Here is a 135,496-nt window from a genome sequence, read left to right on the forward strand (position 1 = left end):
GCACACCCTGGGACTGTGTCAGCTTTGCCTGGAAGGCGGCTTGTGGGAGCGGCTGCCGGTGGGATCCCCAGCCTAGCGTGGCTGCTTTCGTTGGTGTCTCCTTGAGCCGACCCTGAGCATCGGTGACAGCCGAGCTTGGGAAAGTCATTCTGCTCTTTCCTTATCACCAATTGAAAAGATAAACAAGGGGTTTTGCTTCCAGCGGCAGGCCTGCAGTGGATTGACAGTTAACGAGGAAGAAACCAGGAGGGTTTCTTTTATGCCGACATCTTTTATGAAATGAAATTGGAGAAAGATCTCAGATGCACTGAAATTTGGTGAGTTAACAAGGGAAGGAGTGAGTGCCAAGGCAGTGGAGGACATGGCAGCACCAAAAACAGCCTATTGCTTTTTTATTCATTTTTTACCTTGCCTTGCCTTCAGCTTCAAGCAGCAAGCAGAGTGATTCTAAGCAGTTAAGTTCCACAGAATTTAATGGGCGCCACTCCCTAGCTCAGGCTGCTTGGATTACAGACACTGGCTCAGGGCCCATTTATGCACTGCACAGAATCAAGAGGGGAAGCTTTTCCTATACTGCCCCACCTCAGACAACAGGTGGCAAATCATATCTGAATCCTACACATCTAATCGATTGTAGGAAACAATAATGTCAAGAAGGGTTTATTGAGTCTTTCTGCCCCCCCCCAATGCATTTTTTTCCTCCGTAAAAAGAGGTGGTTCCCCACAAAAACATCTTTCTTTACAGAGGAAAGAATTGCATTGGACATGCAACCTCCTCACTTTTCCAGAGAGAGCCAGAAGTGCCCAGTTCAAGTAAAGCTTTCTCACTGAATGTATGAAATGGGTTCAAACAAAACTTTGAGGAGCCCACGGGACTCGGGGAGCAACAAGGCTCCTTATGGTACTGGGTGAAGGTGAAGGGTAACACTACCACTGTTTGGGCCATGGCAAGCTCTAAATAAAGCCCCCCCCCCCAATTCTTCCAACCAGGTAGGGTTGGAACTCAAGACGCCTGAAGCCCAGATAAAGGAAAATCTATCCTGTATCATGTTTTTTTCTGAAAAGGAAACCCCTTCTACCCCTTCCTTTCTCTTCTGCACACGCAGAATGCACATATGCCTTTGCAGGACACCTCTAGGCCACTAAAATCCTTCTGTCTTTAGCAGGAGTCGACACCAGCATTTTCACAGTAGATAAAACAATGTCCCATTAAGACAGCATGTCATCCTTTCTTTAGTTCTCCCTGGCCTCTGTAAGCAATTTAGAGACAGGGATTTCTTTGTTTTATGTGTAATTGCTGTTACCTGTAACCTGCCCTTGAGCTCTTGCAACAGCGCAAGCTCTGCATCAAAATAAAATAAAGTCCCAAGAATGCACAGTATTTTGTAGGAACATGGAACAATTAGGTAATAACAGAACATCAAGGTGTGGGCTGCTCGCTTTTGCTGTGCCACAGGCCATGTTAGATACCCCTTGGGCCTAATTTTTAGATTCGAAGCTCTTTCAGGCAGGGACTGAATGAATTATATTACGGTACAGTACCCAGCACAACAGAGCTCAGGCTAAATGTGGCCTTCAATTAAAATTAAAACTGCAGCCGAGAGGGGATTGATCATAGGACAAGCAGGGGAGCCACACCATTGATACCACAGCCTCACAGACCTGCTATGTGTGCGTGTAACTCAGGGTAGTGCTTGGTAGCCTATGGACCCCATTTGATACCTGCCTTGATTTTTCCTTTCCTATGCCAGATTGGAAATCTACCCCAAAGCACTTTGGCCAGGGATAATCCAGCCTGCCAGATTTAAGAAGTTGGCCATTTCTGATTTAATTTAATTTAACCTAATATATTAGGGCGAAAACCCAATTTTTGTCCTTTTTCCTCTCCTCTTTTGTATTTATTGATCTGTGTGCAAGTCATGGTACCTGCCTGTGTACAATGTAAGCCGAAGACTGGCTAATCTTGTCCATCACACTCATATTCCGCCAGCGGTGTGAAGTTAGTGCAAAACACGGCAGGCTATAGCCAAAGCTATATACACCTCTTAAGAATCATTGTTTTTAATGGCAGAAGGACACCTTTATGTCTCTCTCACTCATATAACAGGTCTTGAAAATGCTCAGCTTTGGCTGGACCGCTCACCAAGTTTTTGACGTATGCAATGAGATGCCTCATACTGACCAGTGGGCTTTTTTATGGATACATAGGTAATAAAATAAAACAATAATAAAAAGGATTCTCAAACAGCAGCAGATTGCAGATTATAAAAACATAATAAATATATTTCATTTTCTTTTATAATTGAAAAGCAAGGTTGAAGAGACATCTATAAAGTACACAACCAATTCAATACATGACAAATCCTGTATGGTTCATCCAATATGTACAGAAGAGGGATGTCTGAAGCTGGTAGAGAAGTTGCGCTCTTCCTGCCAGACAAAGTCGGTGGAATGGAAGGGCTTGCTTCCTATTCCATTTCCAGGCCCTTTTTCCATTGTGCAATGATCAGTATTTCTTCCTGCTCCTGAGGCTGGCTTTGGCTTGTTTCTGACTGCCAGAGCCAATGGCAAGCTGTTTTTTGAAGTCCACTAGGCAGTCTTTGGCTTCAGAAATGGAGGTGAAAGATTTAATTGGAGAGTCACTACAACCTGCTTGAGGAAAGCTGCTCTGGACATTGTGACTGCACTTTGCTTTCTTGTCCGCCTCTGCCAAGCTGCGCCTGATAGGAGGGAAATACAAAAGAAAACAAAATGTAAAACCAGACAGCTAGTCTTACAACATGAGTCTGTAAGCCATAGTCTTACAAAATGCAACTCATCCAGCTTCTTCCTCTTTATTTATTTAATGCATTTTACCCTGCCTTTTGGTCCCCTTCAAGGTGGCTCACAACCTAAGTTAAAACGTCCTACGAAACACATGCAGTAATAAAGATAAAAAGAGAAGAGAAAGAATATTGCACAAAATAGAGCAAACATATAAAACAATGGGGAGGAAGAGGAATTGTACTAAAGGCACGGTTGAACAAAAAGGTCTAATCACCAATAATGAAAGCCAGTGGGACACCCTGGAGGAGGAAGCCTCAGACTCTGGGCACCAATGCAGAGAAGGCCCTGTCTCCGTCAACTTGACATGCAATGACAACAGGGTGCAAAGCAAGCCTTCCAATTATTAATGCAGCAAGTAGGGCCAGGTCATGTAAGAGATTCTTCAAATATTCTAGTACCGTTTAGGGCTTTTTAGGCAATCAGTAGCACCACAACCTGTGCTCCTATACATACTGGCAACCAATGAAGAAGATATAAAATGAAAATTCTACTGTCTAATGTAGTCAACACCTCCTAGTGTTGCACTCAGAGTTATTTCCTTCCTATTCAGAAGTGGCTGAGTTCCACCTACAGGTGGTACCTAACACCAAGAAAACTAGTGCTAATACGCCCAGGAACCTCACCAAAATGCTGGAGAGGGTGCACCTCCACAGGCACATACCTCCACATGTGGAGGGAGTGCCCCAAAATCCAACTATTCTGGACAACAGCCATACGATAAATATGTAAAATAACTAAGCAAGTATTAGAAATCACCCCAGAATTGGCCCTACTAAACTTCTTCCAAGACAATAATGCCCATTTACACCACAAAGAACTCATAACCCACCTACTTTCAACAGCCAGAAACACTGGGCCATGCTAATCTTCTCTGTATCATTCCAATTTTAGTATATGTACTGCTGAAGCGAGCATGACACTGGAGTGATCTGTCAGGAGTAAGCATGGACCAGTGGTACCAAATAGTATGGGAAACAGCCTTACTAGAAAAATTAACCAATAAACTGAAACTGACACGGGAACAAATAGAAAAAGATGCTTCACCCCGGTATGGCTCCCCTTTATCACATACACAGCCTGACAATACAATGACAACAAAGATCACCACAGCCAATTACAAACAAACAACCCCACCCTAGGCCAACCCCAACCTCTCTCACCACCAAAGGAACACAAGTGAATAGCAGAGAACCTGCACAAGCGACACTGACACAAAACCCCACATATATTAAGTAAAATAGAAACAATGCCACCTGATTCCACCCCCACTCACCTCTCCCCCCTCCACCTCTCTCCCCCTTTTCTTCCTAATGTCTCAACAAATGAAACCGATCTGTAAAAAATGTTACTTGAAAAAAAGAGAGAGATTGCACATACTTTTGTAAACCAAGAAAATCTTTAATAAAAATACATTTAAAAAAGAAAGAAAGAAGTGGCTGAGTCCCTTGTCCATCAACCGCAGAAACTATTGTTACATACAGTCAACTTTCTACCTTACTAAAGCCTTTCCTTTGGCTTTGCTGATAGCACAGTGCTCAAAACCTGCACTAGGGTGATCATACTTTTGCTATGGCAGGTGAAAGACCCTGTGGCACTAGCTCACCTTGAGTCATCTTCTCCAGATAGTGCGGCAACCTCCTCTGCATCTGAAATGAGAGTGCATCACAGGATCTTAATCCCACCAGCAGTGGTCCAAAATCCCAAGTCATAGGAAGTGCAAGTTCTATTTTATTTTGGACTAGTGACTGCTTAGAAGCCATTATGGCAAGTATGCAGTTTATATATAGAAATACATAAAACCTCATCTGGAGTATTAGTTGTCCAGTCTGAGCATTACACTTTAAGAAAGATTTTGTAGACAAATTAGAACAGGTTCAGAGGAGATCAATCAAGATGGTCAGTGGTATGGAAACAAGGCCTGTGAGGAAATGCTGAAGAAATGAATGCTGTCCTGACCCCTGTACTCCTGTTTTGAAACCCACTGTGAAAGAAATAGTCATTTTACTGTGAACATGTTGCTTGGTGGGGGAGGGAGGGGAGAAGAACTTCAGTTTTGTGTGTGGGGGTGTGTGTTGTCTTTCACCATAAAGTAGTCTTCCTCAATTTGGTATCTTCCACATGTTTTGGACTATTCCCATCGTCCTTGACCCTTGGCCCCAGCCGGCACAGACAATGGTCAGGGATGATGGGAATGGTAGTGGGCACAAGATTGAGGAAGGGTGCCTTAAGGGTTCATAATGTTACAAGGTGACTGGTGTGGGGATGGGGGTGTCTATGAGTGTGTGGATGTTCTTGCTTAAACAATCCTTTTGTGCTCCCTGAAGGCCTTTCTACCCCTCCTCAAAGACAACTGGTCAAATAAAAAAGGGGCAAAAAGGAACCAGGTATATTTAGCCTGGAGAAGGTTGAGGAGAGACACAATCAGGGGCGTCGCAGGGGGGGCGGGGGGGGGGGCGGGGGGCCCCAGGGCAGCGCCCCTGTTGGGGTGACACATCGGGGGCGGCCCCGCCCACTGGGCTTTTTTTTTTTAAAAAAAATCTTTTTAGGTTATTTTCGGCACTGCCGGGGTGGAGCCGCAGGGGCGGCCAGCGAGGAGGGGTGTCACCCCCCCACGCTGGCCGCCCCTGCGGCTCCGCCCCAGCAGCGCCGAAAATAGCCCCCCCTTCCAGCGGCGCAGCTCGGCATGGAGGCAAGGGGCGGGCCAGCGAGGTGGCCCGTCCCTCTCCCTGCCCCGACTTGCGCTCCGCCAAGGGAGCCCGGGCGGCGGATTTGGGAGTTTGCAGCCCGCAAAGACTCCTGAATCCGCCGCCCGGCACCCCTTCTTGCAGCGACTGCTCACGCAGGCACGAGCAGCCGCGGCAAGAAGGGGTGCTGCCGCCGGGCGGAGGCTTCTTCAGGAATCTTTGCAGCCCGCAAAGACTCCTGAATCCGCCGCCCGGCACCCCTTCTTGCAGCGACTGCTCACGCAGGCACGAGCAGCCGCGGCAAGAAGGGGTGCTGCCGCCGGGCGGAGGCTTCTTCAGGAGTCTTTGCAGCCCACAAAGACTCCTGAATCCGCCGCCCGGCACCCGCGGGGCGGGGCGTCGCGTGCGTCATGATGTCATGACGCACGCACGCCCCGCGATGCCCCGCCCCCAGGGGTGCCTCTTGGCTTCCCCGCCCCCGGCAGCCAAGGGGCTAAGAACGCCCCTGGACACAATAGCACCCTTCAAATACCCAAAGGGTTGTCACACAGAAGAGGGCAAAGCCTTGTTCGCTGTTACCCCATTGGGCAAGACAAGATCTAATGGGTTTAAGATTGAGGGTAGAACTCAGTTGAATGTTTGGGGAAGCCTCCTGACAGCAAGAGCAGCTTGAGAGTGGGATAAATTACACAGAAGAGTGGTGGGCTCTTCCCCTTGCAAGAGGTCTTCAAGCAGAGGTCTTCAATGTCCATCTATTGATGATGCTTCAGTTCTGCATCATGTGCACTGAGCAGGGGGGTGTACTGGAAGGTGTAGAAAACCCCTCAAAACCTACAGCTCTGTGATCATGGCTGGCCACTCTTTCAAGACAACGTTCATTCCAATGAGAAACTGCATCCCTTGGAAAACACTGCTCAGCCAAACTGGATTTGGCAGAAGACGGGGAACTCTACCTTTTCTGGTGTTGTAATCTTGGAAGGAGCCCCATGGCAACAGATGGAGCTTTAAAAATGATTTTGTTTTAGACTTCTATCAACTGAACCTACATCTTTTACAGAGACAAACTAAAACCAAATGTTAGCAGAAAAACTGGTAATGAAAAGATTTTTAAAAATATAGCTGAATAATTCCCATGCAGGGAAACGGAAGCGGATGGGTTTCTGCTGCCTTGTTTCAAAAGAGACCTCTCACAAAGCTTCTGGGGATGTTCCTTCAAGAATCAAGACACCCAGTAATGACTTTTGCCCTCATTATGGCCAGAGCAACAGAACTGCGGTGCGCAAAGCCCTGGGTCTTTCTTCAGAAGAAAACATGCATGTGGGGGAGAATAGCAGCAACCAAAGTTGATCTATGCTCTATAGATAGAAGGCAATCATGTTCTTATACTAGGTTAGGGAACAGCAGTAGAATCAATATATAAGCAATAAGGCAAAGGTCTGGTGAATCTCAGGCCCGGGGGCCAAATGCAGACCTCCAGACATATCTATCTGGCCCATATCTCTCGCCAGCCCTGCTCCATGCCCTCCTTAAGTGCTTTTGCCTGGCTGGAATGTGCCCAGGAATGAACTGCAATGGCTGCTCTTCTTTGCTTGCATGGGAGAGAAGTGCATGGGTGGCAGGTTAGAAACCTCTGGTTTGGCTGGAATGTGGCCTACTGTGCAAATAATCTAATGCTCTACCCATTTTTGCGTCTAGTCCTACCCACCACTAGCATGTGGCCCATGAAGGCATGTAGCCCTCCAGCTGAACGAGGTCTCCCACCCATGCAATGAAGTGTGCTGGCTCTCCTACCTGAAGCCTTGTGTTCGGATTGCTCCAGCATGCTCAGGAGGTGGCCTTCCGTTCTTCCCTTCTCCTGTGGCAAAGTAAGAAAAAACATCATTAGGTCCTGCACGAACAGAGCTTCTAAGGCAGAACATTTCCTACTATGCCTTCAGGACAGGGGCAAAAAGGCATTGGGAGAATGTCACAGAGAAGACTCCCTGAGTAGAAGGCACTTGGCAATGTAACACTGGTTTCAAATTTATGTCAATCTGAAACACAAAGCATTCTGGGAACTGTACCTTATTTCAAAACTTGCACATCTCCTGTGGCTCGGGGTCCATGGCCAAAATCTTTGTCAGAGCATGGGAAGAAAGGGGTGGGTTTCATAGAAAGCTGGTGTGTAAAAGTAGGGGGAGAGAGGAGCAATGGACAATTTGCAAGTGTACTGAGCAAAGAAGGCCATCCCTTTGATCACTACCTTTCCCATTTTATCTTGTTTTCTTTAGTAGATACTGGCACAGTGTTTTCAGGCACTTCTTTGCAACCCTAATGTTCAGGAATACGTGTTGTTGTTTTTAAGACAACTTTGATTATTGGAGATTGGCACAACTGGCTTTGAAAGCCATAATCCACTTCCCCCCATGGGTCATCTGAGTAAACAAGATTCCTAGACATCCTGTTTGTAGGAGCACTAAGCAGAGAATAGTCTACTGGAGGTGTGCCATAAGGATCGACAGGCAAGGGCTCCAAGTCTAGACTTTGCAAATAATCTTGTCCCTTGTTTTGTCAACTTTCGTATTTTGTTCTGTAGACTGAGGATAAGCTCAGCTTCTTGTCTGAAGGAAGCACCATTTTGACATATTCTCATTGAAGATGTCTAAAATATGCACAAATCAAGCCAGGTAAAGAAGTTTCATGAGCTGAGATGAAAGGAAAAACAGAGAAATGATTACAGTATTTGCCCAGATCTTCCAAGTTTTAACAGCTTGTGGGGAGAGAGATGACATCTTCTGGGCCTTAACACTCTAGCTGCAAACTACTTATTAAGTTTAGCAGGGCTAGGTAGAGGCAGAACTCCACAATCAAGGTGAGACCTCTATGCAAAATCCCTGCACCAACCTTAGACACTACTAATTCTAAAGGGATGGAAGAGAACATGATCAGGTTGCTGAAAGGAGATGCAATCTGTTTTGGACCCACTGGCCTCCTGTGACACCCTTTGCTATGCAGATGAAACTTCCCTAAATGTCTCTGTCACTTCAAAATGTTAATTGCCATGGAAGTCATCCCAGTTTATCTGTCCGTTTTCCTCTCTACCCAAGAAATCCCCTGCCTGCCCATCCCGGCAGCAGCATACAAATCAAAAGCCAAAGATGGATGGGAGCATCTAGCAGTGGCCAAAAATATGTGTTTGGCTGTAACAAAAGAAGGGCTTAGCAGAACAGATTTGGTGAGAGGTTCACAAAAAAGTCACTAAAGATTAGAAAGAATTTGGGGATTTATCATCTGGATTACATGCTATGGCAAACATAATTAAGATGAAACAGACATACACACACATCCCATGATGGTATGCCAGGAAGTAACAAACAAGAACTGTGTTGTTATGTTAGAACTGAGATGAGATGTTATGAGAGGTCCCTGGCTGTCACAAAAATGAAAATCCCCGGACCCAGCAAAGGGAATGATGGTAAAGAAATGCTAAGTATAGTGATACTGAATCCTACATTTTAGGTTATTAGCTGTGCTGGGGGAGTAAGCAGGCAGAGGGGTTGCAGGATTGCTGCTTTTGGTGGTAGCTGTAGGACATCTAGTTTCAGTCTGGGAATCAAATGGAGACAGAAACTGCATTCTGATTCTGTTATGCTGTGCATCTGTTGGCTAAATAAATACAATCCACCATTAATCAAACTCTTTTAGTTTACTTTAATTGCTCATCGAGTTCTATGTGGTAATCAGGTAGAAAGTAAATTTGTCAACTTTGAAGGTTCCAGATTCTTTAGAGATTATGATTTTTCCTTTTAAAAAGAAACTCAGAAAAATCTTATGTACATCAAAAAAATTCTGGGCAGGCATTTCTCCAGCTCCCCAAGGAATACAGACAGGGGAGAGAGGGAGAGAGAGAGAGAGAGAGAGAGAGAGAGAGAGAGAGAGAGAGAGAGCCTCAGGAGAAGCACACTTTCAGTTCAGAACATGCAATGCCCAGGTCACGTAAGAGCATGTGGAAGCTCCTTTGTGCAGGTACTGAGGAACAAGGGAGATGACCTGGACCTGGAACGCCAAAGGGGTATGTAATGCCTCCTGTTTTAGTATAAGACAGGCTCTGTCCACATCGGAAGAAATAGATTTGAAGTCAGTGGCATTAACAGAGGCCTCCCACAGTGCTGGAAACTGCATAACGCTTGGCTGTGTCCCAGCCAAACTCATCAACAGGCAATCTCGTCATTTGCATGCGAATCCCTGAGGGCCTGGGGTATGTGATGGATTTAAGGGATTAGACAAAACTGAGACATCATGTTGCATCTTCCTGCTGAGAAATCACATTGCCTTAGCACTCTTGCTGCTGCCATGGATTACAACCTCCCTGTCAGAAATAAATCAGCAAGGAGGCTGCACGCAGACCACTACCGCAAACGAGATGGGCAGTGCGCATAAGGGAGCAGGCAAGTGCATCAGAGGGTGCCAGGGCACCAGGATGCTGATCCCCATTTCATATGTCGGAGGTTAAATGTCCACAAGGCATTAGCTGGAGGAACATCAGTGACCAATGCGAAGGGAGAGGGCCAGCTAAATTATCATACAGTATACAGACCACGATTAATAGTGTTTTGACAAAATAATTATATACCCAGTTTGTCGTTACTGAAAGATGATAGTATAATTGAAAACTAAGGGCTGCAGCAAACTGGGGTCCAGTGAATGATTCAGGAAAAGTGGCCAGTTAAAAATATCTGAAAGTCTGCATTCCAGTTAATACTGGGAACACCCATAAATTTTAGTTAACTATGGTTTACACCTATGTAGTGTAGTCTTCGTGGCAAAGGGGTTCTCTGTAACACATACTCTGCACTCAGGAGGTGGCACAGTTACCTTTTGAAAGAACAGGACACTCCTGAGAAACTAGCTCTAAGAGGTACAGGTGTGTAGTATAGACCAGTGTCTCTTTTTGCCAAAGGAGAAGTATGGTTTGAATCTCTCTCTCTCTCTCTCTCTCTCTCTCTCTCTCTCTCTCTCTCTCTCTCTCTCTCTCTCAGAATATGGCACTCTAATGCACACTCTTCTAAAGAGTGTCAACTCAGACTCTTTCATGATGCCTGCAGACTTGCCACGTTACAAGCAGCAGGCAAAATGTGAATTAGAGCTTGTCAATGTCAATACCTTTATTCTATGTTTTTGCCTGTGGATTTAGTTTTAAATGTGTCATGTCTGAATACTGCAATGCAGTACTTTTAAATGTACATATGTTCCTGGAAGCAAATTTGTAAGTCATTTTGGTTTGCCTTGGACAAGATAAAGTGAGACAAGTAAGTGTAACAAATTTAATACATGATGGTGGTAATGATGATGATAAACTATTTCTGCAACTGCCCCCTTTGTGGCCTTTGGTGTGCATGGCATGGCATGGCATGACATGGAAGCATTATGCGTTCCTGGATCATATGTGAAAGATGTTCCCCCAATTCTCATTGATAGGTTCTGCAATCTGGGGAAAAGCAGTAGGGTAGAGCCTGTCCTTTCTCCTCAAGGTCCCAACTTTGGGCTAAATCAAAACATATTTGCATTTGCTGTCTGTGGCACTGCAGGAAAGAATGTATTCTTCTATTGTGCTGTCTACAAAAGGACAGGCCATAAATGTTCATAAACAGACAAATAATATTATGAGATGAGCGCAGAGATGATAACAGCATGCATTTTCACAATGTAGCTATGGTGCAGCTGAAACAACAAAATATACAAATTGCAGGTGAACATGCAGCTAGAGGAACATATAACAAGAACTCAAAAAGAAAGAGCTGTCTATGTGGGGACTGAAGGACAGCAAGGCATGCCTCTTATGGATATTCAGAGATTTGGTATCAATTTTGACTTAGCAAAACACATCCCTGTGAATGTAACACTTCTTTTGGGATGAGACAAATATGCTGCTCCAGCATTCAACTTGCTGGTGTGGCACACAACTTCAGAAGCGGAAGCAAGTACACAGGTTGTGGGAGATGCAAAGGCGGAGATGGAAACTTATTCCTGAAACAGACATTGTTTTGTTCTGGCTTAGCAGTGTAATCCCCAGCACGCACCACTGAGAAATGTACAAATTTTGGTGCTAGGAAAGGAGATAAAGACTTCCTGCTCCTGAGAGAGAAGCAGATGTCCTTGATGCCCTCCCTTATCAACTCCTGCAAAACTACTAGAGAAGGGTTGTGGGCTGGGGACCAATATTGGGCTCAGGCCTTCAGCTCGCCCCTTGGTCATGCAGTGACCTTTCGGTTGGCAGGACAGCAGCAGCAGCAGCAGCTCTGCACATGTGCGGTGCATAGGAACTGGTCAGAGAATGAGGCTGGAACATGGAGAACTGGAAGGGAAGAATGGAAAGAGGAGAAATGGACCACATGGCTGGCTGAGCATGAGGAAAGGAAGAGAAAGAATGGAAAGGAGGGAGAGGACAGGGAGAGATGGGCTGAGGGAGTGGGAAAGGGGGCGCCTCTTGGGTGGCCCTTCCTCCACTTCACAGACACGCTCCAATCTCCCTTCCCAACTAGTCACCAGCTGAGCCAGGAAGCCTCTTCTCCCTCCTCAGAAGGGAAAAGGCAAGAGCAGGAAGGAAACTAGAAAGAGATAAAATGTTTTTCAAATAATAATATGTGACTAAAGAGAGGGAAGCTGTTACAGGTGGTGGTGAAGGAAGATTGCTGAAAGCTGGCAGTATGGGGGTGGGAACAGGGTACAAGCTAACTGTGGAAGGAGATGGGTAGAAGACATGACAGAGATTAATAAAAAATATTTGGAAAGACTTGGGGAGGTGGAGGTGGGGGGGAAAGAGAACTATGAAATAAAACTACACTTATGGAACTGTAGGAAGAAATTCTTCCTAAAACTGGATGACAGGGCTGAGTCCAGACACCTCCAGAGCCAACCCTGTATTTAACTTGAGGAAACCTGACCTATGGAACTCCTTGCACAAGGAAATTGCTGTGATAATGAATCCAATGATTTACAGAAGAGGGGATGTCAATAGAGAATTGTGCCAGTTTACCATTGGCTGATTATGCCAATCGCCACTGTCATTTCATCACTGGCTTTGCCCACACACTGCCACTTTGAGACTGGCAGATGTCAGTAAATGTTAACCTTCTCAAGTGGGCTCAGGGGGAAGAAAGTTTGAGAGCCCCTGTACTACAGTACAACACAGAACAATGTATATATTTGTATGCAAATCATCATCATAATCTCAGGGGAAAGTAGCAATCTGAGAGTCACAGATTTTACCTATTTTCCACATCCACAAGGACTAGAAAGATACTTAGCATGCAGTGCCAAGTCAAAAACAGGAGGGGGCCAGGAGAATCGAGACTTCTCATCCCATTCCAAGAATTCAGGGTGAATTAAAACAGTCTAATCTCAGGTGCACAATCCTGCAAGAAAGATTAGGCTGAAGAGATAACTTGCTAAAGGGTATTCAGAGGCTCGTGGCTGAGCAGGGATTTGAACCTCTCTACATGGGATCATGTTGTGGAAGAGCAGCTCTCAAGCAGCAGGTAGTAAGTCTTAATAGCATCACAGCCAAGCTTACTTTTGTTGTTAGAGATATCACATTCAGCTGTCCCACAGAAAGTTACTTCCTCTCCCTGCTGACCATTTAATCCTCACCCACTGCTGCCCACTGTTACACTATGACGCTGAGCACAGTGCTTCATTTTTTTGGTGCGTAAGTCATGCTAGGTATAGTAGATATGTGCTGCATCTGATTGAGGCAACCAATTGTTTGGGTCAAACCCCTAGAATATCCACCCTCCTGGGATGCCAGGTTCCATGCAAAAGGCCCATGAGAGCACAGCATCTGCACAGTTACATCAATTGTGTTTTAAGGTTGGGACTTTAGGGCGAAGGGCAGGTAATTAATAAATGATAAAACCCAATTCAAAGTGCTGGATTTGACCTATAAAGCCTTAAATGGCTCAGAACAGCAATATCCCAAGGACCAACTCTCCCCATATAAACTGTCCCAGACACTGCAATTATCATCTGAGGCCCTTTTTGATGTTCCTCCTCCATGTGAAGTCCAGAGGGTGTCAATACAAGAATGGGCCTTTTCTATATTGGCTCCACATTAGCGCAATGCTCTCCCCAGGGAGGCTCACCTAGCACTTTCACTATACATCTACGTGTGCCAGGTGAAAATGTTCCTCTTCAACCAGGTCTTTGGTTGATTAATATTCTACGGACTCGAAAATGTGTTTGTGAGAGTGGGGCAGTTACTGTTTTTGTTTAACTATTTATTTTGTGGTATTTATTTTGTGCTTCTGTCCTGTATTTTTCTCTTGTGAAAGATTTATACGATCTGAAGAGAAACCAGAGTATGCAGAAGAGCCCAGATTCAATTTCTGGTATCTTCAGATAGGGCTAGGAGAGCCTCTCTGGAATCCAAGAGACACTGCCAGTCGCTGTGGTCAATGCTGAGCTAGATAGACCAACAGTCTGACTTGGTATAAGACAGTCTCTTATGTTCCTAAGAGCAGCTTTTAAGCAGCCGGGGTAAGTCTTACTTTAATGCACAGCCTCCCTTTAGAAAATCATATGCACTAATGCATGAATAGAGATATAGTCTATTCTCACCTTTGTGCGCCTTGGCCTACTGTCACCCTGGGTTCCATTAGCAGTCCGACTCCAAAGACAGTCGTCCACATGCCTGTGATACTCTTTCCATGGCACCAGAGTCTTACAGAGGTAACACTTCTCATACCTACCAGGCCAGAAGAGAAAGAATCACATTAGGATTCACTCTGCCTTGAGTGCTTTTTGCTTCTCCAAGCCATTCTGTGGTGAAGGCTTGTCAATGGAGCTGGATGTGCACAGCAGGATGACCAATAAAACTGGCCTGATGCCAATCAAAAGGATGGAGTGATTAGTGGTTTCCCCCCAACTGCTTTTCTGTGTCCTGCTGCTGCAGCAGTGGGATGGTAATGAAATCAGCTCCTCTAACTATCTCAAACAATGCCCGTTTCCCTTCAGACATAAAACACCCTGTCAACACAGCTGAAATGAAGTGTTATGCTTTTGGAAAAGGGAGTTACATTTCGCCTATGAAGCATACTATGTGCATTAAATCAGAGATATGTTTTCCTGGGTTTGAATGAACTCATCTAAACTAGCACATCAAGTCTTCCAGGGCACCGGCTCCATTTTAGAACTCACAAGATTTGGAAGGGAGAACTGAGCATCGGCCAATTTCCAGAAAATTTGGCAGAAATGCCATCCTCTCCCAACTCCTTTCACTCCAACCTCCTAAACTGTGTGCACATGTTTCCGTGCTACGAAACTGACTGTGCCCACCAAGCAGGAAAGACAGCTAGATTGCAAGAACAACATGAATGCAAGTGCAGAACTGGAACAGGGTGCAGCTGCTGAACTGTGGGGTCCTGAACTGGAACAGCTCAAAAAGCCTCTGAAGAGCCCCCTCCATGCTAAATTCTGCAGTACTTTTCCATATTTTCTTTCCAGTCGTTGCTGATTACCAAGATAATGTGTCTAAACAGAAGCTGTCCTCTCTATAATTAGCCTAATTCCATTAGTGATGTTGCCATCCAGTGTTTGTAACAGCAAAATTACTTCCATGGCAGGGATTTTTACTGTCAGATCCTTTCTTATGATGCTGTGTGGGTGGGAGGGGGAGGAGGGGTGGCAGCAAGAAAGATTAAACAAAACCATCTCCATCTGAACAAAGTCTAATTTCATTAAGGATATCACTGCAGGTACCATCCTTGCCAGCCTTCTTCATCAAGCATCTCTCTGACATGCAGATCTGCCACTCAAAACTAACCCACTCTTTCAACAGCTACCTGCTCTTAGAGCTTGTCAACAGCCCAAGGTTCTGCTGCTTGCAGGGATTTGATATATGTTCACTTTAGCAACTGTAGCCACTGAATTATAACTAAATTGCATGTTTTGTCCCAGGGCAAACAAACAAACAAACAAAAAATGCTGCTCAAGCTTTGTGGGTGCAATTTTCTACCACTATAGGATTTTGCTTGTCAGCTACTGTTATAGATTACTTTGAAAACAACAACACACAAAAGCAAACCTCAGAGCAATTGGAACCTGCTCATTTCCACCAAAATGAAACACCATCATTACTGATTTGTGCAGTTGTACAAGCAACCCCCTCCAACACCTTGGTAGAAAATGGGCATACTTGTTGTATGATCTTTCTTTGAGACATGGAATGGAGGGAGAGGGAAAGCAGGGCACAAGGAAATGCAAGCTCAGATGAAACATGGCAGCCACAACAGGCAAGCACAGTGTTAGCACTTGAGTAGCAGCTCTATGTGGCTTTTTGCATAATGAAAATGGTTAGAAAATTTGACTCATTCATAATGGTTTGACTTGAACCATGTAAATGCAATCCCCAGTGGCACTGTCTGATTTCCAGATGATTTCACTGTATAGTGTACTGCAGATCACTAGATGGTTGAATCGTAATGAACTCAGCCATGATCTGTCGAACATTTATACAACTTAGATGCCAATCCTAGCATTTCATGATCCCTTTAGTGCTGAAATGGGCAACCTTTTTCTGTCTAGGGCTGCACTATCTCAGGAGTAATGTGTGTGTGTGGTGGGTGGGTGTTTGTGTGCAGAGCTGAAGACACCAAATCAGATTGTCAGTTACCCCTTTTCCTCTCTTCTCCTTCTCTTCCTCCCTGCCCAAGAGATTGAATGTGACAAGGACAAAGAACCAAGGGCAGGGATTTGAAAGTTCAGAACCAACCTTCGTATCACCCTCTGAGTTTTATGGGGGAAATTATTGTTCCATGTGTGGCAATGGCTTTGGAGATGAATGGAAGGGTGGGAGAGATGGGGAGAGCAAAGCACTAAAACAGAGAGTAGCATATCAAAAGCGCCTCAGCAAAACTTGACAGAATACAAACAGAACACAGAGCCAGTCAAAAATAAGTGAAAGGGAAGCCAAAGGCAAAAAGAGGTAAGAATCAGCTGGGCTTTTCTTTCACAGGAGTCTCTCAGATGGTGGAGGCAGGCAGCAATGCAATCATCTTCAAGCAGAGAGAGACAGTGCCAAAGCTCCATGGAGTGGTGCAGCAAAGGGACCCATAAATGGCCCAAAAGAGAGTCTTCAAAGGAAAGAGGGGAAAGTGCTGTAACATGGCAGCATACCTACTTACTTGTCAGTGTCAGCAGGTTCTGACGACTCTTTGCAACTGGTGACTTTAGTCTTGGCTGCTCTCTGTCGTCGGGTTAACACTTCAAAACAAGAACAGAACAGTTGTTCCACCTCACTTCTTAAGAACCTTAGGAGGCTTGTCAAGAGTCCCAACAAAATACACAGTGTGCATTTGGAAAGCATTTTCAAAGCTCTCCTACCTAGGCAGCACCAGTTCGTTTGGGGACATCACAGTGGGAAAAGTAAAAAATAGGACTCTTTTTTTAATGGCCTAGTCTTTCCTACTGTGAAAGCTGCAGCTGTAAAGCTTCCGCCCAGAAAGAATATTTGCTAACTTCTTTGTCCTCCTGACATAATATAACATAAAAAGATAATGACAGCAGCATTTAGATGTTACTTGCCTCAGCTGACATAAACACTTTTTTGAGCAAATAATGTATAGCTCAGTTTCAACATTCACATGGTCTCCATTGGCAGCCTTAAAAATTAAGCTAAAGAGCTGTTTCAATGCCTGAAATGAAGATTATGTTTGCTTACTTGGCTGCACTACATAGGCCAGAACTTATATGGAAAACCACAAAACACAGGATTCCTGTATGTAGGTTTCAGGCTCTCCATCTTTTCCAGAACTGTGATTCAATCCGAGGAAGTGCAAGACCCTTGGTCTCAGTCAAGGCTTGGCTGGATAACCTCAATGAGTAAAGGTGAACACTATTACAGAGGCTTTCTATACAGTGCATAGCTAAGCATTGAAATTATGGGAGTGAAGGGGGAAGGCTTGAACTGTGGGCAGGATTTGTTTATTCAGTGTGTAATCCAAAAATATCCTATTTCTATATTCAGAATAAACCAGGTACATTTGCTTGCTCTGACTTAAGGTGCATCGTCTATTTTGATTGAGATCCTGGTTGTTGTTGTTGGCAGACTTTGGAATCCTTTGGCAAAGATTCAGTATCGGAAGGAGAAGATTGAGAATAAGGATGAAGATCCATGGGGGCAGAGGGGAAGACAGGCAGGTATTAAGAAATGGCATAAATCCTTTGCCTATCACTGGTCAGTAGACATTCTGCTCAATTTGCTGTCTTCCATTTAGATTCCACACTTCCAGCTGAACTAACCAGGTACTTCGAACCTGTAGAATTCAGAATGGATAAAATAAAGTACTCCATCTCGCAATACATAGTTAAAGTATGGAGATTGCTCCCCCAGGATGGCCACCAATTTGGATGGCTTTAAAAGAGGACTTAGACGAATTCACGGAGGAGAGGGCTATTGATGGCTAGCAGTCATGATGGCTATGCTCTACCTCTACAGCTGGAGACAGCAGTGCTTCTGAACACCAGTTGCTGAAACCATGGTTTCCAGTTTCTGCTCCCTGGTTTCCCACAAGCAACTGATTGGCCACTATGAGAACAGGATGCTGGACCAGATGGGCCATTGGTCTGATCCAGCTGGCTATTCTTATGTTCTTAGCACCCACGAGGACCAGGAGCACACTTTTAACAACAACAAAAAAGGCAGATGCTAATCAAGCCAAATTTTACACTGCACTTAAGTACACATACATACACCCTCTCAAACAATGGCTGACTTCTTTTTTTCAATCAGAACTGGTGATGAGGGTGACCCAAAAAATAAAATAAAATAATAAATCAGTGCTATGTGTTTGCCAGCAAGACCAGCCAAATGCTCCAGCTTTTCTTACCAAATATATGCAAGGAGAAACTTAAAAGTGCTGTTCCATACAGTTGAATTCCTTTCAACATATTCCTGTTGACAGGCCACCAGCTATGCTACTTGGGGAACATATCAGATATCCTCAGCCATTTCCACCAGGGTGCTGGAGTTTCTAATGCAGAAACAGATGTTGCTTTAAGCACTCTTGGGCAATTTAGTGGAGGGGACAGTGTATTAGAACACTTTTACAGCCTTGTATCAGATCTTCCTGTGCTCAATATTCTCATTAGGAGAAAGGTCTGAATCAGTGTTATAGGCACTATAAAACTGTTACTGTTTGCTCAACATCTGCTGTAAAGTGGGTGCCCACAGAGTTCAGACTAGAAAGATGCCTTATTGGTGCCAGAGCAGTCTGGGGCCTTGAAACATACATTTTTGCTCCACAGTTCTTTTGTCCCTATTCCCTTGCTGGTTGCTATAATGGACTGGTTCATCTGCTACTTTTCATGGGTGGATTTGCCCCAATGTATCTACTACAATGACCAGTGTGTAGTCTGTGCGCTCTCTTGGTTGAAGCTTGTGCTTGCAGAGGCAGAGGATTCTGGGGTGCCCACTGTGTGTAAGTCAGAGTGGAGCTTCTCTCTCTCTCTCTCTCTCTCTCTCTCTCAATTGCTGACCAGTCAGTTATCAAAAGAGGGCACCCTTGTTTCCGCCAGCCTGGCCTGGATGTGAATAAGTGACCTGGGTGCATGAGGCTTCCATGCCCTGCTGTTAATCCCCGAGTCACCTGATGCTCCCAAAGGCTTTTTAACAAGCTCGTTTGCAGCAAAAGCAGAGAAGATCTCTAAGCCAGTGCACAGTTGTTAATATTCCTGTAACAGTCTCTCTCAGAGTGCCTTGTGCACAGCTCAGGTGTTAATCAGTGCTATTTTTTTCCAAGAGAAAGGAACACATCTGGCACAGCAATCCTGCTAGAAACCTTTGGGACTGGCGCTACAGAAACACCAGAAAAGACCTGGTGTGACAGCTGTGCTGCCACGAGCAGCAAGAGAAAGTGCAGGGGTGGCATCACCGGTTGGCTCAGCCCGTCGCAGGTGACCTGGCCTGCTCCCGTTCCAAACGCTCAACCCAAGAGTGCTATTGCCGGATTGCGCCAGCAGAGCTCAACTCCAGCAGAGATAGCAAGCCTAGAACAAGGTTCCCAAGGAGGAAGCCTAGTGGGGGGAAATCTTAACAGAAACTACAACAAGATAAATCTCCCCTTAGAGCAAGAAAAGGAGTGGGCAAGCATGCCTCTCAACCATCTATACAAAATGTGCACAGCATCTCCCCTCAAAACATGCTGAGCGAAGTCAGACATGTTCACAATGCTCATTGTAGTCAAATTAAAACTTTATCAGCTTCAGATTTCTTCTTGTCAGTACAAAAGAACCTTGGCATCCTCCTGGCTTCTCTAGATATAATCTAAACCATTTTTTTGTGCATTCCACATTGCCTAGGCTTTTCTGTCCATACTGAGATGGTCCAGGAGCTCAAGGCAGCACATCACAGTAAGAATACACCTTGAGGGGTCGATACGCAGCTCCCCTGCAGCGATTTGCATAACTTGATGGGTTTCTGAGGATTCCAGCATTCTTTTCTTTAAAAAATTGTGTACATTTTGAGCTCTTTTGGTTGCTATGAAACTTGACAGCTCAAACTGCTTCCTGAGTTATAGAAAAAGATAGATCTTCCAATATGGCCTTGGGCAAATCACATAACTGCAATGATTTCCCATGACCTTACCTCCTTGAAAGTACATCGTCTTATTACTTAAGAGTTACAGGTGATCTCTTGGAAATCACCTTCAGATTTGAAGAAACATGAAACCACAAGCAGAGAACTAAATATTGTCTCAGGGTGTGTCTGCATGGGCCATTCTGAGGGAAGCAGCAGTCAGGGGCACAGCAAACAGACAACAGGACTCCTGTAATCCACACTGTAGCTGCATGCAGTCTGTGCTGGTCACCTGCCTATCCGCAGTCCAGGGAGATATGGTTAGGGGGCTAACTTAAGTGATGCAACCCACACCACCCAAGAAATGCAGAGCAACTTTCCATTCCTACTTTCTGAACAACTTGGGACCAGTTTACACATGAGATCGCCTTATCCTACATGTGTCCACCCAACCACTTTGACCAGCGGAATGGGCACTACAGGTGCCACATAAAACATTGGTAAGAACTCAATTGTTTAGTGTGCCATCACCTGCTGTCAGGGGATCCTCCGGAGGCAGTGGAGAGCTGGCTGAGGTGGAGGGAGGGACCCCTGATGTTGAAAGTACCCAGCACCGCCAGAGAAGCCTGTGGGAGTGATAGGCAGGGAGAGAGTTCCATGGCGGAAGGGCAGTCAGATGTTGCAGGGTCTCGACACCAACTCAGCAGTTCAGGGGCGGAGGAGGAATTGGTAGTTCCGTCGCCCCAGCTACGTAGGGGGCTTGCGACGAACCTCCACTTCACACTCTCCCCTTGTTACTAAGTGAATTTCTAATCAGGTGTTCTGGGTCAAATTTCAACCCACCCCACCTGTCCCTCTGAGGTCCGTCTGTTATGTCAATCCCCTTTTATTAATAATCTGGGGATGTCTTAGTAACGGGAGTTTTCCTGTCCAGCGGCCGTGGCCGGTTATATCCTCTGCTCTGGGCTTCAGGGGTTAACCTCTTCTTTGCCTACAGTTCGGGGTCTCTCTTTCATTAGATCCCTCACTATATCAGTTAGCTAAGCCTTCTTAGCAACTCTGTGGCAATACCAGGGTTTCCGCCCGCTAGCCCCTCCTGAGGGAACTCCAAGACACAAACTATCACCCTGCAGGTCAGTTTTGTCCTTTCCCTGAGTTCACCTCCTCATGAGCATACATAACTCGCTGGACCAAATGAACGATGATATTTTCTTAGCTCAACAATAAGAAGTCTTTATTTCTTTCAGAACATAACAGTTTCAGTAATGGTTTATAAGCTTAGTTTCATAACAGTGTAAACTCTTTCTTTCAGCATCATATACACATCTTCAACGATCCTAACCTAACCTAACCTACCCACCACTATCCTGGCCCCACGCCCTCCTTCTTCCAGTCACCACTCCCCTCACTAAGGGCTGCTCCCTCCTTTTAAAGAGCGGAATGTCCCACCTCCCCTGGGATATCTGCCACTCAAACTGGGGTGCCCATTAACTCCTAAAACACCGTGGGTTTCTGAACATCCCTTAACTTAGATCCGATTCGTTACAGGGCTCAAACGAAAGAAGGAAAGGAGGAGACTTGGGGTCCCCAGGTTGTTTTGTTGGAGGCGCTCTCACAAAGCGCCAATTCCGGAATCTGAGAGTGACTAAGATGGTCATGGAATTTGAGCTCTGACTTGTACATATCTGTATAATAAATTGATGTAAATATACAGATCCTGAGTCATCGCCTTTTACTCGTGAGGAGCACCACTGGACCCTTATACCTGCACTGTGAAACTCCCTGCCTATTGAGATCAAGCAGGTGCCTTCACTGTACTCGTTTTTTGGCAGTTGCTTAAAATATTCCTCTTTAGACAAGTCCACCAGATGCTTAGAAAGTTGAGGTAATTTTAATCTGCTTTATTTAGTATTGTGACTTCTGTATGTTTTAAAGGAGGGCTGTAAATTTTTCTTACAGTTTTATCTTTTGATATATATTTTTTTTACAATCCACTGGTGTATAAATGTTATATAATAATTTATAAATAATACTTTCTCTGAGATGCCTCTCTGCACGACTATTTCTATGATAAAGCACTACAGCCAAGAGTGCAAGAAATCCCTCAGAAGATACCCTTTGGACGAGAAGTAGATCCTTTTGGTTCAGCATATTTTCCTAGCATCAAAACCGGGTATAGCTCACATCCTTTACAACTATTGGGGAACCATAAACGAAACAGATTATATCAAGTGTCTAGGTATACTGCTTACATTTTGCAGCAGACTTCCTATTGCCTTTATCCAGGGCTTCTTCCCCACCCCGCTAAATATCTATTCTCATTTACCAGCCATGCTATTTTTTGTGTGAAGGATCCTATTAATGGAAATAATTTATTGTACGTTGGCCCTTCCAAGAAGTGATGAAGCTTTTCGCTGCGCCAGTTCTGTTACTTTTTATGCTGCATCAGTGCCACTTCTCTTGGTGTTGAAGCTTTTTTAAAATAAATAAATAAATAAAACAGCATCAGCACCAGCATGGCTGCAGCTCAGAATACTGAAGACTGTGTCACTCTGTGCACCTGAGATGTGGCTGCAGGAAGGAAAAGAATGGTACCCTGCCTTGACCTATTATGGAGCTGGACAGCTTTAGCTTTGTGGTCACTGCAGCGGAGGAATAAAGCTGGAGGGCATGTTGAGAACAAAAAGGCTTGGGGAAGGTAACAGCCAGTCTGTTGCAATGTTCTTGTCTGAACAGTCCTTGGAAATATCTGCAGATTGGAAGGGAAATGAAAGGCTTCTTTCTGTTTTATACCAAGGCTGGGGCAAGGGATCAGGGCGTCTGAAGGGGAAAACTGCAGCCGTGAGACCTAAGTGTCTTGCTCTCTGCCCCAAGTGGTAGCTTGCCCAAGGGGGAGCTACTGGCTTGCACTTGGCTGCACTTCAGCATCACTACAAATGCTGAGAGAAAAGAGCAAGACTAACTCATTTGCTGCCCCAAATGGAGACCAAATGGTGCCCGTCCACACCTTACCAGGCAAACGCTTTAAGAGGACTTACTGCACCATTCAGATATTTACAGCGGTACCTTGGTTCCCAAACGTAATCCATTTTGGAAGTCTGTTCGGCTTCCGAAACGTTAAAAAATCAAGGTGTAGCTTTCGATTGGCACGGGCACCCCGGAATCAATAGCCGACAGCCGGATCGATGTTCGGATTCCGAAAAGCGTTCGAAAACCGCAACACTTACTTCCAGGTTTTCAGCGTTCAGGAGCCGATTTGTTCGTCAACTAAGCCATTTGAGAACCAAGGTTCCACTGTATTTTATTTCATAAAATGTATACATAGGATTGTTTTTAAAAAAAAAAAAAAAAAAACACCTTCAAAGCCGTTTACAGAAAGCTAAAGCGAGAAAATCAAGGAAAAAATTACAATCCTACTTTAAAATATGCAAAAGTTATAATACTAAAATAGATTTAAAAATTACCTCAATTTTTCTAAGTACCTGGGTAAAAGGTAAAGGGACCCCTGACCATTAGGTCCAGTCGCAGACGACTCTGGGGTTGCGCCGCTCAACTCACATTACTGGCCAAGGGAGCCGGCGTACAGCTTCCGAATCATGTGGCCAGCATGACTAAGCCGCTTCTGGTGAACCAGAGCAGCGCACGGAAATGCTGTTTACCTTACCACCAGAGTGGTACCTATTTATCTACTTGCACTTTGACGTGCTTTTGAACTGCTAGGTGGGCAGGAGCTGGGACCGAGCAACGGGAGCTCACCCCATCGCGGTGAGTACCTGGGTAGGCTTGTCTAAACAAGAATGTTTTTAGTAGGTGTCAAAGAAAACACAGTGAAGAAACTTGTCTGATGTCAATAAGCAGGGAGTTCCAAAGTGCATACGCTGCCACACTAAATGACTGAGTTCTTATGAATGTAGAACAGATATTAAGTGGCACCTGTGTGTTCCACCAATTGAAGCAGTCAGGTGGGCACATACAAGGTAAGGCAATCGTGTAAGTAAACTGGTCCCAAGTTGTTCAGGGTTTTATATACTAACAGTAACACCATGAACTTGGTTCAGTAGCAAATGGGCAACCAGTGCCAATCTCTGAGCAAAGGTGTTGTATGCTGACAAGGCCTCACTCCGGTCAGCAATTGTGCTGCAGCATTCTGCACTAACTTCAGCTTCTGAATCAAGCATGAGGGAAGCCCCGCATAGAATGCACTGCAGTAATCCAGTCTAGAAGTAACCAATGCATGAATTAGAGGGGCAAGGCTTTCCTAGTCCAGGAACAGCCATAGATGTCAAGTTAAGTTGGGAAATAATGCTTCTAGCCACTGAGGCTTCCTGAGTGGCAGAGTTGGATCCAGAACATCAGTTCCTGCCTGCCCTCATCTATTTCCACATGGAAGGTGGAAGCTAAATGGAAGGAGCATTCATGTCCAAGGGTGGAACTGCAGCTATCTGATCAGCAGAGGCCAAGTGGCACAAGGGGCTAACTGAGCCCCACCTGGTCCTGTAAGGCTGCTGACTCCAGCCTGGCTGCTCAGTCTGAGCAATTCTTTTTCCCAAGCACAGACTATGCTCTCAGGTGGCCTATTCTGGTACACCTGCTTTGCTGTCTGCTTCCCAGCTTGCCTGCAGGCTTGATGAATTGCAATAGTGCCTATGAAGGTGCTCTGCATGTTTCCTAAATATAGATTCCAGATAGACTTGCCATAGAATAAATGGGTCAGCTTAGGGCAACATCTCCAAACAACTTAAATGGGCAACCGTGCCTGTGCTCTGAGCCACAGCAACAGTGTGCAGACAAAAGACATGTCAGGGCGACAACAAGTTGGTGTGCTGCAGCGCAGCAGTCAGGACGAGATAAGCCAAGGTCAACAGTCCAGGTCGGAAGCCAGCCGAAGTCAGGTAACAGTATTGGGGTCAAGAGAAGCCGAAGTCAGAAACAGTCCAAGTCAGAACAAGCCAAGTCAGTCAGATACGAACCAGGAACACAGGAACAAGACGAGTACAGCAACCACGCGCCCAACACAATTGTTGCAGACGCAATGGAGTAGGGGAGTAGCTTTCTTAAGTAGTCGGCTCACTCCCACGCTTCCTATGAGCTACAGCTGTCTCTAATTGCTGCCTTCGCTTCTCAGCTCGTCGTTCTACAGCTGAGAAGGGAGGAGGAGAGGGGATCGGCTGATTCCGCTCTGGACTGGGACCTGCTCCTGCCCCCACTTCTTCCTCTAGCCCTGGTCTTTCCTCCTCCTCCCTATCAGATTCCTCCTCTTCTGAGGAATGCCGCCACCAGTCTTCCCCAGGTACGAATTCCTCAGATTCCTCTGTGGGTGCTGCCTTGTCAAGGGGGGCTTGCCACCACTCCTCCTCATCTGACTCGACCCTGACATCACCCCCCTCTCCAGAGCAGCTCTCCTCCTCCCAATCTGGTGGTCTAGGCCGAGTTGGGTGCTGCGCGTGGAAGGTTTTCTGTAGTGCTGGGGCATGGACAAGCTCTGCATCTTCCCAGGAGTTTGCCTCCGGCCCATACCCCTTCCAGGCAATGAGATATTGCAGCTTCCGCCGTCGCCACCGGGAGTCCAGGATCTGTTCCACTTCGTACTCCACTTCCCCATCCACCGTGACGGGCGGTGGTATCTCTTTGACAGGTTGATAGCGGTGTGCTGGTATCGCTGGCGATAACAGTGAACGGTGGAACACCGGGTGAATCCGCATTGTAGCCGGTAGGCGGAGCCGGAAGGCCACAGGGTTGATCTGCTGTACTACCTCGAATGGCCCCACTCTCTGTGGAGCTAACTTCTTGCAGCGACCTTTCTGCGGCAGGTCTCGTGTAGACAGCCATACCTTGTCCCCCACCTTGATATCTGCGCCAGGTTGGCGGTGAGCATCCGTCGTTCTCTTATAGTTCTCCTTGGCCCGTTCTAGCTGATCTCGTAGAAGCCCTTGTATAGCTGATAATTCTTCTACGAATTCATCAGCGGCTGGTAGCGGCAGTAATGATTCCGGAGACGGGAAGGCACGCGGGTGGAACCCATAGTTGGCAAAGAACGGGGACTGTTGTGAGGAGGCATGCAAGGCATTGTTATATGCAAATTCCGCCAAGGGAAGTAGACTCACCCAGTCGTCCTGCCGATAGTTAACATAGCAGCGCAGGTATTGTTGTAGTGTGGCATTGGTCCTTTCCGCCTCGCCATTGCTCTCAGGGTGCCGCGCGGAGGTCAAGCATACCTCCACCTTTAGCAATTGCATGACTTTCCTCCAGAACTGGGAAGTGAACTGGGCCCCTCTATCTGACACAATTTGACGGGGTAGCCCGTGCAGTCGGAAAATGTGATCAATGAACAACCGGGCTGTTTCTTGGGCGGTCGGCAGCGCCTTACAGGGTATGAAGTGGGCCATTTTGGTGAAAAGGTCTACAACCACCCAGATTACTGTCTGTTGTTGTGAGGCCGGGAGGTCAGTAATGAAATCCATAGCTATCGTCTCCCACGGCCCCTCTGGAGTAGGTAGTGGTTGTAGCAGCCCCGCCGGCACTTCTCGGGGTCGCTTGGCGCGCTGGCAAACATCACAGGCTCTGACGTACTCCCAGACATCCTTCCGCACTTGCGGCCACCAAAACTGATGCGTCACATGGTACAGTGTCTTGTACCTCCCAAAGTGACCAGCTGTCGGACAGTCATGACACTGGCGTAGCACCCTGGCTCGCAGTTCTCCGTCTGGCACATACAGAGCGTCTCTGTAATAGAGTAGACCATTTTCCTCCGAAAACAGTTCCATCCCGGGATTGCCTTCCCTTAGTGCTGCTAGTTTGTCCCTGGCGAACGGGTCTGCTGCTGTGTGGCATTGGAATTCAGAGATGGCCACGGCTGATCCCGTGGCTAACTGCAACTGGTGGGGTTGCAGAATGTGCCTCAATACCTGGTCTTGACTGGCATCCCCGTATTCTGGCTTCCGGGACAATGCGTCAGCTCCTTTATTCTGTTCGCTTGGCACATATACTACCCTAAAATGGAACCTGGAAAAGAACTGAGACCACCGGATCTGTCTCTGATTGAGGTGGCGGGCTGTCTGCCAGTATTCTAGGTTACGGTGGTCGGTACGGACCTCTATCAGGTGCTGGGCGCCCTCCAGGAAGTGCCTCCAGGCTGCGAAGGCATCTTTGATGGCTAATAGTTCTTTATCCCAGATTGTATAGTTCTTTTCTGAATCGTTCAACTTCCGGGAATGGAAGGCGCAAGGCCGCAAGAACCCTTCTTTGTCAGCTTGCAGCAACACTGCTCCAATGGCTCTATCAGAGGCATCGGTCTCTACTATGAAAGGCCGTCGGGGATCTGCATGGGCCAGGTACGCCTCGGCTGAGAACAAGGCCTTGAGGCGTACAAAGGCTTGTTGCGCCTCTTCAGTCCACTGAAACGGTTTCTTACCCCTCAAGCAATCAGTGAGGGGTGCCGTGAGCCAGGAGTACTTGGGCAGGAACTTCCTATAATAATTCGCAAACCCCAAGAACCGTTGAAGGTCCTTCTTTGTCCGCGGGGCCTGCCAAGAACGCACACTTTGTACCTTGGCAGGGTCCATTTTTATGCCCTCTGGGGTCAGACGATAACCCAAGAAGTCTACCGAGGAGACGTGAAATTGACACTTTTCTAACTTCGCATACAAGCGATGTTCCCTCAGCCTTTGCAGCACAGTCCGTACATGTTGCACATGCTGTGTCAGATTTTCTGAATAGATCAGAATGTCATCCAAATAAACCACCACAAACCGGTCTACCAGGTCTGCCAACACGTGGTTTATGAAGGCCTGGAACGTCGCAGTTCCCGATTGTATTCCGAAGGGCATCACCAAGTGCTCGAAGCTACCGTACCGAGTATTGAAAGTGGTTTTCCATTCATCCCCTTCTCGTATACGGATTAAATTGTAGGCACCTCGTAAGTCCAACTTTGTATAAAATTGTGCATCACGCAACCTCTCTAACAACTCACCAATGAGCGGCAAGGGGTAACGGACTGGAACAATGATGCGGTTCAACTTCCTGTAGTCCATGCAAGGCCTCAACTCAGAGGAGCCTTTTTTCTTCACAAATAGGACAGGCGCACCGCCCGGTGCCTTTGAGGGCCTGATGAACCCTCTGGCCAGATTTTTGTCCAAGAATTCCCGCAATGCCACCAGTTCTGTTTCGGACATTGGATAAAGCCGACTCGTGGGCAGTTGTGAGCCTGGAAGGAGGTCAATTTTGCAGTCGTACGGCCGATGGGGTGGTAACTGGTCTGCCTCCTTTTTGCAAAACACGTCTTGGAAGGCGTGGTACTCCACTGGTAGCTGACTCTCCATTCCTGTGAGAGTTCCCTCTTGTGCCCCCTGTGCTGCTGTTTCCCTTGCGACATTCCGCTTTCCCAGGCAATGATGCCGACAATACGCTGAAGCAAACACAAGGGAGCGCTGCCCCCACGCAATGGACGGGTCATGTTGCGTCAGCCATGGCATTCCCAGCACCAGCGGAGCCGCAGACATCTTGGCTAGATACAGGACTATTTGTTCTCGGTGTCCCGGTAACTCCAGCATCAAGGGTGCGGTGGCATGGGTAACAGCACCGGAGAGCAGGGGACGGCCGTCGATGGTGTGCACAGTCAATGGTACCTCCAACTTTCGAGTCTCCAGCCCTAGCTGCTGGGCTACGCCCTCATCTAGAAAGTTGTTTGAGGCACCTGAGTCGACCAAGCCCAACACTCGCACCTGGTGCCCATCTGGAAATCGTAGCAGTGCATTCAAAACCAGGCTTGGAATAGTTAACGGAGGAGGCGAAGGGGTAGGCCATTGTGGTTCAGAGATCCAAGCCCTTCCCAGCCCTGTGGCCTCTACCAGAGCTGGGAGTTGGTGTTTCCCTGTGGCTGGGGATTAGTACCAGACCCTTCCCCCACACCGGCTACAGGGCGAGAGCTGGCAACGCTCTTTGCTGGACAGTTGCGAACAAAATGACCCCCCTTGCCACAGTACAAGCAAAGTCGCTCTCTGCGTCGCCGCTCCTTCTCAGCCCCTGTCAACGTCCCCCGCACTGCCCCAAGCTGCATGGGTTCTTCAGCTGGCGGGTCAGAAGGACTTGCTCTCACCGGGCGGGGAGGTGCGAAGGGAAGAGGTTCCCCCTTCCCTGGTGGCCTGTGCGCCATCCTTCTTTCTCTCCTTCTCCCCTGCAGGCGTTCATCGATTTGGGCACTGAGTTGAATGGCGGCATCCAGGGAACTAGGGGGCCCGACCCTGGCCATCTCATCCAGTATGTCATCCTGGAGGCCCGCCTTGAAGTGCGCTAACAGGGCCTCTTCATTCCACCCCAGTTCCTGAGAGAGGAGGCAAAACTCCGTAACATAGTCCATTAAAGGCCCATCACCCTGCTGGAGCTGCAAGAGCTTCCGGGTGTTGGCTGCTTTCCTCTGTCTGTCCTCAAACATATTCGTCATGTCCTCCAGGAAACGGTCATAGTCCCTCAAGTGAGGGTGATTGCCCACCAGCATAGGTGTCACCCAACGCCTGGCAGTTCCTTCCAACAAACTGATCAAGAATGCCACTTTGGCCTCAGGAGAACCAAACTCTGCTTCCCTTACTCGAATGTACAGCATGGCCTGTGCCTTAAAAGCTGGAAACTCTTGCCTGTCCCCCTTGAATTTTGCAGGTGGTAACACAGGGGGAGGCCGAGGAGGTAGGACTCCTGCTGAGCCATGCTGTGCTTGCTGGGTGTTCACAGCAATAGTCAACTGTTCCACATGTCCTTGAAGCACCAGATTAGCTCGTAACAATTGCTGTACAGTCTCCTGCAGCTGGTCTATCTGTGCTTGTGGAGAAGGAGGAGGGGTTGTGGGAGACCCCCCAGCAGCCCCCTGTTCTGTCATACTCACAGAGCAAGAGGGTTTGTAGGCGTCTGCAATCTGTCAGGGCGACAACAAGTTGGTGTGCTGCAGCGCAGCAGTCAGGACGAGATAAGCCAAGGTCAACAGTCCAGGTCGGAAGCCAGCCGAAGTCAGGTAACAGTATTGGGGTCAAGAGAAGCCGAAGTCAGAAACAGTCCAAGTCAGAACAAGCCAAGTCAGTCAGATACGAACCAGGAACACAGGAACAAGACGAGTACAGCAACCACGCGCCCAACACAATTGTTGCAGACGCAATGGAGTAGGGGAGTAGCTTTCTTAAGTAGTCGGCTCACTCCCACGCTTCCTATGAGCTACAGCTGTCTCTAATTGCTGCCTTCGCTTCTCAGCTCGTCGTTCTACAGCTGAGAAGGGAGGAGGAGAGGGGATCGGCTGATTCCGCTCTGGACTGGGACCTGCTCCTGCCCCCACTTCTTCCTCTAGCTCTGGTCTTTCCTCCTCCTCCCTATCAGATTCCTCCTCTTCTGAGGAATGCCGCCACCAGTCTTCCCCAGGTACGAATTCCTCAGATTCCTCTGTGGGTGCTGCCTTGTCAAGGGGGGCTTGCCACCACTCCTCCTCATCTGACTCGACCCTGACAAGACATACAGCTGCAACTAGTGAACAAATGGCTCTAAGTATCATCCAAGCTGAAACAGCTTCTTTAGGTTACAAGCTTTAAACAATAGCCAGCAAATTTACCCTAAGAAGTAACAGAAATGTAGGCGGATAGCCACAGAGGTTCCTTTATAATAGAAAACACTGAAAGATGATAAGAGTTTATATAGTACCAGAGATCTCTGGAGTAAATCCAATTAAGAAGTCCTGAAAGTGGATCACTGACCCTTAAGCCAACAGAACGGAAGAACTGCAGCAGCCCTCTTGAAGCAAATCAAGAGGGAGGATGGTGCACAGAGCTTTGATTTTCTCCCACACTGTGCTACTGGCCTGATCACAGGGCAGCCAAATATGAGCATGTAATTCTGAAGGAACTAATCAAGTGGTGGGGATGCAAAACACAGAATACCAGTCAAGCTCAGCTCAGCATGCTTCAGGCAAGGCTGTGCCAGCTTTTCAGGGAACATAGGAAACTGCCTTGTACAGAGTCAGATCATTGGTACATCTTGATCAATATTGTCTACCCTGACAGGCAGCTGCTCTCCAGGGGTTCAGGCAGGGAGCCTCTCCCATCTCTACTTGGAGATGCAGGGGATTGAACTCAGGACCTTTTGCTTGCAAGGCAGATGCTCTACCACTGAGCTATGACTCTATGAAGACGCCCCAAGTAACTTCACAGATGTAAGCTTACTAGGATGGAGGAATCCCAGCCCCCCTCATCCTCAACTATTCCATGAAGATTCCGATTTACCAGGTTACAGATACAGGTGACTCCCCACTTACGTGTGGGTTATGTTCCAGTGCCCCACATGCATAAGTGGAAATGGCATAAGTGAGGAAGCACCCCCTAAGCACCCTTTAGATGCCTTCTCTGCCACTCTCTGTTAATCCAGATCAAAAATACTGTACCAAAAATATCCACAACAGGAACTGAAGCTCTGGGGCTGGCTGGAGGATGCACAGGAAAGCAGCTGCTGCTGGTGTGCTACCACGCACACCAGCAGTTAGGCGGGGAGGCTGAGCAGCCTAAACAAAGCCCCACTGCGCCTCTGGTCTCTTAGGGGCTTCCTCCATCCTCACTGATGTCCTCTCTGGGCTCCAGGGAGGTTCTCCTCACGAGCCACGAGAACTGCCCAGCTCTCTCCCTCCATTTCCTGGTATGAATTGAATTATTTAATTATTTCCAGGCACTGTGCATAGACATGGTTGCGCACAAGTATGTGTGAACATGCCTGTATTGTGTGGAGGACCAGGGGGATATCTTTGCTTTCAGCCTTAAGGGAATAAGTAGTCAGGAACTAGGGAGGTCATGGGAAGGGTTAAGAGGCATAGTAGCTTTAGCCTCTTCAAAGGGAAAGGGATGGTATTAGGTGGAGAGAAGGGAAAGGCTCTGGAAAGGGAAAGGAAATAGGGGGTATGAAAAGGAGTGAGAAGTAGATTGGATTCTATTTTGGTTTGGGAGATAATTTCTTAATATTGCATTTGCCGAATTTCTCCGATTTCCAAGATCCCAAACCCATGCATTAAATTTCATTCTCTGCATGTGATTTGTTCTCATTACTATTACAGCACATTGTTTTAGGAGCCATCAATATACTGATGACACCCAGCTCTCCTTCTCTTGAGTCTATCAGTATCAGGAGAGGCAGTGAAGGTGCTGAGCTGGTGCCTGGAGGTGACAGTGGGTGGGATGTGGACAAGCACATTGAAACTGAACCCAGAGAAGATGAAGGTCATATGGGTGGGTAGTTCCCAAGTCTGAGGTTTTGTGTGATGAGGTTGCACTGTCCTCCAAGGATCAAGCTCACTGTGGGTGGGTGCTACTAGAATGATCATTCCTAGGTGACCTCAGTGGCTACGACTGAAAGAATGCCCTGCCCTGGATCAAGCTGCTTCTGCTTTAAGATCAGTGAGTGAGGCTTTCCTTGTGGTCCTTGCCTTAAATTAGGTCTGTTGGGGGGTCCATGGGAGAGCCTTTTTGGTGGCAGCTCCGCATCTGTGGAATGATCTCCCCAATGAAGAGCCTCTCGTACCAACTTTATACACCAGGTAAAACTCACCTTTTTTACAGCCTTTTAGAGGCTGATGCATTAGGTTATTTTGTAATTATGATGCTGCTAATTATGTTTCTTATATATATAAGAATTATATTTAATGTTCTTGCATATTATGTAGCATATTGTCTTATTTTGTTGCAAACCGCCCTGTGACCATTTCTGGTGAAGAGTGGTACAGAAATCTCTGAATAAATAAATAAATATTGTATTAATGGTTCCAATGAAGACCTGCTTAGATGCTGCACAGCTTCCCCAGGCATAGTGAAAGTGAAGACTTTCTTTGTGTTGCACTTGGGATCTCTCCCTGCATCTCAATCTGTGTTTAAGGTCTTAGAAATGATAATGCTACATAACTAAGAATTGTTCTCCCTGTATTATTATATATTGTCCTTTATCCAAAGATCCCAGGGTGGCATGAATATCAGTGAGCATGTGTTGTATGCAGGGTATAAAGGTATACAAAAAGTACACAAGATGCCTCAACAGTAGGAAGGCAACAGGGAGGCAATGCGACCCAAAGGCACCTCCTTAGAGACCACAAACACTTGTTAGGATTCCTTTTTAAAATATATATATAATATTGCTTTTATTAGAAAATTCCTACTCCTTGTTGCCACAGAGAGATATCTGAATAATTAACGGCAAAAGAGTTTAATGGCAGAAAGCAAAGTATAAAAAGCAGCCTCAATTCACTGCATTTAACATTTGCAATGTCTAATTCTGCACACCAAGGTGTCTAAAGGTGAAGTCAAGTTTTTCACATTTGAGGTCAACAATTTCGGAATAGGAATCATGCCTACTAATAATTTATTTCAGCTTGGCTCGACAAATTTAACAAAAAAAAAAAAGAAGCTTTGCCAATTATGTTAATCACTTGCTATTAAAGATGCAAACTGGCAACAGGCCTTTGGCTTATGATGTATTTCTAGTGTGGTCCTCAGGTTTTCCCTACCTTAACGAAAGGAAAGCCAGGCACTGCATTAGCAGATTTCATATAGTGACTAATAGCTCGACATAAAATCGCCATGTCTGTGGGAAAACGGGATTGATATCCTCGTTAATTAAAACACAAAAAGTGTTACCCCATTTGAGGTAGATAATTAATAGTGAACAGTCTTTCTGTGTACGTATTCGCATTCAATCTGCTCAAAGCTATATTTGCTGGGGTACCCGAAAGCCTTTCCCGGCATTCTACAAGCTGAAAGATTACAAGCACTATAAAGGATGTTGTCTGTTTCCAAAGGGCACAAAGGAAGTGAAGGAGTCTAAAGTTGCAATCATAAGTACACTTGCAAAGGAGTAAGAGGTTCTGAATAGACGTGCCCAGAACGGCACTGGAAGTATTGAGGCTGCTCTTTGTAACAGGAAGAACCTGCCTGCCGTACTACTAGCAGCTGTCTAGAGAAACCTTTCACAGGGAGTAGCTCTTTTACCCCACCAGCAGAAACAGGGGATTTCTGCCAGAACTATGGGCAACATTTCTCATGACAGGAGGAAGTGATTGGCAAGAGGTTCAGTGGGCCTGGAGCCAGGCGTGAGCTGTGAATGAGAAACAACAGCCAGCCAAGAATGAAACACCAGGGCTCACTAACAGGCACAACAGAAATGATAGGAGAGGATGTGACAGAGCTATGTTGAACAAATCACAGGTCCTGAAGGGTTGATTGAGATGCTGGGCCTCAGAGGCCCAGAGCAGGATGCACGTGCATGCAAACTGTTAGGTGCCACAGGGCACTGGCTCCCTACACCACCAGGGTTCCTGGTCAAATGAGGGAACCGCAGGCTGAGAGGTTCACTGCACAGGACGCCATGCAGCACTGGGCAGCCAATCTGCTGCCACTGGCGTTTATGAAAGATTCTCATTTCCCTCTGTGTGCGCAGCTTGTATCTGAAGGAGGCTGCTCAGTCCTTCCTCTGCACGCCCAGACTATGGCCCTTGTCTCCATCCTGCCTGCCTCTGGGGTACTTGCATGCACTTCAGAACTGAACACATAACCCACACATACTCATGACTTGTCAGGATTTCTTTTTAAAGTATAGAATATGCTGTGCTAGGATAAGCCATCAGACTAGGTGACACACTAGGTCCCTTTTGACTCTGATTTTAAGAATTTGCCTAAGACTAGTCCCAAATGGACTACTCTAGCTAACACCACAACTGACAAACAAATACAGACGTATGGGGCAAGATCTCCAAATGACCAGCATGAACAAGTGGCACATAAGAACAGGTGCTTAGCAAACCTGGAGCATCTTCAGTTGGGTCCTCTCTGGTGCCATTACAATACATGGCGTGCACCTCAATTTCCGAAACTGGGAATGTGCGATCACACAGTGGACATGGAATAGGTTCATCACCAAGAAAGCTGCCGGCAGATGCTGTTTCCCCAGCGTCTTCAGCTGCATCAGCCTGAGAAAGAGAGGAAGAGAAGGAGCAAGTTGATCTAGTTGCAGTTTTAACAATCATCCTAGTTCCCTTGATCTCCTGCAGTTTCTGAATCTCTCCAGATTCTGGGCTTCCATCACCAGTTTTCATTCCTACTGAACAGGTCAGATCTAAGAACCCTGCAGTGATGAGCACACTCAACAGTCCTAATATCTAATGCTTACTTCAAAAGGCACCATGCCCTCCCAAATCACCATGAGGCTCCCTCTGGAGAGCCGTATGTTCTGTTTAAAGCATGGATCACCTGCATCGCCACTGTGGCTCTCTTGGGAAAGTGTAAAACATTCTTAAATTGAGAAAGTCAGAGTGCCAGTGAGGAAAAAACAAACACAACTGACAGAAAACTAAAGCACCCAATTCAGAGTCAGTCAGTCCCTTCTTGGCAATACTGCCTTCAGAGTGTGGACCTGTCCAGGATGAAAAGAAACTGCCAACTTCACACTCATGGCTAGCTTGAGTCACTGAGAAATGTTCACTGAGTTAGATCATGGTCTGCATAGCAGCAAGTTGCATGTGTGTTCGTGAGGTGGAAGCATGTTGCTGTCTATATACACAAGCTTGGGCATTTTATTTATTTTTACCAAAGTACAGCCATCTTATATGATGTCGTGTTTTCTAAATCCAAAGGTTAAACTACAAAGACTGAGATTGTTGCAATGGAACATATACTTGAAATTACTGGCTAGTCCTTTGATCACAATTCCATTCAACGATGTTTCCTGGAGGAAAAGCGACTCTGGGTATCTTGTGGCTCCCACCTGTAAATTTTCCCTTTATTGACTCCCAGTTAGGTTAATGTACAACAAAAATGTACAATTTTTGAAATGTTGCTAAAATGCTTTCTCAAAGCAGCTTGACCCAGAAAACCAAGCTGTATCTGAATATGGGAGATTCCCCAACCAGCCTGCAAAAGGAGAGTGTGGCTTTGTCCCTGGGAAAACAACACCTGGACTTGACATGCATCTTACCGAATGTGGTGAACAAGCGGCTCATTTGGCCCTCTGATGGAGATCAGTACCAAGGGACTGATAATTTAAAGAACTCTGGTACCTAAGAATTGCATGTGCTATTTTTACACTTATTTTGTTATATTTTACATTCGAGGATTTTCTCTCAATAAACCCTGTTTAAAGATTAGCTTTTTGTTGCTTTTCAATAAAACATAGCTGCCACTAGAGAGAGAGAGCTAGGTATCATCTTGGGACTGTGCTACTTGGATATTCTCAAGGCAGGGAACTATGAGGGCTCGGAGCACAACAATGTAAAAATTGTTGTACAGGATCAGGCCAGGTGCTGCTGCTGCTGCCTCCTGCCCTGTTGGTGGGTTTCCTAGAAACATCTGGAAAGTCACAGCTGAAAGTAGAAGGCTGGATTAGATGGGCACTTGGCCTGATCAGCAGAGCTTCTCTCACATTCTTAGTAACTGTCCAACTAGCTCTGCAGCCTGAGCTTCCCACGGGCATCCGGGTGGTCTCTGTTAAAGCCAAACCAGACAAGACTGAGATAGCCACTGCTGCTTGCTCTTAACAGCTGTTAGTCATAATGAACTGGCTCTGAATATCATCTTCAACTGTGTCTAACTGGAGTTGCAAATGTTTGAAACAATCCTGAGGTCAGTAAGAAAGGGAAGAATAGTTTTCATGACTGTTCCAGGTACGCCTGTTAGCCTATATGGGTGTATACTTTTCACCTTTGCATCCCAACCTGTATCCCAAGCAATTCAGGGCTGATTACACGGAGCAGAGGTTCAACTTGCCCAAGGCCATGCTCTGAGCTCTGCGGCAGATTTGACTCAACTCTCCCTAGTCCAGGTCCAGCACTCTATCTACCCCGCCGACTTTCTAGTGACAAATATGTGGAAGAGTTACAGCAGTTACTTTGAATTAACTCCCAAATCCTTGCTGGGCCTTGGGTTTGTGAGTGAGAAGCATGCTGGTCCAACCAGATCAGCCCCTAGTTTTGTGGCAGGGATACAGGATGAAAGAAAACACATGGGAGTTCTTTCTTGGCTTTTTTGTAGGATAAAGTTAAGTACTATTATCTGCATGTCATTAAATACACCCATTTTTTTAAATATCCCCAACAGAGTCTCAGAGCCACAGTGCATTTCTCCCTCTGAAACACACAGCCTCTGCATTGAACTATTCATGTCTGAAAGAGGCAGAAGGCTGACTACTGCCATCTTATTTCTTAATACTGGAAGACTTCTACATAATGTCACCCTATCTCAAAGGTTCCTAAACATTCAAAAGCAAAGAAGATTTGCCAGAACCATTAAAATGTCTGTTTAAATATTAAACCAGCTAGATGGAACCTGTGGGAAATATTCTAGGATTGGTGATTTTTATTGGGGTGAGACAAGCAGACACACTCTCTCTCTTACACATACACAGAAACTGTCATCTGTGTCCTTATAACTGCACAGTTCCAAGGAAACCATCATTAGACGTGAGCCTGACTGACTGCTTAGGCATGCTTCATGTTTTGTTTTATGAGTGGTCCCCATTATGTAGGCCTGTTGCTTAGCAGCTTCATTGCAGAATCTACATTGTCAAGCAAGAGCCTAATTCTATGTGAGGAATTTCATTGACTTATTGAAGACTGCTTTGTATATGTGGGGGTGTGTATGATTGGCTGGTGTTTTCTTAAGGCCCAATCTCAAATGTGCCAAATTCCCTGCTGACAGGTGATCAGTACCAAACTGCAGGGACCGTCAACAATTGTTTCAGGCAAAAGTCATTTAAAAAAAATCCTTTTCTAAAGAGACCTGACTCCAAAGTGGAAAAAAATGCTCTGTGCATTCTGCAGTTATTAAGCTACACTACAGCTACTACTGCTACACCATACATTCCTAGTATTTTGCATCTCGGCATTGCTACATCTTGCTAAGTGCTCTGAGGCTGTGGTGTGTCGTGAAGACATGCCAAACACAAAACAAGACATGCCAACAATAAGGAGTTCTGATCAAATCGGTGTTAATCTAATAAGATGACACATATACAGATGTGAAGAGCTCTCCGCTCCTTCCCATTTCCACTTTACACAGCCTTGCAGATCACATCCTTTCCAAATACCAGGTGTCCAAATAAACTGCTTACACTCCCACAGTAAATAACTCATTGTAAATGTAAATGTGGCATTGTGTAGCAACACATCAGCCCCCTCTCCCCGAGAATGACTTTTGACAAGCCCTAGGAGGACGGCTGAGAGAAGCCTTAACCGCATGACTGGCTGCCCACCCAGCAAAGGGGAAAGCAGAACCATCCCACGCCGGCACTTACAAGAAGAGATGCCCTGAGCGACTGAGGCCGCCTCCGTTCAAACAGGGCTCGTGCCTATGGGCCAGCAGCAGAGGCAGGAGATCAGGCTGGCTGGTGCATGGCTCAGCTCCCATTATCCACTGAGCCATATAATACAAGGTTCAAATCCTACCACAGCATTCAAGTCCTTCTGATCACCCAAGTTAACACCGGGAGGCCTAAAATGGGCTACTGACCTATCCTTGAGGCCTTTCTGAGCACTTGCTATCTTTCTGCCTGGATAGGTTTTTTAAGGCACAAATCCCACCCAAGAACTAGTCCATTAACACAAGAGACAACTCACTAGTTATGGTTTCCCTAGAGGTCCCTAAGTTTCATAACCACTATGCAAACATAGCATAGGCTGTGAGAGTTCAGATGCTGCCTAACTGATGAATGGCACACAACGTAAAAAACCTGAGCTATTATGAAGTTCATTAAGGTACCTGTTACAATGTGATGCTGCTTCTACATGTTAACAGTCATCATCATGGAGACAGACAAGCCTGTACAGGCTGAAGACTCCAAGAATTAGCCTTTTACATATGAATCATCTTGTCAAGTGCTCTCCAGTTCACCTAGATTTATGTATCCTGCCAGAATAGTACTTGAAAATCCCTTTTATATTCCCACCACCAGCAACCTAAATAGGCATTATTTTTATATTACCAGAAACAGCCATTGAAGTCAGATGTCACTGTTGTGACAGCAGCAGGGTGACTGCAGCACAGGTATGGTGATTCAGGAAAGCAGAGCAAAGACACCAGCATTCATTTGGCAATGAGACAAGCAAGAAAGGCCTTTCTCTGGATTAATCTAGAGGCGCATACAAGATAAATCATGACTGCAAAGACTTTGTTTAAGGTAATAGTCAGAAGGCCCACACGAGCACAGTGAGCACCCCAAAATTAAGCAGCAGCAGCATTCAGACCAGTGCCAAATCTTAAAGGCCTCTGCCCACTCCCCTCTTGTGTACACATGCTCTACTGTCAAAGCCTCAAAGCTGTAAAGAGCCAACAGCAACAGCTTAATCACACTGCAGAGTCACAGTTTTGCCAACATGCTTGCAACCTCTTTGTTCAGTCAGACACGTGCAGCTCGGGGACAAGCAACTAGCTCCCTTTCCTTCGTTGGGCCCAGTGGTGTCCTTTGGCACATCGCAACCCATGTAGCACATTGAATAGGTGTTGCCCGCAAGATGACAAACGTGAGAAAGTCAACAGCAATCCCTTCCGCTAACAAAGGTCCTAGGCTTGTAGTAGTCCATGACTGCATAGATGGAGGAAAAGAAACGAATGGGAGGAGTTGCTGACAAAGGGAGGGAGAACAACAGGAGGCCCAACACCGACACACACACACACACACACACACACACACACTCCTACACAAACATTTCCTAGCAGGTTGCATAGTTTGCAAAGCAGCTCATTTTGGGAGACAGGCAGGAAATGAGACTCTGCATTCCAGACGCTTCACTGGCTGTTATCCCTTAGGGATTTGCTTACCTGCAGAGAGACATCTTTGCTGGATGAATGGATTTCTCCGCTCTCAGGCTCGATAGCTTGCAATGGACTCGGCTGGGTCTCTGTAACAGAAGCCTCCCATGTTAGCAGCAGCTCAGCCCCTCCCTATTTTCCACAAGCCCCCCTCCAACCCCCCAGCACATTCCACACTAGCTGATAAAACTTATCCCATTTGCTTTACAGTGTCTTCACAGTTTCTAAACATTTTTTAGACTTGTCACGAATGTTAGCAGACAACGTGCAACAACATAACTGGAGTAGAAGTTTAAAGCTATAGTGCAGCAGTGTGTGGATAAGGCTACTGCCACGCTACAGCTTAACAGGGAGCAGGAATCAATAGGGCATGTAGGTTGTGCACCAGGGTAGGTTTTGCTGGCAAGCAGCACAATGCAGGAGCAAACACTTCAACTCGGGAGAAAGGCAACACACCTATTGCTTTGCTGTACAGCTTGCCTTTCCTTTGTACCCGCTCTGCCTCTTTGTTAGAACACCACCCCTCAGTTATTACCAACAATGAAAACCTCATCCAGTCTCCTGCAGGGAACCTCACAATTAAACCTGTTCCTGTATGAGATGTGACACTGAAAAAAGGTTTGCTTTAGAAAAATAATTTCAAAATCAGATTGGGTCTTGAAGAGAACAATTTAACCTTGAACAATTTTCTTGCTTACTGAATATAAGAAAATTCCTTTCCCCTAGCGTGATTTTGCAAATGTATGCTCAGGGCAGATGGATTTGTAAGCATTGCTGTATGACTGATTTGCTCTGAACTGGGGGGGGGGGGCGGGGAAAATACATCATTCAGGATGTCACTGACAAACCCAGCAGGTGGGGACCGCTGGCTCTTCTAACAGGAGGTAACCCTCCTGTTAAAGCCATAGTAGTTGACACCCCTGGCTTTGAGTGTCCAAACAATGATTAGCAATTGCAGCCTCATTAAACACAGGACTGCAAAAGGCAGAGGAGGAAGTTCATTTGCTCATCCTGAGAGGAAGACATATTTCATTCAGTTTCTAAAAGATAAGCTCAGGAGTCCTTCTCCCAGTATGTTTAACCAAGGAATATAAACTAACATAAACACTCACATAAGTGCTTCTAGGACAAAACTAAGAGGCTCAGCAGGTGGTGCTCACTGTCACCCTTGTTCTGAGGCCAAGCAAGTAAATGATGGCAGTGCCAGCATACTAGCAGCATCCTTCATGGTGCTCCAAGGGAGGCATTCCAGTGAAGCAAGAAGTCCACAGGAAACAGCATGAAGCCCCTCTCCAGGGTACCATTGATGCAACCGCCCAAATGAAAGAGCAGAAATGGAGTTGAGTCAGCCACCTTCCTCCTGCCTGCATCTAGACACACTAGGGCTGGAATGGCAAGGGACCAGCAGGATTTTGCGTTTTCGAAACCACGTCAAAGTGCAAGTAGATAAATAGGTACCGCTTCGGCGGGAAGGTAAACGGCATTTCCGTACGCTGCTCTGGTTTGCCAGAAGTGGCTTAGTCATGCTGGCCACATGACCCAGAAGCTGTACGCCAGCTCCCTCAGCCAGTAAAGCGAGATGAGCACCGCAACCCCAGAGTCATCCGCGACTGGACCTAATGGTCAGGGGTCCCTTTACCTTGACCTTTAAGGAACTGATCAGGCCTTTTTCAAGGGATCTACCTACCAAACCTACCAGTTTGACCTCATGATTTACAACCTGCCAAGCAGCACAGCTTTGTCTGCAACTAAAGAATGTTGATTTTCTTGGCTCAAAGCCACAAATGAATTGTTAGAGGGCTCATACCAGGGCAAAGAGTGATTTCTTCCTCAGCTTGATTCTCTGTGGCCATGTCTGGGCTTCTCCTACTGTCCAACGGGGTCAAGGCAGAAATGCTATTGAAATGCAAACACAGAATAAACCAGTGTCACAACATGCAGGCCTGTGAAAGTCAGCTGCAGCCTTGGGAGCTCTGATTATCCAAGAAAGGCAGCAGGAGAGAATGCAGAAAGTTACTGGCTTGAATGAAGCATCCCAAACAAGATGACCGTGGAGAAGCCCTTCTTCTCTAGAGACACTTTCTAAAGCAAAAGAAAGGGTCATTGTGTCATGCAAGAGAAGTAAGAATATCTACTCAGAACTGCAAAGGCTTCTTTGATGCTTTCTGCTTTTGGTCACAGGAGTACTGCAGGTAGAAGAGCAGCCTAATCCTTAGCGAGGAGTGGGAAGAGGTGGAGATCTGTTTGACACTGAACTCTTCTCTCTCCCATCCTTTACTGCTATCCCCCCCCCCCATTTCATCACTGCACACAGCTCTCTAAAGCAGCAGGAATCTGACACAGCTCAAAGCTTCCCTACAGCAAAGTTCTGCCAACACGAACCAAGCAGCTCTTTTATGCAGCATTTAACTGTGCCTGGCTCCTCTCATTTTGACCTTCCAGTGCCGCCATTTTCTCTGCAAAGCACAGTCGCTCCACGTCACGGGAAGACACAGGCTGAGCCACTGTGACATTGCCACCCTGTCAACCTTAGAGTTCTATGTAGCTTTCCTATTGGATTGATCAAGTATGCAAGTGCACACTTGAAAACACGAATCCCCACACTGACAAAAGGGAAGATTTATTAAACTCGGCTATGAGCCTCAGAGAGTAGGGAACAGCCACCACAGATTTATGATAAATAAGAAAATCCTGATGGGAAACCACAAGTGACTTCTCTCGCTCTCTCGCTAAATAAACCATCTCAAAGCATTTGTTATGAGCCCAAGCTGAGGACAGCTTATGCTGTGTAAACCATCAAGACACACTTCAAAAGGCCTCACACTAAACAATTTGCTATGACATTTATAAAATGGGCTAATCAATTTGAAGTCAACCCACATTGCTTGCTACACCAACTATCTCCCAGTAATGAAGCATATAATCATTTATTAAAATCTCAATCTAGCGTACTTTGCACAACACAGGAAACAACAAAGCTGAGTGGCCCACGGAAAATGGGGGAGGAAGATGCCGTTGGCTAAAGCTGCTTTCAATATTACTCCAGCAGCATCAGAACCGAAATCTGAAGCCCACTGACCAGGTTGCCTGTGCTCTGCCCAGCGCAGGGCTCTGCTGGCAAACTGCCATGTGCCAGATGGCCACACTTAATGTGCACAAAACTGAGAATACTGCAGCCCCTGTCATCTTAATGCAGATGTGCCGTCTGATCAAATTAGATGTCGCAGCACGTAATGGTCAATCTTGATCCTAGCAGCCTGATGAGGGCAGCCGCCGGCTGCATTGCAAAGTTCCCAGGGTCACAGTGTGGCAAGTGGGATGTACTTTGAGGTCCCTGCTTGTGGCTTGAAAAATGTGCAAGGCACCCAATGTAAACAGAGGAGACTAATCCTATTACCTACAGTCTGAGGGGGGAAAGGGAACAAGCCTTAAGGGTAGAAGCGTCACACCAGTGCCACTTGTTGTTTATATGAATGCTGTCTCTGGATGGAGCTAGGGGGATTTTTCTCCAATCAAGCTCTGGCTAATGAGTACTTGAAATATTATGCCCTAGTGAGGAAACAGGGGCATTATCTCTCTCTCTCTCTCTCTTTCCCCACGCAGTCCCAGAACCTCCTGACAGCTGTGATGGCAAAGAAAGGCATCTGCACTTGAATCTCTCCTCCCAAGTATGATCACCATAAGGGTAAAACTGCCATCCTCCTTATTAGACTATGTACATAGGAGAGCTTACCCCACTGCAGGGTGGGAAGAGCTATCTCTGCTCCCCTCATTGAGCATTCAGCCAAAATGCTGTTGGATCAATGAGAAGAGAGGATATCAGGCAGAGAAAAACTAGTGGGCTCATGCCAAGAGCATTTTAATTATAAAACCTGGGAAAACTAACCCAAGAATCAAGAAACTTCTCACAGCTAGACTTGTGGCTGAGCAGCAAATACTGAAATCTTCCTGGCAAATTATTTCATGAATCTTCCTCTATCTGCGCCATCTCCTACCGTTTCCTTCATTTCCTGATCTCTACTGCAAGCCATCCCAGCCAGTATGCTTTACTCCTGGGCTCCGGGAACCTTTAAGGCGGCAGTCCACCCAGGAGGTATTCCAGAAATGGCCGCCATGCTGTGCCCTGCCAGAAAAAGCAGCAGCAGCAGCAGGGGCCCAAATGCGAGACACAGGCAGCAGCCTCCCCAACTCGTTATTTAATCATCTGAAGCAAACAGGGTTTGGACCCTCCCCTATAACACATGCTACTTGCTCATACTTGAATTGGTTCTCCCGGAACATGGCTTGCTGTCTCAAGGAGATAAATGCACTGCCACTTTTAGGATATGCTTTCTTGGTCTTGTCTTCTGTTCTTGCCTCTTCAAAGAACTGCATATATATATTACATATTATATATATTTAAATACTGCTCCGCCATGCTGTTTGCATACCCACTGAGACTCTTGCTGAAACTCATCTTTCAAACAGCCATAATTTATAGCTTTGTGGTGTCAAATCAAATTAAATTAGCTCCTTAGGCCAAGGATTGAACTTTATTATCTTTACTGCAATGGCTACTTTTTGCTTTACATTTTTAAGACACAGGTACATACTTCTCTGTTTGATAATAGACACAAATATATTGCAAGAATGATAACGCATGCTGAGATTTTGGGCAGAATATCCGTTCAAGGCCCTGAGTTGCATATATTTGACACTATACAAACAGAAATTAGGTTCCTATGCCCGCTTATCACATTCCAGCACAGTATAGTTACAAACTGAACTATACAACAGCTGCAGGCATTAAAAAACTAAATTTCTGTGCAACAGCTTCTGAAGAAGATCCCAGGAAGACCAGGTCATTCCAGCAGGCTAATTATCTCCCATAATGAACTACTTTGATATACACCTACTTACCTTTGGGTAATCTGCATGGGCTCCCTTTCTTCAAGCACATCTTCTGCAAACAGCACTTGGGTGGCCTAAGGAGAAAGAAAATAATCAAACCACCCAATCTTTCAATGGCAGCTTGATACTTCTAAGCTGGCACGTCCAATGTAAGAAAAAAGTAGGGCAGCAACAACATAAAGTCCTTCAGAGACCGGAAATATATCTGTGCAATAAGAATCAGCTAACCGTGTAAACGTGCATCTAAAAGGGTCTGAAGGTCATTTGGTCATAGAATCATAAAAGTTGGAAGAAACCAGATAGCTACCATGACCAACCTGCCACTGTAAGGTAGGATCCACATACCATACCATAGAATCATAGAGTTGGAAGAGACCACAAGGGCCATCCAGTCCAACCCCCTGCCAAGCAGGAAACACCATCAAAGCATTCCTGACAGATGGCTGTCAAGCCTCTGCTTAAAGACCTCCAAAGAAGGAGACTCCACCACATTCCAAATCCAGACAGACTGTGCCACAAGCAAAGAGTTGCATCAAAAAAGGCACATTATGCTGCTTGAAGCAGGAGACAAAGGCAAAGATGTTAGGCCCTCTGAAAGCATTAAGCTCGAAGGGTTAACTTCAGAAGCAAAACACTTGCAAAATTCACAGCTGAGACAGAAGCTGTCAGGAACACACTGAAAAGCAAAGATGTTGGTTGCAACATTGTCCTTAGCTGGAACATAAACAGAAAGAACTATCTCACAAGATGTTCTGAGAACTTGTAGCTCAGAACTAACTGTAAACTAGTCCTATGCCAGAATTAGCCAAGTAATTACATTACTAGGAAATGCATTACCATTACATGTCAATGGAAGCCACTGAAACAATTAATTAAGTAGCACTCTAACTGTACGAACCGTGTGCAAATATATTTTACTCTAAAAAGCTGTGCATTAAATGGCTCTTTGAATTTCAGAATCCTACCCATCTTCCTGCAAAGAGATCCAGGTGTTGTATCTTCCTTAGGTAAATAAAAAATTGAATCACACCTGTCCATGCTCTCTCACATGCCACTTTCTTGATATAAAAGGGAAAGAGGGGGGGGGGGAATCTGTAGGTGGAATCTGTAAGGTTCTTTGGCATAGTAATGTTCAACCTTTTAAGACCATCTTTAACCTCATCCAGCAATACAAAACCAACTTTTAATTTTTGACTGTAGTTTTGCCTCTTTTCTTTCTACTTTTCTCTTTCGCTCTTCCTCTCACTTTCTCTACATCCCATCTTTTTCTTATTCTCTTGCCTACTCTTGGATCAGGCACAAACCACAACTGAAGTTTAATGCTTTTGCCACCACTTGGTGCTCTTTTCTAATATGCACCAAGGTTTTTAAATAGCCAGCAGCATTGTAGGAGTGCAGGAAGTTGCCTTATACTGAGTAAGTTGCCTTATACCTTATACTTATACCATTGCTAGTTAGCTCAGTATGGTCTACATCGGGCATAGGCAAACTCGGCCCTCCAGATGTTCAGGACTACAAATCCCATCATCCCTAGCTAACAGGACCGATGGTCAGGGATGATGGGAGTTGTAGTCCCAAAACATCTGGAGGGCCAAGTTTGCCTATGCCTGGTCTACATTGACAGGCAGCAGCTCTCTTCAGACAGAATCCCTGCCAGCCCTTTCTGGAGATGCTGGAGAGAGCTTCTGCCTTAAAAACAGAAGCTCTACAACTGGGCTACAGTCCTTCCCCAAATAAGAACTCAGATAAGTTGCCACAGGAAAAGGGGTCAAGAAATGAAAGAAAGGGGATGCTGGTAGACTCCTCTAATTTTTTCATTCTATTTCCTGTGTTGGACTCCAAATGCAGTTGTCATGGGGTTTTGCATTCTACTCCCACTCATTCCATATTAAACTAACTTCATCTTTCATACTTCATGCACAAATAGATAATTTCAGACACATCAAGAGCATCTAGCCTCTCTGGTCTTCAACAGGTGGGTCAGGACCCACTAGTTGCTCATGGCTTGATCGAAGGTGGGTCGCAACAGCAGTACTACCACCATGCAAATAGAATCACAGAACCGTACATTGGAAGGGAACACAAGGGTCATCTAGTCCAACCCCCTGCAATGTAGTAAACTCTTGCCCAACGTGGGGCTCAAACTCACAACAGTGACATTAGGAGTCTCATGCTCTAGTGTCTGTCTAAGCTATCAAGCCACCTTGTGGGCTTATATAGTACAAGATTAAGAAATGGCTTCCCAAATGCATGCTTGGGTTAAAAGTGGGCCTGTGTGTGAAAAGGTTGAAAATACCTGATCTTCTACAGCTTTCTTCTACAGATGCTTCTATCTTATTGATGGCTCTCCCACTTTTGGCTCTGGACCCTAATAGATTTTTCCCATGAGTCAATAGTCATTGATAGAAAAAAGGCTCCCCTGAGCAAAGGCACTGTATATATATAAGAATTATATATAAGAATTTCTGCAATCTTATAACTCCTACTCTTCAACTGTTAAAAAGTAGGTGCATATTGTTCTTCAATATTCACCTGTAGGAAATATTGACCTGTAGATCAAATATTAATTAAGACAAGAATGCAATGTTCTATGCATTGCTTTAAATAATTGGTCTAAACATCCCAACCACCATCCACACAAGCATATATTGACTGCATTTACAGCAATCTCACAAGAGACCTGTAAAGGTCTATGCTTATGTTTACCGGTATTTTGTCCTGAGAACATCTGGTCTTATGTGTTGGAAGACCCTCCCATCCAGTGCATGGTATATGGGGTATACAATTTGGGGTGGTTTATTGCGTGGTGCACATTCCAAGATTTTTATTCCTTTCTACTTACACCAGATATTATTGGAGCACTGTGCTAAACCCAAATGAAGCACTGGAAGCTGGAAGTGATGCTGTGGCAACCATAAAGACATTGCATGGGAGGTGTGGGTAATCACACAAAGAACTCTGGCTTAAGCAAATAGCCTCGCCTTGCTGCATGGCAGGGCTTGCTCTAGATAAGATGTATATAAATTGTGATCATACACAAAGCTATGTGATTGCTATACATCTCCCATTTGTTTCCAACTTTTGGGGTGTTGACTTTACCCAAAATTGTATTGAGCATTGCTTGTTATTTATGGGAAGAACAAGAAGCGGTCAATGAAGTGGTGGTGGTGGTGGGAACTTGCAAGGTAATGATGTTACATCAGGCGTGCAGTATCCCTAGAATTTACGAACAACAAGAAAGGAAGAGACAAAGACATGGGGTTGTTGTTTTCAGTAGAGGCCCACATCTGCCATAACATCTAGTTTCAATCTATTCTAGGCAATGAATCATGAAAGCCGCTCATCTAAAGAGACAACAGAGGTAAATATTGTTTCCCAAAGAACAGCGGGAAGCAGAGTCTGAAGGGGTAGCTCAAGCACACTGTCCATTTTAGCAGCATTTCACTGTAGCCGGATGGAGCGAGGAACCACTAGGGAGGACTTGAAGGAAATGGTAGTTACTGTCTTGATTAACAGCTTTGCAATTCAGCAGATGCAAGGGGCATAGTCAAACAGCCTTGCCAGCAGCTCAAACCACCAGGAAAAGCAGGATGCAGATTTAACATCCCAGGCTAGAACGGATTCAGCTGTACTGGAATAGCAACAAGTCAGAAGTGGGGGGAGGGGAGAGGCAGCAGCCACCCGGACTCAACAGCTAAGGAGACACTTTGGCACCTTAAATACATTAGGACTTACACTACTGTCAACACAAAGGGTGCTGAAACAGTGACAAAGAACGCCGGTGGGTAATTATGGCAGAGAAAAATGTAGTGCTCAAATGAGGCTTAAAACATGGGAAAGTGGTCTTTGAATTACCTGCTATCAGCTCCATGTTCCATTACATGGCGGAAGAAAGAAAAGGGGTGTTAAGAATCACCTGCCGCAAAGCATATTGTCATACTCGGCTGAAGCCCTGCCTTGGCTTCTCTGCTATACCTTAAGGTGCTTTAGTGTATATTTATGAGTTGGAACTTGAGCTTTTTACATTTTAATTGTGTTTTCAGGTTGCCCCAACAACCCCATTTGTTTCTCATGGCCCTAGAGCCATTTTAAATGTCAAATCTATTACTCTCCATTTTTGCTGGAAGACTGCTTAAGACTTGTGCACTAGAAGCCTGCATTCCTTGAGGATGTAGTCGAAAGAGACACTGAATCTTGCGTTACAATGCACCTTCTTCCAGGAACTTGTTTAGGGCTCAAAAATAGAAGGGCTGTGGCTCCGTGGTCCATGTAGCTCAGCATCGTCCACACTGACTGGCAACAGCTTTCCAGGATTTCAGACAGCTTTACTTGGACCTGGGATTTTTTTTAATGCAGAGCAGATGCTCTACCACTGGGTGGTGACTCTTCCCCAGCTGCTTTGTGTACAGAAGGCACTGGGTTCAGTTCTTGGCATCTCCAGACAACGCTCAGAAAGACCCTTATCAGAAACTCTGGGGAGCTGCTACCTCACAGTGTAGAGCTGCAATGAGGAACCTTGGTCCTCCAGATGTAGCTGAACTACAACTCCCACCAGCTGTAGCAAGCACAAAGTCGATGGTCAGGGGTGATAGGAGTTGTAGTTCAGCAACCTCTGGAGGATCAAAGGTTCCCCACATGTAGACAATGCTGAGCTAGACAAACCAATGGTCTGACTCTGTATAAAGAGTCTCCCTGTGTTTCTAAGAATGGCTTTGAAGAAGCTGGGGTACATCTAACTTCTGTGCTTAGATGTATCAGCTCATCACAGTCTCCCATTTGACAGTTTCCTATATTATTAATCCCCTTTCTTGGCTAGCAGTGCTACCAGGCCTTTGGGGTTTTCCTACATTTTCATCAGAACTTCACTTGCCCCCCCTACACACAAAAATCCAGGCTAAATAAGGTCTAGATTTCCAACAATAGGGGCAGGGAGATAAAAACAGCTTTGACACAAAAACACTCGGTCATCTCGGTCATCTCCATCTATCATAAATGAGCAAAAATAGGGCACAAGTCCAACATTTTCTCCTTTGCAGGTCACCTTTAAGGTGTGTTTAAATATAGCCTCTCTGGATCCAAAACTGTGAAACCAGAAGCAAGGCTGCACTGCACTTTTGCTTCTGAAAGAAAATGCAGACATGACAGTTTTTGCTCAGAGCGTTCAATATTACAAGACAGAATATAAATATCACAAAACAAGTTAAGTATCTTTCCATCACTAGGGTAAACAATCAAATACACTTGAAAATAGTAACAACAAGGTTGAGCTTCAGTCAGAGCGAAGATAAAGTTATACAATGATCTAGCAGCGAAGTCATTATGAAAAATGAGGGTTGGAAAAGGCTGACACAAACCTAAAATACAGCAGCAATAAATACTTCATCTGACTAGCAATCTGTTTAAACAGCAGCAATGACCGAAAGCTGCTTCTAGCTCCTGAAATGAAACAAACACTGACACCTAGTGGCTGTCCGAAACCTTGAAAAAAAATGGCACACAGAGACAACAATTAAAGCAAGAGGAACAGGTTAATGTTTGGCTTGGCTGCGCATGCTACACCAATGAGGAAGGATTATAACATTCTCCCTGTCACATCTCATCCTCTGTCCAGCGACATGATAAACACATAGGAAAGCTTGCCCATTAAAATCAATCACTGCTGCTTAGGCGCCCTTAAAACCTAAGTTGTGCAACTGGCTAAGAAACACAGAGAAATCCTAAGAGACTGTGTAGTCTTATGAATGGCACATCTCCCAAAGAGCAAAATAATGTAAAAAATTCAGTGCAAAATAGCAAATGTTTTCCTGCTGAAAATATATTTTAGAACTAGGTCACGTGGCACTTTAGTATCTCTGGTAGCATATGGATTTACCTAGTAAGGCAGAGAACAGGCCACGCAAAACAAACCATTTTTTTAAAAAATACAGCAATCCTCATGCCAGCAATAGGAGATGACTTGCTATACTAGAACTCTTTGTGTATAAACCACAATTTTCAGTCATACGGTTGCCTTCATAGCTAATATATTAGCATAACCATCAAGAGCTGAAAATTTTGGCGGTTAGATACATTGGTATATGCTTTCTAAGATTTATCTTGCAAAGGAAAGTCACATTTGTTACAATTTAGAAAACAGAGAGCACAAACTGGGGTTCAAGTCTATTATTTAATCTCTTGGCAGAAACAAGCTATCTCAGTGATGGGGAACCTGAAGCCCACTGGCTCAGATGCAGCCCATGAGTCCTCCTCATCTGACTGCAACATGCCCCACGCCCCCAATATTCCCCAAGTGACAATTAGGCTTGAAAAAATGACTTCCATTGGCTCCAATGCTTTTTTTCAAGTCTGATTGCCACTCTGGGAAGAGAGGGCAAGTTCCTGGAGACTGAAGCTAGGGAGAGAGTCTAGAAGTGTTTGTGTTCATGTAAAGGGGGGGTGTATACCCACGTTTTGCTTTGGCCCTGCACACAGCTGGCATGTGCCCCCCCAGAAGGTTAAGCCACAAGGTTAGCTTGGGGCTGAAAAGTTTCTCTACCCTTGCTTGAGCAGCCACCTACTAGAGACTCAGTTCACTATAATGCTAGATCCTACAAATTTCTGAGTAGTCCACTATTCTTTTAAAAAGCTGCAAAGTTCACCGAATCTCTTTGACCTTAGAAGTGTGGTAAGTCGTAGTGAAACAATGTAACCCTAAATACGCACCAACATTCTTGGGGTCTAGTCTGTTGTATAGATCACAACATCAAGCAAGATAACTAGCCACTACCCCTCCTTCATTCAGAATTCACCAGACCGACAAAGACAGCGCAGCAAATTTACCTGAAATGAGCTGCTTGCTGGCTCATCATCACTCTCAGGGTTTCTTCCCCCTGCCATGTTCTGCTCTCCATTTATTGGGGACAGAAGCCAGGCTATGCTCTCAGGCTCCTTTTTCTCATTCATTTCTTCTCCCTCCTGCTCATCTGTACCTTCATCTCTCTTAGATGCTTCCTTTGCTGCTTTGCCACGGTTACTTCGCCTCAAGGGACACAATTTGGGGACAACGGGCTCCCCAAATGGTTTCTTGTGTAGAAGCTGTCGCTGAGCCTGTTTCAGGCTTTTCTGGTAAACCTCAAGCTGACACAGGATGACTTGGGTATATTTGTTGGGATCCACTCCTTTAGGGCAGAAGGGAACACCCCAGTAATAGTGCACCATGTCTCTCTCTTCGCCTTCTTGGCACTCCTCGTTACCCCTACGAAGTGTGCAGAGTGGAGGAGCGTTTCTGGGCAATTCAGTCCTTTCCACCAGCCCAGGAGAAAGACATGCCTTCTTGATGGGCTCCAACTGATGTCCAAGCTCAGACCCTGGTCTGCTGGAGTAGTCCAACATGCTGTGCTCCAGGGCTGCTTTCTCCGGAGCTTCTGAGCAACCAGGAAGGGAATCTCCTCCCATGTAATTTTGGGGATGCTTTTCAGTTTCCTTGCCTGTTGGCTTTGGAGGGCTAAACCTTTCTGCAAAAAGTCTCTGAGGTGCCAGTGACAAAGTGCCCCGAGGCCTTTGGGGAAAGGTGGGACTTAAGGCAACTGATGTCCCTTCTTCTAGACTGGGTGGTGTATCGCTGGAACTGCTCCTTGCTGGTGGGGAAAGGTTTTCATTTGACCTTGCAGAAGGTTGGCTCTTCCCTGGAGATACAATTATGCTAGAGACTAGTGAGCTCTCAACTGTTGCCTGGCTTAACCTCGTCAGTACTACTAGGGGCCTCTTGGCGACATCTGTCTGTCCATTCTTATCAGTTTTGTCACTGTGTGAGAGGGAGCTGTACTCGGAGCAAGGAGACTCAGGGCAAGGCAGTAGAGCTGCAAGGAGCTCAGGATCCTCTTGCCCAGCTGGGTAGCTTTGTGCTGAAGACACTGGTGCCTTGGAAGGAAGGGGCACAGCAGCTGCAGCAGAAGACTCAGAAGGCTGGCAGCTCTAGAAAGGAGGGTGGAAAATGCACACAAAGACAAGTGATTTGCCTTCGAAAATGTACGTTCCTAATTATTAAATCAAACTGACTGCTGCTCCGCAGAGTAAAATATATAAATGGACACTTCCATGTTAATCTACAAAATGATAGCTAAAGGTGAAATCATTCATTAGCTGTGTTTGGGGCTGTTAACATGGTGAAGATTAACAAATGTATTGTGAGCTCACCTTGTCAGATGCATTTATGCCTTACAGAAGACTGGCTAGAATTCCAGATGGAAGCCTGTCCCATAAAAAACACCTCATTTGAACTGCAGAGGGGGAGTGCGGGGCAGGGAAGGATGTGAACGGGCAATTCTGTAGCCCAAGTATTTCTGCTTCACTTACACCAAGGCTCTCAGCAATGGCCTTTCTCAGAAGCTCTTCCTCTTCCTCCTCTTGCGAGTTCAACTGCCTGGCTTCTTGCTCGCTCATTTTCAGAGCCAGGGCAAACTGTTCATCTTCTGTCATCTCTGAAAAAAAGTGAAAAAGAAAAGCGTAACACGATACAATGCAGCAGGCTCTCGTTCCTTATGCCCCGAAGAAGGTGCCTGGGGACTTTCACCTTCACAGGGAAAAAAGGCCAACTAAATTGGATCAAAGCTGTTACATCTCAGCTTACCTTGCCGTGTGCCTTCAAAACTGGAACAGACAGTGCTAAATGCAGAGTAATGCATTTTGTGCAGTATCAAATCACTGAACCAAGTCAGGGCATTTAGTTAAGGTTCCCATAGTGATCTCAGCTTTGACTCTTTGGTGAATTCATCACAATGAAATATTTTATCACATAATCATCTGGCAGCGACCCTGTTTTGTACTTCCACATGCAATACTATCATCAAAGGGCACAAAGGAAAAGTGGTAGACTTTGAACACTGAACTGTGCATGAACAGACTTTTTCTAAAAGGCACAGTCTGCTGGTAGAGCACAATGAAGTTAGTTCCTTTCCACTCAACATTATTATTAGCTTTAAAAGTCATAGTACTCTGTGGTGTATACTGCCAAGCCTCCTGAAATGTAGAAGGGCAAAGGTCACGAGCCACATTCGCCTGGACTGGTGCAAATTAAAAAAAAAAAATAGAAGAACAACCTGGAAAAAGCAGAGAATGATCTTCAGATCAGAAACTGTCACAGCCCAATACTCCTTTGCATGCTTTCCTACCCGGGATGAGACCACTCTCTCCCTACCTATACAAAGTTGTTCCCTAAATGATTTTCTGGAACAAACTAAAAATCACAAGTGTTGCAAAAACAAAAAAACAAAGCTGTTCTGGAAAACACCAGGGTTTTTTTTTTTTATTTCTGACCCACCACTTTCACTTAGCTAAAAATATCCAAGCCTGAAAACCCAGAATGAAAAAGAAACTCCAGCAACTCCCCTGCTTTCTGAGATTTTGAAGAGTGCATTGAAACGCTCTTCAGTCAATCCATTGTAGGTTGATTCTGAGCAGCACTTCCTGAGAAATCCTCTCTCACACAACAACTCTTAACCCAACAAGTGCACCTGAGCACAAAACACCATATTCAGACGTTTAGAAAAAACTAAAGAGAAGGGCTCTGAAGGAACAGATCACCTTCCAGACACGGTGAATACCTCAGATTCCTTTACTGAAAAGTGTTTGGACACGAAAGCAATTAGGATGCCATCACAGCCTCCTCAGGAGCATCTTCTCAACACATGAGAAATGCCTCCAGGGGAAAGCTCATTTGTGGATTACTGAACCTCATCAGTTGCAGGTGGGTAGCCGTGCTGGTCTGCCATAGTCGAAACAAAATAGAAAATTCTTTCCAGTAGCACCTTAGAGACCAACTGAGTTTGTTCTTGGTATGAGCTTTCGTGTGCATGCACACTTCTTCAGTGTGCACACGAAAGCTCATACCAAGAACAAACTCAGTTGGTCTCTAAGGTGCTACTGGAAAGAATTTTCTATTTTGTTTGAACCTCATCACTCCCTCTTCCCAACTTCAAGAGAAAAGCAGCAGGTCTAAACTGAAACATAGACTTTGCAACACCTCTTGGATATGGTCACAACTATGAGTAAGCAACTATGTGACACAATGCAGTTTCATTTTGCCCTGCTTAATGGGCATTACCTTTCCTGGAGCTGAGTTTAAGACAGAGGGGTGGGGGCAATGCCCCACTCATGGGTACAGTATCAGGAAACAATAGCCTAAGTTTATTTTTTATTATTTTCTTAAGAAAATCTCTAGCCCTCCTAGAAAGAAACCTATGAAGCAAAATATGTAGGTATCCTTCTAAGCAATTTCTGTGAAGTGAGCCAGCCTGACTGCTCCCAGCTGTCTGTGATTTTAGCCAATGAGTGATGTCAGAGCTGTGACTGGTATGCGAGTTGTTTGGACACCAGGCAGCAGGAATACTTGGGGTTCTTTAGTGCACTTTCATGCTTCTGTCCTATTCTATAGTAGTCCTTGATATTTCCAGAGTTTGCCCTTCCTTTTTTCCTGGTAACCAGGATGCACCTGTGGTGGGTTCATATGAGATCAGGTATTCCTTAGAGGTGATGATCTGCAAATACTACTACACAGTAAGTGCAACTGGTTGTGAAAGAATCCCTTTCCTGAATAGCAAATACAAAACGTGTAAATTTTTCAAATATGCTTAGGTGTGTCTCCTGCTGTGCAGGGCCTAAAGCCAGGCACTCATTATGTTAACTTTCAGTACAATGCTACTGAAAAGTAAGTCTCTTTGGGATTAATGGGGCTTATTTCTAGGTATGCGTCTACAGGATGACAGCCTAGGCTTTGGTTTAAGTTCTTGTGCCTTTAACAGCTGTATGCAGAAATAAGCTGCTGAGTTATGCCCCCCCCCCTTTCTTAAAAGCAACAGTGCTTTGAGCGGCCATATTATAACTTTACCACTGGAATGTGTATTCTTGACATCCTCAAGTACCAGCAAAATATTTTATAATAACTAGAATTCATATAATTAAGATACTGGCGGCAAGACTGCATTATCTGATTTCAAGGGATCTAAGCAGAAATTAATGGACATAGGATCACAATCATCGGTTACCTGTTCTCAATCTCTCACTAAAAAAAAATAAAACATGACTGCATAACCAGACTGTCGACAACTATAAAACACAATGCAAATGAAATTCCATCTATGAAGCAATATGGTGTATCACGCTGCCAGAGAGTGAAAAAAGGGCATAGTAAAATGGAACACGGAAAAACTCTAGACAAGAATCCTTCTGGCATATCAGAGAGAAAAATAAACAACATTTATTCCACTTTCCAAATTCACGGGTGCATTGAAAAGGATAAATCTTTCCACCCCACCCATCATGAAATACATACAACTTGCACGACAGTGAAAGGAGCAAGCCATCTCCCTGAGAAAAACAGGGCATCTGTTCTGTCAAAGCCATGCGGCGTATCTCTGGCTATCATGTATTATTCTGCTTAACATCTGATCATTTCTAAACGCTGTCTGCAAACGCTCACAATTTGTGTGCGCTTGATGTTGATTACATTGGTCATAATTTATGATGATTAGAAATTCTAAGTATTGCGTTAGCCTCCTACTGGTGTGGGCAAACAGACTATTTAAGAGCTCCAAAACACAAAAATAGAAGCTGAGCTCTCAGAAGCAAGCATAGTCTGAATGGTTTGGCAGGTAGTCTATACAACCAACGTCTAGCAGACAGAAAACCATTTGCATGCCCTTTCGGACACAAATTATGTGCTTGCACATATGTGCCCACGAATTCCGAATAGCTCCATTATAAAACTTGAGGGGCTTTTTTTGTTTGTGTGCTAAAGTCAGCATAGTTTCATTGTTCCAAAGCTAGGCTCCCACTACACTCCTAGTTCTACTGAGAGGTAGAAATGTCAGTGTCATATGATCAATCCCACCAAGAAAACATGAGGAGGGGGTGTGCACTGTTTTTAAAGACATTACAGTCTTAAACAAATTAAACTAGTTCTGAGTCTTTTTACATGCTAATATGCCAATTTACTACGCAATTCATGTTTCAGTTCATGAATTAGATGCAAAGCGCCACCAGTTCCGAGTTCTCTTGCTAACAGATTCCCCCCACCCCCCAAAAATGTTGGCTGTATTACACTCACAATCATAGTGAAATTACTGTACAGTGAAAAGAGATTTACTGTTCTAGAAAACACACATCAGAAACATTCCAAAGAAAAGGATTTATGTAGGTTTGTATGTTTTAATCTTAGCTTGTTGAGAATATAACGTCACGGGTACATTTGAATTATAGCTCAACGTTAAAAATGATTAAATATTACAAAGTCTGAAAGGAACAATGTGCCTTAAACACTAACAATATGAGAAATGTTCCAGCTTTGGAAATTGGCAGCACATGCGGGTCTTATTTCTCCACACATGATGAAACCAGACGTGACATAATTCACGGATTAGTAGTTGGGCGAATGTTTGTTTTAACTAAATAGTGGCCATGGGGAAATGGGCCAACTGCAGGGAAGGGGACTTTAACCCTTTGCCCATACCCCAGTTCCAGCCCCTGCCCCCCCCCCCCCCGATGAACGCTGTTTGCATTGGGAGGAAAACAGCCTTTTCTTGAATAAAAACATCACTACCACTACACACAGTTATTAATTGCTTGAATAAGTCTCAATTGGCCTAGACAGGAGGGGCCAAACAATCCCACCCTCCCTAGGCAGCCTCATCTCCAAGAGGCCAATTTGTCATAAAACCCAAGCAACCCTTTAAAACACTGACAGTGGTTTTCATTTCAAAGAAATGAACCTTAATTTGCCTAAAAATAAACACTAAAAGGCTAATTATAGTTCTAATAAATAAAAGAGCAGACATGTAAGTGGATGTGCCTAATTAATTATTGCTAATTGGCTGCTCTAATGTAGTAGGTATGAGACCTGCATCCAAAGGAGCAAACTGACGAGGAGACTCACTACCTTTGCTCATGCCAATTATCAAAGGCAGCTCTAACACCACATTCTGCGGTATGCTGGACTAAGGATCTAGTCTTGTGCTGCCAGCGGCAAATGGATTCTACACTTTACAGTTTCAACACTAAACATGGATGGCTTCATGTTAATCTCTCTCCTAGGTATTCTGTACACACAGAGGATTTCACGCCTTCTTGCTCACATATGTGGGCCTTTTGCTTGTTTGGAGTACTGAATATGCACTTCTTTCTTCCTACAAAGGGATTTGCAAAGAGGGCTATTTGCAACCTACCTGCCATCTCCTCCATTTGGAGTTTATCAGGTTACAACCACTGCTTGGGGTCTATTCAGAAAGGTATTCCATTATATTTCCAAATCAGATGCTCCTTGTAAAACCAGCACCGCTCACAATAAATCTTGTGAGTTGGAGCATACTTATAAACCGCTACTGCAAACTTACAGCAATGGGCTTAGCTAAGGACATCTAACCAAGACTACTTCTGTGAAACAACATGTTTCTAGAAGAACAAGATGCTGGAATCACAGCAAAGAATTTCATTTCACCAATGAAGTAAGTTACAGAGTCACTCAGACGGCTAATTACTGAATAACCCGCATGTACCGTACTCTTGCCCCAATAACCAATCAAGCTACAAGCAAGAATATTCTGTCCGTGAGACACTCACTGTAACTCTACACACCAACTACAGTTGTCTCTGGATAAAGCTTAGATTCAAGGTCTTCTTATCCTTTTTCTCATCTCTCAGCTGCCATATAACATAGCCATTGTTCCATTGTCTTCATAGAGGAAACGGATAGTAATGTTGTACAGCCATACCTCGGGTTGCAAACATGATCCGTGTGGGAGGCACTGTCTGCGCATACACGTGATGCAATCCGGTGCTTCTGCGCACGCGCGTGATGCCATTTTGTACTTCTGCGCATGCGTAAGTGCCGAAACCCAGAAGTAACCCATTGTGGTACTTCCGGGTTTGGCACAGTCCACAACTCGAAAACGCGCAACCCACAGCGTTCGTAACCCGAGGTATGACTGTACTTTGCATAAACAGTGACAACCTTGGCACCCGTACAAGGCTCTTCTGCTATATGCCAATAGATATGCACAATGACACTTAGCTGTATCATATCTATATGTATCTGTGGTGACATTGTTTATCCGCATACAATATCAGACCTCATACAAAGCGGCTACTTTTAAGTTGGTAGGCCCCGGCATATGTGTCGTGCAAAGGCATATGTAAGAAACTCCGTACAAAAAAACCAGTGTACTGCTCATTTTCCAGCTCCCACATTCCCCAGCGCAGATAAGACCTACGTGCTATTTTCCTTTTTGCGGCAAACTTCAGTCTATCCAGCTGCTGCTTTGTTCTTTTCTTCTGCAGACCATGTTCCTCCTTGGACTCCTGCTGCAGGAGAAGAAATATGGTAAATACATAAACTACAGAAGATGCTACCATTTGCCACCCTTCCCCCATCCCTCCTGCCTCAACCTTCATCCAAATCTCCAAGCCCAGGGAAGGGAGGGGAAGAGAGAAAAGGAAAAGCTGGCACAAAGGCAGACTCCTCGACTGGTAAGAAATGTGACTTTCAGACACAAATAAAAGAGTACTTTGTAGCTATTAAAGGAGCTGTGTGGTAAGTATAATGAGCAATGAGGGATGCAGGCAAACGTGTAAACAGATTAGCAGCAAAGGACAATAGACCTCATGTCAGTCACTGCCATGCAGAGTACCAGCTGCATAGGATTTTAACAAGAAGTTGTTTGCTTTTACATTCAGGAAGTCATAAAGAGTGGAAATGCAAAAGAAAATCCTGATTACATCTTCCAGCAGGAACATCTAACAGGGCAGGGTGCTTTCTTAGTACAGCTGGAAAGGTATCATCCAGCAAAGTTGATTCCCCAAAGGTAAAGGGCACTTGGTTAATAAGAAAGAAAAAAAAGAACTCCACAATCTAATGCTGTTCACTATGAGACGTCACCCTCCTATGTATCATACTTCAGACTGGTAACTTCTTTTATTTCCCCCTGAAGGGAGGGGGGCACATCTATCAAAATGGCTATCATGCTATGGCCTCCCTGAACTGACAACTAGGTACATTTTTAAAAGTCAACAGTATGAGCATTTGTCAGGGACAGTTAAGATTTAAAGGATGCAACAATGGAAGCACAATTGCAAGCCATATCCAAGCAGAGAAAGAACAGGAGAAATTGAACATGACACATAACAGCGACGCAGGAATCTTTTTAATGACTGGAGAGTCTAAAATGGAAACTGACCAAAAGGAGGAGGAGAGACAGACTGCTAAGGTCAAGAATACTGATCCAGCACAGGAGTGTAAGGCTGGAAAAAAAGTCAGAAAAGGAAAGGTACACAATGAGTTGCAACCAGCCAGAGACAGATATTTTTATGTTGCAAACAAAGAAAGGCATCTCAAGTGTGTTGTTTACCTCAGAAAAAGATACCAACAGAGTATACAATAGAGTGCAACATCTATTTTAAAAAGGTGAAGTACTGAAACAACTAATGATATTAATAGAAACAAAAATTGAAGAGAAACATTAAGTCAGTAGCAGAAAAGAGCATGTAAAATAATATTTGGGCAATCTGAATGGGACATTCTATACAAATTTGAATTCACAGAATTGATATGATTCACAAAGCCTACTACAGTGGAACTTCGGTTGTTGAACACTTTGGAAGTCGAACATTTCGGCTATCGAATGCCGACAACCCAGAAGTGAATGCTTCCGTTTTTGAACGCACCTCAGAAGTCGAACAGCTTCCGAGGCGTGTTTCTCCATTTTCCTCTATGGAATTTGCCGACTGGCAAATGTGCCTCGGTTGTTGAATGTTTTGGAAGTCGAATGGTCATCCAGAATGGATTAAGTTCGACAACCGAGGTTCCACTGTACAGGGTAGGTTTTTTTAAAGGGCTAAGGAAGATAGAGCTAGGGATTCAAAATGAGGAAAATATTGGTAGAATCGTTTAGAGAGAAACAAAGCCAACTCCTCATAGCTATTGTAGTGATGTTGCAGAATAAATTATGGCAAACTGATGGGCAAAGCTGGGGCGGGCGGGCGATGAAGTGGTGTATGATCCACCATTTCCAAAGCCCTGCAGGATTGCACTGGTCAGGACAGGACGTGTGTGTGTGTGCGCGGATTCATGTTTGTACAATGTATGTCCTGTTTTGTTTTAAAACCAACAACTTCTCATTGAAATTAATGGCAAGGGAAATGGCTCAGCTGGCTGGCCTAAGTAATGGGACTGATCCTGTGCTTCTTAGGGGAGCACTGGGGCTTTAGATCCAGTGGGTCCCGGGCTGACTGTGTCCCACTTTCATCTGTCCCCATGAAACCAAATATTGGGGGCTAATAATGGCTTCCACTAGCCAAAACACAACTGGCAGATCTACAACCATGAGCATGGTAGGGCCTCTGCACTGAGCATGGTCCTCCCCTGGCTGAGAGCTACCTCTGTCTCATCCTAAACCATGCCTTATGAGGAACGGCTTAGGGAGTTGGGTATGTTTAGCCTGGAGAAGAGAAGGTTAAGGGGTGATATGATAGCCATGTTCAAATATATAAAAGGATGTCATATAGAGGAGGGAGAAAAGTTGTTTTCTGCTGCTCCAGAGGAGCGGACACGGAGCAATGGATTCAAACTACAAGAAAGAAGATTCCACCTAAACATTAGGAAGAACTTCCTGACAGTAAGAGTTGTTTGACAGTGGAATTTGCTGCCAAGGAGTGTGGTGGAGTCTCCTTCTTTGGAGGTCTTTAAGCAGAGGCTTGACAGCCATCTGTCAGGAATGCTTTGATGGTGTTTCCTGCTTGGCAGTGGGTTGGACTGGATGGCCCTTGTGGTCCTTTCCAACTCTATGATTCTATTATTCTATCTCTAGCCAGCAGACCTGGGGATTAGAAATGCTCTGTTAGTTCTCTTCTCTTGTCAGTTAAGTATACAGGTGGAAAGTATCTAGGCTGCGATCTACAGCCCCAAAACTGCGGTAGAAGACCCACCAGCAGTACAAGGAGTTTCCTCGCACTCTTCAGCCAGGAATTGGAAAGTCCTGTTAGTGTTCACCGAGCAGCCTCACAGCCCCAGATATCAACAAGGATATTGATCCAGCCCCAAATCGCATCCTCTTCAGTGAGGATGAATTATGTGAACTAAATGAAACAACCATAAAGTGGGTATGCAAGTGTCTAAAAATAACTGCACTCAGTGGATAATAATGAATTGACATAAAAGAGAAAAGAGGTGGCAGGTGGAGTTCTGCAGTGAGTTCTGGGGCCTGGGCTGTTTAGCTTCATAAATAATGTCAGGGAAGAGTTTCCAGAGGAGCAGTCGTATTCATCTGTTGTAGTGAAAAACAACAAAGAGTCTTTTGGCACCTTAAAGACCAACACATTTATTATGGCTTAAGCTTTCATAGACTACAGTCCACTTGGTCTATGAAAGATTATGCCATAATATCTTTGTTAGTCTTTGAAAGCACTACTAGACTCTTTGGTTGTTTTTGATGCAAAAGACTAACATGGCTATCCGTCTGAAAAGGTTGAGGCAGTGGCATTGCTGCGAAGGCAGTCTTAAGGCAAGTAAGAATACAAACAAGAAAAACTGGGGAGGTGGGGGGATAAAAATTGCCCGGAACTCCTCAGGCAGTCATGTTCCCCTCTCAGCATCTGGCAAAACTCATCTCTGTGGCTTCCCTGCCCACCCCCTCTTCAAGTGCTGATCCTCACAGGCCTCACCATCTTGGCGCAGCAGATGCTTCAAACACAGGCTGTTTCCAACATGGCAACAGCATCACCTGCAACAAGACAGGGCTGCTGTACTTTTAATACAAGCACTACAGGAAGAAATCCAGCAGGTGAAGCTCTTGTGACCAGGACTTGTAAACAGGGGCATTTGCAAGGATGTTTAGTTTGAGGGGGAAGCCCGGAGTTGTCTCACAGTGTGTGTGGGACCAAGAGACCTGGAGAGCAATGGAGCTGCTGCAATTACCAGCAACATCTGTGCCATGTTTGTCTTCCTGCCTAAGAATGGGCAAAACTACACATGTAGCAAGTGCAAGCTGATTACCTTGCTGGAAGAGAAGGTACAGCAACTTGAGGCCTGCCTATCCACACTCTGAACTATCAGGCAAGATGAGGAAATTCTCACTAGACCAGAGGGGACTATCTTGGAGCAGAGATGCAGGCGGGGAACCCTAGGGAGGAGCAAGATGACCCAATACAGGAGGCAACCCCCTGAAGGAACATAACACAAAGAAAGCAGGACTGTCAGGAGCCATGTTTTGTCTCTGGAGTGGCAAAATCAATTCCATGCCCTCACCTTGGACACCGATTCTCAGCCAGAGGAGCAAGAACAGCAGTTGCAAACCCAAAACACAATGAGGTGACAGAGAAAGGTACAGCGAACAGAACAATTTCTGCTGCTCTCCACAGAAGAAAGAGATGTGTGGTGGCAGCAGATGACTTCCTACTGAGGATGTCAGAAGCAGCAGTGTGCAGAGGAAAGACTCATTGTTTCACTTGTCTCTACACTAATGCACAGAGTATGGGAAACAAGCAAGAAGAATTTTCACTCTTAATACAGGTTGGCAAATATGACCTTTTAGGCGTTAGTGAAACCTGGTGGGATGAAACCAATGACTGGAATGTAGAAACTGAGAGGTATACCCTATTAGGAATAGCCCATACAAGAAGGGAGAGGTAGCAAAATTATATGTAAAGAATGTGTACACTTATGAAGAGATCAGATCCATGACTTGAATGATAGGAGGCAGACAGAGTATATAATAATAATAATAATTTATTATTTATACCCCGCCCATCTGGCCGGGTCTCCCCAGCCACTCTGGGCGGCCTCCAACAAATACCAAAATACAATACAGAGTATATATGAGTGAAAATTGAAGGAGAGGGAAACAACAGTGACTTGACTGTGGGTATAAATATATTTTAAAAAAATTAAAAATTGTCCAGTAGCACCTTAGAGACCAACTAAGTTTGTTCTTGATATGAGCTTTTGTGTGCATGTACACTTCTTCAGATACACAGTGGGTGTCTGCTATAGCCTGCAAAGCCAGACTAAAGGCTTGGATGATACCTTCCTAGATCAGATTACCAAACATTCAGTACTGAGAAAGTGATCCTGTTCTCTTGGGTTTCATTACACATAGACAAGGGAAATCTGAGTGTAGTCAGATATGCACTCTGGACTTTAAGGAGGCTTATTTCAAAAAGCTTGAACTACTGGGTGAGATCCTATGGTCAGAAATATTCAAAGAGAAGGGAATTGTGCTTAATGTATTGCTGGTGCATAATGCATTGCTCACATCTATAAGCTATATTTTTTCAGATCATGCTTGATTTTGTGATGTTCTGTTCATGTTTTCTAAGTACTCCTGGCCCCTTTGGAATGTGATCCTGCTATGGTGTGTGCTTGCAGCTCCTCACTATTTAATCTCATCTATGGATTTCATTAGTGCGTAGATTTTGATAATTAATTTAGACGTTAAACACAAGCAAACCCAACACCAGTCCCTTCCTCTCTGTGTTGTTACAGTGGTACCTCGGGTTAAGAACTTAATTCGTTCCGGCGGTCTGTTAACCTGAAACTGTTCTTAACCTGAGGTACCACTTTAGCTAATGGGGCCTCTTGCTGCCGCCGCGCCACTGGAGCACGATTTCTGTTCTCATCCTGAAGCAAAGTTCTTAACCCGGGGTACTATTTCTGGGTTAGCGGAGGTACCACTGTACTCAGAACTGAATTCACTGCTGTTCTGTGCTACCCTTCATCTTGAGCTTTTAAAAATTTCATCCCAGGAGCATGCCTCACAAACTAAGTGCAAGGCATAGTATTATATGATTCTCCAAGTCCCATAATGCATTTTCTTTCACTGCTTTTAAAATAATCAAACAAGCAAGCCATTTAGTACAGAAGTAGTTATTCACCATTTCCTTTCCACTCACTTAAGAGATAGCACTTCCATTTATTTCTCACAGTACTTCCCAGCTTTAATACTAATGCTTTTTAAAAAGGCCTTATTCCCTGTCATATACAAATTCAAAATATGGTTCATTCACTCTCTGAAAAACAGGTTCTTCTCCCAACACAGTTTACACTCCATGCCCCGCTTAGTCCAAGAGCCTTCAACCCGGCATCCCTTGTCCTCTGAGCTGAGCTGCTTAATCTCCCCTACCAGACCTGGTGACACCACCCTGCTTTCACCTGCTTGTAGGCTGCACACTCACAAGCTCTAGTCCCCCATTGGCTCTCCTCTTCCTACAGTTTCTAGAAATATTTCCCCAGCCATTCATTTCCTTTGACCTGAATAAAACTGCAGAAAGCTTGCCTTCGGGACTACTTTCTTCTGCTGCTTTATTTTATTTGTTTGATTGTTTATATTCTACTCTTTAAAATATTTCTTCCAAAGCAGCTTAGAAAAGTCGTAACAGTTAAAAATAAGGGGGGGGGCAATGGGAGAGGTAAAAACACATCAGCATAAAAATCCAGTAGAAGGGGCTTTTCATAGCTCTTTAGGGAAGGAACTCCTCAGATGCTCTGTTACCACCAAAAATGCTCCATCCCTGGTATCTGCCACTCAGATTTTGCGAATGAAGAGCAAGAGAGAATAGCCTCTGATACTGAGCTCAGGCAAACTAATATTGATACAAGCAGTTCTTCCACCAGATAACCCTTCAACACTTAAATGACCTAAACAGTGGTTCCCAATTAGCTAAGTACTGCGGAACCCAGTTTTTCAAAAGCCAAGCCATGGAACCCCTACTTTTGAAAGTGTTATATCTGTGGTAGTTTTTGTTATGTGAATGGTGACACTATACCCTCCAACTTGTCCCAGTGCAAAACTGGGAAGCCTGTCTTCTGGGCTGCACCCCACATGAGTCACATGACATGCATGTTTTGGCGTTCCATACTCTCACACGAGAGCATGGCTTCCCAAAACAGTTGGGATGTCCCAGACAGTTGATGGATATGTGCCACGGACCCCCTGAGGAGGTTATGCGGACCACCAATTGGGAACCACTGACCTAGAACAACATTAACACCAGCTCTTAAAACTGAGCCCAGAATAACTGGCAACACATGTAGCTGGTAAAGAATCAGTAAAATAAGTCCCAACTGCCTTGCTGCTACCGTACCACATCCTGCCAGCTGTGTTCTGAAACAGTTCTGGCTTCCCAGGCCATTTCTAAAGCCAGCCCCATACAGAGAGCACTGCAGTGATCCAGGCAGTTACATAGGGCCTTATCTAAACATATGCCCCCCTCCCCGCCTTCCACCTGCAGTACTAATGTGCAACTGTCAAGGAAGGACTGTATTACTTGCTATTTCTGCATATTTGAGTTGACCCATTTGGAGGTAGGTAAAGGGTTCTCTGAAAAACCAAGCAGACTGAACAGGTAGTGACTGCTGATCCTGCAACTTGGAATTTGGTAAGTATGTAATGCAATGACTAGATGTTCACCTAGTGCACATCTGATCCCTTTAAAAAATCTGCTTGCAGACCACTCAGAGTCTACCTGCTAAAAGGATTAAGAGAGCGCCTGGAGGTACGTTTGCTTTCCATGTTTAGCTTAATGCGTTAAAGAGGACAGGCAGCCCAAGGGCCTTGGTTCTATCTAAGGGAAAATATATTTTTATGACATAAAACTAGAAAGAAAACTAAAGATAGGCTTTCCTAGAATCAGATAAATTTGGAGCAGAAAATGAATATGTAACCTATTTGGGGGGTAGAATAACAACAACATATAATCTGTAAGTTGCATACTTCTTTGCTGTGACCCACCACCTAAGCAGCAATTTATATACAGGCAGTGACCATTTCGCACAGGGATTCTGCTCCCAACCCCTGCCCCACCTTCCATTCTATTCTGCTCTGCCCCAAGAGGCCTACAAGTTGGCAATTGTATGTCAATTGGACACACCTAAAATGTACCTACCTACCTGGGATATATACAGGGAAATTATCTGTCATTTCATTGCTATTGATTGATCCTTGACTCTAGTGGACCAATAAATGAGCATTGCTCAGTAGACAGCAGATGAGTTGGTTTTAGTTACCAATTTCTGATTTAGACCCATGCCTACCTTAAGTATGATCATTTCTACTTTAACTGCACCTAACTGATCTTTGTCTCTACTGAAAAACATCCAACGGTCGAGGTATTCCCAAACCTCTTATTGAGTTCTTAACTTTTCTCAGTTTTGAACGTGATGTTAAAAATCTTCCCTCCTTCAGCAAAAGTCCATTACTTCCTGTCAGTTGCATTTCTGCTTGAACAGCTATAGAAAAAATGTACATCTATTAGAAAGTGGTTGTCATCTCCAGACTCCACCATCAGCCTTTTCTACTAAATCTTATTTTCAAAAGCTTTATCCTTTTTCTGCTCTTGGTTTTTCCTCCCAAGTCCGTACTAAGGTCTGACTAGTATGGAAGAGAATGAAACAATGATTTTCTGTCATATGGAAGCAATGTTTAAAATTCTGCTAGTTCAAGTTGCCTTTTGGGCATATCACCATCGCAACATACTTATTGAGGCTATACAGTAGTTCCCTAGAACCATGCAGATTTTTCTAAGTGGAGCAATTATCTAACCAATTTTGTTAATACAACATTGATTTTTCTCTTGTTCATATAATTATGCTTGTCTTAGGTGAATTTTTACTTCTGCTCTTCCATTTCCCAATGTGTTAAGAACATTTAGGGCCATGATATTGTTCTGGGCTTGTGGTTGGCTGAGCTAGTATAGTAACAAGGACACTAAGCCAGCTATAGTCTAACTTCTGTGAGGGAAAGTAAAGCTGTCAGTTTTGCTGGAATCAAAACATTACTTGGCTAGGCTGAGGACCCAGGACAAAGACAAAAAGAAGCCCAGAGGCAAGGAAACTGAAAGAAGGATACAGAGTATAGGGAACAGACTGAGAAAGTTGAAAATGTGGTGTTTTGAGAAAAAGGGCAGCGACGACACAGAACTAATGCAAGAAGAAGTGAGTCAAAGAGAAGATCAACAGGAGCAGTATGCTATGCAGAATGACAGAAGGAGTGCTAGGGAGGACTGTCAAGAAATAAGGCATGTCGAAGTAGTGGTAGAATCTTAACTTTGATGGGGGAATTCTGTCAATGGTGACTTCTACTAGAAAGCAGGGTGATGAATAGTCATGTGGAATTTATTCTGGCTTTGCATTATCTGAAAATACTTCAAGAGTGACTATCTATGAGCTAAATTTTGGGCTTCCAGATATTGTTGAAGTCCAGCTCCCATCAGTCCAAGCCAGCACAATGGGAGGGCCACAGGGTAGCCACCTCCTTCATCTAACCGCCTGCCCCTTTAGAATTCTGCAGTTCTGCATTTCCTCCAAGCCATGATCAGGTGTACAACATGTGAGCCACGTAAGACTAATGTGCGAACATGAGAATCTGCATGATTTATTTCCAGGTGAGGGGCAACGTAAATATTCCAACTAAATGAATAGCACCAGAGAAATGGTCTACTATTTCTGGTAGATCTGGTGAAATAGCAGTGGAGAGCCCTTGGGAATCCAGGGGATATGGCTCTGGAGGAGGGAACTACCTCCCTAGCAGACACTTACAATCCATTATTTTCCTAATTGCTTATGAGAAGATATGGTGGGAAATATACCAAATATCCTAACACTGGCTAGAAAACCGCTTTATTTATTTATTTATTATTTTTTTAAAAAAAACAGCATTAGCTCGCCATGATATGTGTGTGTTTTCTCTCCAGACAAATCCATCTAGCCTTCTTTTTGATGATCCTTTTTTATCAAGGCGCTCACAAACGGACTGTTTTGTTATTGGCTGTAGTAACATGATAGGTGTTAACCATTCCAGAGACTCCCAGATGGTTCTTTACAGCATGACTAAAGCAGAGCAAAGCTGCTGCTGCTTGATGCTGTGTGGGTGGGTTTGAATAGCTACACAGCCATCCTGTTTTATCCCCCTTGCTGTGCTCTCCCCTCTCATTCCCCCTGTTTACACTTTAATATTCTTTTTACAAGCTTCATCGTTTTGCAGTTGCATGAAAAGGAAGAGCTAGCCCCTGTCAGTGCCCTATATTTGTCACTGGAAAGCAGGTCCTCTTTAACAAACTACAGTCTGATAGGCAATTACCCAGCATGGACTCTAAGCTTGCACCTATTCTTCTCGTGACAAAGTTCAGACAAACCCCTTGTCACTTTTACTCCTGGCAGCCAGACTTCTGATTTTGCCTTGATACTTTAGCTCAACTCTCTGTCAAGGTGACATTAACAAAAGGCTTCTTCAGACTCCCTGTGAAACAAGTTAGTTTCAGCTCACTGATGAGTCCTTGCTGGTGGCTTCTTTTCTAGGGTTCCCATATTTCAAACAGGGAAAATCCGGACAGAAAAGTTGTTGAGCTTTTTTTAGTTCTGCCCAAAACCACAAAAAAAGCCGTTTTTGAGCAGTTTTTATAGAGAATTGGCAAAAACGGAACTGCCGATATGGGCTGCCATACGTACAGATTTTCTCATACATTTTAGTGATTTCCGCCCAGACAGGGACGTATGCCAATCCTATTCTTTTCTGCTGCACTGGAATACAGGCCTGTCTTAAGAAAAATACAGTGGTACCTTGGGTTAAGAACTTAATTCGTTCCAGAGGTCCATTCTTAACCTGAAAAACCCTGAAAAAGTTAAAATGAAATAAGGTCACCAGGGCAAGACAGTTTGAGCATATTACACCAATCCTGGCCCGACTGCACTAGCTGCCCATTAGTTTTTGGGCCCAATTCAAAGTGTCAGTTTTGACCTATAAAGGCTTAAATGACTCAGGACCGCAGTACCTCAAGGACTGCCTCTTCCCATATGAACTGCTTCATAAGGTAAGGAGGGTGACAACATGAGTAGGGGCCTTTTCTGTGGTGGCTCCCAACTTGTGGAATGCTCTCCCCGGGAAGGCTCACCTGGCACCTTCATTACATATCTTTAAGCAACAGGAAAAAACATCTAACATTATCTGTGTTTGTGGGTTAGTGGTTTTTGTTTCTTTGTGTATTTTGTGTTCTCATTTTGTATTTTTATGTTGTGGACCACCCTGTCATCTTCAGATGAAGGGCAGTATACAAATTTAATAAATAATAATGATAAGGCATGGTGTTACTACAAAAGTTGTTTTGTCACTGCTCTCTGCTTATCCGTATCTCGGATGCGCCTGAGCTACTGAAATAAATTTGCCTTAATCTCCCCCACTATGCTTGGCTTGTCTAGAGACTTCTTATTTCTTCTTTAATCCTTCATCTGCAGGTTTCATTTTCCCTGATATGACCAAAGATTTTCCTGATTATTTTGTTTTCAGATATCATCAATGTGTGTTTCTCATTTTTTCATTGTTACCCAAGATTCTGTCCTATACAGCAATACTGGATGTATTAATATTGTGCACATCTAGATTTTAGATAACTGAGTTATGTAGGCTATTTAAGATGATCTCAATGGTCCTTATTTTCTAGTCACTGCACATAAGGTTGTTTTGTAAGAATTCATTAACAGTTTTCAAATCATCTAGCTTGAAACAGTGGTAAATTAATCAGTTCCTTTTGAATGAAAATACTGGAGTTTTTAGGAACAAATCTCTTTCTGCAGTCTTTGGACAAAACTGATGCTGCAGTTGCTTGTAAGCATAAATTAAACTGCACATCCCTATTTGAAAAAAGCAACACAGATGATGATATTCTCAAAGCTTTTTAACCCAAAGAAAGGGAGACTCTATCCAGAATTCTTCCTGTGAACAGAGGAATACAGCACAGAGATCAAATCAAGCATAACTATTAGTTTTCCTTGTAAGTTTTGCATTAGGAATGACCTTGTAGCAGTGTTGGAGATACTTAATTGATTAAGATTATTTTTGGACTAGCAGTCTTATTAAAAAGGCAGTTGGTTGAATGGTCCCTTGAGTAGTTGATATTCTCGTAGGCGGATGAGCATTATTAAAAGGCTGGGTCAGATTAGAGCAGCCCCACTGCCTTTGTTGATTTCTTTCCTTCTCTGCATTCAATGAAGGTATCTCAAGGCCATTCTCGCCAGCACAGATATAGAGTATTTCTGGATTAAGGGGTTTGCTCCCACTAGAAACAAAATCTTCCCATGAGCAGATCTAAGACCTAATTAAATAGTGTTTTTCATTTTCTGGTTTTATTAAATAAGTATGCTTTTAAAAATCTTGAGTCACTGAAAACCGCGCGTGTGTGCTTAGGCCATGAGGATTAATTGGATTCACTGCAGAAGCTCCCTGGACTGCAGCTATCCAATAGAGCAAATCATACATAGGGTCTATTGAGGCTATCACTATTTTGCTCACTTGTTTTGCACATTTCAGGGGATTTAAATGTCTTTCCAGTATTGTATCTTCCAAACACCCAAAGAACTATATATTCTCATTGAGAAAATGATTTCCCCCCTCAAAACTCTCCTATTCTAATCACTGGAATCTTCATGTAGCCTTTTTCAGAAGTGGCAAATACCAGCAAGACAAGCCCTCTCCCTGCAGCAATGAATTGCACACTTCCTTCTAATGCATAGGAGTCCTGCCAGCACAGACCATCTAGCCCAGCAACCTGTCCTCACACTGACCAGCAACCCGCCCTCCAAGCATTGCCAGGTACCAACTTTAGTTATTATTATTTTTGCACCAGCTGAAGACTCTCCCCTGCTGTCAGGCCTTCTGAATGAGCCATTATATAACCCAAAGATACTTGACTGTTTATTGTTGTGGGCCCAAGATCACATATGATGGGTGCAGGATATAAATTATATAAATAAAAAATAAAATAAATAAAACTAAATGCCTATGAGAAGCCCACAAGCAGTAAACATGCTGGATCAATGCTAGTGGGGGGAAAGTGTTTTATTCCATGAAATAATATTCTGGAATGACCAGTAGTCTTGACCTGTTCAGGACTCATCCAATATATTTCTTTCAAGCACTTTGACTTTTGAAGCTCATAGCTTCTGTACTGAAGAAGAGTAAAATAAGTGCATGTAGTTAACGGAGGTAGCTGAGAGATTTTAATAGTCTCTCCTCTGTCACAAAAACCTGCACTCTGCTTGGGCTTGCAAATAATATGTAAGATAAGAAGAGCCCTGCTGGTTCTGGCCAAAGGCCTACCTAGTCCAGTATCCTGTTCCTACAGTGGCCAATCAGATGCCTATGAGAAGCCCACCAGCAGGACCTAAGTGCAACTATAATCTCCCTGTTTGCGATTCCCGGCAACTGGTATTCAAAAGTCTACTGTTTCCAACAGTGGAGATAGAACATGGCCAATATAATGAAATCGTATCCTGGCAAGATGAAGGCACTGCCGGTAGGTGGTTTGGGCATCCAGGAAACTGCCCATTTGCTTGTTCTGGACACTCACTTAAAAGGAGCATGTTCGTAATCTGGGGGTACTCACTGATTCATGTGTCACTAGAGGCTCAAGTTGCTTCAGTAGTGAGGGCTGCCTTCTACCAGCTTAGCCTGGTATGCCAGCTATTGACAGTCCTGGACAGGGATAATCTCACGACAGTGGCACATACACTGCTCACTTGATTACTGCAATGCATTTTATTGGGACTGTCCCTGAGGCTGGTTCAGAAGTTGCAGTTAGTGCAAAATGCTGCTGTGAGCTTGCTGTCTGGAGTTAACTGCCATCAATATATGACACCTTTGTTAAAGCAGCTACACTGGCTGACCATATGCTTCAATCTAGGCCATGTTCAATGTATTTATTTTATTTTATTTTATTTTATTTATTTATTTATTTATTACAGTTGTATACCACCCTTCATCTGAAGATCACAGGCCAGTTCAAAATACAAGAGCACAAAATACATAATAAAACGAACACAAGCCAGTAATGCCTCTCCCATCAACACATTTAAAAGACTATAGAATGTTAATCAGCCAAAGGCCTGATTACAGAGAAACAGTTTTCACCTGGCACCTAAAGATGAAGGCCCCAGGCAAGACTCCTTGGGGAGAGCATTCCACAAATGGGGAGCCACCAAAGAAAAGGCCTGTTATTTTGGCTGTTTTTATTGGAAAATTAATAAAATGTTTTTTAAAAAAGAAAAAGAAAATGCCTGTTATTGTGCTGCCTCCCTTTTGTGGCACCAACAATCTGCTGTTTCTGATGCAGACCTTTTTATTTACCCGGTTTCTGAATGCGATTTTTAATTATTGTCCACGGATCATCTCTTGGAGTTATCAGTATCAGTATTTTAATTGTATTATTTCTGATGTGTATTTTATACTTATTTCTGGCTTTCTCTGCGCTGCTTTGATATTCTATAATGTAAGTGGTGTATATAAAATGAATAGGAAGTCGCCATGTGGAATGGTTGAGGTACAATTCCTAGCAACAGAGGATGACAGCAACAGAGTAGGGAGTCACTGCAAGTTGAAGGAGATTGTCCTGAGCTACATGGACCAAAAGGCTGACCCAATGCCAGCTTTCACACCTTCTTTCTTATACTTAGAAAGCTGTACAGATTCAGCTCAACAAGTTGTCCTAATGAAATATGTAAAACTACAGAAGAAAGTCAGTACAAAGGGTTGTATCCGACAAAATCATCCCATTAACACACAGACCTCTGCCCGTGCAACAGGACTTCCTTTCCCTCTCAGTCTAATTTACTTTACTGGGTAGCACTCATGAGTTCTCTGAAGAAGGGTGTGATAAATGTATAGCAAATATGTTAGAGTGAATTCAGCTTAACATCGCTTCATAATCTACACACACTCTACTGAGAAAAGAAACCATTTTTTGTCGATATCAGTAAAAGGCTGATAAAGGGTCTAATCACATATGCACAGATAGCACAAGTTGAAGACAAAAGCAACTCGAGCCTATGAGGCAATCAGTATTGATTAGACAGGCCACTGGGCAGAAAAGTTGCTTCAGATTAGCCTTCACAGATGCTGTGGCAAAGCCCACTATAAGAAGAAGTTTGCAAAATAGCACAGAGGAGTTTGACAACAAAGCATGACTGAGAAACACCAGGGAGACTCAGCCTGCCAGAGATAATCAAAAGCGAGTTGCTGGAGACTTTCCAGCTGCAACTGCTACAAAGCATCCTGGCTCAAGAGGAGGACGGGAGGCTTGTTCTAAAGATACCTGTCAGGAGGTTGCCAAAGAAAGAGCCCAATGAACTTCTGGTTTCCAAGTCTGCCTTATAAATCTGTGTATCATAGGGAACCACATGTGAGCAGCTGCCAGAAGAATTGAGAATCTACTCCTCTCTAAAACTGTCATTTATCCAGACTATTACATGCCTTTTACGTTAATGCAACAACGGAATTCAGAACTTGAATTTTGTATTGCATGCCTGGCAAATCTGAGGAAATGTTTCAGGAGTCAGACACATTTTTCACAATTCCCAGGAAAGGTATTTTTTTGCAGGAGAGAAAATGAGAAGGCAGGGTTATAGCCTCAGATCTGAAAACAGAGCAAACAGAATAAATCCATTTACTCAACTGGCTGTGAACTGTTTTCACTTAAACAGAACCTAATTGGCTCTTTAATGGCCTCCCTGAGCACGTCCTGTACTGTAATATGAGAGATTACGCCACCAGAATTTATTGTTTATAGGTCTGAACGTATAGTCAAGTGAAAGTGCCTAATATTTTTACAGATTCATTTTAAGAGTTATTTTGTTTCTCTATTTTCAAATATATGCACACTGAGATAAAAGATTGTGGCCAACAATAGGTCCTGATCTTGCATGCATTGTAGACTCTCTTGTCGTTATTGGTTTTGTCTTTCCTTGCAGATTTCAATATGAAGATCGCAACACAGCACAAATCTGAAGTTAGCTTAGCATATTTGCCGAGATCGGGGTTTAACAAAAAGGAATAATCACTGCTGTATGATGTATTTCTTTAAAGAATTTTCCCAGCAGGGAAGCTCTCTAATAAGTATGCAGATGTAACTTTCAATATCATCTGATGTAAAGGTCCCCCCCAACCTCTGTTTAGCTTATGTGAGATTTTTTGTGTTTGTGTTTTGTTTTTGTGTTTTCAGCTTTGTTTTTAGTCTTTGCACATAATAACTATCTGTTTATCAATACTGGCCACTAAAGGAACTAGGCACAAGATCTATAATCAGTAGGGAAGTCCTAACATTTTAAAAGTACTGGGTGAGGATATAAAAACTGCAAATATACAATGGCAAATGAGTTCCTCTGGTGGTCATTTTGCTGGACTTGGCTTTAGCTTACAAGGATTTGGACCTTGCCTAGAATCAGTAAGCTGTGTAAATAATGCTGTGTAAATAATAGTAAAAGGTTGTCATTAGGGAATTCTGTGGAATGCCCCCAAGCTTGACATTTGGTTTCTATTAAACATAATTATGTCACACTGGAGAGAATGAGATTCATCTCTGAACAGGGTCATTTGTTAATCTTCTTAAAGTTCAGCTGAACAACACTTTGCCATCACTGCAACATATTTTAAACAAATAGATACCACAACTGGAATAACTTTGGAGTGTCATCCCCAACACCTTAGACACCTACCATCCTTCTTCAGCAGCTTACAGGGCAAGTTCTCATAACATGGGAACATTTTCAGGGGTCATGTGCACTTCTGTTTTTCTAAACCACCCTGGAAGTTTCCTTAAAGGGTGGTATCTAAAATATTCTAGATAAATAAATATGAAATGTTGCACTTGGAGAACAGGGTATATGGGGAAGCTTTTATCCACCTCTGGCCACAACCTTATTTTACCTGTTTATATCTACTGGCCTTTGTTCATCCCTTCCTAAGCTTCCACAGGCATCTGGTTAGACTGTGAGAACACAATGCTGGACTAGATGGGCCATCGGCCTTCTCCAGCAAGCTATTCTTAGATTCAAAGCAGGCTCCTGTAATTAACGGTATACAGAGCACTGAGGACTGCTAGGTGACTGCAGCTGATGCAGAACACATTCACCCTCCTGACAGAGGTGTTTCAAGTCAGCTTTCAGCTACTTTCTGCACAGAAATCAAGGTGGCAATTTTGAGCTATACGAACTAGGACTTGTCCTGTCAAATTACATGAGACACAGATTTCTTCCCCCTATGAGAATACAGCTATTTTAGTTTAAAGTGTTTTCTTTAGTGTCTAAAATATACTACAAAGAGCCGTGTGTGTGTGTGTGTGTGTGTGTGTGTGTGTAAATAATTTTTTTAAAAAAAATACAAACCAAAAAAAGGATATACCGTATTGGCCCAAATATAAGCCGCACATTTTTCCCCCAAATTCCAATTGTTAAAAGTTAAAGTGTGGCTTATATTCGTGACCTTACGCCACCGTCAAAGCGGTGTGGCTCCCCCCCCCCCCGGAGAGCAGCCCAGGGGCAGAGGGCAGCAGCGCCCATCCCTTCCGTGGCTTCCAAGCCTCCCCCAAGCCGCCTAATTTTAAAGATGCAGCTTATTTGCGGATGCGGCTTATATTCAGGGCAATACAGTAGTTAGAGGAAACTGGGGATGTGGAGAGTTTATTTCCAATGCCAAATGCCTATTCTTTCCATGTATGATTACTTTCCAAATATGATTACTTAGAGAAAAATAAATCAAAGCTCTCCTAAAAATACATTAAGCAGAATAAAGACTATTGTGCCAAAGTCAAGCTACCTAACTCCAGATAGAGAGGTAGAATAAACTCTCCCATAAAAATAAATTAGCAGATTGATTAAATTTGGGGGACCATGATTACGTATGAAGTTGCCCAATAAGGAAGCAGCTGTATTGGGGGGGGGGGGAGTGTTCTGACACCATGGTTTTTGTTTATAATATTCTGTGGTGTTCTTTCATTCTGTTGCTTGTATTTCCAACTTGATTTCAAAATAGAATTTTATGGGGGAGGGGAAAGAAAATGCACTGGTATACAAATAGAATTCAAGTCAGAATTTGCATTGTTTGTTCTTGACTACTCACCTCTCCATCACTGTCAGATATGACAATACACGCATCCACAACCATGGCATTTGATAATTCCCTTGACTCTTCTCCCTGATCCTGGCTCTGGGAATCTGGCCCATCTGAAGTTTTCCGCTTTTTCTTTGGCATCCTTTCCACTGGAACAAACAGAAATATTTATTTGTCTGACTGATCCTGCTTCAGTTTCCCCTCCTAATTGATTACTTGGAGGTAGAGCACCCTAGGCAATCCATTCTTGTCTCATAGGTGTGGAGACCTGAGACTTATTGAGGCACATTCATAAATCCCCGCTCACCCAATTAAGACTACCTTATATAGCTGATTAAATCAGGAAGAAGCTAGATAACACAGACTTAACAGCAGGTTCCAAAGCAATGAATAGAAACAACAAAAACACATTTCCAACTTGCCCAAAGTTATTCATGCAACATCAGAAAACATCAGCCTGCCATCCCAAAACCCTATTAGCCTAAACCTGGCTCCACTGCTGATGCAGGAAAAACTGAGAAAGGGACAGCGGATCGTGCTAGACTCAGCACTACAGAAGGGGGAAACCAAAGAATCAGAAGCAGTTGCCAGCTTTCATATTCAATTAGGCACAGGAAAGGAACTGCATTTTTCAAGCAATATGCTCACAGAGCAACAGCTTGGAAGTGTACTGTAGAAATAAGACAAAGGTCAGAAGAACGGCAAAAAGACTAAATGAAAACGAGAGAGAAAAGTCAAGGACACTTGGCTCTCCTTTTATAGCCTAAGTTGCCCACTGAACAGCATGCTCATAGTGCCCTCTACTGGGACAAACCATGGCTACCTGTTCCAGAAAGGGCATTCTGCAGCTAGAGGGGGGAAACTGCTGAAAAGCCAGAAATGCTAAGAGTTATGAGAAACAGAGGGGAGGGCAGGTGCAAGTGCAATTAGAGCTGGCGCTTCCGGCAAAGTCCTTCATTGCCACACTATACATAGCAAGAGAGCTACATAACAAGCTTTAACAGTGAAAGCACAGCCAGAAAAAGCTGATTAGGGCTCTTGGCCAACAGAGAGAAGCAGCAACACCGCAAATCCTCCCCATACCCACCCCCGCACTATGTTCTCCAAAGCTTTTCTGGCTATCAGCTCAGCGTCCTAAGTGATAACAACACGAACAGGAAACCAAAAGAATGCATAGAGAAAATACAAGGTCCCACTGCGTAAAAGCTATCATGGTAGGAATGACTTTCTGGGTTATCTTACAGCCAGCAGAGATATTTGCATGATGATGGTCAAGGGCCATACTGGTTAGGTTTGGCTCGCAAAGGGCTGCCCTGGTAGGCCGTGTTGAATTTTTCAACTTTCAAATTCCAAAAGTGAGGGGTGCTAAAAAGTTGTAGCATCACTTGGGAATTCAAATGATATTTTGGTTAAATTAATGTAATTTAGTTTAGTTTGGTATATAGCTACATAAAAAATAATGACCTTTTAACATTTTTGTGGAATTTCCAATAATTTTAAAATTGTCATATTAAAAAACAAATGGGAAAAATGTTTGTAAAATTGCATTAAAATCATTAAAAATTATTGGATCACATCAGCCTGGCTTGCCAGATCTGCCTGGGTATAAGAGACAAGACAAAAAGCAAGTGGCAAGAAGATGAGAGGATAAGTCTTGCTGAATATAAGCAGAGAAGTAAGCAGGATGCTTCGATACCATCAAATGAAATAATTTTCTCTGCTGATGAAAATGAAGAACAAATAGCTGATGCCCAAGATGGAAATGATGGAAGTTATTAATTGACATTAGGAAAACCAAGTATACCTTCCACTTCTAATACTTAAAAAATAACATTTTAATTAGAAAAATGAATACAACACACTCGAAATATATAATGTTGTTATTCATAGCATTAGATATGGTGCTGGCCTACATGCCACAGCTGCCATCACCACTGCTGCCTTTGTGGATGCTGGCTTGATCGCTGAAGAACACAAGAGACTTATAACGGATCAAAATAAAGTCAATAGGGGTCAAGAAAAAGTAACAAAATCCCTGGATCAGGAATTTTGATTACCGGGTATCTTTGTCAGAAGGATGAAATTGACTACATCTTTTTGGATGGCTGCGAAGATATAACTAAAGAAATGCTGAAAGCAGACAGTTCAGATCAGCAGTTCCCCAGCATCATCACGGAACAGCATTATTCTGTGTGCAGTGAGCCAGGTGGAAGATATCTCTACCACTTCACTCCAGAGAAAGGCTTAAAGAGGGGAAAACCAGCTGACATTATAGCTACTAATATTGTAGATTTCATGAAGAAGAGCCTGCAGGCCATTGGAGGTGATTCTACAAATGCTAACACTGGGTGGGTGGGTGGTACCATGCACTGGGTAGAGGTCAAGCCAGGTCGTAAGCTGCTCTAGTTGGTTTGTGTTCACACCAATGAGTAACCCCTGTGACACTTGATCACAGCATTTGATGGGAAGACCTTGTCTAACAGCAAGTGGACAGGTAGCAGTGGCAAGATGCTAGACACTGCTGCAGAACTTGAAATTGATCCTTCATTCACCCAACTCTCAATTGGACAGCCTCTGAGTGTCAATGTTGTTAAGGATCCGTCCACTGATTAAGTGTACAAGTATCGGATCACACATAAGGACAGAAAAACATCCCACAGATCTGGCTCTTGTAGACATTGGTCCAGTGAACCATTCAAGGTGGTAACAGCAGCAAACAGGCTTTGTTGCATATGGGTTTCAAAAAAGAAGGCAAAACCCTCAACAATTTAAGACTGATAGTGGAATGCATTGTTTGTGTATACTACCCCTGCTGGTTCAACATCACAGTAAAACACTATTGGGTGGAGGGCGCACGCTGCATTTTGTTTCAGCTACAAAAGAAGGCTGTAGTGGATGCTGTTTTGCCAACCATTTAGTGCTCAGCATGGTATGCATTCAGTGAAATGATAATCCAGACACTCTTGTGCTCAGATGACAGTGAAGAGAGGAGAGCTGGTGTCTAAAAGATTGTCAACTTAAGGGGCGGAGATGATGGCATACTGGGAGGCATTTCTGTACGTCCAAGGAAGATGTATTGCATCAACCCCTGTGCTTTGTCCCTGTTGGAGCTGATAGGACTGGTCTGACTGGGTATATGAACCTCCTTTGACATGTAAACTTACTATAGCCAAAGTAAAGAAGTCCACTGACAAGCCCATGCAAGTTCCATAGTGGCCCTGCCATGTTCAGTCTATACAGAGGTATGTGAAACAAGTCACAGAGCCAGTAGGCAGGGTGTATACACATGAAAAGTGTGAGAGCTACATCAGTGGCATAGAAGCAAATTGGCGATGGATGTCCAAGAACAAATCAAAGCAAGACTTGATTAAACATCTTGTTTGCATTTCTTATTAACTGATGTCATTACTTTCTAACATTGTTTTATGATTACAAGGTAATGTTGTATGCTTAAAAGGATATGTTTTATGCAGAGAAACAAAAAAAAATTATAGCGCTTCCTGACATTTTCAGAAGGCAAAATAAGTTCTTTGGCTTTCCGAGAGAATAATTTACCAAGCAAAATGTAACTCAATCAAAAAAACAGAAGAAAATAATAATATTTATTTATTTATTTATTTATTTATTTATTTATTTATACCCCGCCCATCTTGCTGGGTTTCCCCAGCCACTCTGGGTGGCTTCCAACAGAATATTAAAATGCAATAGTTTATTAAACATTAAAAGCTTCCCTAAATAGGGCTGCCTTCATATTTTAAATACCCCTCACTGAAGAAATTTGCAAGTTAACTTTCACCCCCTAAAATGACATGCCCTACTGCACTAGCCATGGAGGGCTTTGTGCACCTCACCATATATCTAATGCCGATGTTACCATGACAGTCTCCTCCCATAAAAACAGCTTCCCCAGTACAGGTAAGTGTTGGTCTTTTCTCAACCATCTTCCTGGATGTATCATAGAATGCAATGAAAACCACTAATAATTAACACTATTCCAATCTGCATGGCTCTGCTTTTCATTTCCTGATCATGCTAGAATGCAATGAAATGTTGGAAATTGCTTTTATATGAGAGAATGTAGCAATAATGCAAATGATGCTTTACCGCATAAGTAGAAAGAAAGGAGCCTACAATCTAAAGCCGGGGTGGCTAACCCATAGTCCTCTAGATGTTGTTCAGCTCCCACCTCTCATCAGTCTTAACCAGCATGGTCAATGGTCAAGGATTATGGGAGCTTTAGTCCATAGAGGTCTGTAGCTGCCACGTCTAAACTAAAGCTCAACAATGGAAGAGGATGAATAGGAGGGGCAAGGGCAATAAGAGCTGGACTTGAGCATGGGCAGTAACACACATTTAAGGATGACTGGACAGATACCGTAATCAAGAACTATATGGAGGAAGGATTTGGAAGAAGAGAGAGGTAGAACCAGAAGATTGTTCTGGGTGGGGCGGGGAATCCAGGAACAAGGGACAGCAAGGAGAAACACACAGAGTTTTTTAAGAGAACAAGATACCTTCAGGCAGCAATGACAGACAGGAATACCTGTACAGTACTAGTTCTGTCTGAGCTATTGCTTTAGCAATCAGGTTATTAACAGAAAGAAATAGGATAGAGATTTGACATTAGGAAAAGAAGATTAATGGAGCAGACTCATGTACTCTACTGGGTTCAGAACCAGTGCTGTCTGCACTGGGTGCTGCAGTTCTCTATCCTTTTCTCTGAAATTGTGAGAGGAATTTAGCAAAGCCTTTCAGTTTACCAGATGAAACAAGTCCTTCTCTCCTTCTCCCACAGGCTACAGACTAGGGCTATGCAGCTGAATAGCAGTATTGAAATAACATTGTTATAAGTTACAGGTAGGGAGCCGTGTTGGTCTGCCATAGTCAAAACAAAATAAAAAAAAAATTCCTTCCAGTAGCACCTTAGAGACCAACTACGGTAAGTTTGTTCTTGGTATGAGCTTTCGTGCGCATGCACACTTCTTCAGATACCAAAGCTCATACCAAGAACAAACTTACCGTAGTTGGTCTCTAAGGTGCTACTGGAAGGAATTTTTTATTTTATTTTATTGTGATAAGTGTTTCAACAAGGCAATATACTGGTGAACAAAAGGCTGAGACTTGACAGCTTCCCAGGGGGTAGCTCAGCTGAACCAATACTTTACAGATACTTAGCATATCGTGTGCTGGCTTTGTTTGCTCTCTCCCTCCTCCCTCTTAACTGATAAGAAATGAGGATAAGCCCTCACATAAACCAGCAAACTCTTTCAGCTTCACCTGTATGTTTCTTGCTACTTTCCCCAGCAAGAAGACAGTCACCTGTCTCTCTGCTTTATTGTCCTCCCCTCGCTGATAGAAGTTCTCGGCTGCAGCCAACTTTAACCCCAACTCTTTCAGCAGAACTTCCTGCTTTCACCCCAAAAACTTTCAGAGCTCAGCTAATTATGCAAAATGGGCTAACAATCCAGGAGCAACCCCCCACAATCAAAGATCTAGGCAAAGTAAACTAGAAAGTGCTGCAGATATATTATATAGTGATATAGACTGCCCCACAGCCAGTACCAGGCTCTGCATAGAAAGGAAAGGAGGAGAAAGCTCTGATGCACTAGCACATGGGTAGGCAAACTAAAGCCCGGGGGCCGGATCCGGCCCAATCACCTTCTAAATCCGGCCCGCAGATGGTCCTGGAATCAGTGTGTTTTTACATGAGTAGAATATGCCTTTTATTTAAAATGCATCTCTGGGTTATTTGTGGGGCCTGCCTGGTGTTTTTACTTAAGTAGAATGTGTGCTTTTATTTAAAATGCATCTCTGGGTTATTTGTGGGGCATAGGAATTTGTTCTTTTTTAATATACCCCCCCCACACACACAAGGTCTGAGGGACAGTGCACTGGCCCCCTGCTGAAAAAGTTTGCTGACCCCTGCCTAGCAGAAGTCTCTGTGCAGGCTTCTGTTAGCATGACTCATTAGTTGAATCCTGCCCTGTATGTTTGTTTGTAAATACAACAACCCTCTAAAGTCTCAAATGCTCTCACTTTGAAGGGAAAACAACCACTGCTTACAGAAAGGGAAGCAAAAACACTCAAATATTTACAAGTTACACACTTTGGAGCAATAGGCAAACACAACACAAAAGACAATTCAGAGAGATTTGTTTGTGTTATTACTTCATATTCAATAAATCAGATCACGTATCTTAGTATGCCTGTGAAATACATGGAAGCAGATTGGGGAAGAGCATTTGCAAGCTTGCCCCCCCCCCAAAAAAAACATTCACACCAGCACTCAACTTGCTCAGATTGTGCAGTCTATCATCTGCCTGACAGATCACATTCAATATGGGATTGCTATGAAGCACAAAACACAGGTAGGATGACTCACTTATCCCCAACATTTTAACAGAAGCAACACTATACATGTCTACTCAGAAAAAGTCCCATTGACTTAAATGTGGTTTACTTCCAAGTAAGAGGGTTTAGGATTGCATACTCAACCACACAACTGTCACTGGTGCTCTGAAGTCAACAGGACTGATGTCCCAGCAAACATAAATTAGAGAAACCAATTCAAGTCAGGAAGCATTTCTTTCTTTAAGCTGAAGAGGGTAAAGATGACCCATTAATAAGCAAGCCCACGTGTGTTTCATTTCAGAACTTGCACTTTTCAGGGGCATCCTTGAAAATTCCCCATTTATGCTTTTTTGCCATTTTCTTTCATCATCATCTATCACTTTGATGAATCAGAAAACAATTACCAGCAGGATAATTCACAATCTTGACATTGCAGCCACTAGACCTGCCAAGCTGTGACAGCTTAAAATGTTCAAAAATAAGGCCAAAAATGAATGACTCTCATCCCCAAATGAGTTAGAGGTTCAGGCTACAGACGGCTGTTTGTAAGCTGCTATCCAAAATTTAGGTATGAGAATCAACACCATGGACTCAAAATTTGTGGTTAAACACAATACGTAGTGCTCTCCTTTAAAAATTCTGTTCCCAACAGTTTACCATGTTTTCTGAAAACTAACGAATTTACAACAGCCCCAAAAGATTGGGTTTATTGTACCCACTGTTCAGAAAACTCCTAAAGGGGACCTGCACTGCAGGAGCCTGGACTAAATTACCCTTGGAGTCCCTTCCAACTCAACAATTCTGTGAGTTTATGACCTGGGTAGCAAGATGAAAGGAATACATAATGTTACAAATTTTTCAGAAAGGATATACACTATTGCACTCTGAATCTCTGCTGACTGCTCAAGATTAATAAGACTCTTACAAGAGCCAATTGCAGGTCCTTCTGTGTGTGTGACTGTTGTCTGCATTAAAGGAAAAAGGAAGAACCAGAGGGTGTACCATAAGGTTGACCCAAATCTGGTAAAATCGAATGGATCAATTTTTAGATGCACTCGGCAGTTACAAGGAAAGATGAATTCAGCTGAGTCTCCCAAATGTAGAACAGATCCGTAGAGTTCATGTTGCAAGCACAGGCTCAAAGAACAAATAGTAGCAAAGTGGGAATAAGGATTCAGAAGAGTAGAGCTGCAGATTCATACCTTATGCATCAGACAAGTCTTTTTTATGCAACGACTGAGAGTCTAAGCATACCTTGAAAGTACCACTGAAATCAAAGGGACTTGCTTCTGAGAAAATGTGTTTAGGTTTAAGATGGGTTGCTTGTACAAAAAAAAAAAAATCTCTGGCTTGAGGCTGTTACCTTTGAAAACACATGCACCAATAATCAAGTCCGCCTCTAGGGGGGCTGCAACTATTCTGTGCTGATTCAGATCTACTAATGCCACAAGTGGAGACTACTATAATATATCTGTACTCCGCACAGCAGAAAGTAAAGTTTGTATTAGGCTCAGCACGTCAGTCATTCCAATTGCATGGAATGTCACCTTATCAGTGTTACAGAGCATCTAATACTGGCATGATGTTCTATGAGATTCTGCCAATTTGGTATGTGCAATATGAACTTTGAATGCCACATGGAAACATTTCCTCCACAATGAGCAAGTAAATAATGTTCAAATCAGACCTGACCCTATTACAGTTCTGATACAGACAAAGACTAGATACAGCAGCAATAAAATATTTCCTGCTAGCCAGGAATTAAGGTTCAACTTGAAAGTCATCAATTATTGCATTGTATTCCTGTACAAATCAACCTATGGCCAAGTTAAATGATTGCCATAAAAGAGTCCATAAAGGAATCCCATCCCAAGGCACACTTATGCTACCCTATTCAATTATACACAACTTTACAGAACAGAATTTTGACAATTTCCAGTTTTCCAGAAATCCACAGCTTTCTAGAACACACTTTTCATATGGAACACCCAATCCCTTATATTTCTTCCTGACCAAAATAAGAATCTTCCATATTTAAAGGGGGGAAACTTACGCTAAATTCCTTCAAAACCAATCATTCCTTTGTCTGAATACAGGCTGCAAACCTAAAAGCTGCCCAACTCCACTATTTTTTTCTCTGCACTATTTCCAGTTCCCATGGTAAAAGTACCATATATACTTGAGTATAAGCCTAGTTTTTCAGCACATTTTTTGTGCTGAAAAAGCTGCCCTCGGCTTATACTTGAGTGAGGCGAGCGGTGGGGGCGGCGAGAAAGAAGCCCTTTCTCTCCGCTCATGCTGCCACCCGCTCTCCCCAGTCAACCATTCCTTAAGAAGCGTACAAGAACAGCGGTTCTTTACTCTCCCCAGGAAGCTTGTTCCATTCCTGAACTGCTCGCATAAATGCAAACTTGGCAAAGGAGGAAGAGGAAGGAGCAGCTCAAAGGGCTGCTTTCGGGCTGCTTGTTCCTCCTCCTCCTCCACAGCGGCAAAGGTGAATCGGCTTATACTTGAGTCAATAAGCTTTCCCAGGTTTTTGTAGGAAAATTAGGTGCCTCGATTTATATTTGGGTCGGCTTATACTCGGGTATATACGGTACCTGTATAGGTGTGGGGTGCTTTGCTACAGAATACTGCTTGTTGTTAGAAGACAGCCATGCTGCTCTGTGTCTCCCCCTTCTGCACATACATGCTTTACTAACCTCGTATGTGATACCATAAGCAGATGAGCAAACTAGACAAGACTTTCGTTTAAAAAAATTAAATAAGAGAGCTTTATAACCCAGAACTGGAAAGGCTAATAACACACAAAGCATGGAAACAAATCTAAACTAAGAAGGAAATGTGAATATAATTATGGCCAAAGAATTGCAGGGGCAGGGCAGGGCAGGAAACACAGAAAGCTTTATTGGTATTTTGTCACTGGGAAATTGTTTCTTTAAAGGAATTATTATTAATAATATTAATTTATTATTTATATGCTGCCCATCTGACTGGGTTGCCCCAGGCACTCTGGGGGGCTCCCAACAAAAAATAGTAAAAGCACAATACAGCATCACACGCAAAAAATTTCCCTGAACAGGGCTTCCTTTAGATGTCTTTTAAAAATCACATAGCTGTTTGACATCTGCTGGGAGGGCATTCCACAGAGCGGGCACAACTACCAAAAAGGCCCTCTGCCCGGTTCCCTGTAACCTCACCTCTCACAATGACGGAACCACCAGAAGGCCCTCAGAGCTGGATCTCAGTGTCCAGGCTGGAAGATGGCAGTGGAGATGCTCTTTCAAGCATACAGGGCCAAAGCCATATAGGGATTTTAAGGTCAGCACCAGCACTTTGAATTGTGCTCAGAAACATACTGGGAGCCAACACACTACTTTTAGGGCTGGGGTTATATGGTCCTGGCAGCCTCTCCCAGTCACCAGTCTACCTGCCCCATTCTGGATTAGTTGTAGTTTCCAAGTCACATAGAGCGCATTGCAGTAGTCCAAGTGGGAGTTAACCGAGCATGTACAAGCCAGACCACACAACGCATAGACAGGTCTCAGCTGTCATACCAGCAGTATTGTCTCAACTTTACTGCATTTGAAAGAGCACTCAACCTCTAAGGACAGAGACAATGCCACAAATAAATTCTGGGAGAATTATGGAACTGTGATCATGTGTCCACACAACACTCAAAACTGTACGAGACACTAAAGTATGGATCGGGATACCGAGAGCTGAAGATGCTATTTCTATTAAATATATATGGTAGCTTGAATAAAGGTAACTATCAACAGTGACTTCCAAAATATTGAAAAATAAATAAATAATAAATCCTGGTAAGCACTCCTACCGGTATGCCTGTTTGTGGGCTCTTTTTATACAGTCTGTTCTGAGGAATGCTCAGTTATCAAGTACAAACAGGACTAATCTGCAAGGCTGCGGACATAAGTAATTTTTTTAAAAAGTTCTGCATCCTCCAAGATCAAGAACCTGAGGTAGAAGGTACTTCTAGAGGAGTGCGTAAACTAAACTGAGAAGAGAACTGAAAACAGACACATAAAAAAACCTGCAAAAGAAAATCAGAGCAGGCAGGCCTCCTGTGAAGAGGCAGGGCCTTTGTAGAGAGAAGGAAGTTTTTGTCAGATTTCACTCTAAGGTTGCAAACTTTTGAAAGGGCTCCTGAAGCTCTGCCAGCTTGGTAGGTATCTCCTGGCCATGAAAAACGTCCCATGACGATTTCTGCATATTAAGCGGCTGTTAAAAAAGTGGAAGAACAGGCCAGCCCGGGTCCTACTGAATCCTCCCCTACTTTAGACGTTTCAACGAAGCGCCACCCAACCACCAAGACTCCCCGCAAAGAGGCTGCTAGATCCACGGGGCGACCCTGCGATGGGGGGGGGGAGAGAGGGAGTGAAGAGCACCCACTGGGGAAGCATAAAAAGGGTCCTACGGGCCCCACGGAGGGAGGCAGGCAGGCAGGCGGGCGAACAAGGCTACTCACCGGGGGCGGCTCCTCCCCAAACTGGGCCACTACCCCGCCCTCTCCTCCCACCAGCGCAGCGGAGGCAAGTCGGCGGCTCCGCTGCCCCTTGCAGGGAGTGACGGAGGCTCGGCAGCGGATATTTTGCCCGCACTCAAGCTGGCGCCAATAGCTTCACTTCCCGGAGCTAAAATGGAAATAGTCGGCGGCCTCGCTTGAGGGGAAGGGCGGGACTTGCGGGGGTCACGGGAGCCGTTCTTCTCGCGCCGTCCCACAGCCCGGTCCTTCAGTGTCATCCTGGGTGAAGGCGCCTCAGCATTGGGCAGGCGATCGGGTAGCCCTGCCTACTTCTCTCCGGGCCTGGATAGGGTCAGCGCCGCCGGCCGACACAGAAGCCCCTTCGTCTTCTTAGTCACTTCGCTCGACTCTCAGCTGTGGTTTCCTGCACGCGCGGCCCTTCCAGTCGCCCTCTGGGGGCTCTGCCTTTTGTTTCCCACCAACCGGATTGAAATCGGGTTTTCCGCGAGGGGGCTTTCCATTTAAGAACACGCATATCCTGCAACCTCATTCGGCCGTAGCGTAATTATTAGTCGCCTGCCATGTTCCCCTACCCAAGAGAGGGGTGTGTGGTTTTAACAGAGCTGCTACTCTTGTGCACAGAAATGAGGTGTGTAAATGCGAAATCATAGAAATGAGTGGGCACATACACACACACACACCAGTGGGAGGCATTTTGGGGTTGTTGTTGGTTGTTGTTTTTTTGCAGCATACCAAGGTAGTTGGGGGGGGGGTGGAATGCGTGCCGGTGTTTCGCCTGCGTTGGCGCCTCCTCACGACAGCGGCCATGCCGCCAGGCTCCATCCCCACAGCAACTGCTCCCCGCTCGGTCCTCCCAGTGCCCTCAAGAGAAATGGACGCCCAGGGAAGAGACCGCTTCGATCACGTGCAAACCAAATATCGCGAGGCCGTTCGATTTTCCTCGCGGTTCCCGATCTTTTCGGTTCCCGGGCTGCGGGGCGGAAGAGGTCTCGCGATACGTGTCTTGGAGAGAGGAGCATCTCGCGGGATCCACGAGAGGTCCGGGGGAAGGCGGGTACCTCGGGGGCGGCGACGCGGGGATAAGATGGCGGACGAAGCGGATAGCAACGGGGACGCTTCAGCCTTACCGGTGGGGAAGGAGGCAGGTGAGGCGGGGGCGCTTCTGTCATCTTCCTTCTGAGGGAGGCGGGGGTTTGCCTCCTCCTTACTCTGCCCCGCACGGCTCTGCTTTACTGCGCTGCATCAGGAGCGTGGTGGGTGGGGCCTGTTGGCCTCTCTTCTCCCCACCTCGACCCGCGTGTGGCTGCCAGTGGCTACCGATTCTTTTGACCCACGGAGGCGGAGCGAGCGCCTCTTTAACTCTGCGTTCTTTCCGCCACCTCCAAGAAGTCCTCCGCTGCTCGTTTCGCAGCCTGAAGCTTCCAATTCCCATCGATCCTGGTTTTTAAATATACACACACTCACAAAATGTAAGATTTTGTAGGCTAGGTCCCACAAAAGCTTGCATCTTACATATTCAGGTCTAGCCATCACTTAAGCTGCCTCAGGGCTTCAGTGTATGATCTTCGTGCTTATTGAGCTGGCGTACAAGAATGTGTCGTCCTCCCCCTGCTAGTGAAATCCTCGTTAGAGTGGCTTTAGATCTGGCTTCTCTGTCCCCTCACATGCCATTTGTTTCTTGCTCTTCTGTGTGATGAGGGAAGTGAACTTTCCTTTCTGCTTTATGGGACAGTGTATGATTCACAGATTGTGGCACATATGCAGCTCTCCCCTTTGTATGGTTTGAGAATGTGTGGCTGTGTGATTTCCTAAATCCGCTTGGCTTGTGTGTTTTTTTACGAATGGGATTAGATTTCTATCCTCCTTGTAATGGGTAATGCTCTCCTTTCTTCCTTAAATTTCCAGAGTGGTGTCTTAAAGAAACAACAAACTTTATAGCGTCCAAGTTTTGTACCATACATTTCAGTTATTGATGTGCATGCAGTTCCCAGTCAGCACAATAAAATTTATGAATAGCAGCGTGAATTCAAGATAAAAGCATCACTAACTGCTTGTGGAAATGATATTAACCTAGATTATATAAAATCTGTGAGTTTAGACTAAGAGTGTTACTTTAGGAGATTACCTTAATTTAGTACTTGGTTCCTCAAGACGTAAGAGTTGTATACTTCTGTGTGAGATGGGGTGGTGGTGGAATAAACTTAATTAAGTTCTGTATATGCTATACAAATAATGATAATGAGATTAAATGCACTTGTGGATTCAGCAAAGGTGCCACAAGTCTTCTGTCCTAACCTTCCTAAGGATAGCCTATTTGATACCGAGTTTTGCCTTTCTTTCTTTCTTTCTTTCTTTCTTTCTTTTTTTTTAGTAATTTAAAGCATTTTCACCACATACTTCAGCCAAACAGAGTCCCAAAGTAACTTCTGAATTTTATATATATATATATATATATATATATATATATATGTCTTTGCCTTCAGACTTACAGTCTAAAAGACAAAAGGAGCTGGTCTCTCAGCGGAGTTGGTAAAATAACTATACTTCCCTTCTCTCCCTCTACTGCAGCCTCTATGATTGTGCAGAATGGGCTGGAAATCATTGAGAATATATGATTGAGAGTTTTTATCTGGGATGTATAGATGAGGCAGATAGTGGTGATGAGAGGCCTAATAGACAAAATAAGAACTGACGAATTGCCAGGTCCAGATGGCAGCCACCTGAGAGTTCTCAAAAGAACTCATATGTGAAGTTGCTGATCTTCTAACAAAAATATGCAGCTTGTCCTTCACACCCAAGGACTGGAAAGTAGCCAATGTAACAACAATTTTGAAAAAGGAACCCATGAGGGGGGAATCTGGGAAATTACAGAGCAGTTAGCTTAATGTCTGACTGGGGAAACTTGTTAAAATAACCAAGCATATAGAAGAGCAAGCCTTACTGAAGCAGAGGCAGCATGGCTTCTGCAAGGGCAAGGCCTGTCTCACAAACCTATTAGAGTTATTTGAGAGTGTCAGCAAGTATATGGATAGAGGTGGTCCAGTTAACATTAGTATACTTGGATTTTCGAAAAGCTTTTGACAAAGTACTTCATCAAAGAGTCCTGCATAAGTCAAGGAATAAGAGAATAGCTCCTCTAGTGGGTCAGGAATTGGTTATGTTGCAGGAAGCAAAGAGTAGGAATAAATGGACATCTCTCCAAATGGAGAGATGTAGAAAGTGGAGTCCTACAAGGTTCAGTATTGGGACTTGTGCTTTTTAACTGGTTAATAAACAGTCTAGAGTTAAGAGTGAGCAGTGGGGTGGCCAGGTTTGCTGATGATACTAAACTGTACTGGGCCATCAAAACAAAAATAGATTTTCTTCCCCTGTTGTGCCTAATGGCAGTATTTGAAATGCACTTTGTCATGTCAATATAATGATTTTGAATTTGTAAAGTGAATGTAAGGGATGTGTTTTGAAGACAATTACAAATCAATCACAGCTGTGATTATTTTCTACCCTCACATTTGTATATTTCCAGTCTGCCTCTTAATCAGTGTGTAAATAGCAACAGCTTGCTTGTAAGATCATTGCCTAAGAGATCTGCATACATGCACACCACACTGACCAAGCTGCTGACCACAAAGTGATACTTACCATCTTGACACTGTTGAAGCACTAAGCATTGCAACTTTGGAAATGGAAAACAATTCCAGACATTCTGTGTGTCTCTAACTGAAAGACCCATTAGGCAATTGACTGTTTAGCTGAAGACTAATGAAGGCATTGGCATTGTATTTAAAATTGGGCATGGATCAATGGTAGGAAGAAATATCGAGCCTTTCTGTGTAGTGTTCTGTGCTGACTTAAACGACGTTATTTACATGGTAAATCATTAATTGCAGTTGTTGGAAATGGTTTTATTCTGCAGCGGACTCCTGGCATGTCGCTTAACAGTAGAGTTACTTCTGCCTTTGCATGATTCCTTATTGTTAGCCTGTCCTTTATGTAGCAGTGTGGAAACCGCTCAATCCTATACTCCATCCCTGATGGAAACAGTAGCCATCTCATTCTTTGCTATGTTATTACTGGAGGACTCACACCTTGTGCATTTTCACCCTTATTTGAATGTGGGATAAGGGGGAAAAAACTGCCTTGATGTATTTACATGTTTTAAATTATGTCTCCCTGATCAGGGAATTAGAATTGTCATTATCTGCCACAAGACCTTTATTTAACCAGTGTTCAAAGTTGGTGCGAGCACTTGTGTGATGCTGGCAAAACCCCTAAGAGGCAATAGCTGGGCCCTTGGCAATGTTTCCTGTATTGTTTACTTTTTAATATTGGTGTGCTTGCTTTTTGCAGTGGATCGTATGATCAAAGAGAACAGCCACATCTTCACAGATGCCCATTGTAAAGTGTGTAGTGCAGTGCTCATCTCCGAGTCACAGAAGCTCGCTCATTATCAGGTATGCTTAAATCTACAGGCAGTTACTGAAATTTGCCCTGAGTTTGTGGGGTTCCAGAGGTGGTTATCTTGCTCTTCTGTGCTGTTTCCTTCAGAGTAAGAAACATGCCAACAAAGTTCGTCGATACATGGCTATCCATGGTGAAGAGGAGGTCTGCTCAAGCAAGAAAATAAAGCTGGACACAAAGCAGGTAATGCCAGTCAGGCCAGAAATCCAAGGACAACAAGTTAAAAGAATTTAATGCACTAGAAAAATTTGGCAAATAGCGTTTCTTGGATTGTGGAATAATGAACCAGTGAGGATTTTGAAGATCAGGCACTGTTTGCAAGAACAATCTATGCATTGTTCTGCTTCGGCAAATGCACATTTAAACTTTGCCCGCCTAATTGTATGTACCTGTACACTGAAAAATGAAGAAGCTGAGTTCAAGGAGATAACACATTCAGAAACCATTGGGAATAAAATGGTTATCCGCTCTACTTACAATAAGCCCTTTTCATACTAAATTTATTTGAAAAGTAGAATTCAGCCTTGGCACACTATTGAGAATTCTGTTTGTAGTTACAGAAACTACTAACTGAATGGCAATTGTATCTTGCTACATAACATGTCTTGAATAGCTTTAATAGTCTTCTCTAGCTTCTTTCAGTGTGTTCAGTAAAGGATAGGGTGAAGCTGAACAAAAGAAATTCCAGTTACTGAACTTGGAACACTTTGCTGAGCCCCAGTAAATTTTTTCATTCCTTCTTACAAACAGGAGGGCAGCAGTGAAGAAGACAGGAACAAATGCTGCCCCATCTGTAATATGACCTTTTCATCGCCTGTTGTGGCTAACTCCCATTACCTAGGCAAGACCCATGCCAAGAATCTGAAGCTGAAGCAGCAACCTCCTAAAGCAGAAGGTACAGAGGAATTGTCTCCTGGTGCTGTGCTGAAAAGTCCAGGTCAGAATAGGCTCCTGAGTATCTATTGTACAAACACAGAAGAGTGAACCCTGCGTCACATATATGATAACGAGGCAGACACTGAGGGAGTTCAAGAAAACATGTTTTCCAGTTGAAAATTGGAATTTTGGTGTGTTTAATTTTCTTGATGATCCTGGTGGTCAGAGATAGATAGACATAACAAACCTTACACCAAAACATTTATTTGTTATTTTTGATCACTGTTTTGGTAGCTAATTTGTGTATATGCCCACAGTAAGCTCATCCAAATCTTTTATGTAGAAAATAATTCTCCTAAGTGGGATGTTTTAGCACAATTGAGATTATTGTGCTTGTTCTGATTACATGAAATTGTGCCTTAGACTTTTCTGATTGGATTTTCTTCATATGTTTTGGGGGGTTGATTTTACAGCAGCTGTACCTGCTCAGAAACAACCAGCTAATCCTCCTCCCACTACTGTGCCCTCTAATGAAGAGAACCAAAACACTTCTGACCCAGACAAATTCTGCAGTCTCTGCCATGCCACATTCAATAATCCCCTGATGGCAAAACAACACTACGTGGGCAAGAAACACAAAAAGCAGGAGACTAAACTTAAGCTAATGGCACACTATGGGAGAAGCCCCGATGAACCTGCAGCTTCAACAGGTGAGTTTTTAACAGCAAGACTTTCCAGAATAAAGAGCGTGAAGAGTTGTAAAGGTTTGCAAAGCCACAACTCGCCTTCTGTTGGAAATGCCCTGCATGGAAACAAGCTCTCAAATAATTCACTACATTAGGTATACCAGCTGTAGAGGGAATGGGCTTGAATTGATCCCTTCAGATGGGGACAGGCAGAAGTAGTCAGGAAAATCGTGGTTTGGGGTGGGAAAGACTCCCAACTCCTCAAAAAATCCTGAACACAAGTAAGAACCTCCAGCCACACATGTGTACTTGAAAGGAGGGAGGGCAAGAGCTTTTGCTGAAGGGGCAAAGAGAAAGGCCCATATTTTTGTAATGTTGGAAAGGGAGAAGCAGGATGACTTGGAATTGGACCAACTTTGGGGGGCAAGAGTTGAAAAGAAAAGCAACAGTTTATGCCTGTGGGTGGTGACAGTGCCAGTTGAAAAAGAACGTGAATGGGTAAATAAGGGCTTCTGAGAAAGTACGAGAAGTTGTCTTCAGGTTATATTGAAGCATTCAAGCAGAATTACCAGGTAGTTGGAGGTATGGGATTGAATGGAGAGCAGAGAATTGACAGTGTATTCTCTCTCTTCTTGGTTTTTTTTTTTTAATAGTCTGTCTACACCAGGCATAGGCAAACTCGGCCCTCCAGATGTTTTGGGACTACAACTCCCATCATCCCTAGCTAACAGGACCAGTGGTCAGGGATGATGGGAGTTGTAGTCCCAAAACATCTGGAGTGCCAAGTTTGCCTATGCCTGGTCTACACACTTTGAAAAGGAAACTTTCTGAATTACATGAGAATGGGGGGGGGGGGAGAACGAGACAAAGCTTCACTGTGGTTCTGTGATAGTTACACTGTAATCAATAGGTCAAATAACATACTGAAGACGTACAGTACTGCATATCCAGCAGAGAACATTTCTCCTTGGCTTTGGATAAAAATCCAGCTCCCAACATGACATAGTAGTTCACAACACGTTTATATTCAGTACAAAGAATATAGAGGACATCAACCATAGCAGTAAACAGTGCTATTACACTGATCATTTCCAACATAGTCACCTGTGTTGAAACCTCATCAGCATGTAATATGTTGGATGCAGGCCAGGTTTAACTCCTTGCTTGATTATCAAGATGCTAATTGAGGTCTGATCACTTCCACTGAGGCACTCAAAGAGGTTACCCCTAAAGTGGTAGAGAGAGAGAGAGAAAACAATTGGTCTTGGTACCATGTATGGAGTCTGCATTTAGTTACATTATTAAGATGGAATGTGGGAAGAGCTAGTAAATGAAGGTCTGATAGATGCTTTGCAGGTTTGAGGTTGCATCTACGGCAATTATAAGGAGAAACATACAATGACTGAGTCCCCATTTCTGAGAATATAAAATCCACCTGTTACCTGGATCTGTCTTTCTGTACTGTAGATAAGCAGCTATGAACATTTAAAAGGAAGCAATAGAAAAGGGTATATGGAAAGGCCGCTGAAGAAACAATATCTTTCAAAGTGCCTTTTTGATTAGGGCAGATGTTTGCATACATTGTGGATTTGACAACCATCAAATGAAGCTGACCTATGGGAGGGAATTAATGTATTTTCAGAATTGCCTCAGCAAGGTAGTTAAGACTATGGAATTTAAATAAGTAACATCTTGGAAACATATGGTTTAACAAATGAGTCTGGGGTATCCAACCCCAAAGCTTGAGCCATCTGCAAATTATTCTGTCAGTGCAAACACTGGCAAATTCAAAGCCATTTGAAGAAGCTGAAGTTTTATTACATCACTTAAGTCAAGCCACAGTTGGTTGATAGGGAAAAAAGTTGAATATTCAAAATATACATCTGTAGGAAACAATGACAACCAGTTAAGGTTTGCACAATATCTCTCTGGATTAGGAATAGGAACCTTTATTACAGCTTGTATCAAGCAATGATATGCAGTGCAAAGCATCCAAGGAATTTCTTTCAAAGTAGTGACTTAGCTATGCATTAGCTTTTGTTGATAAAAGACATTGTGGTGGTATTAAGGTTAATTAACACAAAGTGGCATAAGTGGAGCGCTCAACTGTGTGTTTTGAACATGTACAAAAATTGTTCACTCTTAAAGATTGCAGAATAAGCACCTAAAGATGGATACTGAATATATATGCCAGAAACTTTATTTGTTTTTAAATGCATTTAATTGGGAAAGTAATTCCCAAGTAAAAACAGCCTCTGCATTTCAACTTTAATAATGTGTAGTGTGATTCTGTACAGAGTTGGATGTGAATAAGTTCCATGCCCCTCAATAGACTGGCATGCACAACTTTGCACAGAGGAGGGCTCAATAGGGACATAATGATTAGGAGCTGGGTATTTAATGTGTCAATGTGCTTTTCACATGCCTAGCAGATAGTAGGTGCAGGAGCAGTTGGGCAAAGGGTAGAAGTGGGGATGGAGAACTGAAACGCAGAAGGAGAGTTTAGTATCCAAATGAACACAAGCAGATTATATCAATTTAATGTGAGTCAAAACCAAAAGGCTGAACTAGAATAGCCTCTCCATATGCAGGCTACTGTACGAACTCACTGTTAAGACCATGTTCATGGAAGGCAATCTTACTCTGCCATGAGCGATCGCCAAAGAATAAAGAAGAAGGGTGGGTGGGGTAATGTTTCAGAAGATAGAGGGCAAAAGTCATTGATGACAAGTCCATAGATGCCCTTGTCAGAAAGATGTTTCATCATTGCATATTTTCATTTTAGCAGCTGTGGGGATTTTGAAAGGTAGCTAGCATTGCCAGGAGGAGCATTGCTGAGTTTTTGCCACCTAGCTTGAACTTTGCTCATCTCATTTCCCCCCCCACCAGTCCTGCCCCCTTTTAGCTCCCTGATGCCTGTAATTTGGGGGCAGTGTTCTCAGATAAGAACTTTTCTCTTAAAACAAATACAACTTTATCGAAGTATTTGGAGCAGTGGAGAGGTTTGGTAATTCTACATTTGTGCTGATATTTTTTATTGTGCACTAGCCTCAATTTTTTGAGGGTGTTTTTTTATTTAAAAAAAAAACTTAAGAATGAAAAGCAAAAAAAATGGGTGACATCCAGCTGCGTCAGAACAGATTTCAAGTTGTGCAAATGGGACTTCCCCTACCTCTCCAGCCACTGCACATCCCAGGAATCTCTTCCAAAGGGAGGGGGACCCTCTGGAAGAGATTGGGGGTACAGGGGACTGTGGGAGGGAGGAGAAGAGGAGGAAACACTCACACAAGGTTGACTATCGCCCAGTGTCCTTTTACAAAATCCAGGCAAACTATAATAAGATCCTCAAATACTTCCTGAAGAAGGGGGGAAATAGAGCAATGCATATTTAAGAGAGAGAGAGGGGAACAAATAATACACAAAACAATGTATGCATAGAGGGTAAGTTGCAGATCTAAATATTTTTTTAAAAAATAGAAAAGTAATAATAACCTTTATTTAATATAGATCAAACCCAGGGGGAAACCCAGAACCAAAATCTTACCAAGGACCAGGGAACTTATCTATGGAAGGAGAGCACAAAAATACTCTTGGTAAGAATCACAGAGTGGGGGAATAGATATACAAGAACATGGATACAGGTTACACTATTTTCAACAAATAGCTAAAATGATAAGACAATAGCAGCAATGTTATAGGGCGTGGAAGAAGTGGTGAAAGAGAAAAGACAGTGGAGAAAAGAAATACATATGTTATAAAAAGCAAATGATATGTGATCTCCAATTCAAAATTGCTTTGTTTGGAAACAAGCAGAAGCACTAGAAGAGTTTAACAATAATTATAAATAAACTAGTACATTAACCCCGTTAAATTAACGGGCGCTAGAACATATGTGGTCAAACTGTTGCCCTAGCAATGTCGGGGACATGCGCAGAGCTGACTGAGCGGCGCTCGCTTATCTCGTGTTTTTTTCTAACAACGCGAGAGCCGCATGACGTAGCCAGCTCTGCGAATAGCGTCCCTGTTGCCCTAGCAACATCGGGAACACGCGCAGAGCGTCTCTGCGCTCCAAGTCCCAACGGCTGTCTGTGGGGCACATGCGCAGTAGCGCAATCCCACGGACACGGACTGGATGCAGAGACACTTGCACTTTATTATAGGTGATAAATCCACTGGATTCTACCTGAATTAAGAGTCCTGGTTTTGATGTTCAGGGCTTTAAAAGGACTTAGATCAAGCTATCTTAAAGACCACCTATGTCCATACAAACTTCTCAAGCTGAGCTCATTAGAGGTCCTGTTCTAGATGCCTCCACCTTCAGATGGATGGCTACTATAGGCAGGAATTTTTCCAGTGGAGCTCCTTCCTTAGAACCCCCTTTCCAAGGAGGCATAAATGGTATGCTCTCTCCTTCCAAAGGTCCCAAGACTGATCTTCCCTGGAAAAGGCCCTTGAGGATAGTGCTCTGGGCTGTTCTTCTTACTACTGCTAGCACTATTGATAATTACAGGTAGGTAGCCGTGTTGATATGCCATAGTCAAAACAAAATAAAAAAATTCCTTCCAGTAGCACCTTAGAGACCAACTAAGTTTGTTATTAGTATGAGCTTTTGTGTGCATGCATACTTCTTCAGATACCTGAAAGTGTGCATGCACACGAAAGCTCATACCAATAACAAACTTAGTTGGGTCTCTAAGGTGCTACTGGAAGGAATTTTTTTACTATTGATCATGTTAGGGCAACTTTGTGATTATATTTTACACTGCAATTTTCTCTTGTTAGCTGATGTAGGGGCCTCTCGCTTGAAATATACAAATGAAATATACAAATGAAAAAAATGCTGAATTCAAGAAGAAACAAACATTTGTATGATGTGGCTGTATTAGATGTATACAGTTGGTGTAAAGTTTAAAGAATATTGGTAAAGTGCAGAAAACGTACTTACTGAAGAAAAAATAGCAGAGGGTATGAATGAGATTAATTACCAACCCATCACCCTAGCATCCCAGTGCGGGGTTACAACATTAAACCACAATACAGTCATACTTTGTGCTGCGTTAGGTTAATGTTGCATCTTTTCAGCTTGCAAAACACGGCAAACCTGGAAGTGTATACTTCCAGGTTTCGCCGCGCATGTGTGCGCAGAAGCGGCACTCTAGTTACGAACTTTTCGGGTTGAGAACAGCACCCCGGAACGGATTGAGTCCGTAACTAGAGGAACCACTGTATTTAAAAGAGTTTAAAACACTCACAGAAGTAAGGTGGGTCCTAAAAATATACATCTCACTTTTCAAAAGCCAGAGTAAAAAGGTATGTCTTCAGCATTTGCTGAAATCTGTATAATGATGGTACCCTCTATGTGGCAGGAGCTCCACAACATATGGGCCACCACAGAGAATGTCCTCTCCCAGGCCGCCACCCCCAATTGAAGTCTTCAAGTCATCTTCAAGGGCAGCCCCACGTAGAGTGCTTTGCAATAATCCCATCTTGAATTTAGGAAGCATGGAGTACAGTAGCCAACTCATCTCTGTCTGAAAGGAGCTGTAGCCAGCAAACCAGCCAATGCAGGAATACATGACTATATATGTTATACAAATATGACTACAATGCAAGATCATATGAACAGGCTTCCCCCTTATTTCCTTCCTCGGAAGCCCCATGCACCATTCAGGGCTGCTCTGGAGGGGTCCCCCAACCCTTTGGAGCAGTTTTGGGGAGAATGCAGGAAGAAGAAAGAAATGGGAAGTCCTGTTGTGCAAGTGGGGAAATCATCTGCCCTCCTGCAAACAGATATCCTGTATATAAAGACTGTGAAAATACTATTCAGTGTTAATGAAGTTCAAAAGCAGACCTTGGTATCGGTTGCTTGGTTACAGGGAAATGGCAGCAGAATGGTGTAGTTGGAAGGTAATCATCCTGCCCTTTCCCTTTTTGACAGGCTTTTAATCCCCCTGAAAAGTCACTGTCAGTTGTTGGTAGGCACTCCTGAATGCTGTGGTGTGGTGAGCTGAAGGAGGAAAGGGTGGGTAGAGGCAGTACCCCTTTCCCCCACTGCATTCAGTGTCCCCCAACCCATTTGTGTAGGGAGAAGACTGTTGATGAGAATCGCCATACAATACCCACAGACAAATAGTGTGAATGAGTTTTTAATTTGAGGTATGCAGAAAGGCATAGTACTTTGACTTCCAACTCCTCAATAGGGTTTGGCATTTCAAAATTAAATGAATCGTCATCATCTGATTACCTTCACTTCTGTGGCACAACGTATTAGGAATAAGAATTGCATTGTCATTTCAGTAAATTTAACTAAAATCCCAAATTTTCCTCCATCAAAAGACAGTGAAGTTTCACAGTTCTGCAACAGTGTTGTTGTACCCACGGCCTTTTTTTTCTTTTGTTTTGAAATCAGTAGATCTTTTTCATAGGCTAATAATTCACCTTCTCTTCCAGTACATACAGAATGAATCCTTTGTTCTTGATGTTTGGCTGCTGGGTGGGGGAGACTAATTCAGTGATGGGGAATCATTAGGAAAGAATTTGAAAAGGAAAAAAATGCAAGTATCATAGTGCTTTTATATAAGTCTATGGTGTGATCACACTTGAAATACTGTGTACAGTAGTAGTCACTGCACGTCAGGAAAAATGTTGTAGATATGGAAAAGGTGCAGAAAGAGGCATCCTGAATGATGCTGGTGGAGGAGAAAATCCCCTATTAGGGAGGATCACGTTTGAGGTTTCTTATCTTGGAAAAACTGGTGTGTGAGAGACATGAGCATGACAGAGGTATATAATTCATGCATGATATAGAGAGGAAGATGTTTTCTCCCAGGGTCATCTAATGTTGAATGGTGGGAGATATTTCAAGTTTTATGTGTGTTGTTTTTTGTTGAAACCTTTAATGTATTTTGTTTCTCCTTGCTGAGAAAGCTCCTCTTGAGTCTAAAGCAGTGTGATTGGTGAGCCAGTGTGCAGAAGCAGTGTCATAAATTCGCCATAGTGTGTTCAATCCTTTTGAGAAGAGTTTTCATCAGGCTGTTCACAATGTTTGGGTAAATAGGCCTTGATTAAGCCTTTAGTGTTGTTGTGTTTATGATAAATTGACTCCCCTTCTAGCTGACTAGAGAACCTTATTTTACATTTCTCATGATCCTTGAGTGAAAAGACAGAAAATTCATTTTCTTGGTTTGGATTTATTTGATTCATTGAAATGGGAACAGGTGGGAGTTAAGTTAGAGGCCCCAAAAATGTTGGTTTTATTAAGATCTGGAACTCCCAAACTGTCAACACTTGCAAATTAGAACTGAGAAAATTATTCACAGAAATTGCATAAAAACTATTTCCAGCTAAGATAAGTTGGGGGAAGTGGAAGGATGCCTAAGACTGATGTCTGCTATTTCATAGTCATACAGCATTAAGTAGCCACATCACACGCTTGTTGACTATGCCTCGGTGTGTGCTGCACCTCCTCTCATGTGGATAATAATAATAATAATAATAATAATAATAATAATAATAATAATATTTATTATTTGTACCCCGCCCATCTGGCTGGACTTCCCCAGCCACTCTGGGCGGCTTCCAACAGAAATCAAATACAAAAATATCAAACATTAAAAACTTCCCTAAAAAGGGCTGCCTTCAGGTTTTTTCTGAATGTCAGGTAGTTGTTTATTTCCCTGACCTGTGATGGGAGGGCGTTCCACAGGGCGGGCGCCACTACCGAGAAGGCCCTCTGCCTGGTTCCCTGTAGTTTTGCTTCTCGCAGTGAGGGAACCGACAGAAGGCCCTCTGCGCTGGATCTCAGTGTCCGGGCTGAATGATGGGGGTAGAGACGCTCCTTCAGGTATACAGGACCGAGGCCGTTTAGGGCTTTAAAGGTCAGCACCAACACTTTGAATTGTGCTCGGAAACGTACTGGGAGCCAATGCAGATCTCTCAGGACCGGTGTTATGTGGTCCCGGCGGCCACTCCCAGTCACCAGTCTAGCTGCCGCATTTTGGATTAATTGCAGTTTCCGGGTCACCTTCAAAGGTAGCCCCACATAGAGCGCATTGCAGTAGTCCAAGCGGGAGATAACCAGAGCAAGCACCACCCTGGTGAGACAGTCCGCGGGCAGGTAGGGTCTCAGCCTGCGTACCAGGTGGAGCTGGTAGACAGCTGCCCTGGATACAGAATTAACCTGCGCTTCCATGGACAGCTGTGAGTCCAAAATGACTCCCAGGCTGCGCACCTGGTCCTTCAGGGGCACAGTTACCCCATTCAGGACCAGGGAATCCTCCACACCTGCCCTCCTCCTGTCCCCCAAAAACAGTACTTCTGTCTTGTCAGGATTCAACCTCAATCTGTTAGCCGCCATCCATCCTCCAACCGCCTCCAGGCACTCACACAGGACCTTCACGGCCTTCACTGGTTCTGATTTGAAAGAGAGGTAGAGCTGGGTATCATCTGCATACTGATGAACACCCAGCCCAAACCCCCTGATGATCTCTCCCAGCGGCTTCATATAGATATTAAAAAGCATGGGGGAGAGGACAGAACCCTGAGGCACCCCACAAGTGAGAGCCCAGGGGTCTGAACACTCATCCCCCACCACCACTTTCTGAACACGGCCCAGGAGGAAGGAGCGGAACCACTGTATAACAGTGCCTCCAGCTCCCAACCCCTCTAGCCGGTCTAGAAGGATGTTATGGTCGATGGTGTCAAAGGCCGCTGAGAGATCCAGCAGAACTAGGAAACAGCTCTCACCTTTGTCCCTAGCCCGCCGGAGATCATCGACCAGCGCGACCAAGGCGGTTTCAGTCCCATGGTGAGGCCTGAATCCCGATTGGAAGGGATCCAAATGGTCCGCTTCTTCCAGGCGTGCCTGGAGTTGTTCAGCAACCACTCGCTCAATCACCTTGCCCAAGAATGGTAGATTTGAGACTGGGCGATAGTTGGCCATATTGGCCGGGTCTAAAGATGTTTTTTTAAGAAGCGGTTTAATGACCGCCTCTTTCAGCGGGGCTGGGAAGGCTCCCTCACAGAGGGAAGCATTCACCACCCCGCGCAGCCCATCGCCCAGCCCCTCCCGGCTAGCTTTTATAAGCCAGGATGGGCAAGGATCAAGGAGACAGGTGGTTGGTTTCACTCGTCCAAGCAGCCTGTCCACATCCTCGGAGGTAACAGACTGAAATTGATCCCACGCAACTGGACTAGACAGGACTCTGGCACTCTCCCGCCCTGGCCCTGCTCCCACGGTGGAGTCTATCTCTTTCCGAATCTGAGCGATTTTATCCGCAAAAAACTTTGCAAACGCATTGCAGGAGATCTTGGGGTCCCTACCGGGCCCCGATGACGAAGGTGGCTCCGATAGATTCCGAACCACCTGAAAGAGTCTCCTGCTGCTATTTTCCGCAGATGCAATAGAGGCGGTGAAGAAAGTCTTCTTTGCCGTCGCTATCGCCACTTGGTAGGCTCGACGTTGAGCTCTAACCTGTGTTCGGTCGGATTCAGAATGGGTTTTCTGCCACCGGCGCTCTAGCCGTCTCAACGATTGTTTCATCGCCCTCAGCTCCGGGGAAAACCACGGGGCTGTCCGGGCTCCATGCAACCGGAGAGGGCGCTTCGGAGCCAAACAGTCAATAGCCCTGGTTAGCTCCACATTCCAGCGGGCCACCAGGGAATCGGCTGAAAGGCCATCAACATGGGATAAAGTATCCCCTACCACTCTCTGGAAACCATTTGGATCCATTAAGTGGCGGGGGCGGACCATCCGAATTGGTCCCACCTCCCTGCAGAGGGGAAGGGTTGCGGAGAAGTCCAGTTGCCCATTTTGGCTCCCATATTCCACACAGGGTAGCATGGTAGACTTGTACTGTGGAGGTGGCTTTACAGAAGGGGATTAGGCTTTTGCCAGTGAATGCCTTCCATCCATTAGCCTCAGCCAACATGGTCAATGGTTAGGGCTGAGGAGAGCTGTAGTCCAAGAACCATCTGGAGGGCACCACGTTGGCCACCCTTGCCTAGACGAACTCAAAAATTTCCTACTACTGCTGTGTAAAAAGTTGCTTCTAACCATTGGGGAACAGATATTCCAACAGTGTTCAAGTTACTTACATAACTGCATTTCCTATAATTAAAGCTCAATGAGAGAGAACGCTGGGGCTGTTACAGCAAAGGAGATGGTAGTTACAGGCAAGAACGCTTTAATATGCTTCCCAAATGAGAATTCTGAGGCATCAGATGGTTACAATCTGCATTTCCAACCAAATTGATTCTACAAGTGGCTGATCCAGTTTCACGGTTAGGAACCTTTCTGGAATGTAGCCTTAACATCATTTTTCTCATCTAAGCAGATATTTTGAGCCTTGGAATTCTCCATAGTGCACAGTTGCCATTATAATCTACCCATTCTTCATTCTTTCCTGCAATGTGGCACCCATATTTGTGCAGTATTAGCATGAAGACACTGGTGTATTCCTTGCCTCTTAAATTCTCCTCTCACTGATACCAATCCCCTAGATAAAACAGACATATGTGTCTTTACTGGAGAACCATACTGAAGAAAATCCACCAACATAGCTTGAATACATTATATACCATACTTACAAAAGGTGGTTCAACAGTACAATCCTATGCATATCTACTCAGAATTGGGTGTCAGTGTGTTCTTTGAGACTTATGGTAGTCCCTTGCAAGCTGGTTTAGGATTGAAGCCCCAGTAACTATAGATGACCTGAAGCAGATGAATCACAAAACGGAATACTACTTTGTTTCTTTGCTTTAAAATATTCTACTTTTCTTCTGGTACAATTTAAGCATCAGAGCAAAAGGGACAAATATAGAGAATAAAATTGTAGTGGGAGTCCTGTGAAGAACAGGAGATCGATGATCAGATCTTCCTGTACAGTATTTCTGTTTTTACTTTTTCTAGAGGGGCACTTACTTGAAACTGTTGCAGCAAAACCAACAAAATGTATTGTGACACCTTAAACGGTAACATTTATTAGCACGTAAGCTTTTGAGAACTAGAGTGTTTGTGCTGTATTAAATTTGTTATTCTTTAAGGTGTCCCAAGACACTTGAAGTGGAATTCAGCACCACACTGTGCCGGTCGTTTTGTCAGTGCAAGCATTGCTTGCCAAATAGAATAACCTCCTCTCTCCTTCCTTCCCTCCCACCACACCCTGTTCTGGTTATTTTTATTTTAAATGCCCCCCCTTAAATTTAATAGGAACAGTGGCCCTAGGAAAGCAGGGGGTTAGGCCTAATCCCTTCTATGCCGTTTTTTTTTATCTAACACACCCCCATGTATTGCAGCAGCAGCTGTTTACTGTGCAGGGTGAAAGATACCTGTGTGTTTTTTCCCAGTGGGGCAAACAACAGCTGGGGCAGAAACATTTAGATAATAAAAATGGTGTGAGGGAGAATTACCCAGCACCAGTGCTCCACTCAGATTTTGAAACTCCCTTCAGTAGTTGTCAGCAAAAATAGATATATTTGGAGATCTAATCCTGGATCTCCCACATCTTCTGTAAGTGACCCTGAGGGAATGTTCTTGGAAACATTGTTGATTAAGCTCACTGTGTGCTGAGAGATCGTTTTACTGTGCAACTTAAAAGTGGCAGCTAGGAGTTGGATAGCAATCCTTAGAGCAGTGGTGGGGAAGCTCTGGAACTATGAGGTCTGATATGGGCCTAATTAGGCCCAGCAAGTTCCCCCCAAATCAAGCCCACCTGCCCCACACTTGACATCATATATGGCATCAGTTGTGGAGTAGGTACAGATGTGCACTCCTGGTTGTTCCTTGATAAGCGGGGCTTGTATTTGACACCTTTTATATTTGGTGCCCAATGCAAGCCATGCTGTGGCTGATTCCACTCAACTCCTGAGTGGAGCCTATCTCTGCAAACCCTAGCTAGGCTAACAGGGGAAATCATTAGTCCCTCATATTTATCCTTTGAATTTTTGTCACCTGCTGTCATGGTGACCTGCCATGGGGCAGCCCTTCCCACTTGTCAAGTGACACATGGGGGAACTCATGATCCAGCTATTTGGCTGGATCCTGTTCCTCTCCCCTAGCTTAGAACTGCTCACATCATCTTGGGCTTAGTCACTGTGAACAACACTTCACAATTGGTAATTGACATTGGGGTGCTTGTTTCAGTGAATTTGGTGCTCACACTTGTTTAACCCTGTCTTTCAGCTGGGAAGGGATATCCATGTGAAAGCTGTAACATAGTACTGAACTCCATAGAACAGTACCAAGCTCACATCAGCGGCTTCAAACACAAGAACCAGTAAGTGTTTAAATATTCTTCTACATTGTATAACCTGCCACTGAATAGGAAGCATTGTCTCACATCTGGTTTATAGTCTGGATTTTTACCAAAAAAAATTCAGATTCATCTGCAGGCAGCTCTAATGTGTAAAAGGTCTATGTTGCTACTTATATACCAAAGGTAATAAGCATTTTGGGGAAAGAGAGGTTTATGAGTCAAATGACACATTGCGGATTTTCCAAATGATGCTGTCTGGTGTGGATCCCCTTCACTTGGTCAGAACCAAATTGATGAAGCCAATTTGGCAACTGTAACCTCTTACTTGGTTTGGGCCTTGTCGTAGTAGCCTTTCCATAGATGTGCTTCAGACAGACATGTAGGGGTCAACAGCCCTCTTGACTTCTCTTGTTATTCTGGTCATTAACATCAAGTTCCTAGGTACCATACCCAGCATCTACTACTCAAAAGTTCTGTTTTGTTTTTTGCTTTGTTTTTAATTTTTAATTTTGATAAAGTTTGTAGAGAAATTAAAAATAACCTCCGATATATGTCGCTGTCAAATGGGTACAGGTTTTCTTGGAGAACTCCATAAAGCAAAATATTTTACATAGAACATGTCATGTGGTTTGTTGCCTGTCTTTGGGACCATGGGGGTGGGGTGTTGGCAAGGAAAAATATTTTCTACTATATCATTTTACCGCACAGATCTGCAGATTGTTCTATTAATTTTTTTGTGTGTGGGACCAGTCAAAGCCCCATGGAATCGCCACAAAACATGAAGACTCACGGGGTATGGCATCAAAGAAATCTTATGACCTTTTCTGTATGGCATACATTAAGCACTTGGGTGATGCTATATCCTGGTGGTGGCATTGGTCTTTTCAAGTCTGTGCAAGCACGTGGATGCACTCAGCTTGCTGGGGGAACTCTGTTTGCCAAATGTGCTGAACATGGCATTTACATGGCATTTTATATGACAAACAATTTTTCGGGCTGTGGCTTCGTGCTGCAGTTTAGGCATTCTGCCAAAAGTGCCTTGATGCATATAATCCTGTTAACTTTTAGCAGAAATCATCCGAAGATTTATAATTCTTTTCCATTGGGATGAAGTTAAATCTACAACTGTAGATCTTGTCAGATTGCTATCCCCACCCATCACACACTTGCAGGGTGTTTTATTGTGGTGAATGGAAGTGTGATTTTTCAAGACAACTGGATTTTGCACAGTATTGGTCCAGCTTGAGATTCCACAATAAGCAAGTGTTCATTTCCTGTACACTTTGCAATGATAATTTTTGAAGCGGTTTCAATAATCTATCCCATCTCTGTCTCAATCAACAGTATACCAGGAGGAGTACCTGTTACAGCACGATACCAGAAGCAGCTGTACACACGAGAGGAGACAACGGGCCCTGATGGCTACAGCTATTTTAGCCAAGACCTCTAGAGAGGAAGCTCCTGTGCTCTTTTTGGATTGCCGATGGCCCAAAAGTGAACATCGCTTATCAACCCACTACGGTTTTATTGTTCCTCTGGCTGAATGAAACCCTCCTATCCTGCAGTGTGCAAGTTTAGCTGATTCAGAACTAACTATTGGCTAAAGGATCTAGAAGGGACTGATATACTAGTTGGCATTTGCAAAGACCTTTAGAATAGTTTTCATTGTGTAATCTCTTGCTGTAATGGCTGATGGGTGAGGTGGGAAGGAGAAGGAATGGTGTCTGGCACAAGTAAGACTTGGCCCCTACCAGTGTTCTATCTCGAGCCCATCCTTTTCCTCTGCCCAGAAGAAGCAGACGGGAGTTCTACACCCACTACCAGCCAGAGAAGAGCAACTTTTGGAAGAAAGTTCATAATTTTTGGTTATGGGGTGCTTGTTAAATGTGAGGTGTGGAATGGGCATAATGGACAGACTGATGATCTCCTCCTTGCCTAGAAATGGGGTGTTACACCGCTGTGTTTGTCGTGCCCCTTTCTGAATTAACTGGGTTTGTGTGCAGAGTTTCTTAGGTCACCAATATGCCATTTGCATCCTTTTTGTAGTTCTGCAGATGTTGGTTCTGGAACATCTGGTAATCTGTTTAATAAAAAGCTGTTTCTGTTGGTAGTATGCATAATCTGCTTCAGAAAAGCAAGCAGAAGGAGTGCCTCCAGAAAACTGCACTTCTCCCTCAGTTCCTGGCATACTTGTGGAAACTTGTGCTTTTGAGTCTCACTATGTACAGCTTTCTGTTGTGTTAAATGTTCATCAGAAATCTTTTTTTGGTATGATGGAAGGTTTAAAAAAATGTCGTTTTTCAGAACCTTAAAGCTTTATAATTAATTTGTACAAAGGTTTAGCAAGGGTGAGAGAACAAGCAGCTATGGTCTGACTTTGAGGCAATTCTAAGCTGAAAAATAGTGCTTTGTATAGCGTTGTGGGCCTCCCACTTGTGAACTTTGCAAGTCCATTAACTAGTTTCCATCCATGTGAAACCATTTCTCAGAGACAAGACATTCTTTCCAATTGCTTCCTGAGACTCTGAAAACAACATAGGTAGCAGCTGGGAATGCTGCTCGAGGCAAACTTACTATGCTTTGTTTGGACAGAGGTAAAATTAGTTTGCATTTTGGTCATTTCCTTTTCCCTTGTATGGATATAAGAAGGTAAGCTTGAAGTCTCCTAACATCTGAGTTTGTTTCAAGTCTGCCAGATGGCCTGTTTCCAAAACAATCAGTTGAAATGCTAATCTTATTTGTAAAAAAAACCACCACTCACATAAGCATAAAGGCAAGAGATGTGAGATACTCCTCTCTTGCCTAGCTCATCGTTAAACTGCTTTTCTACTCTGGTTCAAAACAGGATGTGGCTCTTTTTTTCCTTAGTGCTTCTCCCTTCCTACCTAATTGCTTCAGTGTTATTGATCAAAATGGACATTCATTAAAACTGGACACCTTGTACTCTTTAGTCTTGACTGACTACAGCTTTGGAGTCATCCCTGCTTGTAAGTTTGTTTAGCCCATGAGTCCCCATAATTAGCAGCAAACCAGTATTCTGTGTAGACGTTTCAATTCTATGTATCATAGGGCCTCTTGTTCTTCATTACATTCCTGACCTAATCTTCTGGGTGGCAGTTATTTTTGGAACCTAGGTATGGGAGATGGACTGTCCTATCCTCTACCTTATCTGGCAGCTTTGTGATTTTGCTCCCCTTTCCATTCTGACTACAGGAGTGGGGCAGGGTATTGACTGGAGATACTCTCTTACTCTTTTCTGATAGCCTCTGTGCCTCCATCTGCAGTATTGCTCCGATGGAAATGAGTGAATATTGCTACCTGTATGTACACTTAACATGCAGCTCCTCTTGTACTCCCTCTGTACCACCCTAGAACACTTAAGGGAGTCTTTGTCTGTGCTTTCCCAGCAGTATTGTTAGTCAGGGTAAGGTTCACGTCAGACCACACCATTTTCTTGCATTCCCTCTTATCTTCCCTACAATGACGATTAATTACCGCATTCCAAGTAAGCAGTCTTTCTTACAATAAAAAGCTTATCTTTCTCCTTTCACCAATGACAGCTTTATTTAGCCTCAATCAAACACCATGACTAAGGGGGAGATATTAAAGTAACCTTGTGCTTAAGGCTCTGCTCTTATAACATGTGATGAAAAGCTCTATCTGCATACATGCACACGCTATGCAGCTTTTCTGTAAATAATTGATGGGACAAATAATGTATCTTCTGACTTAAACGGTAGCTATGTGTGCCTAACCCTTTATTTTAACCTTCATATTTTTCCTGCATTTTACTTTTCTGTTTTGGCGTTCTCCAATGTCTTGTGCTGTACTTGGATTTTAGTCTTTGAGCTGCCCAATGAACTTTCGCAGCCTAGAGTAGAGATTTGAGCAAGATGATTGCCTCCATGAAGATCTAACCTTATAATTTGATTTCTGTTGTATATTGCATTCTGTTACAGTTGCTAGTTGCTAAGAACAGATATTTATGGCAAGTCCAAAGCTGAGTAAGTACTCTGTTACATCATTAACATGATGACTATGCTGGCTCAGCCTGATATGGAAGTGTCATGATAAATTCATGAATTTCCATTTGTCTCTTGCCTGTTATTTGGGTTGGGTTTATATATATATATATATATATATATATATAGAGAGAGAGAGAGAGAGAGAGAGAGAGAGAGAGAGAGAGAGCCAGGTACACTCCGCCTTATTCTAGAGATTAAAGTTTTGTTTTTCTAGTCATATTAACAGTAGATGTTCTGTTTCTGTTTGTGTCAAGTTTTTATCCTAGGAGCTGGGTATCAACATACAGGGCTGGTCTTAACATGCTTCCAGGAAAACCCAAATTCTGCACTTGAAACAAATTATGTAAAATGAGGAATTAGCATAAATACCATAATTTGATGTGTGTTAATTGCACTGTATGTGCTTGAACAACTTGCTTGGGGCAGCATTATGGATTACAGGGAGAAGGGAGAGAGACTACTTTTAGCCACAGCCACTGGAGTTGAATCTTGCTTTAAAGCATGCATAGAAGTGAAGCTATGGCAGTGTGTGCTATAGCCCATGAAGATCCACTTCTCAGCACAATATGCAAAGAGGTTACCATGATTTAGTAACAGCAGATACCTGTTGGGTTTTTGTTTTGAGGGCTTGGGATGAGGTGCAATAGAGTTAAACTGAAACAGAATTGCTGACAATATTAACTACTGACAATATAGAAGTGACAGTGTGAGGCCTGTTGATATGTTTGTGGCATATTTGAAAGATGCCAAGAAACCGCTCATCTGTCTGGATACTACAATGTCCTCTACAAACACTGCTAAAGTTCTGGCTTTCAAGAAACTTCAGTGAGCTACCTGAACGTTGTCCTGCTTCTTGGTTGCTTCTGTAGCAGAAGACTAGCTACTACAGTGCAAATTCATATTTTGATGCATAGAGACTCAAGGGATCTCTTTGACGAGAACCAAAGATACAAGTGGTCAAATTCAAATCAAAGAAGATTATGATTATTAGCAGAATGGTTCTTTAAACGTGAAAAAGTTTGTCATATGACAGGTAAAATTTCTGCAGGGTTTGCTGTGTCTTTCATAACTTTTCCGGTGATGCACAAGTGAATGAACTTTGTAAGAATGTAGGGGCCTGAGGTTAGTCTAGTACTTGCTTGCTCCCTTTCTCCCTCTCTGGTTGTTGTTATTATTATTATTATTATTTAGAAATAATTGAATCACTTGTCCTAATCATTTGTCCTTTTTTAAAATAAACTCCCCCCCCCCCAAAAAAAAAAACACTATCAGATAATATATGCTCTTGCTATGATAGAAGTGTGAAGATTCAGGATAATGGTGGAAGTAAGAAAAAAACAAAGTGTGTGTGAAGCAGCATATTTTACAGCAAAGGCATATGTTCTGAAATGGTTAAGAGTTTGGTAAAAGCAAGCACTAGATTGGATGACCCAGTTATATTGTCGCTTGCTAAACTCGCTGTTCCGTTGTACCAAAGAACCTAGTTGTTCCTCAATGTGGTGTTTCCTCTGTCTGCGATATACACTCATCGTTGAAGCTGCTGTGGAAATATATATATTCTGAGATCCCTGAATATTTCATGTGCCTGCAAATTAGAGGAAAGTGTCTGCATATATTATGTCCCGGGGCAAGTTTTCCTCATTACGAATGGAGCTTTACCATCAGGTGGCAGCACAAAGCCTTGCTAATGCATGGCTCTCTGTGTCATATTTAATCGCAGAGAAGGAATCTTTGGGTCTTTGCTGAATCTCCCCAAGTAACCATAAATACTTCCCAATTTAGAGAGAAATTGACAAGCAAAGATCACTTGCATCCCAGGAATTGGACCAGCTGGATTACAGGGGAAAGGATCGGAGCAGGGGGCGATCAGGGAGGATTTTGCATCCGTCTTTATCAGGGCACCTGTAAGCTGAAAACCATGGTCTGTCTGGCTTCTGTTGCTGTTAAAGTCAAGGAAAAAAGAAGCTTTCTGCCCATAGCATAACTTGATTGTCTGCTTGAACAGACACATTTGGTTGTATTTGGCTAAGTGATACACAGAGTAGACACATTAAAATTAATGAACCTAAGTTGTCCATTAATGCCAATGGGTCTACTATGAGTATTCCTGCTATGGGTCTGCTATGAATACTATCTTCAAGGCTGCTGTTGCACAGAGTGGAGTAGCCGTATCATCATCCTCTTTGAAGGACACAGCCCTTCTGTCTGAGAAGCAGCAGGGATGTGTCTGACAGAAGCTTGCTGAAGTGTAAGGACGTTTTTGAAGCACAGCATGGCCCTTTGTATACTATGAAGAAGCACTTCATCCATGTTGTAGAACCTGCTGAAGCACGGCATTCCCAGAGGGTTTCCACATAGATGCAAGATGTGTAAATAAAATACATTTTCAGAACGACACAATTCTGTAATTGTGAGTGCTGAGAAAATATGACAGTCCTGCTGCGGAAGCATACTTTGAGGAAAGACAGCAGGATGCCCCTCAAAAAACAAGTTGACTGGTTTTATTGCATATAAACAGACACCAGTTGTTAGGCGTGGAATAACAATTATTCCTGTACATCTGAGTGCAAACAGGATGATACCTACATCCTTGTAGGGAGCCTCCATGTTTTCTCATCCAACATTCCTTGTGCTTAGGAGTTCAGTGTGACAGCTTTTGCTGTGGAGGAAGAGGTCCTCATTGCAAAGGCCCTGGACATCTTTCCCTGGAGGAAATAATGTTTGCCTACCTGACGTCCTCTTAAGACTGGAACACTGGCTCCTTCCTATGTCAAACACTAAATTTACCAGACTTGCTCACTGAATTCAAGTCTTGTACACATCTGGAATACTTATTGCTAACACTAGATTTTTATTAATTTAGCTGAACAAAGTTGAACTTCATTGCTTTCCAAACTTGTGAAAATCAATTTTGTCCTGTTCAAATCACACCTCTTCTGTGACTACGTCTAGAATCTAGGGCCTAGATCGTAAAATGTGTGAGTTAACTTAGGAAAATGTGGTCTTCCTTGGCATTTGCAAATTAAAAAGAAAAAAAGAAAAGCTAATGTGTTTTCAGTGATCATGCAATAGGGTCTGAGTCATGAGATACTTGTGAACAGGTCCTCAGGCTTTTTTTTAAAAAAATGCAACTTATCTTTGGGCTTCTTGTAAAGAGCTCCTGGAGAGACAGAGGTCTGTGTGTATAAAGTCTGTATTCAACTGGACAAACATGGTTTCTCCAGGGAAAATCCCCATTGCTGGAACTTGGTAAAAAGCTGGAGTCATTCCTGTTCATCTGTTACAGTTTTTAGGAGCACATGAAGGGAGAGCAGCTTACACCTAAAAGCAAACACAAGGTGTTTATCCTACATGCACTGGTGGCAGTCCAGTTTGGCTATGGCCCCCTCTAATATGTAGATATGGTGGCAAACACAGTCTTGCTGTTGTGTAATATGTGAAATAAGCTCTGTGTTAGGGTCACTTACTGAATATAGTTTGAAAGTTATTTCCTGTGATCTTTCAGCCCTTGAAAGTTGAGTGTTGCTTCCTTGACATGCCCGGGTTTCCATGCGCCTCCCTGGTGAATAAGGCAGACCAGAAATTGACTTATTTCGGGCCCTCCAAGGCTTCAAGCAACAAGCACATCAGAACATCAGCTTGGTGATACATAGAGCTATTTTATCAGATGAACTGCATGGGGGAAGGGGGAGGTAGGAAAGAAATATCTGACCTACTACAGTGTTTTTAAAGCAGGGGTGGGAGAATCGGGTCTTCCAGATGTTGCTGGTTGTTGGCTATGCTCACTTCAGCTGATGGGATCTGAAAGAACACCAGTTTCCTCCTCTCTATTTTAAGGGGCAGGGAATGCCTTTGGTGTCTCTGTCCTTCTGTGCCTTATTACAGACTTGTAAACTACAGTTTCCAACTAGGACCTGCTCACAAAAAGCAAATGAGGTGGGATGCCTCTGTCTACATTGTTCCACTCCATGCAGCAGCTGGGGGGCTCACATGATTGACTACTTCTCTACATAAAGAAAAGAATGTTTCTGTGTATAGGGAAGGAGCCTTCTGCCATACCGCTGTGTTTGTGATCTGAAATCAGTTCCATTTCTTGCCGATGAGTCTCTTCATAGGCTTACCACCTCATCTGTTGGCAAGCACTAGCCCCAAACCATGTTCTGAGTTCAGAATACAGTGTGTTAAACAGCTTTCCAGCTGCCTGAACAGAAGAATAAATACAGAATTCTGGGTTTTTAACGTCTCTGACCACACGGGGGTGATGAAGGAGCACTCAGGCGCCCACAGCTTTAAAACTGCAATCCAAAACATGCTTGAAAATGAGCACCATTGATTTCAGCGTACTTCTGTGGAGTAAACAAACTTGCTGCTGTGCTAGCTTCCTAATCTGATGTGGGCTGTTTTCCTTGGCTTTGTTGCACGGAGCACACTCCTCACTGGCTAGCTCAATGATTCATAAAACGTAGTTGTGCTTTTCATTGCTGCAGTTTTCTTTCTTTGAATAAAGTGAGTACAGTAAGCTGAGACTGGAAAGGGGGAAGGTTAGGCATTGGTTATGTGTGCTCCGTTTTATAAAGCTGCTTGGTCCTCTGTGCTGTCTCTGGGTTTGTTTCTAGAAATATCTGACATTGTGACTCAAATGTCATTGGAGCATAAGGGTCCCAGGTTCAATCCCTGACACCTCTAGTTATAATGGCTAGAGAGCTGCTGCCTGTCAGACTGCACTGCACTAGATGGGCAAACAGCCTGAGCTGCTTACAAGGCAACTTCCTCTGCTGTACTCTTGCCTCCATCCCCTTGCTTTTTGCTAGCTTTGGCACATAACTACTGTTGCCGCAGCTCCAGCTGTGTTTCCTGTTGTTAGTGACATACACACTAATGATTGGACGCTGCAGGTAAACAGTTACATCCATGCATATCTGGTGGACGTGCTTGTTGGCTCAGCAGGCATGTGGATGGAGTCTCTTTTGCAGAAATGCAGGGTTGATAGATAGCAATGCTTTTGTGTCAAATGTTAGTAGGACTTTCCTAATGCAGTTTTGTTGCATATGTGGTTGGAGCCACATATTGCAACAAAAGTGCCATCCTACCATACATTCTGGCTCTGAATGAACCTACCTTTCCACTGCTAGATTTCACAAAAGGTTTATTTAATTTATTTGCCCACACTTTCCCACCCAGTGCAAGAAATACACTTTTTGGGCACTACTATAAAAATACAGGATGGACACATAGACACCACCTTATACCGTAAACCAACTGACCGACAAACATATCTACATGCTTCTAGCTACCATCCCAAACATACCAAACAATCCATTGTATATAGCCAGGCCCTACGTTACAGCCGCATCTGTTCCAACTCTACAGACAGAGACTCTCACCTAAGAGATCTACAGCAAACCTTTTTAGAACTTACCGGTAAATATCCACCTCATGAAGTTAAACAACAGATCAACAGAGCCAGACTGATACCCAGAGAGAACTTGCTGCAAGACAGACCCAAAAAAGAAAATAACAGAACACCACTAGTAATCACATACAACTCCCAAATTAAAATAGTACAACGCATCATCAGAGATCTACAACCTATCCTAGACAATGACAGTTCTCTTTCTCAAGCTCTGGGAGGAAGACCTTTCATCGCCTACAGACAGCCACCCAATCTCAAACAGCTCCTCACCCACAATAATACAACAACAGGACTCAACATGGACACTGGTACCAGAGCCTGCAATAAACCCAGATGCCAACTTTGCTGCCACATAAACCTGGACAACACCATTACAACACCAACAATATCAAACATACCATCTCAGGACTATTTAATTGCTCATCTTCCAACATTGTATATGCAATCAAATGCCAACAGTGCCCTTCAGCTCTCTATATTGGACAAACAGGCCAAACCCTACGCCAAAGGATAAATGGACATAAATCTGATATCAGGGATCACAAGACAGAGAAACCAGTAGGAGAACACTTCGATCTCCCAGGACATTCTATAAAAGATCTCAAAGTAGCTGTCTTAATACAAAGAAATTTCAGAAATAGACTGGAAAGAGAAGTGGTTGAATTGCAACTAATCACCAAACTTAAAACTATGGAGAAACCTGGTCTGAACAAAGACATTGGATTCTTATCTCATTATACATGACAAAGCTATCTTTAGCCATCTCACCCCTTGCCTTTCCCTGCAAGACTAATTAAGAGTCGTCAACAGGTTTTCCACACCTATCAGCTGATCACCCATTCCCACCACCCTTCTGAGTAATACCCCTCCCCACTCCCTCACTATATTTAAGGATCTGGTGACTTCTGTTTCAGTGTATCTGAAGAAGTGTGCATGCACGGGAAAGCTCATACCAAGAACAAACTTAGTTGGTCTCTAAGGTGCTACTGGAAATATTTTTTTATTTTGTTTTGACTATGGCAGACCAACACGGCTACCCACCTGTAACTGGAATAAGTACTTTTTTCTATAAAGCAACATGGACTGAGGGCTGCATCCACTCTTTTTCAGCCTTTGTCACAAGTGCCCCTCCCTTTTCCTGGAGCTGCTTTCCTCTTCTTCTCCATGAAACTAATTCCCTCTCTTCTTCTGAATTGCTTCTTGGCATCCTCCTCTCCACAAAGCCTTTCCTCCTTCACTTTCAACTTAGCTACAATGTTTGCTCTCACTTAAGCCTTTACCTCCCCTGTTATTACATGGGCAGTCATTAAATAGTTTTCAGAGCACAAGGAAGTACCGGTAAGCAGTGGGGTTCCCCTAAAGACCTGTCTTCAGACCAGTGCTATTTAAATTACACATAAATGATGTGGAGCCAGGGTGATCAGTCAAGTAGCCAGGTTTGCAGATGATACCCAAGTTATCAGGATGGTGAAAATTCCAACAGACTGCCAGGAGCTCCAAAAAGAGCTCTCTGATCTTGGAGTTACGATAAACAGTTCACTTTAAAAAAAAAATCAATGCTGTGTAGAGCAGTCAAATAGTCAAACTCAATGTGGAAATTATTAGGAAAGGGGTTTAAAACTGCTAGTTGATATCATAATGCCTTTATAAATCTATGGCGGAACCACATATTGAATACTGTGTTCAGTTCTGATAACTCAATCTCTAAACAATAATCTAGTACTGAAGAAAGAATTTTGCAGCCTTCCAGTTTAGAAAATGGCATCAATGATAGTAGAGGCTTCCAAAATTAGGAATGTTTTTGAAAAAGTGGTTAAAGATTCTTCTCCCTCAATATTAGAACTTAGGATCACCCAGTTAAATCAACCAGCTCAGAACAGATAAAATGAAACCCTATTTCACATAATAGCATAGCTATAGCTAATGACACCCACTCCCAAAGGGGGGGGGGTCACTAGCTTAAATGGCTTTTAACAATATAAATCGTATACAGTGGTACCTCTGGTTACGTACTTAATTCGTTCCGGAGGTCCGTTCTTAACCTGAAACTGTTCTTAACCTGAAGCACCACTTTAGCTAATGGGACCTCCCGCTGCTGCTGCGCAGCCAGAGCACGATTTCTGTTCTTATCCTGAAGCAAAGTTCTTAACCTAAAGCATTATTTCTGGGTTAGCGGAGTATGTAACCTGAGGTGTATGTAACCCGAGGTACCACTGTATAGAAAAACTATTAAATTAATAGATTGATCAGTGGCTCTTAGCCATCATAGCTAAAGAGAATCTTCATATCCAGAGATAGTATATCTCTGAAAACAAGAGCTTGGAGAACAGAAGAGGGCTGCCACCTGCATCCCCTGCTCTGTACTAGGTGGGCCCTAGTTCTGATCTAGTGTTGTTGTTTAGTCGTTTAGTTGCGAGTCGATGACCTACCCTGGCGTGGAGTAAATAAAACACACGGACACATGATTTTTGGTTAATGGGAAGAATAAGGCAACAACTTTATTGGTTACGGCGTGTGAGTGGTATTGGCTTAGGCATTGGACAAGAGCGCAACACTTTTGGGTTAACAACGAGTGGGAGGAGCTTGTTGATGCAAATTCAACTGGAAGCTTCCCCTGACCTCACCGGGGGTCGTGCCATGACCCTAGCCACTAGCAGGGCATCGGACAGGATCCACGACCGCCGGATCCCTTTAAAGGGATACGCCTAGGAGGTAGGTGATAGCCACAACCTGACCTCCAACCACAACACATATTACATCACCTAATGAGTATTCCAATGCCTAACCGCCACCCGAGCCCAATTTGATGGTGAGCAGGGACAGAATGAGGAAGATGGCAGTGCCCAGGCTGGTGACTGCAGCCAGGCACCGCCCCCCAGCCAGTCCTATTGGCTGGCTATGGGACTTGTGCAGCAGCAAGGAGGGGCAAAGGCGGGGCGGAACACGCCCCCCTGCCAGCACGAGAAATGGCCCCTGTTCACAAATTCTCCCCTCTGGGATGAGGAGAGGTCTTGTGTCCGACTCTTTGTGACCCCATGGACCAGAGCACACCAGGCACTCCTGTCTTCCACTGCCTCCCACAGTTTGGTCAAACTCATGCTAGTCACATCGAGAACACTGTCCAACCATCTCGTCCTCTGTCGTCCCCTTCTCCTTGTGCCCTCAATCTTTCCCAACATCAGGGTCTTTTCCAGAGAGTCTTCTCTTCTCATGAGGTGGCCAAAGTATTGGAGCCTCAGCTTCAGGATCTGGCCTTCCAGTGAGCACTCAGGGCTGATTTCCTTAAGAATGGATAGGTTTGATCTTCTTGCAGTCCATGGGACTCTCAAGAGTCTCCTCCAGCACCATAATTCAAAAGCATCAATTCTTCGGCGATCAGCCTTCTTGATGGTCCATCTCTCACTTCCATACATCACTACTGGGAAAACCATAGCTTTAACTATACAGACTTTTGTCGGCAAGATGATGTCTCTGCTTTGTAAGATGCTGTCTAGGTTTGTCATTGCTTTTCTCCCAAGAAGCAGGCGTCTTTTAATTTTGTTGCTGCTGTCACCATCTGCAGTGATCATGGAACCCAAGCAAATAAAATCTCTCACTGCCTCTAGTAGGGATGTCATATTCTTGCTTCCTTAACATTTTCACACCTGCCATCATCATTTTGGTTTTGTCCATGTTAGTAAACTTGGTAAAGGTAATGCAATACCTAGTATACTGTTGGTTCTAAATCAGTTTTTGAAACTCCTATTGTTCTAGGCACATTTTGTGACAGGGACTTTTATCACTCGGCACAGTACTGTGCTGAAGATTTCAAATTAAAACTGCAGAGTGGAAGGAAAGGAGGACCTTTTTCTGCCTCCCCACTTCCAGCTACTCTCTGAAGGCTGGAGAAGAGACCCTCTTAAGAATATTAGGGGGTGGGCAGGGGAAGGACTAGACCATGTGAAAACTTAACATAATATTTTAGATGCACTTTATTTATTTTCAGCTTTGTATTCTTGTTATAAAAAGCATGCCTAGAATTCTGTTGTTGTGCACATAACCTAGGTTTAAGGTGCCATTTAGCTCCTAGCTTTCATATCTCAGTTTCTAACACTGTTCTAAAGGGTTATTTAGAACAAACAACAGAGACTTGCGTGTGAGCCCATAACTGTCTAACTCAAGCAGTCACTCCAGATTGCATCTTACTCCACCTAAATGCTTCCACTTCTGGTGCCTGGGACCATTTCCTGTTTTTGTTTGTGTTTTTCAGCCAGGCAGCTGCAATGTGACTTTCAGCCACTACTATGCCACTCTTTGTCCTACCTTCTGAGCTTCATTCACAAAATTCCAGCCTCTGAAAACTTCCAGGAGCCAGTGAGAAATGCAGCTGCTTATTACTCTAACCTCAAAAACTGAGTGGGAGTGAGCTGAACTCTCTAGCTCAGCCTGTGTCAAACCCCAAGTGGTGGTGTCTTGACTAAGGCTTTGGACTGTCAGGTTTACGTATGCTGAGCACCTCTTAGCAGGTTGGGCAGACAGTAGGCCTCTTAATTTCCCTAAATACCTAGGATAATGAATGGGGAGAATGCTGTTACATTCTCCTGCCCTGCTTGTAGGATTCCTGGAGGCATCTGGTAGCCGGCTCTGAGAACAGAATACTGGACTGGATAGATCCTTGGTCCAATCCAACAGGGTTCTTCTTAGAGTTTTATGACTATAAGCTTCAAGAGCTGTTGTCCTTGGGAGCAGCACCTGCATAGAGCCAGGACAGGTAAATAAAATCTTAATAATGAAGCTGGTAGTGGCTGATGCAAGAGGTGGAAGTGGCTTGGGTTGGGTCTGCCTGAACAAGGAGCTATATACAGTGGTACCTCGGTTTACGAACTTAATACGTTCCAGAAGTCCGTTCTTAAACCAAAACCGTTCTTAAACCGAGGCACGTTTTCCCTAATGCGGCCTCCCGCCCCTGGTGCCCTTCCACCATTCAGATTCCATTATTGGACCAAGGTAAAGTCCTCAAACCAAGACAAATTTCTGGTTTTGCGGAGTTTGTAAACCAAATCGTTCTTAAACCGGACTGTTCTTAAACTGAGGTACCACTGTATTCACAAGGGCATGACCTAGCTAGTGAATAGAAAGCTTTAAAACTTCCACTGGGCCAGACGTACTGCAGGAGGGCCATATATATTAGCCAAAAGAGCAATAAAACACTTTTCTCACTTTGGCCTGTGTTAGGTTTCTGCCATTCTGCCCACTGGAATTTGCAATCATGGTTCACTAATGATTCCTCACTAGATGCTGGTCTAGTGTTACGTCTTACTGATAATTCACACAGCCACATGCCACTGATAAGTGCTAATGGCAACAGATGGGCAGGGTGGAGTCAGCAGCATAGCTTCCAGGTACGAGTTGCTGCACTTTGCTCTGAAAAGTCATTATTCCCACCACAACAGTAGGAACCTCAAGGCAAGATCAGTAAAATCCTGGGCAGACAATAAACAGTGAATGCACGTTTATTGTGCCGCAAGCTGAGTCCCATCGCGGTCGTGGTCCTCATTATTCCCATCTTCCACACTAGTGTTCCTTTCGCATTTTTCTATTGCAGTGGAGTCTTAAATTGCTTCAGCCTTTTTCTCTCTCCTTAGTCTTTTGCTTGCCCCAAGCCCTAGCTCTTCAAGTGCCTACTGAGCCCACATAATGCTTTTGTCTTGGTTCTGGAACTTTCCGCACCCTTCCTGTTGCCTCCTTTCAGCACCCTAAAGCATCCCAGAGCACAAGACCCCCCCAACCACCCCCCGCATCCCATGCCTGCCTGACCTCTTCCCAGAGACAGATCAGACAACCCCTGCTCCTGTCCGTGACTAGAATAGGCCGCCTGGATTAAACATTCCTTCGGCTTGGCTGGGAGGGGGGTGGGCTGGGGTTTGCAGTACTAGGAATGGGGAAGCCTGACAGCTACTCCTGGAAGGAATGGAACAAGCTCTTAATTTCTGGCCATTTCTGCAGTGGGAGAGGGAAGAGGGATTAGCATAATCACCTACAGCATTTCCCGGGTAGGCACAGATCTGCGCAGGCATGTGGAATAAGGAGCCCAAGAGGTGCCGCTGGCTGCGGGTCACCCTGACTCACTCAGTCCATTAGAAACGGGGAGAGGTCAGGTCACTCTGCCAGCTGCCAACTCCAGGCTTCTCCGCCTCAAACGTTCCTCTTTGTGGAGGCCCCAGGTCTGTGGCTGCAGTGACTGGGGAGATGGAGCCAGTCTCCGGCTTTCGCAGGATGGGGTTGTGTACCGTGTAAGGTGGAACATAAAGCTCCCTTCTGTGTCTTGGCGTAAAGGGTTGCATAAAGCAGTTGGCTGGACATAGAGGAATGTGCAGCCTGGCTTGTGGGGGAGGGGATACACACAAGGGAAATGGAACGCTTTCCACCCCCCCCCCCAGGGCCACATTGTTTTCTGGGAACATGCCACTGGTGGGTGGTGTTGTAAGAGTGCAGAACAGCCCACACATGAACAGAGAGGGGATCTTGGTTCCCCATTATAAACCCCCATCTTGACACAAGGGAAGCCATGTTCGGAGAGGGGAGTTGGGGAAAACGACTTGGAAAAAACCCCCACCTTCACAATACCTGACCTGAGGAAGAAAAGGGAATGGAAAAAACCCACCACCACCAACACCTTCCGCCATCAAGATAGAATCTGCATAAGGAACTCACCAATCTGAGGATTTTCCTAAAAACACCCCGGTATGTCTATGCCAGGAATTAACTCTTAAAAGTGCCCTTATGGAGGAATGCGCCCTTCCTGCCTCCTTCCACAGAAGGAAATTATGTCCTAATGTATTTTTACTGCACGGAAATATCATTGTAAAATGTGCTTTCATGTCACTGTAAAATGTGCATTCAGTTCCAAGGAAATTAACTTTCAACAAGTGTAGAAAACTGACTTGCAATAAATGTATCTTTATAATTGTTGTTGTTGTTGTTCAGTCGTTCAGTCGTGTCCGACTCTTCGTGACCCCATGGACCAGAGCACGCCAGGCACACCTATCCTTCACTGGCCTCTCGCAGTTTGATCTTTATAATACATCCTTATGAATGTATCTTTTGCCTCCAAGTTACCGTGACGAATGTATCTTTTTGTAATCTATACCAGTAACAAAGTGTGCCTAGGCTCATGTTTTCGTTTGCCCCTTTGAAAACAGTTGTATTTCTCTTGTGATACGTAGTTAGAAAACGTAGAAATTTAGAAATGTGTTCTTTTACTGAAATGCCTAAAGTTTCCTTCCTTGCCATTTCACGAACTGTCAAAACTTATGCTGCCGCAGCGCCACCTACTGGGCCTCCGAATAATAACAAGAATACACAACACACTCCATTCATAAAAATAAAAAATAAATCAGTTTATTCTGTGGGGTGTGCAAGCGCTGATCTTCACGCTCCAACTGATAGTCATGCAGAGCCATAATGTGCGCGCTGATTACTAGCATCTCCGGGTTCCGTCCTGTAGATAAAGGAAAAGCAGAACCATTACCTGAGTCCAAAGATACAGAGGAAAACAGCTCAACGCCTATTGTCTCGATATCCAGGCAAATTGACATCCCACACTTACCTTATGCTGATCCTCTCTTTCCGCCGTCTCTGCCGCTTCGCGCCCTTTTTTGTACCATTAACCTGTATGAAGAGAAAACTCTATATAAGAAAAACCAGCTCTATTGTTCGGGGTTCTTCGCTCCGTCTTTGCTACGTGAGAGGAGGACCCTGTTAAAACAGAGGGGGAAATAAACTGTCGGGAAACCGCCTTGCTTTGGAAGCCTTGGTATTGGTCTCTGTGTTTTTTTTCCCCGCTGACGGTAAGAGCCTCTAAATTGCACGCTCTCTCTCCGGGGGTTTTCGGGCTCCCTCCTGGAAACGGAAACCATTTCTTTAGCGGGTCTAGGGAAAGACCCTATTTATCACAGTGGCGCCATAGCCAAAAGTGGGTGGAGCAACAAATGCTAATTTTCTCTCTGTGCAATAGGCTAGTTTATACACACACACACAACACCTCTGTCTTCCATTCAGGCAAACGAGCCATTTTCATAGTTCAGGGGTGCCTTCCAGCTAAAAACACGCAAGGAGGGTGCAAAGAAGGACAGCTGAGGGGAGAGGCTGCAGAGAGTCCAAAGGGCCACATGGAGGCGTTGTGGGGGGGTGTCAGGTTCAGCCCCTGGCCTTAGGTTCCTCACTCCACCCCACAAAGCAGACTATAGAAATCTATTCAGAAACAATACATCAAAAAGACTGAGACGCTCTTCCAGTTAATAACAGAAATACAAAGCACAAAGATGCATACTTGCATCACCACAATTAATTAATTATATTTCTGTCCCACCATTCCTCTCAAAAGAGCCCAGGGCAACACACACATATTAGAACAATAATGTGTGTGTGTGTGTGAGAGAGAGAGAGAGAGAGAGAGGTTTAAAAACCTATCATTTGGGGTGTGAATGAAATTTGTTTGAGACTAATGGCTGTGCTGCTAATGTCTGATGAAAGTGCAGGAAGGCTGACAGTGGGTCTTCAAGAGTACCGGTATATGTATCCTGTGGTCAGGCAAGGCATATCACACTGGAGGCCAAATGTAAAATGGCCCTCAGCAGATTAAGGGTTTTTTTGTTTTGGAGGGGGGACCCTCAGTTGGAGCCCTACATTCACAGACCCTCCAAGTGTCCCTAGTTTCCAGGGACATCCCTGATTTAGAGAAGCCATCCTGGTTTCTGATTTGATCTTGGAATGTTTCCTTAGGATGTCCCTATTTTCATTGGAGAAATGTTGGAGGGTATGGAGTTATCCAACTCCCAAGCCATCTGAAGGCAATCCTGTATAGAGAAGTTGTTTTTTTAATGTTTAATGATTTCTTATGTTTATATACATGTTGTAAGCTGCCCAGCGTGACTGGGGCAACCCAGTAAGATGGGGGGGGGGTTATAAATAGAAAAATTATCATTATGGAATGGGACGTTCCTATTTTCATCGGAGAAATGTTGGAGGGTATGCATTCAGCATTCCTTCTCCCTACTTAAAGGAAAGTCTTGCACCTGACAGCCGTTGGGAACTATGGCTGAGTAAGTGGAACACCAAAACCTCTGGGATAACTTGAGGCACATAGAATAAATATATCCCTCCTGTTTCCTTTGAGCTTTCTGCTCTAAATAGCAATGGAGCTGCTGGACATCAGCTACTTTGTTGACAGTTCAGGCCCCAAAGTGGCCTTCATTACCATTAACTGTAGCTCTTTAAAGCCAGCAGTACAGGAACACACAGGAACACACACAGGGAAAGAGTATTAAATTGTAATGAAAGAGCTTTAGGGAGAGTACCATGCAATGAGGGATGTTTGAGGGCTGTATCTGAGGCTCGTGGTAAGCTATCTATTCTATAGACATCAACTTCTTGTACTTGCCTAAGCTTAATTCTCTAGCATTCCAGGCACTGATGGTGCTGATTATGTTATTGTGGGGTTTTTTTTACACAGTAGAGTCTGGTACAGACTGGAGCTGGCGTGAAAGAGAGAGTTGCCCCCCAAAATATGACAGTGACCATTTAATTTGAGGAGCAATTGTTTCATGAAATCATCCCACACACATCCCAAAAGTGGGCAATGAACTCCTTTTAAAGCTTTGGATCTGTTTTTAAATAAGGTTATCTTTGGGGCTTTGCAAGGCATCAGCTGCATATCGAATCAGCAGTAAGGCCCGTTGCATTCAATGAACCTAGTTCCCAAAATTAAAAAAAAACCCTTCAGAACAGGGATTTCTGGGGAAACAAAATGGCAGCTGTTCCGCTTCTCTACCTCACTCCGCAAGGTAGGTGAAACAGCTGAGAAATGTCCCCTGTTGGTTCAGTAAACCCCCACTGTAGGCTGGAATGGAAATCAGTCTGAAACAAACAACCTTCCCCAAGTGTACAGTCATGTCCCTGCCTTCTGGCTATCTCAGTTTATAATTCTGTGCTGCACGTTGCTTCTCCCTCTGATGCTCTTCCCTTTGCTCTTCCTTCTGATAGCAGTTACTGCTATTTGACAAATAGGTCATGTTTACAATGCACCAGACACCATATGAAACTGGGCCTTTCCAGCTTCTGCGGCTTATGCTTTCTTGAGGATTGTGTAACTGTCACTAAATCAGCCAGATGACCAGCTCAGTAAGCATTTCTGATATGGCGTAACTGCTGATTGCTCAAACCCTACTGCCCTGGAATAAAGCTGAACTATGGTGGCTGCCTCAGCAGGTGAAATGCCGTTATTTACTAGCTGCTAAGTTTGGGGGGGAGGCAGTTGCACAGTATGCTAGTCAGCACAGCAATAGACATTCTGACTAAAATCGAAACTGTTTTTCTACTCTTCAGGCATTCAGGTGCAATGCCTTGTACAGCAATATCAATAAATTACTTGCTACCTTACTGTGGCGCTGTGGGTTAAATCACAGAGCCTAGGGCTTGCCGATCAGAAGGTTGGTGGTTCGAATCCCCACGACGGGGTGAACTCCCATTGCTCAGTCCCTGCTCCTGCCAACCTAACAGTTCAAAAGCACATCAAAGTGCAAGTAGATAAATAGGTACCGCTCTGGCGGGAAGGTAAACGGCGTTTGCGTGTGCTGCTCTGGTTTGCCAGAAGCAGCTTAGTCATGCTGGTCACATGACCTGGAAGCTGTACGCCGGCTCCCTTGGCCAATAAAGTGAGATGAGCGCCGCAACCCCAGAGTCATTCGTGAATGGAACTAACGGTCAGAGGTCCCTTTACCTTTACCTTACTGTCAGCCTTCAGTGTTACAAGGACAGGGTTATCACTAGATATGGTTACTGCTCATAGAACTCTCAGGTGGAAACAAGACTGTTGGTCTATCTAGCTCACCAGGTTTTCAGACAGAAGTCTTTTCCAGCCTTACTTGGAGAAACCGTAGACTGAAGGTGGGGCCTTTTGCTTTCAGTCTACCACTGATGTACAATCCTATTCCCCTCTGGGAAGTTGTTGGTCTGGACCCTGTGCTCCCTTTCTGTGCATGATGAGACTTAACCAACAGGAAGCACATTTGCAGAGCTAAGCAGGGTTTGGTGTGGTTTCAAATTGGATGGGGGACTGTGTGGAGATTCCTGCATTGCAGGGGGTTGGACTTGATTACCCTCAGGTCCCTTCCAACCAAGGGAGCCAACTTGCCCCCCATATTGCAGGGGAACACCATGTGACATATCAATGTGCATGTCATGTGACATGTCCCGCCTCCAACTAACGTGCGAGCGCTCATGTGCCAGGTTGGGACGCGTGGGCATCCCGCCGCCGCAATGCCGGCACTCGCACCGCAGGTGGGGAATGGGGAGCATGGAGCTGGGCCCCTCCTCCCTGCATGACATCAACTGGGAGGAGAAGGTGGAGTAGGGCCACAGGATTGTGGGGGAGCCTAGCACCTTCATTTATAAATTTGGAGGGGCTGAAGGCCCCTCAGCCCCCACCACTTGGCACGCCTGCTTCCAACTCTATGACTCTGTTGAAGAATATTGGGAAGAAGGTCACACAGAACCTTGGTCTTATTTCAGCCAGCCTTGAAAGAAGAGGAGGAAATTGGGAATAGCAGCAGCAATCAAGGAACACTTAAGGCGGTGGACCTGGGCAACCTAAGAAAATAGTGAAGAAAAACCTAGAGGGCTATGGGAGAAAGGTCATCTGTGAATACCTGAACCTGGTATTATTCCACTGGGAATAGCATGAAAGAAGTGTGGAGTGTGCATATTAGTCTATGTAAAGAAACCTAAAGAAACTCCTGAGAAATCTCTATGTGGGACAAGAAGCTACAGTTAGAACTGGATATGGAACAACTGATGGGTTCAAAATTGGGAAAGGAGTACGACAAGGCTGTATATTGTCTCCCAGCCTATTTAACTTATACGCAGAATTCATTAAGCGAAAGGCTGGGCTGGATGAATCCCAAACCGGAATTAAGATTGCCGGAAAAAATATCAACAACCTCAGATACGCTGATGATACAACCTTGATGGCAGAAAGTGAGGAGGAATTAAAGAACCTTTTAATGAGGGTGAAAGAGGAGAGCGCAAAATATGGTCTGAAGCTCAACATAAAAAAACAACTAAGATCATGGCCACTGGTCCCATCACCTCCTGGCAAATAGAAGGGGAAGGAATGGAGGCAGTGAGAGATTTTACTTTCTTGGGTTCCACGATCACTGCAGATGGTGACAGCAGTCACGAAATTAGAAGACGCCTGCTTCTTGGGAGAAAAGCAATAACAAACCTAGACAGCATCTTAAAAAGCAAAGACATCACCTTGCCGACAAAGCTCCGTATAGTTAAAGCTATGGTTTTCCCAGTAGTAATGTACGGAAGTGAGAGCTGGACCATCAAGAAGGCTGATCGCCGAAGAATTGATGCTTTTGAATTATGGTGCTGGAGGAGACTCTTGAGAGTCCCATGGGCTGCAAGAAGATCAAACCTATCCATTCTTAAAGAAATCAGCTCTGAGTGCTCACTAGAAGGACAGATCCTGAAGTTGAAGCTCCAGTACTTTGGCCACCTCATGAGAAGAGAAGTCTCCCTAGAAAAGACCCTGATGTTGGGAAAGATGGAGGGCACAAGGAGAAGGGGACGACAGAGGATGAGATGGTTGGACAGTGTTCTCGAAGCTGCTAACATGAGTTTGGCCAAACTGCGAGAGGCAGTGAAGGATAGGCGTGCCTGGTGTGCTCTGGTCCATGGGGTCACGAAGAGTCGGACACGACTGAACGACTGAACAACAACAAAGAAACCCAAACTCTCTTCCATCTCTCACCTGCTGGGACACAGTAATGCTTTAAAAAATAGTCACCATTGTTAGATACGCTGCTGCATACACTGTTGTGTATTATTTGTGAAAAGGGATTGATCAAAGGGGTGTGTTTGCACATCTCCATGCATACACATACCAGGGGGGAGGTGATGTGCTACCCCATCCCAGGAGGACATACGGACAATCACTTGCTTGGGTTTTTGTTTGTTTGTTTGTTTTGCACACTTGAGCTACAGAACTTCAAATCCCAAGCATAAGGGTGGGGAGGAAACCTTTATTATGGGGTGGGAGCGGGGCAGAGCATGGGCGTAGCCATGATTTATTTTTTGGGGGGGGCAGCCTTTATGTTGGCGAGGGTTAGAACAGAGTTAATCTGCAGCGCAATTGGTCAAGTGTTGGATAGCCGGAGTCGGGCTCCATGGAGCTTGTCATTTATAACTGACTTCTTTTGGGGAATAGCAGACTTCGTAGTTATGTTTTTCCAGAGCATTATTCACCCAGACGTGACAAGGAGAGGCTACACATCTTCCTCCTCTTCAAGATATGATGATGGAAGGGGGCCTCCAGGGATTCCTCGTCGCAGAATGGGTCGAATAAACCACCTTGGAGGAGGTCCAACTCCTCCACCAATGGCTGGAGGTGGATGAGGAAGGTAAATGCCTCTTTTGAGAGGCAGACAACTGGACGCACGTTTGCAACACTGGAATGACCTCCTGGGGGATGGACCAAATGGGTCTGAGTGTTGTGTATGTGTGTCTAAATGATTCACTGCTCTGTTGATTAGCAGAACAATGAAGTTGTGCTGGGAATTCCAACTTCAGGATCCAGTGTAACTGAAATGCAGTTCTATTAAATTAAATGCGCCTGTTTAATGTCTGTTTTAAGCCTTTTTGTATAGTTTGTGAATATTTTGTTGTAGCTGTAAAGTTATAAGAAATAAATATAGCTTTGCAAAAAAAAAAAAAATCCCAAGCATAATTTCTCCTCACCACTTTTTAACAGAAAAATGATGTGCAGACTCTGATCAGTTGACACTGCATTCCTTTATATTTCCTGCATTTACTACACTGGAACAGGGAGTGCCTCAGAGTTCAAACTCTCCTCTCTTTTAAGATTGGCTATAAGCTGCCTGATTTTAATCAGCATTCTTGTTGCAGGAAGTGTTTGAGCAGGGATGGGGAATGTGTGGCCCTCCAGATGTTGGATTCCAGCACCTACCATCCCCAGCTCTAGTGGCTAACCACCAAGGATATTGGGAGCACCACAGGCTCCCTGTGTTAAGAGGATGCATTTAAATAGAAGGAAAATAACATATGCAGGACTGTTTATAATGTGCATGCAGAGCTATTCACAGAATGAATTTTAGCAAAATAAAATTACCATGAAAACAGTAAGACAGCAGCCTGAGCAGCCTGGGGAAGTAAAAAAAATTTGCCTGACTCAAAAAGGATATCAAGGTGGCCAGGAAGCAAGTCCTCGTGGGGCACTCCCACCTGCACTACTCCTTAGATGGAGGCCAGGGGTATAACTGAAGGAGAACATCAGCTTTGGTTAAAATATTGAAATGGTTGTGTGGGAGAAGTTGTGGAATGTCGATTTAAAATTCACAGCATGTTACACACTGAAAGAAAACTTTATGAAAATGATGTGTAGATGGTATCTATCGCCTGGTAGACTTGCAAAAATGTACAAATAAAAAACAACAACTCATGCTGGAAGTGTAAAGAAAAGGAGGGCACTTTCTATCATATGTGGTGGTCCTGTAAAAGAACAAAAGCCTTATGGGAAATGATTTATAATGAATTGAAGAAAATGTTTAAGATAACCTTTAGTTAAAAAAAAAAAAAACACAAAACACCCAGAAGCTTTTCTTTTAGGGATTGTGAATATACAAATTCCAAAGGACCTTAAAAATTTGTTATTGTATGCCACAACAGCCATAATCGTGTTTACCCAGAGGTGGAAAGAAGATGCTATATACCAACCAAGGAAGAACAGCTGATTAAATTGATGGATTATGCCGAAATGGCAAATCTGACGGGTGTAATAAGAAACCAATAAGGGGCGGGGTATTAAAGAATGGGGGGGAAATTGTAGAATATCTGAAAAGTTCTGGCATACAAATAAGTTCATTAGTAGGATTAATTTAAATCAAGTAGTTAAAAATATTACTAAGATAAAAGGAATAATAACTTTAAAATGGAGTAAAGTGGAATATGCAGTGTTAAAAATCTAAAGTAGAAACAGAACCACAAAAGGGAGGTGGGAGGGAAGTCAAATATGTAATTGTATTCGAAATATGTGTTTGTAAGGGAGAGAGAACATTAGCTGGTTGAGTCAGAGTTCCAATTCTTTTTGGTACCCAGATCTTTGACAGCCTCAAAGTACCTGCTCAGATATGAACTACCAGCCAACAAATATCCTTTTAACACTGGCATGAGAGATGCGTGCCCAGTGAGTTGCCTAAGTTGAAAGGCTCGCAGGCTTCTGTGCTAACTGGTTTCCAGCAAGCAGCCAGGCTTGCACGCTGTGATAGCAGATTCCTTGCTCCAATTCGTGGGTATCCCACAAACGCAGGATTAACACTACTGTGGGAGCTAAGCTCCTTTCAGCAATGCAGGAATACCTAAGTCAGGCCTGGGACCCATGGGAGACTATTTGCTTCGTGTATATATGGTTGTGGGGGGGGGGGGAGATAGGTTCTTCCACTCTCACCCCCTCTCACCCCAGTGCTAAATTGAGTTGCAAGGCATGTTGGTCCCATCTCCGGTGAGAGCGACGGGTGAACAATGGGGGCTTTTCAGCTTGACATCTCAATGAGCAGGAGATGGAGAGAGAGCCCCTCCCGCCCCCTCAACTCTCCCCGCGCCCAGCTTTGTTTGGGGAGCAGACAGCAACCTCCATCCCCGGAGCTTTTCAGTACCTTGGGGCAGCCATTCGTCATGGATTAGAGCCCCCTCCCCACTGCCTCAGCTGGTCGTCTGGGCAGGGAATTCACACACTTGTCAGGCCTGGATAGGGAGAGGCGCCTTTGTGCTTAATGGGGCCTGGACCTGGAGATGGGTGAGATGGGTCAGGAGGTTGGGGTGGGTGGGGAAAGAATAGAGAGGAAAGAGTGGGGGGAGATGGGTTGGGGCTGATCCTGATATTGTACGGGAAGCGTCTTGGAAGAAGTGGCTTCTGGAAAATTACTCTCTTTTGACTATTGACAGCTAAATCCATCAAAGAGAGGAGGGCCGTTTTTGATGACACTGACCCTAGGATTCTCTCTAGGACCAATGGTGAAATACGCCATCCTTTGTGGAGAACATTGCAACTCCCCTCCCTCCTCTCCCTCTCTCTGTGAATATGATATCAAAACTGACTAAAGGTGTAATCATAGGTACGTCCCTGAATGCAGTTGGATTTACTCCCAAGTAAACATGCCTAGCCTTGCTCTGTGAGAGGGGCAAAAATCCCACACTGTGAGAGGGGCAAAAACCGCCTGGGTTTGTGGGGTGCAGCAGGAAGGCAGGTCGTACTAGCCGGGAGTCCACAGCCAGGTAGATTTCAGTGCACAAGTGTATTCTGATGGGTAGGAAGCTGGACCAGGCAGCAGAAGTGCTGGGTTCAATTCTTCCCTCATTTCACAATTCATTAGGCAAGTCTGAGCAAGTCATTGTCTCTCCGCCTTTGTTTCTCCCATCTCATCTGCACAATGGGAATATCGATGACCTTTGCCAGAGGCGGAGTCATGAGAGTGAACCTTGTAAAGTATTTTGCATTAAATGCTCCATAAAAATGAAAAGTATTACTAAATCAAAAGATGGGAGGAGCAAGCTGCTCGTTAGCTTAGTTTGTGAAGCAGTAGGATCTTCGCCTTTGCAAATGACTAACCCAGGCTCGCAAAATGAACAATTTGAGCCAACCAATAAATTCCCTGCAGATAAAATCTGGTCCAGGTCCCCATCCTGGCTTCCTTCCCCTTCCTCAGGCCTGCAGGAATAGATTATTGCCAATTTCCTGAAGAACAAGAAAGGAGTGGAAATATGCTGCACCCAGGACCTAGGCGGCCTTATGAAGCTTCCCCAGCAGGGACAGTGGGCTCTCTGGCTCATTGTCTGACAACCGCTGCTCCTGCTCCTGCGAGATGGCAGCAAGCCCTCCCACCACACTATCCCCTCTTGGCAGACAAAACTGGGGCCCAAAGAGAGGCGGGGGCAGCAGACGGGACAGTGTGCCAGAAACACTCCTGTCCCTTGTGGCTTCATCGTCGCCAGCATTAAATTGTGTGCAGATGTGTGTTCAAGGGAGGGCGCCTGGTTGTGATTAGAGCCTTTAATTACAGGCACCCGTGCAGCCCGAGCTGGGCCCTGCCTGGATCGTAAGGAGCTGGGTCCATGAAGGATCCACCAGGGGGACCAGGAGCAAATGGGAAGCCTGTGTCTCCTCAGCCATAACAGATGGGACAGGGGTCCCACAGATGGGCAGCCAGAGGCACACAGCCCGCAGCAGACAAAGGGGCATCTCTCTAGCGGGTGCATACCCATGAAAAGATTGTAGTCCTCGTTCTATTAAGTTGTCCTTTGCGTCACTCCTGATTGCTCGAGTGGGTAGGGACAGCTAATCTTTGTAGGGGATCCTGGGATATGAGACTCCCTATGCCAGACTATTTCCCTCATTTTCCTTTTTCATGACGCATGACCAGACTCCGAATTTTATTGGCCTCAGTCCCTGTGGCAGAGCAGTTCAAACATTGGGTGCAGACTCTGGATCCAGATTTATAGCTAAGTTTTTGTTCACCTAGTCTTCCTCCTCAGCTTGGAAATGTCAACACAAAAACTGGAAGGAACAGAACTGGTTCACGTGTGCAAACCAGCTTGATGGGGAAATGATTTGAACAGATCTAAATGAGTGGGATGACTGCATCGTAGTTTGCAACTCAGCCCACACTGACTGCACCCACATTTAACTGCTTTTGGGTGAAAAAGACTCAGGATGAAGCAAACAATCACATGGTTGTAGATTTCAACAGCTGAAGCTCTCCCCATTATTGCATCTCCAAGCCAGGAAGAGATTCAGTTGCTGAATATCTGTCACACAGTTTTTGACTGAGCAGCTTGCTTGCTCGCTTGCTTATTTACTTACATGTCTATCCCATGGATCTCAAAGCACTGTGCACGATTCTTCCGCCACTGCCCTCCACTTTTAGCCTCACAACAACCCTGTGAGGTAGTTTAGGCTGAGTGAGTGGCCCAGGGTCACCCAATTGGCTTCATGGCTGAGTACAGCTTTGAACCCAGGTCTGTTCATTCCTGGGCTGACAATCCACCATATTGCATTTTCACCTTGTCTATGAATTCTCAAGACTACTAACAATGAATCAGACATGTTCTATATATTTCTCTCCCTCTCACGAAAACATTTTCAAGACACTTACATATAAAAAATACCAATCAGCAAAAAATAATAATTTTAATAAATCACAATTCTGCAGCAGGAGGAGCAAAATCAAGCATAACCACCTAGGCAGGGAACCCAAGATCTTGGCTCTGGTAGCTGGGGTAAAAATAATCAGAATAAAATCAATCCAACAATCAACTTCCATACATGTCAAAAGAATGTTGAAATAGTCATGTATCTTCTAAACTGGCTGATAAGAAAGGAACCAAATGGATACTTGGAGGAGAAGAGTTCACAAAGACGGGTGCAGTCACCAAGAAGGTCCTTCTTTTGGATGTCCAGCCATGCTATATCAGTCAGTGGTGGGACCCAGAGCAGGACCTACCTAGGAAGCTGCTTTGTTCCAGGTCAGACCATGGTCCATCTTGCTCAATACTGTCAACACTTACTGGCAGCCGCTCTCCAGGGTTTCAGACAAGGGAACAATCCCAATCCATACTGGAGATTGAACATGGGACCTTCAGCATACTAAACAGATGTCCTACCCCTGAGCTTCAGCCTTTCAAATTGTGCAGGTAGAGTCATTGGGATGTATTTAAAATATCCAGGGGTTTCCGTCATGGCGCAAGAAGCCTGCCACAGGGGTGGGGGGAGTTGGCAGCCCTGTTGACCACCATGCATGGAAATACAGCCACTTCTAGGAATGGCTTGACTTTTTACAGCAACCCAAAGGAACAAAGTGACAGAAAGTATGGAAATGTTCAAGGACAGGATGTGGAAAAACATTTTGGGTTGCCAAGTGCCAACTGTTTTTTGTTTATTTCCTAGTAGGACTCTTCTGTAAACAGAAATTCAGCTGGGAGATGCAAAGTATCACAACACAGGAGCAAGGAGTGCAGCCACACCTAGCGGTCCTGTCCCCAACACCTGTGTGTACTGTGCTAATGTCTTCCCACTGTGGAAGGATGTGCGGATCCAGAATTGGCCTCCACAGTCCTTTACGGACACACTGCTAAGACCATATTCATGGAAGACAATCTTACGTGACTACGAGTGATCAACAAAGAAGAATGTTTCCTAAAGCAGGGACCCCTCGCATGTATAGGTATACACTCAAAGTCTTCCCTGGAATATGAAGCCTTCCTGCATACAATTATATGCACAAGAGCCTCCTCCATTTACATCAGACATGCGGACTTTGGGAAGGCATGCACAGCAGGGGCCACTCAGCATGGCTCCATTTGGCTCAGGACAGCAATACCGCAAGGACCGCCTCTCGATATGAACCTATCCGGACCCTGAGATTGTCATCTGAGACCCTTCTTCATGTGACCCCTTCACAAGGGGTCCAGAGGATGGCAACACAAGAACAGGTATTTTCTGTAGTGGCTCCCCATTTGTGGAATGCTCTCCCCAGAGAGGTTTGCCTGGTGCCTTCATTATTTATCTTTGGGTGCTGGGTGAAAACATTCCTCTTCAACCAGGCCTTTTGATTGATTAGCATCTTTTACCCCTTTTAAATGTGTTTGGTGGAGGGGAGGGGGTTACTGGTTTGTGTGTGTGCTTTGTTCTTGGTTTTGTCAAGGATTTTGTGCTTTTATATTGTATTTTTATGTTGTGAACTGCCCTGACATTTGCGAATGAAGGGTGGTATACAAATGTAATAAATTAATAAATAAATTCCTCCTCTCCACCCCCATCATTCAATACAGGAGCAAACAACTGTTTCCTCCTCCCTCCCTGCATCCTTTCCTCTTCTGTTGTGGACTGCACCTCCATCAGCCCCAGCCAGTATGGTCAACAGCCAAGGATGGTGGGAGCTGTACTCCAAAACATCTGGAGGGCAAACCAAGTTGGTCCCCCCTGGGCCTAGAGGCAGGAGTTTTGCCAGGAAAAAGTGCTGGCCGCTCCAACAGGGGGTCTGAGCCCTACTTTGAGAGCTAGCTGTCTCTTCTCTAGGGCATAGAGGGCTGTGGCTGCCCTGTGTCATGCTGTATGAAAAGGCATGAGGTGATGGGGGATGAGGAGGCTGACTTGGGTACCAAAAAGAGAGAGCCTGCGCCTAAAAACAATGGGTTTCAGAAGAGGCCAAGAGAAACTTCCAGAAGG

At 44.2% G+C, this 135,496-nt stretch overlaps 3 protein-coding genes and 1 pseudogene across 10 annotated transcripts; 2 read left to right on the plus strand and 2 right to left on the minus strand.

The window, feature by feature from the left end:
• Positions 1 to 2,255: 2,255 nt before the first annotated feature.
• UIMC1 (ubiquitin interaction motif containing 1) lies at positions 2,256 to 87,754 on the minus strand. 6 transcript variants are annotated; one of them, XM_033140431.1, is made up of 14 exons: positions 87,480 to 87,754; positions 76,649 to 76,788; positions 58,991 to 59,081; positions 53,085 to 53,209; positions 51,570 to 52,703; positions 44,760 to 44,824; positions 41,668 to 41,756; positions 39,870 to 39,949; positions 34,864 to 35,029; positions 16,670 to 16,748; positions 14,106 to 14,232; positions 7,302 to 7,365; positions 4,430 to 4,472; positions 2,256 to 2,720 (listed from the first exon to the last, which is right to left on the minus strand). In XM_033140431.1, exons 2-14 carry the CDS (start codon positions 76,778 to 76,780, stop codon positions 2,507 to 2,509), a joined length of 2,409 nt encoding a protein of 802 aa, XP_032996322.1. In that variant the 5' UTR covers positions 76,781 to 76,788; positions 87,480 to 87,754; the 3' UTR covers positions 2,256 to 2,506. The 6 variants fall into 6 exon arrangements, with proteins under 6 accessions (XP_032996322.1, XP_032996323.1, XP_032996321.1 ...); XM_033140432.1 differs by lacking the exon at positions 87,480 to 87,754 and adding an exon at positions 83,142 to 83,171; XM_033140430.1 differs by lacking the exon at positions 87,480 to 87,754 and adding an exon at positions 83,100 to 83,122 and having other exon boundaries at positions 58,991 to 59,078.
• Positions 3,680 to 3,741, minus strand: LOC117043056 (annotated as a pseudogene).
• Positions 87,755 to 88,344: 590 nt separating the features above from the next.
• On the plus strand, positions 88,345 to 108,717 carry ZNF346 (zinc finger protein 346). 3 transcript variants are annotated; one of them, XR_004425987.1, is made up of 8 exons: positions 88,345 to 88,642; positions 91,845 to 91,948; positions 92,043 to 92,138; positions 92,706 to 92,892; positions 93,305 to 93,541; positions 97,025 to 97,110; positions 105,702 to 105,795; positions 107,119 to 108,717. XR_004425987.1 is itself a non-coding variant. In XM_033140435.1 (7 exons), exons 1-7 carry the CDS (start codon positions 88,369 to 88,371, stop codon positions 107,222 to 107,224), a joined length of 1,098 nt encoding a protein of 365 aa, XP_032996326.1. In that variant the 5' UTR covers positions 88,345 to 88,368; the 3' UTR covers positions 107,225 to 108,717. The 3 variants fall into 3 exon arrangements, 2 of the variants coding, with proteins under 2 accessions (XP_032996326.1, XP_032996327.1); XM_033140435.1 differs by lacking the exon at positions 97,025 to 97,110; XM_033140436.1 differs by lacking the exon at positions 97,025 to 97,110 and having other exon boundaries at positions 92,706 to 92,850.
• Positions 108,718 to 128,349: 19,632 nt separating this feature from the next.
• Positions 128,350 to 128,652, plus strand: LOC117042307 (selenoprotein K-like). Its single transcript, XM_033141854.1, has one exon. It carries the CDS (start codon positions 128,350 to 128,352, stop codon positions 128,650 to 128,652), a length of 303 nt encoding a protein of 100 aa, XP_032997745.1.
• Positions 128,653 to 135,496: the final 6,844 nt, after the last annotated feature.

Source organism: Lacerta agilis, chromosome 2, assembly GCF_009819535.1.
Source record: "Lacerta agilis isolate rLacAgi1 chromosome 2, rLacAgi1.pri, whole genome shotgun sequence".
NCBI lineage: Eukaryota > Metazoa > Chordata > Lepidosauria > Squamata > Lacertidae > Lacerta > Lacerta agilis.

Coding starts and splice junctions, on each gene's coding strand:
- UIMC1 (XM_033140429.1), bottom strand. Junction 44,825..51,569: donor CAGCAAGCAGCTCATTTCAG/GTAAATTTGCTG, acceptor CTTTCTCCTTAG/GCCACCCAAGTGCTGTTTGC. Junction 16,749..34,863: donor CCCAACTGAAGATGCTCCAG/GTTTGCTAAGCA, acceptor CTTGTTTTGAAG/TGTTAACCCGACGACAGAGA.
- ZNF346 (XM_033140435.1), top strand. CDS start 88,369: ATGGACGCCCAGGGAAGAGACCGCTTCGATCACGTGCAAACCAAATAT. Junction 88,643..91,844: donor ACCGGTGGGGAAGGAGGCAG/GTGAGGCGGGGG, acceptor TGCTTTTTGCAG/TGGATCGTATGATCAAAGAG. Junction 105,796..107,118: donor GGCTTCAAACACAAGAACCA/GTAAGTGTTTAA, acceptor CTCAATCAACAG/TATACCAGGAGGAGTACCTG.
- LOC117042307 (XM_033141854.1), top strand. CDS start 128,350: ATGTTGGCGAGGGTTAGAACAGAGTTAATCTGCAGCGCAATTGGTCAA.